Source organism: Patella vulgata, chromosome 2, assembly GCF_932274485.2.
Source record: "Patella vulgata chromosome 2, xgPatVulg1.2, whole genome shotgun sequence".
Taxonomy (NCBI): domain Eukaryota; kingdom Metazoa; phylum Mollusca; class Gastropoda; family Patellidae; genus Patella; species Patella vulgata.
Window position 1 is genome coordinate 27,146,624 of NC_065880.2, and position 119,640 is coordinate 27,266,263.

Here is a 119,640-nt window from a genome sequence, read left to right on the forward strand (position 1 = left end):
TGTAGTTTGGAGTGATTTCTATAGCGCTAAAAATGGCGCATCGAGATTCTAAATTTTTCATAGACGTGTCGCAAAAGGGTTAAATGAAAGTGGAAATGATTTATAAACGAAACTAGGACGAGGAAAAGTTGGACTAATCTTATGTAAGAAGGGAGCTATATTATAGACACTTTACTAGCATACATATTACAGGGTTAAGGGTTGCAATTGTGGTGAATTTCATTTCATATAAAACCGGATCTTTTAACTTTGAAAGCGTCTGAAACGGAAATAGATACATCAGCTATCAGATATATTCTTTAAGTATATAATGATGTTCTGTTAGCTCGTAGTTGCCTTTGTGAATATTTATATTCTGTGAGCAGCATCGTTTAAAGCTTTTACAATAAAAGATTGTTAAAACTGAAACTGGCGGTACGCAACAAAAGATGTTATTGGTGGCAATATTTATTCAGTGGACTTTAGTGGAAGTTGGTAAGTAAAAACAAAATATTGATAAATATTACACTTCCACAGGTACATTTGATAAATCCAAGTTTAATACAATTGTCTGCGGTAGACAGGAACGTACATGGGGTTTATTTTAAAAATGTGGGTTCTGCTGGAAAAATAAATGAAGTTTGACGTCGGGTCTAATGAAGACGGGCATACGTCATACAGTGTGCTATCAGGGAAATTTTGCCCGAGAAGCGGAACTACGGCATACTCTTGAAGAAATAAGCTACTGAACATATCTATATAGCCCACTCTGTTCACGCGAGTTTCGTATAGAAAGACTGTACGTGAATATGTCCTACTTTTCTGCACCAACCGAGATGATGAAGACGTATATACACCTTGAAATGTGCTATATGAGGGACATTTTGTCCCGACAGCGGCGCTACGTTCTTTTACGTGCACGCTAATTTGTACACCGAGCATCGGTTTTCGTCCCTTTCGAAAGACTAGACACACTGTTCCATGTCAGACAGTCGATCCTACGCCACAGACAAGGGGGAAACCACGTCTGAAAATTCCGAGAAACGTTTTCAGTCAACACTGGGAGAGAACCCGGAACTTCCTGGTTAGCAAACCAGTCACCTCGTATCACACTTTGGATGGAGAAAGACCGGAGTGTCGGCTAATATAATTATTCAAAGTCTAATTCGAATGTCTTAGGAAATATTTGTTTGTATATTATGCAGGAGTTAACCTGGTCAATGTTCAAATACTGTAGCTTATTTTGATACCCAATTCTGTAGACAGTGCCGCGCGTTAGCTTTCATTATAATCCCAATGCAGATAGAGAGAGAGAGAGAGAGAGAGAGAGAGTGTGTGTGTAGGGGGGGGGCTAACGTATGGTTCAATTTTATTTCAGTCAATCGCTTGCGCATATGGGTCTTTAGCAGTGGGAGAAACCGGAGACCTCGTAGAAAACCCGCGAGATTTGACAGGCGACCCTTCTCCTTGTCGCGTACAAGCGGTGAATCGAAACCACGCCACTTGACTCAGTGGTCTGTGACAGAGCTTATGATGCAACGGGCATCGCCCCGCCCCCCCCCCCCCCCGGTTTTTATTAATAAGCAAAAATAAATCCCCAGAACGCGTGTATCGAAAGAGAGATGGGGTTGAAAGTCCACTCGAAACAAATTAGGTCATTTCTGGATTATAACATATGGTTCAATTTTATTTCAATCAATTCGGTTGCGCGAGGTTGGGCAGGCGACCCTACTCCTTGTAATTTGCATGCGGGGAATCGAATCCACGGCACTTGACTCAATAACAAACCTTATGAAACAAATCGCTCGCGGTACCCATTTGACCACCCAGTCCCCTCGCGTGTATAGATTGGGTCTGCCGTACAATATTTGTAGTTTCTTATAGTAGTTTAGAGCCTTAAATGGCGTAAAACGATGGCCCTTGGATTAGAAAAAATCCGGCTAGTGCTGATAAGTGGGACGTTAAACCCCATTTTATGTTGGTCCTTTAATGGCGGCCAACGGTGGATTTTACAATCTAAAAGTAATTAATCAATGGCTAAAATGTTTATTATCTCGTTTGTAATGAAATGAAATAAAATGGGGTTTAACGTCCAACTTTTCTGCACCGGCTGAGCAAATGAAGAGTATATCTCGATCTCTTTGATTTTGGGCAAGAAAAGTTCTATGTCTGTGGTTCAAAAGATGGAAAAAATATTCTAATGACGATCACCATTAAAAATAAACTGTTTCAATGGCTTATTGAACTGGAATATAAAGGTCACAATTCTATGGAATACAATTACTGCTTATACTGAGCTACATTTCGACTAGGCTTCTCTAGTCATCATCAAGGAATGATGGAATATGAAATATAAAAAGACAATAATAATAGTAAACAACAATACTTGGTTTATGCTGACCAACCAGATATACTCTTTTAATTACCTTGAAGGGAAACTAACTTAATTAAGTTAATGTAATTATGAAAGCGTAATGCTAATAACAAAAGCCATTTTACCTGAAATTAACACAAATTGATTAATGGATAACTTGTTGTGAAGTATTGACAATGATTTGGTCAGGTTTTAATAACCACAACACTATGAAAGAAGATGAAATTTGATTACATCATTTAGATTATTAATCATAAATATTGATAAGACTATTATTTAACATTAATTATTGATTAAAAAGAAAGTATTATGTTTAGCCTAGTTGCAAATAATTATGTAATACGACTGTCATATTATGCCATGGGGAGGAATAACCCTTGATTTTTGTTCGTCGTAGATTTGTATCTTCGTATCTGAACGGCTTCATATAGTCGGTTTATCCTCTTGCTCAACTGTTGCTGATATTTCTGACCATTGTTTGGTTGTTGCTTTCGACTTATGGTCATCTATCCTTTTATTTAATGGGCGTTTAGTCTCCCCGGTGAAAGAATTTGCACAATTGCAGTCTATTTGATAAACACATCCCTTTGGTTACAGTGTTTGTATTGGATTTAGTTTACCATTTGCTCTTAATATAGGTTTGGTGCTGTTACATTTTCTGAAGATTACATCTATTTCTGGTTGTTGTATTCACAGGCACTTGAAGGGATTAAAATAAAATTTCTTACTACTGCTTGACGGGGTCTTATTGATGGTGTTTTTGACAAAACTCTCTGGATAGCCGTTGAAGTTTGTAAAGACATGTTAGAGATGATCAATTGCCTTAGGCAGGCTCTCGGGGTCATATCGATTTTGCACGTTAAGCCAGAATTCAAATTGTGGCTGATTTAACACTATTGGGGTGATTGGATTTGATAATATATTCATTTACGGATTCAACTGTTGGTTTTGGATACAGACATCGAGGAAGGGTAGTTGAATTTAATCCACTTTTCGGAAAAAGCAGTTGCGGTTATAGTGGACGTTTGAGGCGCCGTCTCTTCCAAATTAGATGAAAATATGTCTGAAATCAAGGGTGAGAGTGGGCTTCACATTAGTAATCCATTAGTCTGTTCGAAAAAGTCATCACCCCCAGGAGGAATAGGTTGAATTGATGCATTGTTTCAACAGAAGTATAATGTTGTCAGTTGATAGGGAGGTCTCCAGTGGGTTATCTAAGCTTTCAATGCACTTGCGTAGAATCACCAGAGCCGCTTCCCTATTATATAGGTACACTGGTAAACAAATCTTTAACATTATATGAGACCATCTTCCCGGGGTTTTGAATATCCTACAGTTTCTCAAAAAATTCACCTGAATCTTTAACGAAGGACGATACTGTTGTGTAAAGTGCGGAAAGTAGGTTTTATAAATATTGGGCGCGTTGTAGAAGACTGGTTCTCGGGAACACAGACGGGCTTTTGTGGATTTTTATAGTAGCCTTGGCATAAGGTGGTCGAGGATGGTTTGGTCGGAGCTTGTAATAGAGAGCTTCAGAGTTCTGTTTTCTTTTTACAGTTTTTTAACAAGTTTTCATGACTGTCCCTGTGCGTGTTTGTGGGATCTTTGCGGATTCTTCTATATGTTGCCGGATCTTGGAGTAAATCGTTGATAGTGGTGAGTGTGAGGTATTCATCAGTGTTCATGATCACTGTTGCTTTTCCCCTGTCAACGGAAACAATTGTGATGGCTCTATCATTTTTAAGATCATTGGCGGCTTTCCCTTCTTGGCGGGCAAAATTGCTCGCCTGGTTGTTAGTACAGTAGAATCTATGTGAAGCAGCCACTCAAGGGAATTTTCATGACTGACCGCTTAACGGGAGTGACCTCTTAATAAAACCTCAGTGTTTGTTACTGCTGACATCAAGTAAATTTTACGCTAGGAGGCATTGGGAGCAAACATCAATTCGTTTGTACTTGCATCGGTAAATTTCGTCGTCGTTGAAACTTGCTTGGGAAGAAAACTTCGGATAGTTACTTCCTGGATTACTGGATTATGGCATCTGATTGTACAAAAAATCACTATTTTTTAGCTCGTTCTCTGTCGATCTCTTGCAAATTGTGGGCGTATTTTGCATGGCAACCGCTGGTTATCCGATTTTAAAAACTCGTTTAAATATATCACCATTACAACCTCATGATGGTTGAGTTCGAATTTCATGAAAATCGAAACGTAACTGTCCGACGAAATGGCCGCTCCTTGTGCGCAAATAATGTAAAAGTATGTAATACCAATATTGTGGACACACTAGAGGTCACAATTTTTATCCGTTGATGATGAAACTTAAAATATATGTTTATATCCCAAGGATCTCGATGTTCGTGCATACCAGACTGTAACTTCCTGGATTACGGGTCCTGGAGAAAGTCAACTTCTAGTTTCCAAAACAGATTTTTGTATTTGTTTTTCCAATTGCGGGAATTGGTCAAGTTGTAGTCTCACTCGGCACTATATGCATTATGTGCGGCCCGACAATCCTATATTATCATTATAAGGCGCCCCACCAATCATGTCATTATGGGCGCCCCTCCGGGATAAGGCACCCCACAGATCACGCCGTTTTGGGCGCCCCATCATTAACGTGGCGTTAATCGTGTGAATTATTATGAGGCGCCTTGCCATTTGCTGTGTGTGGTGGGGGGAGTGGGGGGGGGGGCTTGTATATAACGACATGATTGGCGAGGCGCCAATAAAACCTGACACATTATTGTAATATTACGTGGTCTTTAGCAGGAAGGTGGGCCCCCTACTATATGTCGTACATTATATTTTTATTTGCAGCATCGTTTCAACTTCGACTAGAAGGAGGGGGAGGACCGGAAGAAGGGCGCGTGGAAGTATTGTATAATAATAGCTGGGGAACAGTCTGTGATGATGGTTGGAATGAAAAAAGTGCCTCAGTTGTATGTCGACAACTTGGATACGCCGGGTAAATATTATTTATATCCATCTTAACGCTATCTACGGAGCCGTGGATGGGCAAATACAAATTATGGGCCTGATATTCCGTGTCTTTCAAATCACATAATTAACACTTATTTTCTCACATAATTAAATTTCGTTGAAACGACTAAACAACAATTAAACGAACCTCGATTGTTACACTAATCTTCCAGGTATTCGTCCATGTGAACCAATAATGTTGTCGTCCGTTCACAGTTCAGGTCACAATTGTTATCCGATTTTGGTGAAAGTTAAAATATATGTTTTATGAATTCGATTTTGGCACGCAAATTCATGGATTATGGCCCTTTTGATGAAACTTAGAATAATTGTTTATGTCCCGAGGATTTCGCATGAGTTGGATTGGAACAATAATTGGAGGATGAACCTTATTCATTTCCCCGTTCTTTATCTAGCTCTATTTTTAATGTGGGTGTATCTGTGATTTAATCAGATTAGAATTAATCACATCTTACGCTATGGAACACCACAAATAATAGTACGCATGATATAATGTATACCATTTTAATATTTTCCGTTATGAAATAGATCTAACGCCGTTGGGATCGGTGAAGCACGTTTTGGAGAAGGTAATGGCACTATTTGGTTAGATGATGTTAAATGTAATGGGTGGGAATCTGATTTAGCCGATTGTACTCATGTTAGTTTGGGTACTAAAGATTGTACACATGGTGAAGATGCATCCGTGAGGTGTAAAAGTACGTATATTAAATATATATTATTAGTTTCATGTTTATTCATGTTGTTTAATCATAGGGGAAGCAGGATGGGGGGAAAGACAGCGACAAACGGCGGATGGTGGTGGGTGGCTGTTTCGCCGAATAGAGCTAAGCGCGAATTTTGATCAAATTCTTATTCTTTGTCTTTGTATACAACATAAAAATTCTTGTTGTAATAGAGCTTCTTAAAGATACATTATGCAAGAGCTAAATCTGCATATTACCGGTCTTTCTTTAGGCCTGAAGTGTTTTCTAAATTATTAATTAGACATTAATTAACTTATCAACACTCGATGGCATCGGATTTCTCCGATATTTAATAGATTAGAACAGTTCAGCCATATTTTGATTTAAGCTAAAAATGGAGGAGCGAGACTTAGTTTCGAACAACCAGTACGGTGGTTTAAATTATTGCACGCGTCTTGTCAAACCTTCAAAGGCTAATATCTTCGCTTGCAATAGAGTAATTTGAATGAAATTTTCAAATTATTCATTTTACATTATCTATTTTCGAACTATTATAGCAAGAGTGGCTAGCTCTTTATCTAAATCTTACATTATGTATCTAACCAAAGCCAAAGTACCACTGACCAACGATTAGCAAGTATATTTGTTAACATGTTATTTTTACGGTGGATGGGAAAGGACGTCCGCTGATTTTATTTTTTCCCTGAGTATCTCGATCGCTTGACTAAGTATCTCGATCGATTGACTTAGTATATCGATCGATCCAGGAAGTGATGCATCTTGCCAATTTCTCAAAAACATGAATAACTAAATTTTATCGTCTAGAACTGAAATTTGTGCAAATGTTCAGTTTAACAGTTAAAATAGAAAAGGATTCTATGCGCACTTGTTATACGTCTACTTTTGTCGTGAACTTTACAGAAAATTGGAGTAATAAGTGCTTTTTGCCTTTTCGTAAAATCAATAATATGTGCATCACAATTTTTCAGTAATTGAAAGACCGGGTATTTGTAAATATCACAAAGACAATTTGATAAGCGCCTGTTGTCAAGAAGTTCTTACAAAGAGTGTGATACAATATGAAATTATAGATGTACCCAATGTTGTGGGTCTAATAAAATGGACAGAATTTGTAGCATTTTTTGTATGGTGATTTTTCTTTCCTCAGAAAAGGATCGCATAAGATTTCTTGGATTAGGGTAGGGGCAGTTGGACTTGATAAATATGTAATATCCCAAATACATATACCGCAATATTTTTAGCTATGTGAAATGCTCAGATGAGAAATGCTGTTCTGAAAAGCAATAACTTGCCGAGTCACTAGCCCAGTGGTTTAACTACACAAGTTTGTTAGAATCTTTTATACAAATAGACAGGATGAGTTACGTACATGTACTATGTTATTTTATTTCCAGAAGTAAGATTAATTGGGGGATCGACGTCCAAGGAAGGAAGAATAGAGATGCTATACAATGGTACATGGTCAAGACTTTGTAGTGATGGATGGACACTTAGAGGGGCACGTTCCATTTGTACAGATCTAGAATTTAATAGGTGCATATAGTACATTCTCCGATCAGTTGCATATGCTTTATTATTGATGGTGAAAGTTGGGAGTGTGAGAATGATGGGGATGGGGTCTACAAAACTAGAACATAACTTAAACATGCATTATGCAAGAGCTAAATCTGCCTATTGCAGGTCTTTCTTTAGGCCTGAGATGTTTTCTAAAGTATTAATTAGACATTAATTAACTGATCGAGGCCTTAATCAACTCTCGATGGCATCAGATTTCTCCGATATTAAATAAATTAGAATGGTTCAGCGATACTTTGATCTAATAAAATATGGAGGACCGAGACTTAGCTTCGATCAACCAGTACGGTGGTTGAAATTATTGCACACGTCTGTCAAACCTTCAAAGGCTAATACCTTCGCTTGCAATAGAGTAATTTGAATGAAATTTTCAAATTATTCATTTTACATCATCTACTTTCGAACTATTATAGCAAGAATGGCTAGTTCTTTATCTAAATCTTACATAATGTATCTTTAAATTTAAATGTGTATTAAAACATATTTGTGGGGCGTAGGCTCAGCATTCAGTGTTTTTTGGTAGACGATTAACTACTGAAAATGTTGGTTTAAATATTGCCCCGGTCAAATCTAAGATAACAGCCAAATCTCGTAAAATTAAAACAAGCTGAGATATCTAATCCAGTCCACTAATCAGCCCAAAAAGGCCATTAAAAGACATTTCAGATTATATATAAAATTTATGTTTTCAGCAATGGAGGAGATCCCGAATTTAATGTTAATTTTGGTAATGGTTCAGGTCCCATGTTGGTGGGGATATATAAACAGATCTGTGGAGGATCATCTTCAGGGAACTGCAACCCTATTTTTATTAAAACTGGACAATGTAATGGAATGCATGATGCTTCTGTAGTTTGCAAATGTAAGTTAGTAGCACAGGGGTAATGTAGCACAAAGATATAAATAACAAATATTCGCAATATTAGTAGAAATCCGGTATTCCCACACTTTAAAAATATTTTGAACGCAAACAATGATATTTTGACACTAACCTGCCAATCAAAGATATTTTTGGACTAAGCTTATTTGAGGTCAACCAATAGTAATATTTTCAGACCAGCCAAAGCCTTTGACAACTGAGATAACATAATATTATCAGTGATATTTGTCATCAACGAAGCTTATTTTTAGACCAGAGCTAAATATGTCTATTGCAGGTCCTTTCTGGCTTCAAAAATTATATCCAAAAATTCATAACTTTGCTCATAAAAAAGTAATTTGACTGAAAATTATCAATATATTCTTAAACTATTATAGCAAGAGTGGAACAACCAGCTCTTTTATTTAAATCGTGCATAATGAATCTTTAAACAGCGATATTTTGTTGTTAAACATACACTATGCAAAAAGCAAATCTGCCTATTGCAGGTCTTTCTTTAGGCCTAAAATGTTATATAAACTATTTATTAGATATTTATTAACATCGATGCCATGGGATTTGAATCCGACCTGCTGTTCAACGCCCGTTGATGATTAAATGCAAAAATGGATAATCGAGACTTTGTTAATTATCGACAGCGGTAACAATGACACTCGAGACTAATAAAGGTTTTCTTGGTTTAGCTGAAATTTTCAGCATATTCCCTTTACATCATTTAGTTTTTAACTATTATAGTGAGAACTGCCAGCTCATTATGCAATCTTCCATAATGTATCTTCAAGTAATAATATTACGTCTGTAATGATAGCTTTGAAGATTTTTTTGTGGTTAAGAAATGATACATTTTAGATAAAACGGTGATATTTTTTTCAGCTGTTTCAGTACGGTTATGGCACGGTTCAGGGCCCCATGAAGGGTTGGTAGAAGTGTTTTATAATAATGAATGGGGAGCCGTCTGCAATGATAGCTTTGAAGATACAGAAGCATCTGTTGTATGTAAACAACTTGGATATATTTCGTAAGTATAACATTCAGATGGAACTAATAGTAGGCGCAATTAAAACGTCAATGTCTAGGCGTAATTGCCATCATAGCTGATTTCATTTTGTAAGTGTAACATCTGCTCGACTCAAAAGCGTGCAGTCTGTGAGCAACGGAAATGCCAATGACCTGAAGCATTCCGAAAATCAGTAGCCTACACACTTCAAATTATGTAGGGTTGGGTGGCCGAGTGGTCTAGCGCATACACTTTAGATATTAAGGTCTGCCAATGAGTCAAATGTTGTGGTTTCTATCCCAGACATGCATATGTTGTTTTTTTCTGATCACCCAGTTTCCTTCCACTGCTAAAGACACCTTGATGCAAAACAATTATTGGAATAATGATATACCAGTAATCTTTTACTTGGAATGTTATTTTGCTTTTCAAGGAATGTGGCCTTTACAAATGTTTAGAACGAGGTTAGCGAAACAAATTCTAATCTTAGCCCACTCTCGTTCGTATGGGCCATCGTACGAGTTTAAATCGATAGTAGGAGGTAGTACGCCACGTAGGGTGTGTAGATCACTTTCAAACATCGCTCCTGGAGTTTAAACCGATCGTAGTAGGTAGTGTGCTGTATTCAAAGTAAACAAAAAAGTTATCTCCCTTGGACGAAAGTTTGATTCAAGGCGTTTTATCGACTTGATTAATCAATTTGAATTAAATGAAATGAAATGAAATGGGGTTTAACTTCCTACTGTTCTGCTCCTAAACTGGACCAATGATGTCGGGCATACGCCATACAGTGTGCTATGAGTGAAATTTTGCCCGGGCAGCGGCGCTACGGCCTGCTCTTATATCGAATTCCATCTGCCAAGGGATCTTTTACGTGCACGCCAATATGTACATGGGACCTCGGTTTTTCGTCCCATCCGAACGGCTAGACAGCTGCCCATGTCAGGCCCTCCATCCTGCATCACTGACAAGGGGAAACCACGCCGGAAAATCTGGATGAACTTTCTCGGCCAATGCAGGGATCGAACACCCGACCTCCAGGCTAGCGAGCCAGCGTCTTACCCACTTAGCCACGTGATCCCCCCAATTTGAATTAATGACAGTATCATAACATTAGTCATAAGAACATATTATTTAAACAACATTTACAATGCCTAGATTTATTTATACTTAAACATTTTAGTTTAGATCTTGAACAGGCTCTCTATAGGAAGGTAAGAGCTCGGTCTACAGGCTCCGCCGGCAGGCGAAACAACCTACAACTAGACAGAGAGAGAGGGGGGGGGGGTAACGTCCACTCGACACAGACTAGGTCATTACGGGACTAACACATGGTTCAATTTTATTTCAATAATTCGCTTGCGCGTAGGGGTCTTTTGCAATGAGAGGAAACCGGAGGACCCGGAGAAAACCCACGAGGTTGGACAGTCGACCCTACTCCCTGTCACGTACAATCGGGGAATCGAAACCCCGCCAGTTGACTCAATGACAGACTTTATGATACAGCGCGCACGTGCTAACCGTTCGGCCATCAAACACCCCTACAACTAGACAAGGCTACATGTTCAGGACAACGCGCGAAAATGAATTTTAAATATAGACCTTAATATTTGACGTACGATAGTGGTAAAGAAGTAAGCAAAGTAGTCTTTTGGACATCATATTACAAGAGAAACACTCCTGATGTAATTAATTCAATATTTTCCGCAAAACTCGACTGTAAACAATAAATCTGGATTGATGGACGCCATGTTGAAAAAACCGTGATCTCCCGATTAAATCGTTAAATCACACCTTGAGGTGATTTAGCGATTTGGTGTAATCGCCACAGAGTAAAAATACAAATCGGTGTCGATAAATTCGCTGATTAGAATAATCAATTTGAATTATATAGTCGTTAAAGATGAAAATTTGATTGAATGCAAATCCCTGTGGCCAACCCGTGGTCGTTAAAACTCCTAAGATGTATTGACAATGTTGACAATGGTTAAAATGATCCAGAGAGTTCAAGTTGATTGCCATGTGAATAATATGTCTACTTCATTATTTATATAACATTTGAGGCCAAATGAAAGACCCGCAATAGGCAGATTTGCCTCTTACATAATGCATCTTCAATAAACAAGTAATCGGAAACCGAAGAACAAAACATGGAAGAAATTTAATATGCTACGCATACAATCGATATCGAGTCCATGTACTACCTACTACTAGCGATTTTAGATAAACATCTTTATGTTTCTTAAATAAATAAATAAATAAATAATTATTTTGTTATTCTTTGATGTGTTTAATGAGATCATAATAAGAGTGTGTACATTTAAAGGAGCTAAATCCCTAATATTTGGAACCTAGAAATTGACTGAAATGGGTCGCAACGCATATAATAATGTATTATGAATGTATATAAACTGATTTACATTCAATCGTTTCTGTTTTTACTGTAATTTCTAATCAATTATGTTCGGCGAAATATGCCAGAAATTTCAATCGAATGGCAATCTCTAGAGTCTGGTTATTCCAGTCGACACCGATAGTATTTATTGCGCATGCTCTCCAGATAAGAATATGACGTCACCGTTTGACATGACTTGTGGAATATGTCTAGTCTCGTTCTTCGAGTCCCTTATTACATGTTTATTTTGTCTTAAATATTGTATATCAGAAGCCCATATTTTCCCGATAAGATCACAACGACCTGGCTTATTGTGCCTTTAAATGTCTCTGCTGCTGGTCCAAGTTGTCGGGTACGCTGGGTGGTAACTTATAGGCCTAACAGCCGAATAGCCCATACATGTGCCCCCTTTTCTTATTTCAATATAGTTACATGCATATTATACTTAGAATGGAAAAGTATGGAATAATAGTACATCGTTTCTGTGTTATATAGTGGTTACGCGACTAACAAGTTTACCAAGGATTTTGTACATGGCAGAGACAGAATATGGATGACAAACGTTAGCTGTGGAGGATCAGAATCTACATTAACAGAATGCTCTCACATCATATGGAATGCCACAAAAGAGTGCAACCCTTTAAAACTGTCAGCAGTGATTTGTCAACGTAAGTATTCGAAATCCCAACCAGATGTATTTTGGCTTTTTCAGAAAAACACATTCTTCTAAAGCAGTCTTACAAAACGCCTGTTAGCAGAACGGGTTCTATAAATATTTCTAGGAAATGGAGGAACCTGAAGATTTTTATTGAGCCAGGACGTAAACTACCTTCTGGATTTTTAGCGATCGTTTTAACAAGGAGTGAAAGGGAAATATGGCAAAATGGTAATGTACGTAATAGATGAATTTTAAAGACGTTTTGGCGGAAATGCTGTTGCCTGGGCTACCCCCCCCCCCCCTTCTATGATTGCACAAATAAGGAAAGAAATCAAATTGTCACATGTTAGTCTCAAAATGGCCTTTTACAAGTGGCCTTTAACCATTAATTGTCATTTGAACAGTTATTGTATTAGACAATATCTCCATCAAACAAAAATCACAATTTTGTTTCCTCACATTAATTGCAAATACGACGATTTTTATGACGATTCAATGTCATATTGTAGTCATTTACACACAATTGTTTTTGTTTCTCTATAAATAAGGACCTACCGACTGTCCGGCTGATAAGGATTCGAAAGGAACGAAATGGTCAGAAATACCACCAAAAACAACTGTTGAGCAGCCTTGTCCATTTGGATATACAGGTACATGTATACATTTTGATTAAACAATTGTCCAAGATACCACAGTCTTACTGTGCAGGGATACATTAATCTTAATGAAGCTTTAATATACGTACGGCGATAGTGTCATTTAAGTATGGTTTAATGGTCGAGAACGAGACATTATGTAATATATTGATACTGCACGAGGCGTTAGCCGAGTCTTGTTTCAATATATTTCGCAATGTCTTTAGCACGAGACCAATAAACAACTTAAAATACAGACACTATCCCGCACGTGCTTTTTCAATGAAATACGTCACGCGAGTCCGATATTTCATCTAGTATAGATAATGTACGATTGTCAAGTTGCCCGTACATTACGGGATATAATGGTACGCCAACATCAAAGGATGACGTCACATCTGTAGTTTAAAGCAAACTAAGGATGAGTCCAGCTTACAATACATGGTTTAGGGACAATGGTGCTGATGTTTGGTGATGCTTGGGACAACTCCTTGGTTGCATGCCGAGAAGACTCAATTAGTATAGGGCCCGGTAACAACCCATATTGTATTACTAACTCCTATTGTAATAAATGTAATAATTGTAATAACAATAACCCCTAGTCTAATACATGTAATTAATGTATTTTGTCATACAATAAAATCGAAGTCTAAAAGTCTGATTTTAAAAGTCTATCGATTGTGATCGTCATTTCCATATAAATATGAGTATGAGTATGCTTTTATACTGCACAGAATATTATGAAATAACACCACTGGAAACATGTTTAAATTGTTGTAATAAATGTTAATAATAAAGTTATTAATAAGGAATCCCAATTAAGTATATAGGGGTGGGGGTGTTGCTACATATTTCTACTTAGACCATAAGGTCTATCATTGAGTCAAGTGGTGTGGTTTTAATCTTTCGGTTTACCCCCACTGCTAATTTATGATTACCAATAATTACTATGTTATATGTTTGTAGGAAATGTATCTAGACATTGTAATAATAAAGGGCAGTGGTTGGTGGTGGATTATGGTTCATGTGTTCTAAATAAACTGAAAACAATCATTGATCAGGTGTGAAATTATAGCTAATTAAACCATTTGGAGGGTTAGGTGGCCGCATAAAGTCTGTAAATAAGTCAAGTGTGGGATTTGGAACCCAAGTTACTAGGTGACAAGGAGTAGGGTCTCCCGTCTAAACGTGTAGGTTTTTTCGGGTACCCTGGTTTGATCCCACACAGCTAGACTCCTGCTCGGAAGCGATACATTGAAATATAACTCTGTCATATATGTCTGTTATAAATGGCATAGCTTGTGCTGAGTGGACGTGAAACAGCGTTCCTTTCGGCCTCTCACGTACCTCATAGATTATAAATCTAATGACCAAAATTACATTTACTTTCACTTTCATATCCAAAATAATGAAATTGAGATTTCCGTGCCAATTTTTAGGAAGAAGTTTTAGTATAATGAATGAAAGTCTATAAACGCAATTGGTCATAAGGCAAAACCAATTTGATTTTCTGTTGTTCGTGATCTTGATAAATAAATACACACTTAAATCATGTGAAGGATGTTTTTTTTTTAAATTTCAAAACTTAAAAACATGGAACTGTACAATCAGGTACTTTTGTTTTTTTAATAAGATGTTTTCCCAAAGAAATAAGGATGACATTTTTTACAGGTGTTACCGAAGAACAGAAAATCAAATTGGTGTGGCCTAAATAGAGAAATTAAAAGCAGTATCTCAATGGGTACCCCTGTGCCTTTAGCCAAGGTAGTGGAGGCAATGAATTTCCTTTCTCACCTTTGCATTCTCAACCACGACTGGCTCCTCTGGCAAAGTTTCCCAGGAAATGGCCGGATTTGTAGATTTCGAAAAGAAACCAGATTGTGTTTTATAATTGATATTGTAGAGACTGTAGCAATTGGCCTAGTTATAGCTGTATTGTTTAGTTACATATTTTTTTAAAGATGCATTATGTAAGATTTAGATAAAGAGCTGGTCGTTCTTGCTATAATAGTCCAAAAAAAGATAATGAAAAATGAATATATTGAAAATTTCATTCAAATTACTTTTTTCTGAGCGAAGTAATGGTTGTTGGAAGATGTAGCGCATATCTTTTATTATCATAGCAATGTTACTTGTTAATCGAGCATCAGTCATGCTTCTCCATTTTTAAATTAAATCATTAAATGGCGATCGTATTTCAGTCTGTTTAAATCTTCGATATCTGATGGTACAGAGATTGATATAGGCTTGGCATGTGAATACATGTCTAAATAATAATTTATTTAACAACTGAAGCCAAAATAAAAGTCTGCAATAGGCATACTTAGCTCTTACATAATGCATCTTTAATGACAATTTAGATTTGTAAATTGATAGGTAATATACATTTATTTTTGATTTCGTGACTTCAGATTGAAGAGAATAAAGTGACGGAACCAGCGAAGTTGATACCTATTTTGACTGAAATAACCAAACAATCCAACGCAACGACAGATGACATTCTTCTTGTTACTCGTGTTGTAAAAAATCTTACAGCACTTATTGATAGAATATCACAAAATACAAAGGAGGCTAGAGATATAACTAAAGCATTTGTTAAGGTATCGTTTAGTACCTAAGATATCGTTTAGTGCAAATAGTTAAGATATTATTTAGTGCATCTATCTAAGATATCATTTAGTGCGTGTTTTTTTTGTGCATGTAGCTAATATATCGTTTAGTGCATGTTATAGCTAAAGTATCGTTTAGGTCATGCAGCTAAGGTACCGTTTAGTGCATGTAGCTAACGTATCATTTAGTGCATGTAGTTACGATATCTTTTAGTGCATGTAGTTAAGGTATCGTTTAGGGTATGAAGGTAAGGCATCGTTTAGTGCATGTAGTTAAGGTATCGTTTAGTGCATGTAGTTAAGGCACCGTTTAGTGCGTGTAGTTAAGGCATCGTTTAGTGCATGTAGTTAATGTATCGTTTAGTGCATGTGGCAAATATATCGTTTAGTGCATGTAGTTAAGGTATCGTTTAGTGCATGTAATTAAGGTATCGTTTAGTGCATGTAATTAAGGTATCGTTTAGTGCGTGTAGTTAAGGTATCGTTTAGTGCATGTAATTAAGGTATCGTTTAGTGCATGTAGTTAAGATATCGTTTAGTGCATGTAGTTAAGGTATCGTTTAGTGCATGTAGTTAAGGTATCGGTTAGTGCATGTAGTTAAGGTATCGTTTAGTGCATGTAGTTAAGGTATCGTTTAGCGCATGTGGCAAATATATCATTTCGTACATGTAGTTAAGGTATCGTTTAGTGCATGTAGTTAAGGTATCGTTTAGTGCATGTAATTAAGGCACCGTTTAGTGCATGTAGTTAAGGTATCGTTTAGTGCGTGTAGTTAAGGTATCGTTTAGTGCATGTAGTTACGGTATCGTTTAGTGCATGCAGCTAGGGTATCGTTTAGTGCATGTAATTAAGGCACCGTTTAGTGCATGTAGTTAAGGTATCGTTTAGTGCATGTAGTTAAGGTATCGTTTAGTGCATGTGGCAAAGATATCATTTCGTACATGTAGTTAAGGTACCGTTTAGTTCATGCAGCTAAGGTACCGTTTAGTGCATGTAGCCAAGGTATCGTTTAGTGCATGTAGTTAAGGTATCGTTTAGTGCATGTAGTTAAGGTATCGTATAGTGCATGTGGCAAAGATATCGTTTAGTGTATGTAGTTAAGGTATCGTTTAGTGTATGTAGTTAAGGTATCGTATAGTGCATGTAGTTAAGGTATTGTATAGTGTATGTTGGTAAGATATCGTTTAGTGTATGTAGTTAAGGTATTGTTTACTGTATGTAGTTACGGTATCGTTTAGTACATGTAGTTAACTGTCACCCCATTTAAAATATATAAAGTGATTTGTATGGCCTGTAAAGATATCATAATAGTACCTTTAACCTCGATTAGATTGCCAATCAAAAGATAGCCTTTCAAAGGGTTTTTATTGATAAGTTGATCTGGATTCGAAATATCACATCCTGTGCATTACTGAACTAGCATTATGTGGAAATTGATTTAGACACATATGTCCATATGTCCACTCTTAATTAGACAGGTGCATAAGGCAAATACAGGATCAGGGACCTGTAGGTCTCCCAATCAAGCATGTACTGAGAAGGAGTCTGTGATTATGGTAGGAGCGGGGGCCTAAAGTAGTCCTTTGAGGTTTGGTACTTAGGATATACTCCAGAAAGTCCCATTTTCAAACAGAATGGGGTTCCGGCATGGCAGCAGTCTTCCCATTCTCCCAATCCCGGTAATTCTGGGAAGTGCATTATTGTTGCGGCTTTGGATTCGAGGCGATGCATACAACTTTTTAGGCATTATACACGTGTACTAGATACATTTATAAGAATTAAATGCTGCCTACTTTTAAATTCGTAGATTGCCTGAATGATAAATGCTTTTACATTAGGCCACTTAAAGTTTATAAAGTGTATTAATAAAGGAATTATCAATGTTTAAAATGCAGTCACCCAGCGCCGGATTTAGACCAAGAATTGTCCTAAGCCTATGACCGTGTTAATAATATTATACACCTGGGCGGGAGGTGCCTAGGCCATAAGCTTTAGCTTGCCAAGCCTGTAGGTAAATCCGGCACTACAGTCATGCAAATATTTCGTTTTACTCTCTTTAAGGAATTTATTATATTGGCGAACAGCATATTTGAAGTCAAGCTGTCTGGAAGACTGGAGACACAACAATACAAGGTAGTATTCGGCAACAAAAAAAAAAACACACACCAGAATATCATGTCGAAATAATACAAAGAATACGTTACAACCATTCACTTGAGTTTTTGTTATTTATTACTGTACCGTGTTTGTGTGGTTTTTGTTATTTGTCTTTGGACGTCTTATTTGGTTGTATTATGTGGTGCGACTCTCCTTCGCTTACTATTAGTAATGTATTCAAATTTACTGATTCGGTATCTTATGCACATTCCTGAAGCAATGGCCCGAGAAATCCCTCTCTGGCCATTGCTGGATTGGCTTCTGATACTTGAGTTTTTGAGGGAGTGTGCTTATTCTTCCCGTTCAATCAAACCAATCCCAAGTACAGAAACATGACAGTCCTTCGTTTAATCTGGGGGTCTTCCCTAAAAATATGGATAGTGATTTAAGGTATTAAAAACGGTGAAAGTATTGTTCGTCTCCAAACAGTATTGTTTACATTGTATTCGTTTTGATAGCCTCGTTTGTCACGCAATTAGTTTTTCTGCAATATTCTGTTATGCACTGGTTAATTGGGCATAATAAAATCGTGAGTCATTACGTAACGTTATGTAAACATATTTAATCCAATTTGGAGCTCTGTTTAGAGCGTAGTGATATTGTTACGAAGTTAGCTATTGGTTGTTAATCAGACTATTGACTAGTCATAATTTGGAACAGAATTTTGCTTCCTTTACAGCAGTGTTAAGTGGGATTAAGTATAATCAAACGAAACACTGGGAGGAGTATTATCATATGGATCGTTGATCTCATTATTCAAATACTGCAACATTTAATAGAATTTTGATAGATATTGAACTAATATTTGAAACTGGTTTTGGCCAAGCTGGATACACCCGCCACACTGTCTATAGTCTATACGTTATTAGTTACTATTGTACATTACTTTACTTTATGTTAAATAGAATGGCCGTGTAACGGAAGTTTTAATGGACACTTTAGATTCTGTTGGTGAAATTGCTGGGCGTTATCTACTCGGTGGGAATTCAGAGACGTTTCATTCAGAAAACATTGGTAAGATACTGCAATTACAGTTGTACTAACTCTCCGACGAACTCAAAATTTGTTTGATTTTGTCTATAATCTTATCATCACGAACTCGATTAAGGTATTGACCTTTATTATTACTATTTTGATTCCAAACTCCCTATGAATCTTATAAACGAAAAACGTTGAAACTGCAATCAGAGAACACTGGTGGACGAATGATTTAACGCGAGTCAAGTGGTGTGATTTCGATTCTCCACTTGTTCGTGACAAGTAGACTGTCGACCCCCCCCCCCACACACACACACACAGTTTGTGTCAAGAAGACGTTAAACGTCATTTCACTCTCTCCCTTAGATTAGTAGAAAATCATACTTGACTTTAAATATGGTGATCGTTCCGAGAGAAAATTGTGCTTAGGTCTGTGATTCAAATCTGCTTATTGATCAGCTTTATTTTTGTTTAATCACAACGATAAGATAATGTTATTTTCATCTCTGGCATGCACCAAAAATTGGTTATAAGTTAGAATATGCCAAAATCTTTTGCTAAGACAGTGAAACCATTGCCTTTGGCAATTTGCCTATCTCTGCCCTCCTGAGAGCTGTTTTAGAGTAGACTAGATGACGTTTTTATTTATCATCTATAAAGCCAGTTATTGCATAGCCTATCTCTGCTTTAAAGAATCTCGATGAATCCAGTTATTGCTTGTCTCTGCTTTTTTTAAAAAGAATATTCACGAATCCTGTTATTGCTTAAAGAATCTCTACTAATCTAGTTAGTGCTTATTATTGTCTTTTTGTGTTGTTATTAATCAGTATTATCTATTGGCAAAATGGATCCGTTAAATATCAATGACATCAACTTTCCTGATGACCTATATACCAATGACAGTAATATTCCCAAAAACAGCAATATGACTGGTGTAAAGACAATGGTTCATATACCAAAGGAAAGCTTTCAAGATCACACAGGTAACCTAAATTGTTTAACTGTAACCTATAACAGTTGTTCTTTATTCTTGTGTGCATTGTATATGGTTAGTATAACTGTAACCTATAACAGATGTTCTTTAATCTCGTGTATATGGTTAGTATAACTGTAACCTGTAACAGTTGTTCTTTATTCTTTTCTATATAGTGTAACCTTAACATGTAACATATGTTCTTTATTCTTGTGTATAGGGTTATTTTAACTGTTGACGGAATGTAGGGTAGGTTACTTTGATCCACATGTAGTTGGACAACTGTTTTTCATTTCCCCTGAATTAGAAATCAGTTTCAGACCAGTTATTTGATAATCTCACTTAGTAACAGATAAATGTTATTTTTGAAACAGATTTTCCGTGATTCAGGCGCCTGTGATTGTTACATCACAATTATATCAATGTAATTCGTTTCGTACTGGTTTAAAATCTGGTCGAATCTGAACACATTTTGAAAAAGCATGTGCTATATTATAAATGATAATAATAATAATGCATGTAGTTGAAGAACTTATTATGTGGCTTAACCATGTCATTGCAGATAATGGATCAATTATCTACTCAGTAATTTTGTACGAAAATATTCCAGATCTATCAAATAATACTAACAGGTAGGTCACAAATATAAGCCATTTAAATATAAAAGTTAGACATCAACTCGACACAAACTAGGTGATTTCGAGATTAACAAGTTTAGCAGTGGTGCCAAAATACCCAAGAAGTTGGGCAGGTATTAAACCACTTGGCCACGCAACGCCCCTGAACTACATTAAAGCGGTTTTGAATTAGAATTTGTTACGTTAACGTAATATAATTAGGCTAAGCATGTCCGAATACAAAAATACCTATGTAAAGAATGAACTGGCTTTTTTACTTTATTTTCCCCAGATAGGATCAGGAAAATAATAGAGAAAATAATGTAAATTTCAAATGGCTATAACTTAATTTAGAACTGACCTGTGTTTGTGTCTGATCTTAAACTCGTTATGCGCCAATTTTAAATATGCCCACCGATTTATACCTTAATTGAACTCTAACCCTTAACTCTAACCCCTTTTCACTGGATGGGCAGTACTGATGTATATTCCGTAGTTTAAAGATACATTATGGGAGATTCGATAACGAGTTGGCAGTTCTCACTATAATAGTTCAAAACTAGATAACGTAAAGGCAATTTGCTGAAAATTTCATTCAAATTGATCCACTATGAACCAAAAACTAAGCGAATGAAATTTCTACCTAGCCTCGTTCATCATTACTAAAGTCAGTACGATAAAAAGAATAGTCTCGATTATCTATTTAATCGTTTAATCGAGAAGGAAAGTTATGCAGTAAATCGGCTCACAATCCACTTAAGATCGCAGGCTAGCGATGCCATCTAGAGTTGATTATGGTCTGGATAAGTTAATTAATGTCTAATTAATAATTTAGATAACATTTCAGGCCTAAAGAAAGACCTGCAATAGACAGATTTAGCTCTTGCATAATGTATGTTTAAGTATGATTTTTTTTAAATATCTATTTTACCAGTGATTACAGCAATTTTGTTGTTAATTCTGAGCTATTGGCTGTCAATTTGTATGTAAATGGTATAGATACAACTAAACTTAAAGGAAATGTGTTGTTGACATTTGCACATCGAAACGTGAGTAACGCATTATATATATTTCGCCATGGTTTTCCCCCTTTTCGAAGGTGAAGGATGGAAGGCTTGACAAGGACCAGTGTCTAGTCGTTTGGATGGGACTGAAGCCCAGGATGCCGTGTACATGTTGAAGTGCACATAAAAGATTCCTTGAGAGTTAGACGGCAAACTTTCCCTCAAACAGAACACTACGTGGCATATGCCTGTCTTCATTAGCACAGTTTGTGCAGAAAAGTAGGACGTTAAAACCTATTTCATTTTATTTACACTGCATTTTAAAAACTTCATAACCAGATAACCTATGGTTCTGCTTCCTTATTTCTGCACTTAAAGCACAATATTTTGCTAAGACAGGGGACATTTTCACGAAATTTTGCTATATACTGTACTTATATTTCTAACATTTGTTTTACTTTCATCATTATTTATGTCGGACCCTCTGACTTTATCTTATACTTGTGTACTTTTTGATATTTCAGGCTACTTTAAAGAATGCGATTTGTTCTTTTTTGGATTCTAATAAGTGAGTATTAAATTCTACTAGGTAAAAGCATCCAGAAGCCCTATTAAGCCTCCATAGGGCCCCTGGCTGAAAATGTCACTTGGACCCTTGCATCAACAGTGAAAATGGAGAAAAAGAACTAATTGGGGGAAGGGGGGGCAGTCACCACCATAATCGAGCCCTAGCAATGTGTCGTAATATGTTTTGTCAGCGCCCGGGGCAAGTCAAGTATACCGTTCTCACTCCCCAAGGCGGAGTCCCTCCCACTAGTCCAAAATTGCCCCCCCCCCCCGCCGCCTGAAGCACATGATTTGCATAACTATAGCATGTCTCTCCTAGCAATACTGTGGACTCTGTGATTAGTAGGACTACTAATCTGTTTGAAGAAAGTGTGTCTGAAATAGGGAGTATCAACCAGTTCCTGTTGGCCATTAAACACTTTTTCACTAGAAAGTAATAATAGCTAATTTTGTTGTAACCTTATACATGGATATTTATAGTGTATGGGACAACGAGGGATGTCAAGTAAAACAAACCAACCAGAATTCAACCATTTGTTCCTGTGATCACCTCACTAACTTCGCCATTTTAATGAAACCAGTTGGAATCAGCGAAGATGCGGTAAATATAAATAAATTCTGATTGGTCGAAAAGTGTGATCGAATGGACAATAAACCCCCTCTGAATTATCAAGGCGAATTACTGCTATAAATATAACAGTGTTCTTTTATATCATTTTTGTGCTCAATGAACTTCCTCAACTCAAATCTTTCTTGGCAAATATCTTTAAGGAATTCTGCACACATGACTATCACACCATTTTCAAACATCATCTTTTATGAAATCGCATTTCTGAAATACATAAAACAGTAGAAAATCAGTCATAAATTACTTAAAACCGTTTTCAGGAATCCAAATATATTCGTAACTAGGCGGTGAAAGTGTCAGGAGGCCTACATGTTTTCTTTTTTTTTTATTAACATTAGTTGTGAGTCACGTTTGATTTAATTTCAATGTTGTACTTCATTTACCTTTTAAAGAAATCAGAAAAGTAGTAGTTTCTAGGCTACCGGTGGTTGAGGAGTTATTTCCCCTTTTGAAATTCTGGTATTGTGTATGGTTAACCACCTTTGTAAGCGTGACTGCGTCATAGGTTGACCGTGTTTATAAACAGTGGCTGTCAGTTACTCCGATGACGTCACAGTCGGCGTCTTAATATGCTACTTACAATGGAAATGATAGGTATTTCAGGTTGCCATTTTTGAACATATTATAATATTAGTTATTAGGTAATGAATAATGGCTAGACTTCCCATTTAACAATTTATTTTTTCAGACTTATCATCATCAAGTGCTTACTACAATAACTTTAATTGGATGTTCCATCTCCTTGTTCTGTTTATTTTTGGCCCTCGTTATCTTCATCGCTGTTTGGAGGTAGGGTAAATATGCTATAATACTCGTCGTCGCTTTAACCTCATACCGTTTGCCAATGGGAAGCCCGAAAGTGGTCGGTGGGGGTAGTTGGTTATAAGTGAGCGCATGACTTTGTCTGGTAAAGACGGATGGGCAAGTGGTATAGCCTCATTCTACCCAACCGTTTTAAATATGTCATTTTCACTGGCTGTTGTTTTTTTAGACTGCACAATAATTTGTTTATACCTAACAGTCCATGTTGAAGCGAGAGAAGATGTGTAGCAAGTAGATACAGTTAAATGGCGCATGACTCTATTTTTTGGAACCTTAAAATATACAAAAATGGTTCTAAAAGCACATATTAATGTAATATGAATGTATATAATGTAATTTCTAATCAGTTATGTTCGTTGAAATACGTTAACAGTTCAAATTGAACGGCAATTGTTTACGCCTGCATATTGCATTCTACACGATCGTTTTTTAAAATTATTATTTTGTCATTTGTGAATCAGCCCTTACTATTTAAATTACTTCCACATTGCATTGTAGGATATGTTTTATTTGTTCAGTACAAAATGGCACCCGAAACCATGGGGTACACGATTCGTGTACCTATTATAAAATGTTAATCGTGTCTTGAATATTGGATAGTAGAATCCGTTAGTTTCACGGCAAGATAACAACACCAGTATTGATTGAAACTGATCAATATTGAATTCTAATTCGTGTTTTTAATTTCGATTCTGAGCAAGGTTTTCCCGAAAGCACGCGCAAATGAAATTAGAAATTGCTATGGATTGAAGTGACCGAATGAGAATACCATTCCTTATTTAATTTAACTCTGATATTTAATGTAAAGAATCAATCACACCCTAGCTTTTACAGTTACAGTGAATTACTAGGGTGATAACCATCAGTTGTATCCTGTAAGGCCAGTTGATTGATCCTTTAAGACAATCTCAATAAAATTCTAAAAGGGACAAGTAAAATCCAATGGGTGTGAGTCATGTTACACAATAGAAATGTAAATATGGAGGAACTTTAAAATAAGATTAATGATGGAAAAATGATGGAAAAATAAGAAGACGGAGTTCGCGCTTGAATGTGATTGGCCATTTCTTAGGATATATCCAACATCAATTGGACTTTTTCAATACTTTTGAATTTGTAGGTACGCCAAAATATTGCTAACGTGTAGGACAAATTTTACCCTTCACATGAAATGATTTGTCATATAGATATAGACCCTCACGATTAATCCAGCAGTGTGACACAGCCTTTTGGCATGCATTTACCTATACCTTTCTATGTATATATATATCAATAATATTTGTAGATTATAAATTTTGTCAAATTGCCTGATATTTCAGATTTATCAAGTGTACGCGGTCGGTGGTACTGGTTAATCTTTGTGTAGCCTTGTTCATAGCCCTCCTACTGTTTGTTGTGGGCGTAGATAAGACATCAAATAAGGTAACTATCGGTTATTCTATGTGTAATCATGGTAGTACTTTTAGTTTTAGAAATTATTTCTTACACAATACATTTTTAAAGAGATTGAAATTTAAACAGAATTAAAAGTTCATATTGCAACCTGTCACAAATACCAACCGAGGATATAACAACTGAGCGAAATTCCACTGCGGTACGCACTGTACAGCAAGTCACGGTGAGTAAAACACTGGCTTTCTAACCTTGAGATCCTTGGTTTGATCCTGGTGTTCGTTGGCCAAGAAAGTTATCGGGTATTTTCCGCTGTGGTTTCCTGTTTTCACTTGTCAGTGCTATAGTACAGAGGGCCTGGCCAGGAACATTTTCTAGTCGTTCCGATGGTATGAATAACTAAGATCCCATGCACGTAAAATAACCCTGAACAGTTGAAATTCAATTGTTGTACGGGTAAAATTTCCCTCATAACACACTGCGTGGCGTATTGCCGTCTTCATTAGCCAGTCGGTGCAAAAAGAAGGACATTAAACCTCATTTTATTCTTAGGATTATGGTGTATTTTGTAGGATTTGTGCACGGCAATATCTGTTGGATTACACTATTTTTATCTGGCTGTTTTCTTTTGGATGTTATTCGAGGGTATACAGATTTTATTTGCCACTCATGTTGTATTTCATCATTCCGGTAGAGATGCCATCTTTTTGATCTTAGCCTGGGGTGAGAACTATTTATCTATGTTATATAAAAATACAAAATTAGTACTTAAAGAGAAGGCAAGGAAATAGAGGGCTAGATTATTAAAACAATAACCGGGCTATGTTATTAAAGAGCATAGCTCACTAAGTTATTAAAGGGCATAACAGGCTAAGTTATTAAAGAGAATAACTTACTAGGCTATTAAAGATGAGGACTGCCTCATGAAAGATAGTATAGCAGGTAAAGTTAATCAAAATAGCGGATAAGTTATTAAAGATAATAGCAGGCGGAGTTAATAAAGTTGAGAGCTAAGTTAGTAAAGATGATCATAGCAGGATAAGTTATTAGAGATAATCGTAAGAAAATTGACTGCTAAATTATTAAATATAATAGCAGGCTAAGTTAATAGATTGCTTGGTTATTAAAGATCATAGAGGACTAATTTTACAGGACACTATTTCTATGTGACACATGCTGCAATGAGAAAAAGGGGGAGAACAATGGTTTTACTTTCACTTAACACAAACTATGTCATTTCCGGACTAACATTATAATATAGGCTAGTTCAATTTTATTTTAAAAATTCATTTTCACGCACAGCACGAAACGTCGCCCAAATAAATAAGTAGCTGTTTTTCCATAAGTATGTGTTTTTTGTGTATAAGTCTTTAGCAGTGGGAGGAAACCCACGTGGTTGGACAAGCGATCCTACTCTTTTCATACCTACAAACTTGGGGTAGAAACCATGCCACCTGACTCAATCACAGACCTTATGGTCTAAAGCTCATGGGGATATGTTATTAATGATAACAGAGAGCTATGTTATTAAGGATAAAAGAGGGCTAAGTTATTAAGGATAACAGACCAGAGTTCTAAGATATTATGGATAACATATGGCTTAGTTATTAAGGGTAACTTAGAAAGGTGTATATTTCCTTTTTAGGATTAGAATATATTTTCTTAATAGATCATTTCGATATGGCGGCTAAGCATGGCCGCAAATACGCTAGTTTTAATGGTCAAAGGGTTGGGTTTATTTTGTAATAAATGTTTATGTTTTTTTGTGATATTAAATTAGGAATACCGTTAATAATAGTGATTATATCAACGGCTGTGACACGGTTTAAGGGCTATGGAAACGAGCATTTGTAAGTTGGTTTACTTTTGTTTAGAATAATCAATATTGGTTAACGTGGGTTGAAAAAAAATGGTGATTGGAATAATAAACATAAATATATAATGCAGAAAGAAAGTATAGGCCGAACAGCAGTTTGGTCTGTACTTAGACGTGAAGAGTTCTCTCTCCTTAATTATTTCCCTTTGCACTCATTTGTTGCCGACGCATTAGGTGGGAGTTTACAAACAACGATCACGTGATTAATTGTCGGTCTGTCAGTACGTCGGAATTTTCATGTACTTTTTGACAAATATTTACAAAATTTCAAAAGTTAATGTTCTTTGCTGATATAAGAATCGGAGGTTGGATCTTAATCATTATTTACCGTACATACAGCTAATCTCCAAAACTATCTAATGTCAAGTGGACCAGTGCTTGTAAAGTGACCCCCTCAGAATATTATGAAAAAAATATATGTTATAGTACATACAAATTTATGTAAAAATGGAGATATGGCCTTTTGAATAGGGGTACCTTTTCGCAAGTTTTGAACCTACTATTCTCTGACTCGATTTTGGTGTAATGTTTTATATCTTCTAGTTAGATAATATTCTTGATATTATGGGGTTTGTAAGACAATATTATATAGATTAAGAATTCACTACCCTAAGTGCCAAAAATTAATACTTGTGCGAAAACATCAATATTTTGATACAGTGTAGAAATTTTACTACACACACACTTATCTGATATTGATGCATAAAGGTTTTGTTTCCTGATGATGAGACAATTAGAAGTATTACAATTAATCCATTCACTCGGCAAAAAATGAAAGAAAATCATAATTTAAAGATGCCTTCCCTCGTACAAAATGAGTGATTTGATGATGTATTTGGACTAAAAAGATATTAAACTAATTTATATAACAGAAATTTACTTCAAATCATTCTCAAAACATTGTATTCGCCAGGAAACACACCAAGATATAAAAAAAATCTATTTTTAGAAACCATGTTTGTCATGAAACTTGATTGAGAGAGGGTCAATTTTCCGAATGTATTTGTCGTTACGTATTGTCCATTTGCCATACATATTGAAGCCTAAGTAAATTCGTGGATTATCTTCTGCCAACTTCTTTTTCCGCCGTTTAATTGCAGAGTCTTTTTGTACGTTTTCCAAGCTAATTTTACAAGAAACCGACAAAAATGTGGCTTTTAATAATGTTTGTTCAAACAATACCCATTTATACAGTATATGATAAGTAACAACTTTTAATATAGTGTAGTAAAATTTCTACACTGTATCGAAATATTGTTCTGTAATATTTGATGGTAAATTCTTAATCTATATAACATTCTCTTACAAACCCATAATTTTAAGAATATAGACTGACTAGATGGAATAAAATCAGATCACAAAAATCGAGTCATTTAATACTATAACAGTTTAAAAACTTGCGAAAAGGTACCCCGATTCAAATGTTCATAACACACACCCAATCCCAAAAACAAGGAAGTTGCCTAATTAAAAAACAGAAACATTATTATTACAAAACAGAGCTTCTAGTGAGCGTATGTTACTTTGTCTGGAAGTTTCCTTTAGTAATTGTATTTTAGAGTTATTTTCATTTAAATTTAGTTGTTGGTTGTCAATAAAGGGTGGTCTAATCTGGGCGTTCATTGTTCCAGGATTAATTGTTATTATGGTAAGTACATGATTCTAATAGGCCTACCATTTTCTTCTCATATTGTCAACTGTGAAGGTCCTTCTGAATCAGTTTAAAAGATCTAATTTTGTAACCTTTTCAACTATAACGGGTCATAGTAATATGTACATGCCAAAATTGCGAAATGAATTAGTTACAAATTGTTTTTTTCCACGCAGCACCAATCAGCGATCACTTACACATTAAATGCCATTCAAATGTCATGTGACATGTATACCATTTTTAAATCCCGTTATTTTATGTGGCAGTAGCAATGACGCATTGGGCAGTATAGTGTATTGTTCGAACTGAGCATTCGTTCGTCTGCGTTACAATGTTCGTCGTCTGCGGAAAAGAGAACGAAAACTATTAGTTCGGTGCTTTTGTTCGTCGACGTAAATGTTCTATCGTCTGCGGTACCATGTCCGTCGTCTTCGAACAAGAAAAACAAAAATATTTGTTTGGTATTTTTGTTCGTCGACATGAATGTTCCATCGTCGGCGTTCGACTTTAGCAATACATGTATATCTTGGCCTGCGCTCAGTCCACTCTTGTGTTATATTCAATTACTTTCCGGAATTGATTTTTTCAAAATCCCCAATCAGTGACAATCGCGTGAATAGGGGGATTTTGAGAAAAGAGCATGTGCCGATTGAAGATAAACAAAATATCTCAACCAATCAAGGGGGTTGAATATACTCGCCGTGTTTGGTTGAGTTACAATTCTACCCACGTTACATCAGGACTGACAGTGACAGGACAAATTCTACACACGTTGCATCAGGACTGACAGTGACAGGACAAAATTCCTTCTAACTAGGAACATTCCGTATGCACAATCGAAGATTCCCTACTGTCCATGTGGCAATACTAGTTTTACTACATTTCTGTTTTTATATGTTTCCTTTATTTGTTTCTTCAGATCAACGCTGTAATAGTAGTGAAAGTAATCCACGTTCTGATGACAACCAAATTTATGATGAAAAAAGATATAAAAGAGAAAGCCATGTAAATATAATAACGATATATCCTTTTACCGAAATTAAATATTTGCTGGTTAAAATGATAAAATTAACGAGCATTCGCATAATAATTGAGTGTTCGGGAGGCGCATATTACCATGACTTTAATGATAAAGACACTAGAAAGTTAAAAGCCCTATAATTGTGGATGGGGGAGGCGCATGTTACTGCTTTAAAAATAAAGATACCAGAATATAATGCGGGCCAAGGGTAGGTGTTGCGAGGGTTTAGGCGATCGCATATTACTGGCTTTAAAAATGAAATGAAATGGGGTTTAACGTCCCACTGTTCTGCCTCGAACTGGGCTAAAGACGATGGGCATAAGCCATACAGTGTGCTATGAGGAAAATTTCGCCCGGATATTTTACGTGCACGCCAATATGTGCGCTTGACCTCGGTTTTTCGTCCCATCCGAACGACTAGACAGATGTCCTTGCCAGACCCTCCGTCCTGCATCACTGACGTGGGGGGGGGGGGAGGGGTACGCCGAAAAATCTGGATGAACTTTCTCGGCCAATGCAGAGATCGAATACCCGACCTCCAGGCTAGCGAGCCAGCGTCTTACCCACTTAGCCACCATGACCCCCGCTATAAAACTGAAGATACTAGAATAGTATTCTGTCATATGTCTGATATCTTCACCTACATCCATATTGTAGAGTAGCTGTAAGAAGTATCTGTGTGTTATTACCAGTGATGGGTATATCATGGGCTTTTGGTATATTTGCTGTAAATGGAAAGGGGATTGTATTTGAATATATATTTACTATATTCAACACACTACAGGTAAAATAATACATTTTACTATATTTAACACGATACAATAGAATATATAGCGTTACATAACATTACTTTACATTATGTAACGTTACATTACATAACACTATATTGCAATACAATGTATTGAATTGCAATACAATATATTGAATTGCAATACAATACAATAAACAAGATCTGGTTGCCATCGCACTACCTTCCTGTGGCTGGCCGATCGTTTCCAGCAGACAAAGTCCACTAGGAATCGGACATGGCCTGGGTCGCAACGCGTGACGACACTACAGTGTGATTGGTACATTACCTGGCATAATCTGCAAGGTTGCTCGAGTCCAGCTTGTCGCACTGCCGCTAATGGGTGTATTAGAATTGACAATGTTCGTCGCCGAAATTGTTGGTTGCTCGAGTGCATACAGCATGTCTCAGCGGACTTCTTGAACAAAAACTGTACTTTAATGGTCAGGTCTCTCTCCCTTATTCTCTCACAAATCGAACAGCTTTAGGACAATATCGGACGTCTCTGGTCCAGGGTCACCAGCTGCAGAATCTCCGTCAACTGGAAGCAGCATTGAACAACGACACCACACGCAGCCCGTTTTAATTAGCGACGTGGCACGTTGTGTGTTGTTGCTAGACATGGGCACATATGTTACTGGCTTGTGATTTTCATATATTCTGCCTAAGTTCTTATGACCTCTGTGGGTTGTAAAAATCACATTTCAGCTGCATTATGTATCGCCAACACTTCCAGTCAAATGGGTGGTCCACTTCCATTGCGTCACATATTGGATATTTTTATGAATAACGTCTTATTTGACTAGCGCACCAGTTGAGATAACCTAACGAATAATCTGCTACTGGACATGTTCTCAATTGCCTTATAATCTTATGAACCACCAATTGAGAAGTTACTCATCCAGAGGCGTAGCCGTGAAATATATATTGGGGGAGGGGTCCGCAAATGAAATTATATAAAATAATGAAAATCTGTGCGCAGCCGATGTAGCGCGATTGGCACCCCCATAAATTTTTTTAAATTTTCAGTCTTCTGTAAACACTGTTTTGGCATATTTTACGGGGTTAAACTAAAACATCACACCAATACAAAGATTATCATGTTTAAGTCAGGGGGTGCCGTATTCATATTTATTTCATGACTTTTACATATTGAATGTTACGCTTGAGTAATGAACAACACGACAAAGAGAGTTTAGTAGGGGAATTTTTATGGGGAGGATCCAAATGAAACAAAACTTGTTCACATAACTTTAGTTTGACAATCACCTTGTTAACTGCAATACTATATACATATACACATTGACATTTACAAGAAAGTTGTATAGATATTTAAAGTATTTTGTACATTTTGTGTATTATAAATTGATTTAAAAAAGTAAACATAAGTGTTTGTGTTTTAAATTGTACATTGTTTTATACAGATAGAATCTTAACTAATCCTATTATTGTTGTTAATAAATAGGAGTTAGGGCCTAAAGTGTAAATTTTTGGGGGGTCAAAGTATATTCAGCCCCCCCCCCCCGAAAAACAATTGGGGGGTCGGACCCCCCCCCCCCCCCCATGTGTGGCGCCCATGAAGGAACTCAAAAGATGGAATCTTAGTATGGGTTTGCATAACGTTACAGTAGAAGCCACTGTGGTATTATAAGTAAGGCACTGGCTTACAAACCAGGTAGTTCTGGTTTTGATCCCGGTATTTGACGGTAGAGTTTCTCGGGATTTTCCTGCGTGTTTCCCCTTGTTAGTGGGGCAGTCCCGAGGGCATACGTGTGTAGTCGTTCGGATGGGACATAAACTGAGGTCGCATGTACACGTTGATGGCACGTAAAAGAACCTTTGACAGTTGGAGTTCCAAAGAAGAACTGGCCGTAGCTGTCTTGACAAAATTTCCCTGCGTGGCGTATTTGTTCATTTCGTAAGGATATATTGCTATGATCACTGTCTAAATTAATAAAATGTTGCACAAACGGTAATAAAATAATATATATTTTTTGTAGGGATTTTTTATCTTCATGTTTCACTGCGTGTTCAATAGAAAGGTAAGTCGATATCTCGACTTGGTCGATATCTCACATAATTGGTCATATTAAAACCTATATTGAATAAATCGATCAAATTAATTTCTATTTCTGAGGTTGTCAATGTCATCTATGTACAGTATTACATTGTTACCAGAAAGGGCATTCTAGAACGGTGGTCTGATATTTTTAGAGGTTCTATATAAATGTCTTTTCTTGCCTAGCACAACTCTCCTCACTGGCAACCAGTGTTTTCTTATTGAAGATTAGTTAAAATCATATAGTTTCTTCTCTTCTGTTATCTTTCAAGTTCGATGATACGACATATTAGAATGGACCACACTTACATCTGACATGATTTTAAAGGGGCATTATGCGAGATTTTAATCTTCCTATTTATGTTATATAAATTATTTTTTAGACATTTATTCACATGGTTAACCCATAATCAATTCTCTACACCATCCGGTGGCTTAGATATTGAGTCCAATCCACGATGCCCACCATATCTGCGTTAAACGCTCATATGGCATAGAAAAGGACTGAGAATCGAGACTTCGTTTATTATCATGACAATGGTACTTCACAGTTATGACTATTTTATTAAAACATTTACAATTTCGCTCAAATCAAGTAATTTGACTGAAATTTTCAATGTATTCATTTTTCATTATCTTTGTTTGGACTATTATAGCATAATATATCTTTAATTTATGTTGTACTTTTGTAACTTCAGGTGAGGGACGGCTTGGCCAGTGTTATTCGACCTTATAGAATTAAACACACGGATATGTCTGAGCGTAAGTGTAGTGCTGCTAACGATAATATAACCTTGAAATCGTTCGCCAATACTAGTGTCAGTGTAGAAACGGGTCTTCCTACAATGATGGAAACAGCTGCAGATGTTACCTCTGACGTTCATACAAAATGTTTAAATACGATGGATTCGGAGCATCTTTCTTCATCAAATCTTCATATCACGGAGACCGCCATCAATCCAAAAACGAGCGACCAATCATCGGGGAATAAGGGCGGTAGCAAAATTAGAAAATAATCAGTTGCTCCCAGATATCTAGCCGGAATGAAAACAGTTGTAGCTAATTAAATTGATTAGCTACATCTACCAATCTACAGTGATCAGCAGAGTAAATAGCCAACCTGTTCGACCAGATCGGGCTATTTCCGGTGGATTATATGTAAATATATTAGTTGCTTATCGGTATTTGCATTTCCGACTCATGGGTCATTTATTAATTAAAAGACGCCTTTTATGTTCTAGTAATTTTCATATCAATGTACTCATGGTATCTATAATCCGTTTGTTGAAAAACTGGGCGATCTGATGATATATTTGGACTAAACCATATTCAAACTTTTTTATCTATCAAAAATTTGATTTGTCAATCAATCAATCAAATCTTTAATCAGTATTTAAGGCCTCTGGCCTATAGTACATAGTAGTGCAGTATAATAAAATATATCAACTATATAAAACATAATTATATTACAACAGATAACTAGTTGTTATACTGTTAGCCTTAAATACATATTCTGCTACATTATTTACAATGTTTATATCCGACATAGCTTTTATATACAAAAGTCAATGTTATTACAATAGGATGAGTCGATCTTTGGCATAAGTTGTGATCTAAGGTCTTTATACATTTGACAAGATACAATGAAATGAATTTCATCTTCGATAGTCCAGCCACCCGATTATATTTTATTACATACTTCGAGAAGGTATTTGTTGAGTAATAAAACATTCTAGTAGTTTATCGAGGGCTGGCCGTCCTTACCGCACGGTACAAATAAAACCTTCTAGTAGTTTATCGAGGTTCGGGTGCTTCCGGAGTCCAAAATGGCCGCTTTATATAAATGAGAATTTGACAAGATACAATGAAATGAATTTCATCTTCGATAGTCCAGCCACCCGATTAGATTTTATTACATACTTCGAGAAGGTATTTGTTGAGTAATAAAACATTCTAGAAGTTTATCGAGGGCTGGCCGTCCTTACCGCACGGTACAAATAAAACCTTCTAGTAGTTTATCGAGGTTCGGGTGCTTCCGGAGTCCAAAATGGCCGCTTTATATAAATGAGAATTTTGGGGATAACTAGCCCACGTGACTCTGCCATTATTATGCAATTTTACAAGTATATTATAACAAGCTTATGAAAATCTATCATTTGACATATATAACAACTTAAACCAGTATTTAATACAGTTAAACAAATAATTTACTAGTAAAATTTGATTTAAATCCCTCTCAATCTCTTTACTTTTATCAGTCTTGTTTATCATCTGATTTCATTGTACTTGTCGTTAACCGCTAATCCTAAGTTAATTCCTGGATTATCCTTTGCCCATTTATCATAAATATCTAAATTCCTGGATTATCCTTTGTCCGTTAAATCTACAGGGCGTTTAATTCTCTTAATATTCTCACAACCGTTAGCCATTAGATCAACCCATTAGATGCGATGATTACACCATTCAAGGAGACAGACTGCCTTTCAGGGATATCCTTACATTTTTGTCTTGTGCGCACCCCGCATGTTTTTTTTTATTTTCTTGGGGAATTCGGTATTTTACTAATAAGAATGGATGTCCCCACTTCCATATATATATATATATATATATATATACCAAATTGCATACTTTTATTGGGAATATTGGGGTACGAGTGTATGTAAATAGACAGCGGACAATGGTATAATTATCATTTGTAGTGTATATGCATGGTTTTATTCATATTTTGTTCCTTATTATCTACATATAAATAATTTGCTTGTTAATTATTTTGATATTGTATCTAATCTAAATATTTGCCTTTGTTAATTATTCTAATCATATTATAAACAGTGTTGTTCGGAAAAATAAAAATTCAATGTTGTTTTCTTAAGACAAAGAGGTGTTACTGTGAGAATATTTATTTGACTAAAAGACGATATTTCTAACGACCAGTAAAAACAAAATTCTGTGGCACCATGCAAGAACCTGATAAGCCACATGACATTCAATTTGAGAAAAATGCAACTAAAGTCTGTGGTCTATAGTTTCAAATCTGTGATCTCTATTTGATGTTTTGCGATTTTGATGTGTACATAGGCATAGTATAAAAATTCTGGATGATAATCAGTCTTGTAACTGCAAACCTTACGGAAAATTTTGGGCAAATATGAATTTCTGAGATAATATTTTTTTAATTTTCCATGCAAAAACCTGATAAGCTACATTGATGAAATCCAATAGAAGGTTTGTTGGCTTTAATCTTATAAAATACGTCATAAATCAACTGAAACAACACATACAAAAGTAAATAAAACAAAACCCCACATATGCTAGGAATAACAAGGGCGAACTCAGTGACCATGGGTTTTTTTTGGGGGGGGGGGGGGCTCGAGTGACGAAGCGCTCAAATGGGGGTCCAGGTGGCCTACTCCTGACGATTTCGAAAAGTAGAAGCCCAAAAATGCCATTTCCAGTGACCTGAGACAAGAATCCGGTTCTAAAGTGCGCCCACTGGATCGCACCCCCCCCCCCTTCCCACGCTTAAATCCCCCCTTCCCACGCTTAAATCCCCCCTTGAATATCAAGCAAATGACTTAAACTTCAGCAAAACGGGTTAGGACGCCATGGACAACCTGGATAGACCGCTATCTCATGACATAAAAATAAGAAAAATGCATTATATGCAGGGGCGTAAAATAGTCGGTCGCAAAATCAGTGCAGTCGGTCGCTAAATAAGAGCAGTCGGTATCAAAATAAGTGCTCACTGCACACGTCATGCTAATCACGCAAAACTTTAGTATAAAATAACCTTGTCAACTTAATGTGTTTCACTCTTATTCTGTTGTGAGTATGTGGGTCTAAGAACAAAATTTCCGCCAAGGAGAAAAAAAAGTCGGTCTCAAAATAAGTGCAGTCACTGCAGTCGGTCTCAAAATGATGCATCGCCGTCTTAATGAATTAATGAGGTAAACAAATAATGCCAGAATAGATCCCAAGTACTAGTTGGTCGCAAAATCAGTGCAGTCGGTCGTAAGATATGAGCAGTCGGTGTATCAAAATAAATGCTCACCGCACACGTCACTCTCACGCAAAACTTTAGTATAAAATAACCTTGTCGACTTATCATGTTTCACTCCATGGCAAAAAAAAAAAGTCGGTCTCAAAAAAAAGTGCTCACCGCAGTCGGTCTCAGACTAAATGAATTAATGTGGTGTTTTCTGACCCAAAGTCCAGGGCATTTCAGAGACCAAGTAAGCGCCCCATTGAGGTAAAGTGCCCTCAGGTCCAGTCCTCAAAAATTAAAAGCTCAGTAACATATCGGCGCTCAATTCCATTATGCCATCATTCTTCAACTCCTTCTCTGTCTTATACTATATCATCACTATCATATTCACAGTTACAGTGAATCGCCAAGTAAGTAGTACCACTAGTGAGTCAAATGACTGTAGAATTGTTAGTTCTACTCTCAAAAAACTGGCGACATTGACAGATAGGCCTCAAGATTCTGTCCCATTTCTTATCCTCTCGTTAACGAGAATTTGGATCCATTTGCCATGACATTGACTAAAATTGTCAGGCCCAGTCCCAAAATTAAAAGCTCTGTTACACATCTCAATTCTTTTTTGCGCCTGCGGCGCTCGATTCCATTATAACTTCATTCTTCCACTCCTCTGTTGTCTTATACTGTCTCAGCACTATCATATTCAAGGTTATACTGAACTGCTTCGTTATGTTAGTAGTACCACTGGCACTGGTGTGTGGGTCGTGGGGCGTCAGACTATACAAAAGTTCTGTCAACTCTTGCAAAACAGGCGGAATTGACAGGGGCAGATCTCGAGATTTTGTCTAATTTACTCACATTTCTGGTCCTCTCGTCCACAAGAATTTTTCCCAGCAATGACCTCAAATACCAAAATATTGATCCAATTTTTCAAAATTTTCTCAGGTTGCTCAGTGTTATAGGCACAATCATATATGACATAAACTTTATGTCAACTTAAATAAAACTGCTTTCCAGCGAGACAACGATCGGCAAACAACTATATAATTATACAATACCATCTATGTTCTACCGGGACGCTTAATGTTATAGCCAGTATTTTTTTGATTTCATTGTGGGGTGGGATTGTGGCTGTGGTGGCGCCCTAGATTTGGACCCCCCACCCCTATCTAGATCCGCTACTTCACATGGCCCCTACAAAAATCGCACCTGTGGTGCTCGGTTCCTGACTGCGTCACTCGTACTAGGGGTATGGGCATCAGTCGGTCGCATTTTGGCTAAACCCCCCCCCCCCAAACAAAATCGTTATGTACGCCCCTGATTATATGTTATGGAAGTGTGTTGACAAACCAAAGCGTCTTAATGAGTTATTATAATGTCTACTTGACACAAAATATGTCATTTCGGGATAAACTTTAGGTACAATTTTATTTCAATCATTCACATGTGTGTAGGGATATTTACAATTTTTTTTCAGTCCTACATGAACTCGATTCCATTCAGTTTTCGACTTAATGAAAATACCAATTTTAATTAATTACAACAATTAAACCAGCGGTTACCATGCAAGATACGCCCATATTTTGCAAGAGATGTACAGAGAACAAACTAAAACAAATGTGATTTTTTTGTAGAAACAGTGACCAAAATCCAAGAAGTTACGGTCCAATATGCACAAATATCGAAAGGAACCAAGATTTTTTTGTTGGATATAAACATATATGTCAAGTTTCATCAATATCGGATAAAAAATTTGACTTCTAGAGGGTCCACATTCCACAAACTTGGTATTACGTATTTTTACACTATTTGCGTACAAGTAGTAGCAATTTTGTCAAGTAGTTTTTACGAAATTCGAACTCAATGATCATTATGGTAACCGTGATATATTTAAACCGTTTTTAAATTGGGTAAAAATTGTGACCTCTAAAGGGTCCACAAGCTAAAAACGTGATTTTTCATAAAGGGGGTCATAACCAAGGAAGTCATGGCCCGATATATGCAAATATTGACAGGTACCGAGACCGTTTTGATATAAACATATATTTTAAGTTTCATTAGCCATTTTGGGGGGTTGGATGGCCGAATGGTTAGCACGTGCGTGCTGTATCATAAGGTCTGTCATTGAGTCAACTGGCAGGGTTCGAATCCGTGGTTGTACGTGACAAGGAGAAGGGTCGTCTGTCCAAGTGACCCGTGCACTTTACAGAAAGTTGGTCTCGACACGGCTAAATGTGCACGCTTCAGTTGCGTGTCTCGAACTGATTTCTGACTACCCCGCACTCGCTTTGAGTCTATAAATAGCCATGGCACGTGCAATTCTCTACAAATATATCAACTATTACAGCCGTAAAAAATCTATTGTTGACGATTTTGAATAGCAGTAAAATTTAGCTTCTTGGTTATTACAGCAGCTTTAGTAATTACGTTTGTTTTATTTTTTAAATTGCTTTATCATTAACTGTACCGTTAAGAGCGGCATCTTTTGGTTTAGTACAAATACTATCTCTGAATCACTTTCTTTAGCAGGAACATGATACTAGCAGTAGTTTCATTTTACTTTTACAAGTTTCTTAAAACAATTGTTGAGTTGTCTAAAGTGCTTACTTTTTAATTCAATTTAATTCTTGTTCTAGCTTTCTGTTATGTTTCGTAAAAAAGTATTCTTGATTATCCCGACCTGTCAATCAGACGTACAATGGTCGATAGACTGGTTAAGCGAGACTAATTTCAAAACAAGGGCACGTAACCTATCTTTTACTCAAAAGTGTCTCGATGTTATGGACGCAACTTGGAACCAGTTTTCAGTCTATTATTTATAGATGATTGATGGTCATAGCTTATTAAGTACAACATGATCGTTTATTTAGTGACTATAATTGTGTGAAACTGATTTGAGGCTTGGCATATATATAAATATTGTGGCGTTATTGTCGAGATATTTGGAGATATTTATTTATGGTGGGTCACCCTATGGGTTTTCTCTTGGTCCTCCGGTTTCCTCCCACTGCTAAAGACCCCTACGCGCAAGCGAATTATAGAAATAAAATTGAACCATTTGTTAGTCCTGAAATGATTGAACTTAGTTACGGGCCCGGGGCTATAAACCATGTAGTTACGATCCGATATGCGCGAATATCAAAAGGAACCTTGGGTGGGACTTGTGGGTTATCAGGTTCTTGCATGGAAACGTTGGCACACAAATCCGACCTTATGAGGCTTATCAGGTGCTTGCATGGAATATGCTTATTTTTTATATCAGGTTAAAACTATTATAGACTTGGTTATCATGTCAAATATATTCACAGTGTCTTCATGATTACAGTCAAGATGGATTCTACCAATCTACGTTCAATGGCACTATTATCTCAATTTTGGGGAAAATGTGGGTTATCAGGTTCTTGCATGCTGCCACAGAATTATGAATTGAAATTTCATAATATGCCAACAGTAAATTAGAAATATTTTTCAATATGGGGGTGGATGGCACAATGGTTGGCGAGTGCGCGTTTTATCATAAGGTCTGTCATTGGGCAAACTGGCGTGATTTCGATTACCGGTTCTACGTGACAAGGAGTAGGGTCGCCTGTCCAACCTCGTGGGTTTTCTCCGGGTCCTCCGGTTTCCTCCCACTGCTAAAGACCCCTACGCGCAAGCGAATTACTGAAATAAAATTGAACCATATATCTTAGTCCCGAAATGAACTAGTTGTGTCGAGTGGGCGTTAAACCCCATCTCTCTCTCTCTCTCTCTCTATCTATCTCTCTCTCTGTGTGCAGTGTCGAAGACGCGGAGACTGGGGGGATATTGAGTTAAAGACTTGGCTCCTTTAAAGAACCTTGGCAGTTGGCCGGAATTCCTTGTTAAGTGGACCAGCCCTTACTCGCCGGGTCTCCTATATAGTGGAAACTGCTATTGTCCTACATTTTACAGTCAGTACATCTGCTGCTTGTGGTAATAGCTTGGAGGGGTGTGAAATTATTTTTTATGTTTTTAAATACATTTTTTGATGTCTTTTTAGCCATTCATAATTATTTTCAAGAATTCAAAATACTTAGGCCTAAGGGGAATAGCCCTACTTTGCGGGCGATTTTAAAATCTGAACTCCTTTTTTTTCTTACGCTTATCCGTAGGCTATTAAGAATGCGTTTGCGAGAGAACCATGCAGGGACCGGCACATGGTGGGTGACCGATTTTCACCATTTTTTTTATGTATGATGGGTAACCCCTCCTAACCCCACTGCCACAATTTTAGGAAATTTATTGCGCCCAATTGACCAGTGCATAGCAGAATATTGCAGAAAAACTAATTGCGTGACAAACGAGGCTATCAAAATGGCTACAATGTAAACAATACTGTTTGGAGACAAACAATACTTTCACCGTTTTTAACCCCTAAATCATTGTCCAAAGTTTTAGGGAAGACCCCAGATTAAACGAAAGACTGTACTTAGGAAAGAATAGACCCCCAAAAAACGTAAGTATTAGAAGTCAATCCATCAGTGGTCAGAGCGGTATTTTTCGGAATATTTCTTCAGGAATATGCTATTGTGGTTTCATTCGGATAACTGGCTACTAAACCGCATTTTATTTGTACAATAGACGGGGGAATGAACAACTGATTTCAGCCGCCATCTTGGATGCTGGAGTTCAAATCTAACTTCGGCGGCCTGACGAATAATAAAAATAATAATATGTACATTTATATAGCGCACATACTCCATGTACAGAGGCGTATCCACTGCGCATACAATTAAATTAATTTAATTAATCCTGATAACAAGATGAGTTTTAAGTCTTGATGTAAAACAATAAAGGGTTGTGAGATGATTTAATGATCTCTGGAAGATTGTTCCGCAGTTTAGGCGCATTCCCTGAGCACGATCCGTACCCAAATGATTTTAATTTCCTCCTTGAGCAACACAACTGATGAAGGTATGTTCGGTCGGAGGTTACGCGAGGGAACTTGTATTTGCATAAGGCTAGATAAGTATATTTGAGCTAAGCCATTCACACACTGATTCGTCAAAGACAGACTTTTGAAGATGATTTTTTCATGAATTGGCAGCCAATTGAATGATTTCAGAACAGGAGTAATATGAGAGTATTTTGATGGTCTGGTAAGAATTCGAGCTGCGGTATTTTGTACAAGTTATTTTTTTTTTAATATTGGCATTAGATGTTTCTAGTAACAAGCTGTTACAGTAGTCAATCCTTGAAAATACCAAAGAACATAAAAGTGTAGCAGCTGCTTCCTGGCTAATAAAGTGTCTTATATGGCCAATGTTCCTGGACCGAAGATATCAGTTTCGACAAATTTCACTAATGTGACTGCCCATGCTCAAATTGGACCCTAAGAGGACATCTAACTTACTTCTTCACAGTGTCTCATGGTATAAATATTGCATCTTGTACAACCACATCATTTGAACTTGTATTTTTCAGATGTGTATTTGGACCACATAAATTACATTCTGATTTACTTAATTCAATTAAATTTAATTTCAACATATTTCTTGTTATACTATCTTTAATCTTAGAACTAGTATTCTAGTTCTATGCTTTAATGTCATGTGTACAGTTAGGAGATGGAGCAGTTTTTGAAAGGGAGTAATTTGCGATCAGCTGTGTATCATCTGCATAGTTGTCCTAAATTCTTAGCATACATTACAGAAAAGACAGGTCCAAGGACTGATCCTTGTGGAACTCCCGAATCATCTGTACGGTACTACACAGGGTTGCTGGAAGTGGGTTGCTTGGGGCATTGTCTGGCCTAATAACAGGGGCGTACATAACGATTTTGTTTGTTTGCATATACCCTTAGTACGAGTTTTCTAGGGACCATGTGCAGTAGCGGATCTAGAAGCTGGGAATAGGGGATGGGGTGGGGCGGTTCCAAATCTAGGGCACCATCCACAATCCTACCCTACAATGAATGTCAACAAAATACTGGTAGAACATAGATAGTATTGTATAGTTGTTCGCCGATCGTTGTCTCGCCGGAAAGCAGTTTTATTTATGTTGACATAAAGTTTATGTCATATATGATGATTGTGCTGAGCAACCTGAGAAAATTTTGAAAAATTGAGTCAATATCCTGGCATTTGAGGTCATTGCTGGGAGAAATTCTTGGGGACAAGAGGGTCAGAAATGTGAGTCAATGGGACAGAATCTCGAGATCTGCCCCTGGTAATTCCGCCTGTTTTGCAAGAATTGACATAACATTTGTACAGTCTGACGCCCCACGACCCACACACCAATAGTACTACTAATGTAACTGGTCAGTTCACCATAACCGTGAATATGATAGTGCTGAGACAGTATAAGACAACAGAAGAGTGGAAGAATGATGTTATAACCGATCTTTTAATTTTTTGGGACTGGGCCTGAAAATTTAGTCAATGTCATGGCAAATGGAACCAAATTCTCGTTAACATGAGAATAAGAAATGGGACATAAACTAGAGGCATATCTGTCAATTTCGCCTGTTTTGTGAGAGTAGAAATAACAATTCTACAGTCTGTCGACCCACAATCCACTCACTGGTGGTATTGTAACTGTGAATATGATAGTGATGAGATAGTATAAGAAAGAGGACTTGAAGAATGATGACATAATGGAATTGAGCGCCGAAATGTAACTATGCGCTTTTAATTTTTGAGAGCACTTTATCTCAATGGGGCGCTTATTTGGTCTTTGAAATGCTTGGGGGGAGATTTTGCAGAATTCTGATGGCCAGAAAACACTTACAACATGAGTAAAATACGTTTCAATTCCTCCTGGGATTGAATATGCAAGAAGTAAAAAATAAGTGCAATAGATCGCCTTAAAATTTCATAATTTAAAGATTTTTTTACGTATTTCTGAAACAAGCTATACTTCCGATAACTTCTAACCAACTGTTCGACTAATATTATTCGTATGACAACCAAGAATAAATTTTGAAATATTAAAATCTTCGTAACAAGCTCTCTCAATTTCTTAGACCAACATACCCATAACAGGGATTTTTTTTTCAAACATGACAAGCTGACTAGGTTATCTTATACTATACCGTTGCAATTTAGGTGCACAGATTCACACAAAATTATTCCCTTCTATTCTGGCATTGTTTGTTTACCTCATTAATTCATTTAGTCTGAGACCGACTGCAGTGAACACTTTTTTTGAGACCGACTATAGTTTTGTGTGACGTATGCATAATTTTGAGACCGACTGCAGTGACTGCACTTATGTTGAGACCTACTATTTTTCCTCCCTGGGGAAAACTTTGTTCTTAGACCAACATACCCATGCAACAGATTAAGAAGAGTGACACACAACATTTTTTCAAACATGATAAGTTGACAAGGTTATTTTATATCAAAATAGAGACTTTTGGCAAGCGGAATTTTTCCCATCCGTATCACGTATCCATATCGTCACGTCACGTGATACGTTGCGTCAAAGTAGTTTTAGAGATTTGGCAGATTTTCGCGCCGTGTATATATGAGTAGCTGAGCTGAGCTTAGTTCTATTATAGCATGATGACAGTTATCTACCAAGCGAGAGAGGGGGAAATGGGGTTTAACGTCCACTCGACACAAACTAGGTCATTTCGGGACTAAGATATGGTATTAATTTTATTTCAATAATTTGCCTGTGCGTAGCGGGTCTTTAGCGGTGGGCGGAAACCGGAGGACCCGGAGAAAACCCACGAGGTTGGACAGGCGACCCTACTCCTTGTCACGTACATCCGGGGATTCGAAACCACGCCAGTTGACTCAGACAGGCCTTATGATATAGCATCATGTAATTTATATGTTTTAGCATATAGCAAACACTACGTCTCAAAATAAATTCCTCATAGCCTCAAATGGTATTCGGAAAAATTTAATAGTTAGCCTATATATATTGAAGTAGTAGACAAGATCATTCATAAAAAAATAATTAAAAAAAATAAAAAATCAATAGGCAATTTATGGGAAATATTTGAATTTAGGGATTTTCTTTTTTTTTAAAATGTCGTTTTCTTTTCTCTAAAATGACCATAGCTGGTTCTTCTTACAAGGTTGGTGACCCTCATATTTCATGTGGGATATTCTTAACTGCACGTGATAAATCCTGCACAGATTCTAAAGAATATCTGAAACCCATGGTTGGCTACATTTACTTTTCTAATTAAAGTATGACAACATGTGGTTGCAAGTAACCTGCTGTGTAATACATTTACACGTCTATTGTGTATGGTCTAGTTCTAACGGTAACAGGTTGCTTTTGAACATGAAACGACGTTTTAAAACCGGTAATATCCAAGATTTCACGGTTCAGTGATTTTAATCCCACGTCCAGTTATCTCCCTTGGATTGACACCCAAATTCAACACGACCACATTGCAGTCAACATGAAAAAGCGAAAGTACACCCTCTCGGTCCCTCCTGATGATGATGACCATGGCATTAGTAGCATCGTTCCACCTGAATATATCATCTATTTTTCTGGATTTTTGGTAGGTATATATTTGTGATATTTAGTTCAGCGAGGAAATGAATAATACAAACAATAACAAACGCTTACACGAATCATTTCTGATTTCATCATATTGATAATTGATTGATGGCATCTAAAATAATGAGGTATACGGCGTTTGATACACTGGAGCCGCAATACATCGCATTCATTGGAAGGCAGGTCCGACGGGTGTGCACCCCTATAACGATCCTCAATCTTTTTATCAGAGTAAACAATATGTTGAATATCTGATATGTTGAATATCTGATATGTTGAATATCTGTCTGTTTATTGCTTTAGATCATGAATGTACCGTTAATGGAATAAAATGGGGTTTAACATCCTGTTGTTCTTCTCCGATTGGGCTAATAATAGCATGTGCTATGAGGGAAATTTTGCCCGGACAGCAGCCCTATGGCCTACTCTTACCAGTATATCGAATTCCCAAGCTAAGGGTTATTTTATGAGCACACCAATGTCACAATGTGTACATGAGACCTTGATATTTCTCAACCCACACCAGGATTGAACACGGGACCTCCAGGTTAGCGAGCGAACATCTTATTAACTGAACCACCGTGGCTCCTTTAGATCATAAGGTTTGTCATTAAGTCAGGTGGTGTGGTTTCAACCACACAGTTTCCTCCAATGTCTAAAAAAAACTTCCATATACGCACGCAAATTACTGAAATAAAAATTGCACCATATTTTAATATTTTAGCCCCATATTTAACCTAGTGTTTGTCAAGTGCAGGGGCGCGTACATATGAATTCTGTTTGGGCAGGGAGGGGGGTCGAGTGGGAGTTTAGAGCAAAAATGACTGATGCACAGGCTCCTAATACGAGCGACGCTTCCACGATATCTACTAGAGTTCCTGAAATGCCATTTCCTGGACTTTGGGGGAAGATTTTGCAGAATTCTTATGTTCAGAAAACTCTTGCGCGAGTTTTCTAGGGCAGTCTAGGGACATGCTCCCAAGGATAAATTTTTGAATCTACAGTCCCTGAATTGCCAGTTCCTGAACTTTGGGGGAATATTTTGCAGAATTCTGATGATCAGAAAACACTTATAACATGACTAAAATTGAGTACTACGCATGGGAATTCATGTTATTTATTAAGAATTTTGAAAGAACGTATAGGCCCCTAAAGTACTGTGAATCTGTGACTTCTTATGAAAGTGATAATAATTACAAAATTTACATGGACCTATATTTTCGATGTATGGTTGTAGTGAAGATACGTAAATTAGCAAAGATATGACTATATCCTCATATTTTCATCAAGCGTTCACGCTTAGTCAATTTTGACCACCGATTTTGTCAAGATCAATCGTGATTGTCAGGTCACACTTACACACAAGAGGCAATAGTTCATTGAGGTGCTCCTGTTTCATTACTGAACACATTTAAAACAGTTTTTACTAATTTGAGCTTTGAAAAAATGGCTTGTATTGTGATATCCTATCAACACAATCAAACGTACAGATAAATTCATACATATATTAAGTATTTGGGATTTTTCCTTCTATTTTGGCATTGTTTGTTTACCTCATTAATTCATTTAGTCGACGATGCATAATTTTGAGACCGACTGTTTTTATTTGAGAAGTTGTATCAGGTTGTCATTTATCAGATAGGCCTGCACATTAGAAAAATTAACAGAAAAAAACTAGATGAAATTGGAAATATTTGTGACAGTATATGATTATATATTTCAGGATTTATTTGGAGTTAGTATGATATTACCCTTAATTTTACCGCAAGCTAGAGATCTGGGTGCTTCATCAACATTGGCAGGAATATTAGGTAGGTTTCATGCTACCAGGGCAACCAAGACAACAATTTCCAAGTTGTATTGGATATCAGAAGCCCATCTTTTCCCGGGACGATCACAACATCAATTTTGATTTAAATTGACGAATAATTTGTGTTTTCAACGTAGAAGACTTTGGATGAAATTAGAGACTTAGTTACTTTAAGAAAACAAAATGTTACAACTCTGTTGTTGCTAGATAGCCAATATCATTCATTATGCAGGAGCTAAATCTATCTATTTCCAATTGTTTTTTGCCGTAAAATGTTACATAAATTATTAACTAGACATTTATTCGCCGGAGAAACCCATAATCATTAACTCTTTAGACTGTCGGATGGCCAAGTTATTAGATTGATTAGAACACCTTTGCCATTCTATTGGCCCATCTTCATTAGCTCAGTTGGAGTAGGACGTTGATCCCCATTTCACTTCCATTCTATTGAATTCTCACATCAAACAATATGCAGTTAGTCACAACCATCAATCACCATCTGCCCAAAAATTATCAGATCCATTTGATATCCCGATCCATGGACACCCTGTGTATTTTCGAAAGATTAGATATCAAGCTAACATTTGATGTTGTTGACATCGATGAAGTTTTAAACTATATTCAATTCTTTTCCAGGTTCAGTATATGGAAGTATGCAGCTGTTTTCAGGACCCATAATAGTAAGCTATTATAATGAGTTTTTGTTTAGAAACATTATGTGATGTCATGATAGGAAGTTAGCCAAAAAGAAAGACAGGAAATGAAATCGGGTTGAATGCCCAGCTTGGACAGCTGCATTTCCATCTACCTTACTCCTCAACGAATTCCAACTGTTAAGGGTTCTTTTACATGCACACCAAGCCGAGACAGGTAGATCCCTTATTGCCTTGCCAGGCCTTTCTCGCCTGCACCAGGCTGGAAAATCATGTTAATCAGAATTAGTTTTATTGACACAAGGGTCTCTCTTTAATGTGCTATGTCTAATTTCTAATGACAAAGAAGTCCCAGTGTATCATTTGTCTCCCCAAAATATTTTTTATATGGGTTGAAATTATTCCTGGCAATTGATATGTAAGATATTGGAAAACTTTTGGGGTTTTAATATTCAATTTATTTTAGTATGTGTCTTGATAGATATATTATTGTATATTTCAGGGAAATTGGAGTGATTCAATAGATCGTCGAATGAGTTTAACATTGGTACTATTTCTATCAGCAGTTGGTTATGGTTTATTAGGAATAGCGACATCTATAGCCATGATGTTTCTGGCAAGACTTCCACTTGGTAAGAAAAATGCCACTTTTACTATTGGTAAGAGTAAGTTTAAGCTCTAGTGTTGGGGCAATTTGATGTAGAGAGCTGACTTTAGCCAAAGATAGAGTGGTGCAATACACCTCAGGTATTACAGGAAAGGGAGGATGTTGAGATTTAACAAGATATATTTTCTTGAAGGTATATCTAAATCATATCTTGTATATTTTCAGGTATATTTAAACACAGTCAGGGTATATCTAAATCATATCTGGCAGATTTTATACCTGCACACGACAGAAATACTGTTCTTGGCCATTTTAATGCAGCTTCAAGTATTGGTTTTATCCTTGGACCAATGGTCGGAGGACATATAGCCGAGCTACCTGGTGGTTTTAACATGGTCGGACTTTTATCGGCTTTTATATTCATTTTAAACAGTGGTGAGTTTCTAAAAACTGTCTAATCTTCAGTCCTTGAAATAACATACTAGTACTGGCCAGTGAAGGGCATGTAGTGAAAAAATCAATCAAAACACAGAAAAAAGACAAATCAGTGCCTGATAAAATGTCAGACATGACATAAGAGCAATTGCACCTGTCTGAGAGAGGTTACTTAGTTCCAGGTTGGATAATCTGCATTTGAGAAAAAGCTGAAGATCGTTTTAACGCTGGAATTTTATTGGGGTAGAAAATTGGTCCATTGCGTTTTTTGGTTGAGTCAAAAGATCAGGCTTGGAAATAAAACTAGTCTCTTTCATACAAACTATTATGGACAGTCCTACACTTTAGATACATCTGTACATTTAGTTGAAATTTCGATCCAACTCTCTTAGTGGAAGAAACAGCAGTAACTTGTCATTCTGGTCATGAAATTACCTGTAGATTTACCAAAGATTTTTACAGTACATCCAAGCTCTTACAGTACAGAAAAGGCCCTTTCAACAGAGTTCTTTATATCCGATCTCTTACAGTAAAGGTCCATTAACTAGAGTTCTTTATATCTAAGCTCTTACAGAAAAGGCCCTTTCACCTGAGTTCTTTACATCCGAGCTCTTGCAGAAAAGGCCCCTTCAACAGAGTAAAGGCCCTTTAACCAGAGTTCTTTACATCCAAACTCTTACAGAAAAGACCCTTTCACCAGAGTTCTTTACATCCGATCTCTTACAGAAAAGGCGTTTCACCAGAGTTCTTTACCCCCAAGCTCTTGCAGAAAAGGCCCTTTCAACGGAGTTCTTTACATACAAGCTCTTGCATAAAAGGCCCTTTTAACGAATTTCTTTACATCTGTCTCTTACAGAAAAGGGCCTTTCCCCAGAGTTCTTTACCTCCAAGCTCTGGCAGAAAAGGCCCTTTCAGCAGAGTTCTTTAACCACTGAGCTCTTATAGAACAAGCCCTTTCCCGAGCTCATGCAGAAAAGGTCTTTTCACCCGTTTTCTTCCATCTGATTATAATGTTTGCATATATTTTAGAATGTCAAAATAAACCATTGGTTTTTTTTTCTTCAGGTTTGATATGGTTGACCTTGCCATCTGTGAAACCTTCACATCATCTTAATTTAGCCAGAGAAGACTCAGTTACCTCCCTTAAAAAACTCAACTCTGATGAAATCAATTTTAGTCCACGCTTATTTTTGGATTCCTTAAAACAAATTGATTGGAAAGATTTGTGGGATTGGTTTTTGATCAAATTCTTGATGGGATTTTCCGTGATCTTATTCCGCAGCAATTTTTCGTTGATGACCAGAGAAAAATATGGCGTTGGTGCCATGATGAATGGATATTTAATGTCATTCAGTGGTGCAACAGCATCACTTGCAGGGTTTTTTGTTGGAAGGATTTCAAACCGTTATAGAAATGATTATAAATTGATCAAACACATGTCCCTTTTATTAACATTTACCTTATTAGGACTGATAACATCACCTAATATGTGGATTTTAGTGATGTTTTTGCCAATTTTGAGTCTTGCAACATCTGTTTTAAGAGTAGCGACAACATCGTTAACGATAGAGCGAGGTAAAAATCAAGGTATTGGCGCCACAATTGGACTACATCAGAGCATAATGTCCATAGCCAGAATGTTGTCCTCTGTTATAGCAGGTGTTTCTCTGGAATTCAGCAACTCTGGACCTGGAATTCTTGCTTTGTTTTCAAGTTGTGTAGCTTTAATACTGCTAATATTACGACCTCAGGATGCAGCCTCAAAGAGGAAGAAAAATAACTGATTACTGTATGCCACGCTATTCTAAACAATTTGTCAACAACAAAGTCATCTAAGCCTTCCCATTGGTTTATTTACTAGCAGCATAATACTAACCATCAGGGATCTTGATTTAATTATATTTCCCAGTCTTGACTGATGGACATTGAAATTGACCAACTAGTGTTCTCACCTGTCAGTCAGTCTATTTACTTACAATTAAATTACAATTTCAAAGAATTTAACCTGTGTTTTACGGGGTATACTGTTTTTTTGGACCTTCATCCATAGATAAGGCTATGCAGTGTATAAGACAAATGTTTTTCAATATGGCAGCAATCTTTTACAGTCCTTCACATTTAACGTGTGCTTTCGTCTTGCGCCTGTCGACGCACCTCAACTTATCTTCAATACGCTTGCAAATTAGCTAAATCGCTCCCTAAATATTGAAATTCATAAACTACCATACTTTCAGTTTTTTTTTTATTTTTAAAACTGCGTATATTTTCCATGTTTCCATGGTAAAACTAGGGCTACCATAATTCTTCACCAAACATATTGACCTTTGTTTTCATTCTGATATTGAATGCTAATGTAAGGCTTGTTTTAATTGTATAGAAGTCTGAAATCAACCAATAGAATACAATGTTACTTTACAGTCTAATATATCCTAATTTGAAAGGAAGGTTTTGTAATTTTCAGTTTGTTACTAGAGGCAAAGACCTATATTTTACAAATTTTATTCAGTTTTAGTAATTGTTGAAGGCTTTTTAATTGTGGGGCTTTCAAAGACCTATGGTTTCTATTGTAATTTGGAAGGAAGGTTTTTAATAGTGACAAAGACCTATGATTTCCTATTGTAATTTGGAAGGAAGGTTTTTAATAGTGACAAAGACCTATGATTTCTAGTTGTGATTTGGGAGGAAGGTTTTATTATTATGTTTTATCTAGTTGCCATGACATGTTTTCTCCATTTTCAAAGACTTATGATTTCCAATTGTAATTTGGAAGGAAGGTTTTGTAAATGTTAGGTGTTACTAGTTACACTGTACAAAGACCTGTGATTTCGAAGAATGTTTTGTAATTGTGAAGTTTATTTACTAGTTTCAAAGACCTGCAATTGTTATTTTGAATGAAACTTATTGAAGATTTTGTAATTATGGGGCTATCACTTATGACAAAGACCTATGATTGTTCACTAGTGAGAAAGACTGTGATTTCCATTTGTAAATTAAGGCAATCTATTATTGTCAGGTGCGAATCCGTGTTGGGGGGGGGGGGGGGGCACCCCATTGAGACTGGTCATCACTGTTCAGACCAGCACCTGCTGCCAGCAATGGGATTCCCAGATTTTAGTTTCTGTTTAATGAGGCCGCGACAAAGATTCTGGGGACTACACCAAACCACTAATGCATGCAGCACTCTGATTATTACCCTTTGCTCCAATGTATGCCCCCCCCCCCCCCCTCGACAAAATCCTGGATCCAAGCTTGATTATGGGGGATTTAGTGGTAGCAAAGACCTATGATTTCCAGTGGAGATTTGGAATGAAGGTTTTTAATTGTCTACAATGTAATCAATTTAATTTTTTAAAAAATGTTTTAGCATTTATTTTATGTACAAATTGTTAGAAATTAATGCAATTATGTTTTGTATTGATAGAGATTTAAGTAGTGGCAAGAACCTATGATTTCCAATTGAGATGTGGAAGGAGAGTTTTGCTATTTAAATTGTAATGAAATTAAATCTTTTTAAAACCTAATTTTGCATTTATTTTATGTATTTACTTATTCTGAATGCAATTATTAATAAGGTATTGACGCTAAAAGTAGTTAGGATTTTAGTAGTGGCAAGACGTATGATTTCCTGTTGAGATTTGGAAGGAGAGTTTTGCAGTTGTCTGCTAATAATATACTACATGTATAATCCTTGAGTGGCATTTAGTGATTGAGCACATTAAAAAACACAACACAATTTATATGGAAAACAATCACTGGTTTATACACATATAACACAATGTTTCGACAAGTATTCTTTTATCGTTATCATTTGTACTTGATAACCACAAGAGAATACTTGTAGAAACATCCTGCTATATGTGTATAAACCAGTGATTGTTTTCCATATAAATTGTGTTGTGTTTATTATACTACATGTATTTATAATGTAATCAAATTAACTTTTTCAAAAACATGATTTTGCATATTCTGAATGCAATTATTTATTTGGTATTGATGCTAAAAGTAGTTGGGATTTTAGTAGTGGCAAGACCAATGATTTCCTATTGAGATTTGGAAGGAGAGTTTTGCAGTTGTTTGCTAATAATATATTATTTATAATGTAATCAAATTATTTTTTTAAGAAAAACTTGATTTAGCATTTATTTTAAGTACTTATTCTGAATGCAATCATTCTTTTGATATTAACCCTAAAAATAGTTGGGATTATAATAGTGGCAAAGACCTATACTATGATTTCCAGTTGAGATTTGGAAGGACGCTTTTAATATAGTGAATTTTTTAAAAAAAATTGATTTCTGATTTAGTTTATGTACAAATTGTGAGAGATGGATGCAATTATATTTTGTATTGCTCTTGAAATTAGTAGTGGCAAAGACCTATGATTTCTAGTTGAGATTTGGAAGGATGGTTTTCTGTCTAGGCCTACCAGTAATAAACCAATTACAGTTTAATCAAATTAATTTCACAATTATGATGGATAAATGCAATTACATTTTGTAAGGACACTGAACTTTTTTTTATCCATTTAATATATTTCAATATACATTATTTATCACCAATGATTCGGTCTGTATTAACGGGAATAGTAAAGTGACACGTAGCAATCCCAGCTCTACAGGGGAAGCGATATGTGTGTGTTGGTTTGAACAAATGGTCAACCACTGAGTCGCTGTTACAAAATATGACATATTTAAACACAATTTCTCATATATTACAGAGATGTAATACAAATTATTATAACAAGTTAGTTAAGAACTGCTCTAAACAATGTTTCTAAATACCTGGTTCCTTGAAAGACTTAATTGCTATTACATTGAGTTATATACTGCTCTTAGACTGCCTCAAATGTGGTTGTATAAAGTAAATTGTTCATCATTCCAGTAGCAAAATGAAATAAACATCTAGACAGTTAAAAATTATTTGAGGAAATTTCACTCAATTGAATTTTCCCAAAGTGGCCTGGACTCTTGACTAGACCTTGTCTATGAGTATGACTGGGTTTATGATAATATTTGTCAAGAGAGATTAGTAATATCCACAGATATTGATGTGTAAGGATAATTTTATTATCGTTCAGTCTTTGTTATGATTTTGTATCATATTTCAATTTGTTTATGATTTTTTATCATCTTTCAATTTGTTTATATAATATTTTAAGGGAGATTAATATATTAACCAGATTGTTATAAGAATTCTGTAATAAACTATTCATTTTATGTAATAGTCAGTGTTTTATACAGCCTTTCCCTAGTCCTGTTCATTTTCATTTCTGACTTCTTTGAGGGAGCCACACTAACAAGGTCAAATGTTTGATCCCAGTTTTGATCAAGAAAATTCCCCGGGATTTTTCACCACTGTTTCGTGTATGCATTGGTGTACACATAATGGGGTTTAACGTCCACACGACACAAACTAGGTCATTTCGGGACTAACACATGCTTCAATCTTATTTCAATAATTCGCTTGTGCTAGGGATGATTAGCAGTGGGAGAAAACCTATGAGGTTGGACAGGCGACTCTACTCCTTGTCACATACAACCAGGGAATCGAAACCACGCCAATTGACTTAATGACAGACCTTATGATACAGCACGCACATACTAACCATTCGGCCTCCAACCCCTGCATAAAAAAACAAAAAGACATACCGGTCTTGTACATTTGGCCCCCAAATTTTTAATAGCCAAAACAATCCAGAGTTTGTGTAGTTTCTGTAATGTGGGCATAATTTTCTATGCTCATGTGCTTCTATACATTTATCTCAAACTAATAAATGACTATAACTGTTTTGGCAAGTAAACACTAAACATATTTTGAACAGTTTCAAACTTTTTTATTTTTCTATGTACAGTAACAAACAAGTGTTAACAGTTAACGTTAATCAAAATGATTTTTTTAATTCTTACATCTGATAAATAAAAGTAGACAGATAACTATGAGTAATATAAAATAAATTACATGAATTTCTTTAAATCTGATACATTTTTACATGAAAGCAAGACAATGTATATTTTGCCAAGAAAATAGTATTAATATTTACATGTGTATTCTAATAATTCAAGTGACCGGACATCTGTGATTAATGTAAATCTGTCTGCCCTACTTTCTACATAAAGGAATAGTTAGATAATATATTTGATAGAGCTGGCCTAGTGTTACTACACATGCCATTCCATCTAAAATGATGGAAAATACTGAACAAAAAGAATTTATATCCTAAACATTGCAGAGTATTTAAATAACACAAATAAATTTCATATAGATCAGTAACTTCTGCCATAACTCTGGATGAAATTAACAGACATTGTTAAAATTCAATAGGATTCTTTATTTCAAAATACTGCATATAAAGATCATACCGACTGGATGATAACTTTTGTGGTTAGAGTGTTCAAATCCTTCTACAAAGTGAAACAAGGACCTTAACTCGAGAAGCAATTAATTAAAATTGTTGAAATTCGATAAATTTCTAAATTGTACTCATTTAAATAATGCATATAAATTTCACACAGATTGGTGTAAATTAAAGAAGTTTTTGTTCAGGTACTTATTTTCTGAAATTGAAATTTTATTCACAAGGTTCTACAAAGTAAAACAAGCGCCATGACTCTAGAAGTAACAAACAGAAACTGTTGAAGTTCAATGGGCTTCTTCACCTCACTAACGTAAAAAAAAACCCTCAAAACATATAAATTTTAAAACGATTGGATGATAAATGTTGTCTGTAGAGTGTTCGCAAGAAATTGTAGTAGACCGACCTGGGACTAAAAAAAAAACAGAGATGAGCCAGAAGGTTAATAAATTTTTTCCTTTTTATTTAAATTGAACAAAAAATAAGTAATTAGAAGTGTTCTTTAGATAGAAATTTTGACAATAAAAACAAAACAAGGGCTGACCCGTGAAACAAAATAAGGACTGGACATTTAGATGATTAAGATACATTATGTAAGATTTAAATAAAGACCTTACCATTATTGCTATAATATACATGTAGTTCAAAAACAAATAATGAAAATTGAATATATTGAAAATTTCATTCAAATTAATTTATTCGGAGCAAAGTTATGAGTGTTTGAAGATATAGCATAGATCATTCATTATCATAGCAACGGTACTTGACAACCAAGACTTGGCCCTGATTGTCCATTTTATCGTTCAATCTTGTGGATGTTTAAATCCATTTAAAGGAGCTAAATCTCTATTCTTTGGCAACTAGAAATGGACTGTACAAATGGGTTGCAACACATAATAATGTAATATGAATGTATATAAACTAATTTCTTATCAGTTATGGTTGGTGAAATATGCCAAGAGTCCAAATTGAATGGCAGTCTTTGGCGTCTGGTTATTCCAATCTACACTGGTAGTATTCTCCTCTGGGATATGTTTAGCCTCGTTCATTGAGTCACTTCATTACAAATGGCACTCGAAAGCATTCTAAATCACGATTTGTGTGCCAATTTTAAAACTTCCATTTTATTGTAAATATTGGATATCAGAAGCCCTTATTTTCACATAAGATAACCTCAAAACTGATTTAAATTGACCAATAAGTCGTGTTTGCAATGTTGAAGACTGTGGATGATATTGAGTTAGAGACTTGCCTCCTTTAAAACATGGCCATCCAATGTCCTAGAGAATTGATTATAAGCTTGTTATGATAACTTAATTTTTATAACATTCAAAGCCAAAAGAAAGGACTGCATTAGACAGATTTAGCTCTTACATAACGCATCTTCAACAAGTTAAATGTAAAAATAAACTTAGGTTAGATGCCATCTTGGCCTCGATGTCTATGGATATAAATGAGTTATCCTTTAGCTCTTAATGAACCACTATAAGAGCAAAAAAGATGAGAGGGTGAAGTCAATAGAAAGTAATGGGTTCTCATTATTTTCTATTGACTTCACCCTCTCATCTTTTTTGCTCTTATGATGGCCATTGATTGATTGTAACAATTTTTTGAACGATAAGCATTTTGGGAAAACTAATTTTTACTGTGTATGGTCTGAAGCTGAAAGTCTGTTATGCTTTTTATTCTGGAATGTTGTGATTGATTATACATTGTAATATCTTTTCTAAATTCTAATCTGTTAGATACAAGAAAGAGTCAAGAAATTTTAATAATTTGAATAACTGATAGGGATGACTCTCTTCCAACATATGGATTTTGATTAAAGAATCATATATCATGGGTTGCTCAAACAAAAACTTTGATGACTGAAAGACACCAGAAAAAAATCTTATAACTTTAAATATATATTTAACTCTCAAATAATTATTTTCTAAGAACACAAGAAATTTGATTAGATTGTAAAACCCATGTCCATAAATTTGCTGTCTATACAAAAACACAATAAAACAACAAAATAAAAAATAGAAATAAATATTTGCTTTGAAACCATAAACAATGGCCGACAAAATATACTTTGATTTACCACTAAAACATATTGTCATAGTAACCAAAAATAAAATAATGTAATGTAGGTTTCTTTCACCAAACTCTTTATAATATCAAAGCGGCTGATCAACAGTGATTGTGATTTGCATGTTACGCACATCTAATTTTAAATGGCTATATCCACGATAAAAGGTACTCAAATTGATTATTTATCATTTAATTAATAAAACAAAACCAAAATATTAAATGTAGATTATCTCCTTGGATTCAATCAGATTAAAAAGGCTATTCAAAAGATTACACTTACAGGTGTAGCTAGCTTGTTTATATTGTATGTAGAGATTGTCAAATTTTGAAATCAACAAAAAAAACCAAAACATTTTTGTGCCAATATTCTTTTTGTTATCATATTTTAAAATACAAGGGATTCAAAACCCCTTAAAGGACGACAAGGGGTTGTAATCGATCTCTAAAATTTACTATTGTCCAATATAACAAAATATTCCCCGTAAATTTCACATAAAATAAACCGACAGTGAAGTATAAATGTTTTCTTGTAATTTAATCCATTAGCACTTGGTACATGTAAATATAGACTACCCCAGTTGCTTGAAGAAAATCAGAGAAAAGTACATCCCTGAACAGATCGAAACTGTTGTCCCCATAGACCACCCGAGATACATTATAGCTTACCGTATTGTGTGTGTCACAGCTACGGGGTGTTCTAAGGAGCCCTGGCTAGGGCAGTTTAGTGCTAAGTGCTCACACAAATATTCATATGCCAGTAGCTGTACAGGGCTATTTCACTGATGTTTTGGGGTATTCATTATTCAATGTCAATTGAAGTTAATAAATGAAATGGGGTTTAACAGCCTACTGTTGTGCAATGACAGGGTCAATGAAGACAGTTGAAATTAACAAATTAAAACTAATTCTGTCTTTTTTTATGAAATATTGTATATATTAATTTAATGAAAACAACTTAATATTCAAATATAAATAAAAAGGTCAGGTTACTCAGTCAACAACAGTTTAAATTCAACTGCATTTGAATCAATGTTTGTGAGAAATATTTGTGAGCACCTTTGAATCATTCCAGTGTTTTTGTTTAGTTTACCCAAACTGTTCTTGAAATTTTTGTCATCGATGTTGAATGGCATCTAGCCAATAAAAACTGTCTATTCGATTAGGTGAATAAATATGGTATCTTATCCCAAGTGATTTTGTATTATAAAAAACATGGAATGGTTCAACAGAGGTTAGAAACATTTTTGTGGATGATGATGCTTTCGATAAATTGTGGCATGGTCAGCGAGTCACCTTTTTGAAACTCTTAACAATAGAAATTACTACTGTTTATTAGACAATCATATCAATGTTATGATATGCCTTGATCAGTTCTTATTCCATTGGTTAACAAGCCTGATTATTTATGATTCCATTGGCTGACATGCACTGATTGTTTATGACTTCATTGGTTGACAAGCCAAATTGTTTATGCTTCGATTGGTTGATGTTGATGTGCTTGTATGCTTCCATTGGTTGACAAGCCTGAATATTTATAGTTAACTCTTTTATCATTTATATTTTATCTTAGACAAAAGGGCATCAATGTTCACAGATTTCAAATCAGGTGCTTTTTTTCTTTTCTGAAATACAAAAAAATAAGAATTACATGTAATTTAATGTTTAACATTGTAAACCGCTATAATTAAATGGTTCATATTTAACATTGTACGACTGTTATAAATGGTTCATAATTAACATTTCACGACCACTATAAAACATTATGTAAGAACTGAATCTGTCTATTGCAGGTCTTTATTTGGGCCTTAAATGTTATATAAATAATTATTAAATTAGACATTTATTAACATAACAAGCTGATAATCATCTCTTGATGCCATCGGATTGCTCAAATCTTAAGTAGATTTGACTGGTTCGGAAAGAGAGAGAAATGGGGTTTAACGTCCACTCAACACAAACTTAATTGGTCATTTTGGGACTAACACATGGTTCAATTTTACTTTAATAATTCGCTTGAGGGTAGGGTCTAATAAGCAGTGGGAGGAAACTGGAGGACCCAGAGAAAAACCACGAGGTTGGACAGGCGACCCTACTCCTTGTCAGATACAACTGGGGAATCGAAACCATGCCAGTTGACTCAATGACAGACCTTATGATACAATGCACACACGCTAACCATTCGGCCATGATTCATATTCAACTTAGTAAGATGAAATCAAAAGTTTATATTTAACCTATGACCAGTATAAATGGTTCATAAATGTATCTAAACCAATATAAATGGTTCATATTTAATGTACATACCTTTTTTTTCTGTACTATATTTGGAGAATCTGCTGACTGTAATAGATGAAATACAAACTCAATAAGATAGGTTGCCAGGCAACGAAACATACGCCCACAGCAGCAAAATCGTCCGAGCGGTCGACAAGGGTTGTCGCATATTTATTCCTTTGTAGGTAATTGGGGGCCTTTACAAGACAGTTCCATACAGATCAGATTATAATTTTTGCCGTTTGAGGGTTCACAAGGTTTTACAAACTGAAACAAGGGTCTCAACTCTGGAAGTAATCTACAGAAATTGTTGAAATTTGACAGGCTTTTTCGTTTTACTAATTTAAATAATGCATATAAATTTCATACAGATTAGATGATCACTTATGTCATAAGGTTCACAACCGCCATAACTCTAGAAATTATTGACGGAAATTGCTGAAATTCAACAGACCTCTTCACAAATTTAAATGATGCATATAAATTTCATACATATCGGATGATAACTTTCATCAATCGAGCATTAACAAGGTTGAACAAAGTGAAACAAGGACCATAACTCTAGACGTAATAAACGGAAATTTCTGAAATTCAATAAGCTTCTTCGTTTCACTAATTTAAATCATGCATATAAATTTCACAAAGATTTGGTGATAACTTTTGGCGTTAGAGCGTTCACAAGGTTCAATAAAGTGAAACAAGGGCCATTACACTAGAAATATTAAACGGAAATTGCTGAAATTCAATAGACTTCTTCGTCTTACTAATCTAAATAATACTTATAAATTACACGGTTAAACAAAGTGAAACAAGAGCCATAACTCTAATTTCCCTAATTTAAATATTGCATATAAATTTCACAAAGATCAGATGTTAACTTTTGGCATTAGAGCGTTCACAAGGTTCAACAAAGTGAAACAAGGGCCATAACTCTAGACGTAATGAACGAAAATTATTGAAATTAAATAGGATTCTTCATCTCACTAATGCAAACAACATATATCAATTTTAAAACAACTGGATGATAACCGACAGACGGACGGATGGGGGCAACGGCAATAGAAATGTGGACGTATAAAAATCGAATTACAATATTGTAACAAAGTGCCTACAAAACACTCTTACCGTAGCCAAACGTCAGAGATTAAGCACCATTCCCCTGGCTATCAAGTGAACAGCATTTCACTCATTGGTATGTATTTTATTTGATCAATGAGTACAGTACATGTGCATGAATTAAAGATACATTATGTAAGATTTAGATAAAGAACGGACCATTCTTGCTATAATAGTTCCAAATAATGTAAATAATGTAAAGTGAAAACATTGAAGATTTCATTCAAATTACTTCATTCTGAGCCAAATTACATGTATCACTGTTTGTAGTTTTGACAGTATCCAATGCCATCAAGAGTTGATTATGGTCTGGATAAGTTAATTAATGGCTAATTAATAATTTAGATAACATTTCAGGCCTAAAGAAAGACCAGCAATAGGCAGATTTAGCTCTTGCATAGTGTATGTTTAAATAACTGAAACATACAGAAATGTCAAGTCACGCTAAACTTCATTGGATTAAAAGACCATTTTATTCGACTTTGAATTTCTCGAATATAAGGCTTCATTGTGGATCTTTTTAGCAATCAGTTGGCTTTAGAGTCAGGTTGTAAAAACACCTTTTATGCAAACTACCAATTTACTGTCCCAAGATTCGAACCTGTGACATTGCAGGTTTAAGTTCAGTGCCCTCACTACACCACAACTACAGCTCTCGTTTTGGTGACATATATTTATAAAAGTACAAACCTTCCAAGAATCGTTAATACTCGTATCTATGGCTTTTCTTTTACCATTTGTTGTCTGCTCTGTTGTCACAGGAGGGGGAAAAGCATTACTCGGCATTGCCAAGGACAATGAGGCCAAGACTTCTGCAGCTTCATTTGTTTCCTTCTGTTCAAATGAAATGGCTGCACTATCCAAGTGTGATATGGTACCAGTATTAACGTTATCTGCAGTATTATCAACACTTTGAATTACAGGAACACTATTACTCAGACTACTGATGATTTCAAATTGTTGATTAAATTCTTTAGTGTCTGCGTCCAAAATATCGACGATTTCCGGTGGAACATTCACAATTTCAGATGGGGTATTCACCGGTATTTCGGGAGGCACAATTTTTTTCGATTTTGATGTGGTGCTTTTCTTATGACGTGATGTTTTTGTCTTTTTACTTGCTTTCCCTTTTTTAACCAAAGGTGAAAATTTAGATAACGCTGATGGTTCTGCCGAAGCAGGTATTTTCGTTGAAACAACTTTTTTAGCGGCTGCTAATATTTTTGGGGAAGGTTTGACCTTTGTTTCTGGCTGATCTAGGTTACGCGCTTTTCTGTGTTTTCGTTTCCCTTTAGGTACTAAAGTTAGTGGCATAATTTCTTGGGGACTTAGTCTCTGTATGATTAATTGTGGGGATCTGCTTTTGTCAGTGTTGTTGCTACATGTATTTTCAGTGGAAGCTGATTTCTTTGCTATAGAAACTTTAGGTTTCCAGTCACGGACGTTGGCATCTGTAAGACTTATCACAGTTTTACCACCATTAGATACAGTTGAAAGTGCTGTCGAAGAAAGATGTGTAATGGTCGCAACTCTTCTCATTTCAATTTTGGATTTCGGCATTGTTATGGGATTGTCTTCACCATTAACAGCAACAGCTTCTGGACCAAAATCTAGGTTTCGCACATGGCACAGCCTTTTTGATATTACCCCGAGTGGCACTGCCGTAAAACTTTCTTCGTCAGTTGACCCATGCACAATGGAAGGTTTATCATCATGGGGATCCAAAGAATAACAAGTCGGAGCTACTTTCTCCTTTGATAATTTGGCAATCCTCGGCGATGCTCTCGTAGCCCTTGACGCACAAGTAGTGTTCGGCTTTCGAAATTCTTTATCTGGGGATTTGATAATAGTTTTTGATAAATTACACGGAGGGATAGGAAACTGATTATTAGGGGTACTCGAACTTGATTGGGAGTTCTGATTAACTGGGGTTATAGGTGATAATATCATCCGATTTTCCTCGAGAGCTGTTTTTAATGAACGTTTGTTGTGAAGTAGCAAATTTTTGCCCCCAGGTGACATCGCGATATCACAGACACTAGTCTCACACTGTTCCGCTTGACTAAGCTCTGGGTAGGAGTCGGATATTATCTGAATACTGTTTGACTCGGAAGTAGCGAAACTTGTGTTTACATTATTCACAGGGTTAAACTGACTAGTAGGTGTTTCACAATGATGTGCAGATGTTTCTTCAAAACCATTAGATATTTCGGGATTGTGTTCTTGTATTTCAAATGTAGTCGGGGTTTTGTACGATTCCCCACAGACAACATAGCCATTGTATGACATCTCATTTGCCTTTTCTGGTATAACGACTAAAGGCTTTTGGGGTGAAGCAATTTTTCCAATATTGGGTAAAACTGAAAAGAAATAAAATTATTGATGTAAGATCCATTTAAGGCAAATTCTGTTTCTTTTTGTTTCATAATAGGTAAGTGCTGTACATGTATGTAACTGTAAGAGGTGGTGGAGCTGTAGGGCACCGGCCTTTTGACTGGAACCTGGTACACATTGGTGAGCACTCACTTTGTAAGTTGGAATTTCAAGAAAGCCTTAAAATAAAACCCCACCAAGTATTATTATTGTGAGACTACCATCGGAGAGAAATGGGAATTGACGTCATCCACTCCACATAAGCTAGGTCATTTCCAAACAAATATATATATTTATTTGAATAATTTACATGTATACAGGTCATGGATTTGTAACAGTGGATTAAACACAGCAGGTTAGGCAGGTCAATCTACCCCATGTCACATTGCCAACTCTTGCATTAGTGACAGATCTTATAAACTAAAGCAATGCTCACGCCTCACAACTAACATAACTGGTTCCATACACCTGGTAATCTTTTTATTCTTGTTGGGGCAACACTATTCCAAAAATAAAAGCCTAAGGCCCACTAAGGGTCTGTAATTTGAGTAAAATCAATATTAACCATGTATTTAACAGACTTTTTTTTTTGATGATGTCACGACTCACAATTGCCAGATGGCTGCAATTATGACTAGAATCATTTGTATATGGAAACAGACATCCCGGATTTCAACTGTCAAATCTAATCCTAGCCACATGACAATTGTGTTTCGGTATTTATAAGAACCTCTATTTACCACAGATTAATATTTCAGGTATATTTTCTCCCCCAGTAATTTAAAAAAAAAAAAAAAAAATACCTTCATTTCCACAAAGTGGTGTTGGTGTAATTCTTTTAGGTCTTTTTGTTTTTGTCTCTGAATTTGGACGTCTCTCTGATGGTGGTATGAAACCAGGGTCTGGTGATGCAATGGATGTTATTGATATGGCGGGTGAGTTCAGATTTACTAGGTTTTGGACTGTTGAAGTTGTGTCTTGTTCTACCAGCGTGTTCATTGATGATTCGCTTAAAACTGATTGTGGCTGCTGGATCGTGTAATCGTGATTTTCAATATTGTTTAAGACTGGATGATTGTCAGTACTTTTTAGTAGATTTATGTTACCAGTGACTGGCACTGATGAATAGTATGTGTTGACGTGTTCGATAGAACTACAGTTAGAGGTACTATTGGTGATAATAATACAGTCTTGCTGAAAATTTGAAGCACTGTTTATAAGATTAGAACTTGAATTGTTAATGTTTGAATTGTTACTATTATCATTGATAGGCAAGTGGTGCGGAACATCATGATCAAGATGTCCGTTCTGTAGTAAAATTGGTTGGTCACAACTTGAAACGTTTCTGTTCTTGTCCTCATTCATATAATTATCCACAAGTTCTGGTGGTGTATGCACTGAAATAAAAAAAAACCCCAATATTTTACATAATAATGACAGTTATTTGTATCCATCTTCTTTTGGCAATCCTTTTTGTTTCTTGATTTGACAACAAAGTTCCATTATGTTACATGTATAATAAGATTATATGCACAATTCCATCATAATAAGTCCAGCTGCAGAAAAGTAGGACATTAAATCCCAATTTGCTTCAATATGAAACAATCAGGGGCCATAATTCAGGAAGTTATGATCTGATACGCGCTAATATCGAAAGGAACCAATATCTTTGGGTTATAAACATGTATTTCAAGTTTCATCAAAATCGAATAAAAATTGTGACCTCTAGAGGGTCAGGGGCGGCCATTTGGTCCGGCAGTTTTAGTCCGATTTTCACGAAATTCGAACTCGGCCAAAATTACGGTATAACAGTGATATATTTGATTTTTATAAATCATATAATAATTGTGACCTATAGAGGTACATGAAGCTAAAAACGTGATTTTTCGTACAATCAGGGGCCATAATTCTGGAAGTTACGATCCGAAATGCACGAATATCGAAAGTGACCAAGGTCTTTGGGTTATAAACTTACATTTCAAGTTTCATCAAAATCAGAAGAAAATTGGGACCTCTAGAGGGTCCACAACTTTGATGTACCATATTTTTACGCTATATGAGTATGCGGGGCAGCCATTTTGTCTGTCAGTTTTGGCCCGATTTTTATGAAATTCGAACTCAATCATCCTTGGGGTGTAACGGTGATATATTCAAACCTTTTTTATATATCGGATAAAAATTATGACCTCTATAGGGTCCACAAGCTAAAAACACGATTTTTCGTACAATCAGGGGCCATAATTCAGGAAGTTACGGTCCGATATGCGCGAATATCGAAAGGAACCGAGATCTTTGGGTTATAAACTTATATATCAAGCTTCAACAAAATCGGGTAAAAATTGTGACATCTATAGGGTCCACAAGCTAAAAACGTGATTTTTCATACAATCAGGGGCCATAATCCATGAAGTTACGGTCCGATACATGCCTATATCGAAAGGAACCGAAAATCTTAGGGAGCTAAACCTATATTTCAAGTTTCGTTCAAATCGGATAAGAATTGTGACCTGTAGAGTGTCCACAAAAATATGCAAAATGCTGTCAAGACTTATAATTAGAAAATTTGGAATTTTCATCTTATACCCTACAAACCAAGCAAGATTTACAACATTCCATCAAGAACTTTGTCCTGTGCTGTGTTCATAAGGATTCATAAGTTTGATGTGAACGGGAAGATAACTCTGAAAACAAAATATTTGAACTCTGACTTGTTCCTGTCGTACGAACAAATGAACAATCCCTGTGAATTTGAACTGTAGTCTTTTCACAAGAAAGTTTGGATTGACGTAGATGACAACAATATACATTGTAAGTCCATATTAAATGTGGTTAAAAAAAATGAATATCTGTGTTAACTTACAGCCTGTTTCTTTCTGGTCATTGTTATCTACTTGTTCATTGGTTGGATGTGATACTGATGTCATCATTTGGTCCATTTCTGCATGTATTGATGATTCTTTAGCTAAAGTATAACACATACATAGTAGTAAAAGTATTGTCAAAGATTAACCCTTTAGCACTTGGTACAAGTATATTTTAACAACCCCACTTCCTTGAAGAAAGTGGATATAATTCTTACTCACTGATATAACTGGACAAGCCACCCCCCCCCCCCCCCCAAATCCTGTTCTTCGAATTTGATTGAGATATGTGAATACGGCAGTATATTAGTTTTTGGTATTCAGATGACTTTTAGGGACATTTATGGAGCTCTATAGTTAATGACGGTTTAAGTGCTAAAGGGTTAAAGCTACTTCAAGGGAGAATAAAAATTGGTTCTTTTAATTTTACTATAGATCTAACAGTGGCTCAGTTCAATCCTGGTGTCTGCTGAGAAGGTACCTGGAGATTTTTCAGCATGGCTTCGCCTTGTAAGTGGTGTAGTATGGAAGGCCTGACAAGGAACAGCAGTTAGTTGTTCGAATGGGGCAAATAAACAAGTCCCATGTACACAATGGCATGTACGTAAAAGAACTGCTTTGTAGTCTAAATGTAATAAAGCCATAGCAAACTTACTGTGTAGAAATCTTATAAATAAGATTGTCACCTGACCTGATAGACTACATGGCAAACTTACTGTGAACAAAAAAATTAAATACGGCTTCAAAAGAAGGATCATTACCAGTAACATCAGCTATATTCTTTATAATTAAATCACTCATAGAATTTACATTTTCCTGAAAAGAAATAATAAAACAAGGTTATACATTATATATTACACTGAATTCAGATTTTGTTTTATGTTTAGTAATTCCAACTTTCTGATTGGAAAATATTGCTCGAATCATGCTAGCAAATAGAAAATGTTAGATGATTTGAACATGACATTTAAGTCAGAAACTTGTAATACAGCATTATAAAAACACAGTATATATTATGTAGTAATATAGCAACATAGGAATTAAACATTTTGAGTAATAACTTGTTTCAGTTTCTGAGTTCCAAGTCCAACCTACAGCTATCACAAGCTATAACTTATACTCTTCAAAAAAAGTAGGGGATATTCACAAACAATGCAAAACTGCGGAAATGCACTGCTGTATTTATTAGAGGTAACCAGTGTATGTTAATAACAGGCCAATTGCCTACACATGAAAATAAACAGTTCATATGGGCGGCTTATCTGACAGGCCCCATTTCACTCGCAAAGAGATAAACCATTAAAAGTGAAAATGGAAGTTTTTGATTTCTGTCTTAATAATGAGTAATTGCTCCACCAATCCTCAGACATTCAGCAATTCGTCGTGGCATGCTCCTAATCAACCGTCCAATCACGATTTGGGGCAATCTGACCCACTCCTCTTGCAGTGCACGGCAAATTCTTACAGGGTTGGTGTTTGACGTTAACGTCAACGAACACGTCTCCCGATCAAATTAAACTTAACACGCTAAAGCAAAGATACACTAAACAGTTAATCTTATGCAAGTACCGATAGGAAAGCAAACAAGGATAAATAAACCAGAACGCGGCAGTTTTCATCAACCCTTTCTTGACGTGTCAAATATTGACAATGAACCCCTCCCACATGTATGGCACAATTGCGTGTCGCATGTGCAGCTCAGTGGTTCTGTTGGGGCGATAAGTTCTTCATCTGTGAACATACTCTCAAAGCATGTCAAGTGTCCATGACTATTTATCATATCATAACCTGGGTATTTGCACTTCAATATCCCCTACTTTTTTTGAAGAGTATATATTGGAGTTATGCATGTGGCAGTGTATAATGTTGTTATTTTGAAGAGGAATTTTCACTCCAACAAATTAATTTGATCCAAAGTTTCATGTACAAGCTCGAATTGAACATAAAAATGGAAGACATCTTAGTTAGTTTTCAGATGTGAATTTGGATGGAGGTCAAAAATACTGTTTTTAATTTATTACACAAGCCTGTAATCCAACCTGTTACGGCTTATTGGGTTCATGTATGTGGTTTCCCAAGAGGAACAAATTGATACTACTTTCAATTTACATATTTTTAAGGCAATAGACACTTAGGTGAGTAAGAATTGAGCGGAACCTCATTCGAAATTTTGTGGACTGGATTCTGAAACAATGAGAGGAAGATCAGGACAATTTGTTAAAATCCCATCTTTAATATATACTATTCAAAAAAAGTAGAAGAAATTTGATTTTGGGGGCATAATACTAAAATATGCAAATGACTACGAAAAAAGTCACTATAGAACCTAACAGAAGAAACATTTCCAGTTACATGTGACGCCCAAACGCACCAATAGCTACCGCATGGAATGCAGGTGATGCTTGGGATCATCATGGGGGTCCAACCCAAGATTTGCACGACTCTGACTTTGAATGCTACAGTCATTGTGGCATTGAATTCCAGGGTGGAAACATCAGTTTAATTGTTTTAGTGACCAGAAAACAAATTTTGATATGCGTCAGCTTACCCAAAATGAAAGGTTACGTGCCCTTGGCATGCTACAGATCGGCACAACACAGGCGGTTGTGGCGCGGACGATGAATGTTTCTCAGTCTGTCATAAGCAGGCTATGGTCTAGATACCGTGATACACAATCTGTACAGGACAGACCACGCTCAGGTCGACCAAGGGCGACAACTCAAGCCCAGGATCGATTTATCCGTACCTTGGCCTTGAGAAATCGTGTCATCACAGCAAATCAGATCAGAGCTCGTCTTCAAACAGACACTGGTGTGAGAGTGAGTGGCCAGACGATTTGGAATCGACTGCATAGGGGTCACCTTCGCGCCCGACGTCCTCGCGTGATCCCTTGTTTGAGAGATCATCACATTCAGGCAAGACGTCGTTGGTGTAGGGATCGTCAACACTGGGATAATCGACGCTGGAGCAATGTGATGTTTTCAGATGAGTCAAGGTTCACTGTTGATTTTTTGGACAGACGTAGGAGGGTGTGGCGTCGTCGAAACGAGCGCTTCCAAGACGTTAACGTCATCAGACATGATCGATTTGGGGGTGGTTCTGTTATGGTGTGGGGAGGCATCACTGTTGCTGGAAGAACGGCTTTACATGTTGTTGCAGGGCGTGTTACAGGCCAGTACTACCGGGACAACATCTTGGCAGTCCATGTTGTGCCGTTCGCACGACGTCATGGCCGCCGTTTCATCTTCCAGGATGACAACGCAAGATGTCACAGGGCCAGGATTGTTACAGGTTACCTCCAACAACAGAACATCACCACATTACCTTGGCCAGCACTGAGTCCCGACCTCTCCCCCATCTAGCATGTCTGGGACATGCTTGGACAGAGGTTACGTCAACGTCAACAACGTCCTGCCAATGTCCAAGAACTTGCTGCTGCGTTGCAACAGGAATGGGACAATCTGGACCAAAATGACCTTAGACGTCTCATTAGGAGTATGCCATGTCGGATCAATGCTTGTTTGGCAAACAGAGGAGGATTTACCCGTTACTGACTTGGTTGTGATGCTGTGGTAACTTTGCTGTTTGACCCCGGGTATCATTTTACCCTTATAATGGTCAGTCTGTGCCTTACTTAGTCTAACGATCATTTGGAATAAATCGATGAATGTGAACTTCATTTCATTTTGTCATTTGTTTCTTCGTCAGTTTCATTAGGTGACTTTAATAACACTTAAAAATCAAATATCCCCTACTTTTTTTGAATAGTATATAAGCCGCATTTTACTTGACTCTTCTTCTGCATATGATCAGTAAATCAAATCCAAAAGAATTCATCTACATAAAACGATGGCAAAAACATAAACACTGTTTCAGTCAGTCTACAGTTTACTATAAAATCTGCCAACATCACCAACATACATGTACATGTAATTCTGAATTTGACGGAGGATTGTCTGATCATATACAGAACATGAGTTATCTACGGTAATCCCTATGTTATTGAGTGGACAAGGAATTTTAAAAAATAAAACCTACGCTACTGCTAAATGTATGATTGGAGTTTTTATCAAGGGGAGGGAAGTCTGTGTTGTTCGGAACAATAAAAGTTTCATCTGCTGCTTTTTGACTACACTGATCAACAACTGCCAGCTCTAGAGATTGTTTTCGTGGTATCAGTTTCTTATTGATGTCTTCGGCCAGTTTTTCATGAAATTTTGTATCTTGTAAAAGTCTTTCCAATAAATCCTACAAATGCAGAATGAACGATTTATTACAAAAAATAGCCAGAGTTAACTCAAATTAGTATGGATAATACTATATGTAGTTATACTTATATGCATCTCATGGCATTATACTAATCTGATTGTTTATCGTCTTTTTTCAATAAAGACGGCCCGAGAAAAACAATCAGATATCTTCTGCAGAATTTTCCATTAGGCTGACAGCTGTGTAACGAACTGTGATACTTAAATTGTTTTAATAAATAGTTTTAAACTGTAAACTGCCTTTTAAATAAAAGCAAGTTTCAATCAAATCTGGGTATTAAATACCGCCGCTGCATGTAAGGTAGAGTCCTTATGGTCACTAGGAAATAAAAACAAACAAAAATGAAGTATTAATAATGTAAATATTGTAGACAAATGAAACAAGAATTTTAAATCTGTACAGAAATAAACCAAATATTTGTCAGTCTAACTGAGTAATCAGTTAAATTCTCTCAATTCCTTGAAAGGTACATGTATCAATCAAAAACTTCAGTACACCAACAGAATATGATACTCTTTTAACCGAGACATTTTGTTACAAATGCAAGGCACGTTCAGAAATACTGAGACATTATCACTGTAACCCGGGTATCATTTAATCTTGTGTATCTAGCGCTAATTTCTTTCACATTCGTTTAATATCAAATCTTAGTTTAAAAATTCATAAAAATCATTTAAAATCATCTAATTTGTGCTTTTGTCCAGTTTAAAGTCTAATTTACAAGTATTTCATTTCCTGACCACTATTCAAAAATTATCATTATACATCAAAAATCAATTGGGTTGTTTATTTTTTTAACAGTGATCGAGAAATTTAACACTTGTAAATTGGACAATCATTATAAAAATTGAATGGACAGAATTTGTGTGATTTTGAATGATTTTTAAACAAAGATTTGATATTGAATCAATGTGAAAGAAATTAGTGCCAAATACATAAGATTAAATGATACCCAGGCTACAGTGTAGGATTTGTTGACTCCAGATCAAAAAGCCAATAAAAAAATTGTGTGATCAGAAAATTCTGTGCAAGATCTTCTGACAAGCCTTGATTATTGGTACATGTACATTGACTGGCTGTCAAATCAGGTTCAAGGTTATGTTAATGCTGCATGCATTTGTACAGAACACATTTTTCTTCAACATGTCTTTTGAGAACAATAAACAGAACGAAACTAACAAGATTCTAATCAGATTGATTACCTCTGTTTCAGCTTCTAGACAAATTTCATTTTGCTTCATTCAGACAAAGAAGTAAATAATAATTTTTATGTTTGAGAAGTTTATCATGTTAAAACTCACCGGATACTCGCTGGCTGTATGTTCCTCTATTTCAGGTTTAAATGGTTGAAACTGTGAAGTTGATGAGGTTTCATGACCGCCTATTACTGTGTGACGTTTCGGAGGTTGTCTAAAAATGTAAACAATCAGTTATGGGTCATTCCTTGTCAAGTGGACCAGTGGTTGTTGGGTGATCCCCTCAGAAAATTATGAAAAATATATGTAACATGTTTTTTATAATTTTCTGAGGGGGTCACTCAACAATTTTCTTTTTTTTCCCCACACAGCCTTCTTTCCTAACTGGGCGTTAACACCTATTTCATTTATTTCCTAACCCAAAAAAATGATTTATCTTTAGAGAGGATGCTGAGGTTGGGGCCTACTAGGATTCATTCTCCTTTCAAGACGTGAACATAAATATTATTCATTTGAACATTATTTTGCAGAAAAATAAACATTTTGTTTTTATGCACCAATACTCCACACTCTCTTAGAATTTGGTCCACTTGACACGGATCATGTTACCCATAGACATAAAAGGAAGGATATGGTAGACCTTAGATATTATTTGGGTACATGTGGTACAGATTTATTTTAATAATTCCCTTATATGCAAGCAGATGTCTTAATAAGTTTTCAAAGTTTATCAGCAAGAGTGTAAATCAAATTAGAAAAATTCAGGAAAATTCATTAGCAATGTCCAGGTGGTTTTCTTAAATTCTCACCGTTTTCTACGTGGTGATCTATGATGATGTGGATGATCGGAATGATATTGTGTAAAAGTTTTTAATGGTGTGTTAAACTGGGATGTTTCGTCTATTGGCTGGAAAGTTTTATGTGGTGAAGTAGGCGGTGGTATCATCTCTTGAACTTCTAAAACAAAATAAAATTAAAATCTAAGATTTGAAGGAAGTAAAATTAAAGACACATTAGTTAAGAGTTTAATAAAGAGTTGGTCATTCTTGCTATAACAATTCAAAAATTGATGATAAAAAAGAAAATATTGAAAATTTCATTCAAATTACTTCATTCTCAACCAAGTTATCATTGTTTGTAGTTTTGACAAGATGTGTGCACAGTGGTAACTAGGGCACTGGTATAATCGGGACTTTGCCTCGCTTTCCCATTTTTAAATTAAATTTTTAAATGGCGATTATGGTCTTGTTTTGTTAATAAATGTCTAATTAATAGTTTATATAACATTTCAGGCCCAAAGAAAGACCTGTAATTTTAATTCACTTGCGCGTAGGGGTCTTTAGCAGTGGGAGGAAACCGGAGGAACAAGAGAAAACTCACGAGGTTGGACAGGCGAGCCTACTCCTTGTCACGTACAACCGGGTAATCGAAATCATGCCAGTTGACTCAATGACAGACCTTATGATACAGTGCGCACGTGATAACCATTCGGCCATCTAACTCCCACTTTGGAAAATGGGCCTTGGGGTATGTCAATACCTTCAGTTGATGGTTGCTGAGGTTGGTTGTAATAACCAGGTGATCGAGATACACTTGAAAGATTATTAAACACTTGACTGTTCTCATCATTTGTAGCAATGCAATTCGACTCATGCTCACAGTTCTTGATCATAGTCTGCTGTTCCAGATCACTGTCTATTATAGTTTGCTGTTCCAGATCATTGTTCTTTATCCTAGATTTCTGTACTAGATCCCTGTTCTTTACCCGTGAATGCTGTTCCTGATCACTGTCCACACTGATAGGAACATTTTTCACGGAAACAGATACTGAATTGTGGCTTGTTGGTTCAACATGATCACTGTCAGCACTTGAATTATTTCCCCCGTTAAAACCATCACTTTCGTGCAGAGAAAATTCCATCGACTCATTCTCTTTTTGTTCTTCACCGATAACTAGACCCGTAGAACTATTAACACTAACGTTTGTACTATCATTTGTACATGTACGCTTCGGGGATGTACATATTTCAGATCCATTTTTCTTGCAGTCTAACACATGCCTACTATTTTTGACAGCTGACACAGAACGAGTTTGTCTCCGCACTACATCACCTGGGCTTGAATTATCAGCACTTTTACTGTTAGTTTTTGTGGCACTTGAGGATTTTGTTTTGGTAGCACTAGTACGTGATTTATTACGTTTGGAAGCAGAATTATTCACAAGGGGTGGTGTTAAATTAGGCGGGGATACAATTTGGCATGATGATGGTGATAATTTTAATGTCGAAGATCTAGAGAAAGGCTGTTTTTCATTATTGCTATTGTTATATGTTACATTCAAATTTATCGTATTGTCTAGCAAGTTATCTGTCTGACTATTGTCAGACTCCCAACCCTCATCACTAAGTTCACTGATATGTACAACATCAGTATCAGTCAAATTTCCAACCACAACCTTTTGTGTTTTTCGCTTTTGTAATGATTTCTTGGTTCGAGTTGATTGTGTTTCAGGCTGACGGATTTTACTCTTTGTTGCTTTTTTTAATGATCTTGTAACATTGTCAAACTGTTTCCATAATGAAGCTGTTGAAACAGTCCATTGGTTGCTGGCTGTATCTGAAAGTTGAAGAGATTTAAAATATTTAACAAACAAAATAAAAACATTCTGTTTCAGAGATATTATGATTATAATTTCATTTGTAGATGTGTGTTTGTTCTCTAAGTTAGAGCATGTCCATATGTAATGTGTATAATAGCACAATTATCGTTTGAAATCAAAAAAACACATTAGAATTAGATCCAACAGAATACATGTACTTTTTTTTTGTTTAAATCAAAGAGATTGTTCCCTTTAATTGTGTACTTAACTCTGTTGTTCTCTAGAGAAGTTTGCGACACCTACATCTTTTCTTTTTACAATTAAGACTGACCTCCAGTCTGTGGAAATATTATTTTGTCTTTTTTGCATTGGACTGAGAGAAACGGGAATAAAATATTTGTCTGAATTTTCTATAAGGATTGACATTTCAAACAAGTCACTTATTGCCATAGCAACAATTTCTACTAGCAACTAGCAATACATGTACGTATGTATATGGAGGCTTGCCTGTTGTCAGTAATACTGAATCAACTTACGGCATAATTTTGGCTGGATCTAGACAGTAAAACCCATCACTGCTCAAATTCAAAAGGTCCAGTCCTTAACATATATAATATAGTATAATATAGTGAGAACAGGATTACCGTATAGACAACAGGATTACCGTATATACTGTAGTATACAGTCCTAATGAGTTATTGCCTGTGAAAAACACAAGGCAGTTTTATTCCTAGAAAATTTCACCTTGTAACTTGTAAGCAGCATATTCATTGATAATTGCAATCAATGTTAAACCATTGATAGAAGTGGGATAATTTAATCCTTTTTTCAATAAAGCTGAATATTCCACCAAATCTTTACTTTCCTTTATAAAATATTTAACTGTCATTTTACAACCAACATCTTGTAGATATCCTGCAATACATAAATTAAGTTGTAACTGTTGGAAATACAGAAAAGTAGAAGATACATGTACATGTACCTGTAAGGGAGAGAAATCGGGTTTAACACCCACTTGACACAAACTAGTTCATTCGGGTCTAATATATGTTCTTTTTTATTTAAATAATTAGCTTGTGTGTACGGTGTACATGTAGGTGTCATTAATTAGCAGTGGGAGGAACCTGAGAAAACCCACGTAAATGTATGAATAAAATGTTGCTTAATGGCATGTCATCACCAACCGGGCTATATTGTGCCAAATCCTTGTCACGTAAAGTTGGAGAATTAAACCACCCCACTTGACTCAATAACAGACCTTATGATCTACTATGCACGAGTTAAACCAATCGACCCCCCCCCACCACATCAAAATCATAGAGAAGAGAGATATGGTTTTAATGTTGACATAAAAGAAATGGTCATTTTGGGATTAACAAGGTGATTTTTCATTCAATAATTTGCTTGCGAACAGGGGTCTTTAGAAGTGGGAGAAAACCAGGTAGGCAATTTGAATTTTTGTCACACCTAAACCACAATTTGAAAAGATGACTGGCATTATTATCCACAGTGTATGCATTATCCATTATGAGTATGACCACTGTCATCTGTCATACCTGTATATCAACTAATTCAGTGTGCAGTTGGTTAAAGTGTAAAGTACATGTATGTATCAATTTCACACAGTCATTTAATTTATCAATATTAATTGTAGTTGGGTGTGACAGAAATGTAATAATAAATAAATAACAATAATCAGTTGTTGTTTTAAAGAAAAATTTGACAGTTTTGCTTCTTAATGAATGACGATGTAATTCACAGCTGCATCTACCAGAAAGAACTATAAAGTAGCATATCTTTATCTCTAGACACGCAGGGTCAAGAGATGAGGTTTCTTATCTATCTAGTCTACCTCCGCAAGAAGACTCCTGTCCTCTGCTGAGAGTTTTCAATATGATAATTATCATAATGGTCCTTTCATGTAGAATTATTTAGTTTTATACAAATACATCTGGACTATCTCCTATATGAGAAAAAGTTTACATACACATACAACTACATTTTGTAGTAAATAAAACTGGAACTGGAAAATGAATGTCGAGTTTGAAAAAGAAAGACAAAAAAAGAAAAGAAGGAAAGTTACCCAAAACAAGCCTTGCTATTTCCGAAGGCAAGAAATAATGCTGCTGCTGATTTTCCATTTGGTTTTGAATGGGTTAATATTTGGTTAATAACGAGGGAATTAATACTAATGCATTATTTCAACAGTCTGATTACTTCATTTTGATAATAAAATTTCCAGTAATTTTTAAGTTAGAAAGGGCGGTCAATTTCACAGACCAATTGACGATTGTCGTAAAAGTAAACAAAATAAAACATTCTACTTGAACTCATTTGTGGATCTATTGACATTCTTAGTTTTTTTATGTAATTTGGATTAAAATATAGTTCTTGAAATACTAGAAATTTCAAATATTATTTAAACGCATTTACGACTTTCGACCCACCATTGGTAAATTCTGGGTGGTGGCTGAAGAAAATGTAAACAACGTCTGTCGACAAAAATGAACTATGACCGCTTGAATATTAATTGATTTGAACTTTGAAGAGCTATGAATTTGTCATTTAAAACAAATTCAAGGCATGGCTACTCCGTGAAATTTTCTCCATATTTTCCTCAAAGAATTGCATGTGCCACTTCCCAATATTATGGAATTGCAGGTTCTAAAAAATTATATGTCAATAATTTTATCACTGGACTAGATTAGTTTGCAATAAATAAAAACAATATAATTAAGGCCACAAGAAAACTTTTCATTACAGGGTGTACACCTATAATGTGTAATCCATACCCAAAGGCTTAACCCTGAATGAAAAGGCATAAAATAAATCATTCAGAAATTGTGTTTTGAACACTTTAGGACCTACTTGGATACCACAAAAATTTGCTAACATGAAATGATCTTGGGTCTATAAGATAAGAATTATGACATTTTCCAACTGATTTGTATTAAATTTTGCAAGCAATCTAAATTGAGCACTAACAATCTACTATAGCCATTAGACAAAGTGAAAAATAATTTTTCTACAGATCAGAAAAATAAGTTCCAAAAGCTATAAGGTCATAATTAGTTTTAGAAGCTGTGATGCCTCAGTGTGTAAGATGTTAGGTCGCTAACCTGGAGGTCCCATGTTCGATCCCAGTGTTGGGCAAGAATGTTGATTGGGATATTCCAGCATGGTTCCCCACAGTGGTGTATATTATGGGATAGAGGGACAATGTATAGTCATTCAGATGGGTCGAAAAACCGAGGTCCCATGAGCACATTGATGTGCATGTAAAAAAGACCTTGACAGATAGAATTCTAAATAAGAGTAGGCCGTAGAGGGACAATGTATAGTCATTCAGATGGGTCAAAAAACAGAGGTCCCATAAACACATTGATGTGCATGTAAAAAAAACACCTTGACAGATAGAATTCTAAATAAGAGTAGTCCGTAGCCTGCTCTCCAGGCCAAATTTCCTTCATAGCATACTGCATGGTGTATGCCTGTTTTAGTAGCCTTGTCTTTGCAAAAAATGTATGTAGGATGTTGAACCCAATTTCATTTCATTTCTGTTTAACATTATGCTGCCTGATTTGTCCTGAATTTTAAACTATGGTTTAATTTTAGGTTGTGGTACACTGTTTATATTAGATACTGTTGGTGATCAAATAGTAATTGTTCAAACATTTGATTGGAAAGAAGGTTTATTTGATGTTACATGGGCTGAAAATAATGAAAACATTGTCATATCCGCTAGTGGTGATGGTACTCTACAGATCTGGGACGTTCAACAACCAAAGGTTAATATGAAGACATTTGTTTTTTCTTAAGATATAAATCCCTTGGGTTTTAGCTGTTTTCTCCCACTTCTATATCTGCACCCCAGAGAATTATTGAAATATAAACATTCCACATATGTTAGTTCTAAAAGAACCTACTTTGTGTTAAATGGACTAATTTCTCTCTCGCTTTTAAAATAAATCCAGAAGATTTAAATCAATCTGCAGTTCTTTGAAAGAAACAAACACGCCTAGTTTTGTTTAAGATAATTGAAAATTATGAGGACTAAAGCAGTCTGATTAATGAAAAGCAGATGTTTGATTTTCCTTAAAGCCAGTACCTAGTACATACAGTGTGGGCCATTGAAAGATTTTAACAAAAAAAACCTCAAATTTACACCCATATTCAATCGGGGTCAATAACCAAAAAAATTTGAATCACCTCATAGATGTCTTTTTATTGCCTTAATCATTTGACCATGTAAACTTATTATTTCAGGGTCCCCTTCGAGTTTTAGCTGAACACACAAAAGAAGTAAGATCATAAATTCAGATCTTCTGAAACAGTTGCGGTGTCTCAGTGAGTAAGAAAGTGGCTCGTTAACCAGGATGTCTCAGATTCGCTCCCGGTGTTGGTCAAGAAAGTTCATAGGGATTTCCTGCGTGTTTTCCCCTTGTCACTGGTGCAGGAGGGAAGTCCTGGCAAGGAACAGCGTCTAGTCATTTGGATGGCACAAATAAAAAAAGGCTCCGTGTACACATTGGCATGCATATGAAAGAACCCTTGGCAGTTGGAATTCGAAATAAGATTAGGTGGTAGTGCTACTGTTCAGGCAAAATTTCCTTAATAACAGTTAACACCCTGCATGTCTTCAAAAGCCCTGTCCTTGCAAAAGAATAGGATGTTAAACCCTGTTTCATTTCATTTTCATATGTAATAATAGGTACCATGCATGGGCAGGATAGCTTACTATTTCTAGAAGATCTGCTATCACTTCTAATTTTGTTTCACTTTTTGTATTTGCTAGGTGAATTCTATTGATTGGAGCCAAACGAGAGATGAGAATTTACTTCTGTCAGGGTCTTGGGATGGAACAATTAAATTGGTATGTTTTAATTTAGTAGCAATATTGCTTTACCCGTACTCTGAAGTGATTTACATAACCCCATATTAATAGTATTTAGTGCACTTTATTATTATTAATGTACTGGAATTGGACACCATTTTATTGAAACAAATATGGTGTTAAGGAATAGGGATGCATGCCTAACCATATGCATTTCTACTGTTTACTGCCGGTTTCCTCACATTGCCAAAGTCCTTCTCAGACTTATTGTGTTCCCAAAATTGGCATAGAGGATGTTACAAACCTCTTTTCTTATTATTCTTTGCTTAGTGTATATCTTAAGTCCTTTTCACGCTTGTGTTGGTCCCAAAAATTACTTAGTTTCTGTTGAGTGTCAATCTGATTAAAATACAGATCTATACTTTTGATAGCCTCCACTGCATGAAGATCTGACCAGGGAGGTTGCGTCAGGAGTCATACAAGCGACTTTTGACCTTATGACATCAGACTTTTGATTGACCAATCAGCATTGATGTTTCTACTGGGATGCCCCCAGTTCCGTGCACAACACACCAAAAACTTGCCACAACAGACTTTTTCATTGGCTAATTCCATTACATCAACCAGAATGCTGGTTATATGACAACTCATCCAGATCCTAGTGTAGTAAAGACAAATAAAACGAAATTTTGAACTATAAGAAATAAAATGAAATAGGATCTGTGTTTTTAAACAGATTGGTTGAGTGTGTGTAAGTATATTTTCTCTTTCTCGCTTTCATATAAGTATCGAAATGAAATGGTGTTTGACACACCAACTGGGTTAGTAAAAGCAGCATATCAGTATCGATTGTCCTCTGTAAACTATGACACTCAATGTCTCTAGGTTGTTTTATATTTAAATTTTCAGTGGGATATATTTCAAGATCGATCTTTATCCACTTACATAGGTCATGATAATATCGTTTATAGTGTAAACTGGTCACCAAGGTTACCATCTTGTTTTGCATCTGCCTCAGGTAATAGTGTTTCTTGTTTCTTAAATATGTTACATTCTTCTTTTTAATATTCTCTCAGTCTGTTTTAAGATTATGTGACCTGTGATAGCAAAGTGAGGCGGAAGTCTATCGATACTAACAAAAAAGATAAAATAGGCTGAAATATCTCTTTAATAATATAATGTGAAATGTAAAAGTCTACACTTAACGAATAAAGAAAAATATTTTTTTGTTATATTTTTTAGCCTGTTTCAATAGTTTTGTTCAGATATCGTAAGCAATGACTTGTGACTTGCAACTTCAAGTTAGTTTGCTGTCACGGGTCACAGTTATATTTATACTGAAATTGTTGTTACTTGTTTATCTATCTGTGATTTGTTTTAATTTATGTATATTGTATCCGCACCACCAAGTAATTTTAAGTACCTATTTGAGGCGCTCTAAATTATTTATTGGAAAAGAGCTATTCATCATCATCCATGTTCATGACTACTAGTTCACTGTAAATCTCAGTCAAAAATGACATAAAATGTCTGCATGGGTTTTCAACTGTCATATATTTTTCTTACATTCATCGATTTAATGTTGAACAAACAAGCGTACAAAGCATTGCTGCTGTTTGACATCTGCACTCCACTCTAATCCTGTATATGTATGCCCCTAAATAAGCAGGAATGTTGTCTCAGAGCTTCTAATTTTATAGAATTCTTGTGTAATCCCCCAGACATCACACCAAATTTGACGTCTGCACCCTGGACGTCTGCTCAAATTCCTGCATACGTCCGGAGTACCATATATGTGATTACAGTATATATAAACACTTGTTAATTATAGTTTATAATTCTGACAACAATAAAATTGTCAAGTGCCAAATAAATTTTTTCTCCGGTTAGTGTATGAATTTTATCCAAGTAGCAAAATCTGATTAAAATACAGATCTATATTTTGTTTCGTTTTTTTTTATACTTTTGATGGCATATACAGCATGAAAATCTGACCGGTTGTAGTGGAGGGTTCATATGAGTGGCTTTTGACCCTATGACAACAGGCATTGATTAATCAATCGGCGTTGACGATTCTAGTGGTTATTCCACAGTTCCGTGCAGAGCATGCCAGGAACTCGCCGTACCAGAACATTTCATTGGCTAATCACTCACATCAATCAGAACACAGATTATATAACAACCCTTCCAGATCCTAGTGTAAAGACATGTAAAATGAAATTTTAATCAGATTGCTAAGTATATCCTAGAGTATTTCTGGCCACTTTCTTAATACAGTAAATGTTTGTTTCTAGGGGATCAAACTGTACGAGTTTGGGATGCAAGAAAACACGATTTACCTGCTACAGTAATACCAGCACATCAAGCTGAAATACTGACATGTGATTGGTCAAAATATGATGAGGTAAATTAAGATAAGTTTTTAAAAAACTTTTTTTCGTTGCAAAGACATCCACTGCCTAATGTTCTGTTAATAATTGTATACAATTCTCTGCTTTACAAATGGCACATTAATTCCATTAAACAATAACAGAAAAGAGTGTCCTATCTTCTCTTCATCAAATTCCAATGGTCCAGGATTTTTTATAGACACTTGTACACAAGTGTACCTTGGTTTTCTGTAACATCCAAACAACAAGACAATACTTTTCATGTAAGAACAGCAAGTGCTACCTCTAGCAAATGGGAACCGGGTTTGAAAAGTCCTAAGTTAACTGAACCCATGACATTCTAAGTGAGAATCCAGTGCCCTTACAGCTCGTCTCCCACAGCTTGGAGGGTGGGTGGTCAAATGGTCATGAGGTATGTCATTGATCAGTGAAGTGGCGTGGTTTCGATTCCCAACTTCTACGGGTCAAGGATTAGGGTCGCTTGTCCTTCCTCATGGGTTTCTTCAGGTCATCCTCCCATTGCTAAAGACCCCTACACACAATCGAAACTATTAAAATAAATTGAGTGGATGTTAAACCCCATTTTCTCTCTCAACCACAGCTTGAAGAAGTTTAAACAAGAGTTGTGTCAGATCTTTGCCATTTGAGCAAGAGGATTGACTTTTGTGATTAGATATAAAATGAAAGTAGTAAAATATTGTGTATTAATTCTATTTATAGAATATAATAATATCTGGTGGTGTTGATGGTATTATACGATGTTGGGATATCAGAAAGACAGGATGTTGTTTATTAGAATTACTGGGTCATCAGTATGCTGTTAGAAGAATTAAGGTACCCTACAGATATAAAGTAATAGGGATGTTTTAAATTTCTTAAAACTGCTGATCATCATTTAAAAAATCTTGAATGCCTTGCAAACTATTATGAAAGTTGAATCACTTAAAGGAACATCTGTGATCAGTTCGGAACAGTGTTTATAAAGATATCATTAATTAAAAATGTTGCAACATTGGGCATCCTTTGCAGGGAGTATTACATCTGTGGCAAGGTTTGGGGGCATTTGAGTTCCACAAGATATTGGGTTTCTGAAAATAAATACATTCCACAAGATTTTCGACTTAAAATAATATTGTGTTTTGGGTCTGTGGTGTTTTTCACCACTATTGGACATAGAAAAAAAGATGATTTCTTTTCAAAAAATTCTTCTCAGACCTCCCTATATGCCTGTGTGGTACCACATTCCACAAGATTTTCGACATAGAATAATTTTGATACAGTGTTTTGGGTCTGTGGTGTTTTTTTACCACAAGAGTTCTGAGAAGAATTTTTGGAAAAAAGTGATTTTTTTTCTAAGTCTAATATCTTGTGGAAGTTTTGTGGCAAAAAACACCACAGACCCAAACACTGTTTCAAAATAATTCTAAGTGAAAAACACCCCAGAATAATATTTTGTAGAATATATTTCCTCACATCTTACAAGATGATAAGATAAACTATTATTGTTCCAGCGAAATAAAAAGAAAATGTTTCATAAATTTTTCATGGTTCACTTTTCCAAACGCCCCCAAACCTTGCCATGCCTATCCCTTTGACACATTTCAAGCAAGGGAATTAAGCATCCTTGTTTTTATTTGTGGTATTTTTCCGTTGTACTCCACAAACCCCTGGTCCATACATAGGGTTGTCACGAATTCAAATTATCTGCTATTTAAATATTGTGGCTTAATTGTAAAGCAATTGACAGACAAATTTAATATCTAGCTAGGCAGTTATGTCAGGCAAACAACCACATCAAAAGTCGTTTTTGTTTTCATATATCTTTTATTTTGTTGTAAAATTCAGTAATGGAATGTATAATACTGGTATTTGTTTTCAAATTTCAGACTTCACCTTTTGTGAGAAATGTGATAGCTTCCTGTTCATATGATTTTTCTGTGAGGTGAGAACAAATTAATATTTTAAATCAGGTTTTTAAAATCAGACTGTAGGTTGTTACATGCTGTAGTTATAGAGACAGAGAATCCGTGCTATCTGAGGTATCAACTAAACATGCACAACACACTACATACGCCTTAGGTCATACAACAAAATATTCTGGTTCTCAGACAAGTCCTATCAAAAATCTGATGTGGGAGGGAGGTTTTATTTTTTGGGTTTTTATTTTGTCAAAGGATCACTACTGCCTTACTGGGCTAAATGACTTTCAAGGCACTATATTTATCTCATATTGTTTATAGGAAAGTATGATGATCTAGTATCATTTATGATTGTAACATTTATCTGTGTTGCATACTTGATAAATGGTCCTATGTCAAATTTCTGGATTCATTCAGCTTTTTTTTATAGTGTTAATTTTTTTATAGATTGTTTTTATTTTTTACTATTTAAAATAAAAATGGGTCATGTGTCACAAATTCAGTCGCATATTTAAACTGCATACTGCCGAGTCTTGTTTTGTTGTTCTGGATCATAGGCGAAAGAGTTGTACTCCAATATGACTCAGTCACTGTACTTGAGTTAGTAATCATGACATAATGGGATGCAACTTGATTGTGAAAGTAGAAAAGCATCATACATGATATTTATATTTTATTTAAATTTTAAATATAGAATATGGGATTTAACTAGTGGTCATCAACTACAAAACATAGAACATCATACAGAGTTTGTTTATGGTTTAGATTGGAATCTTCATATACCAGGCCAGGTATGAAACATCTGTTGGTGGGGGTGGGGGGAAGGGTTATGAATCAGCCCACATTTAGGGTGCATTTGAGCAGCATTTGAATCTGGCTTCGCATATTTCGGGGAATTATTGAAATGGGTCTGTCTGTCTGTAACAATATTTGGAGGACAACACCTCTGCTTCTGATTGAGAATAATAAAAAAAGAGATGTGACAAAAAGAAAAATAAGTAATCAACGAGTGTCATCTATTTATTTGGGGATATAGGGAGTGGGTGGAACTATCTGCCTCACCGTTGGCTTGTTAAAATTTACACTTAGATTATTTGAATGTTGAGAAATTCCACCATAAAAGATATAGTTGTTTGACATATAAGATTCTAAAGAACTTGATCTCCCATTAGAAAATTTCTTCAAGCTACTATGTCATGCATAGAGGACAAGATTCTAGGCTTAGAATGTAGAATGTATTGTTTCTTTATATGTAAACAATATTTTATTCATGGTATCTGAATGGGATTGGGGAACAGTGTTAGACTATTTAAAACCCATAATAGTAAGACTGCACTAAACTAAAAAACGACCTGAAAAGACAAAACTGTGGACAAGACACACAGACATTGCAAGTAATAAACAACAGATATCAAATCATAACAATGTTCTGGTTTTAATGGACCTTTAAGATTTTCAAGGCGGTTTAGCTTTCACATAAAGGTACCCATCCTCTCTTGCAATGCATATGTGGCAATGAAATTATTTTAAAAAGATTATGTTGGTCTCATAATGACTAAACCATTACAAAATTTGTGTCCCCTTTGCTGTATTAGAAAGTTATTTTTATGTGATCTATCAATATTTTTATTTCAGATAGCTGACTGTTCATGGGATGAGTTTGTAAGGATATATCAACCCATGGCTTGTCTTCCAGGCAGCTGATATTAACCCACTTGTTTTAATTCTACATAATTTTATCTCATCTTATAGGTCAATTTACTGATTTAATAATTATCCAACTTTAAATTGTACATTTAATCTCTTTCAAAGGGCTCTTGCCAGGTAGACTTTAGAAAATTAATATTGATAGTCTGTTTCAAGAATGTAGTTAACTTTGTTCTTCTATGTTACCAACTTTTAAAAGGGCCATGAGTCGACAGTAGAAGAGCAGGTTGTTTTAAAATTGGAAACTGATCTGAGCCACTATGAACCACCCAAACAGTAGGTCTACGTCACCTACAACCTTTAATTGGACCATACAATAAGGTGTGTGTAAGTTGCCTACCCGGGCATCCTATGTTCGATCCTGGTGTTGGCCGAGAAAATTCTGTAGGATTTTACAGCTTGGTTTCCCCTTGTCAGTGGTGCAGGACAAAGGTCTGTGTATTCTATTTGCAGCAAGTTAAAAATCTGACAATTGGAAATCAGAATAAAAGAAGGGCAGACGCATTGTTGTCAGGGCAAAATTGACCTTGCAAGACACTTCATAGCTTACCCCAGTTGGTGCAAAAACATTTTAATATAATGCAGTTATAATTAGTGGACCCCACACATCAGTATTAAAGTGAATCCCAGTGTAGTTGCATGAATGAAGTGAGAAATATTGGATATGATTTAAGGCCATACAATAACAATCTTCTTTCAATAATATTTCTAGATCTTTGAACCTGGCAATTGTTCAGTAAATATATATATATTTGTAATTATAGATTTGTATAATTTCATGTGATAAAAATATATTTTCTAATAAGAAGTTATTATTAAATGGTGGGTATAACCTTCAAATTATTTGCTAGATCATAAGGTCTGTCAATGGGTCATGTGGAATGGTTTTGATTCCTGGCTTGTACTTGACAAGAAATAGGGTCCAACATTATAGGTTTTCTCCCCAGTCCTCTGGTTTCCTCCCACTGCTCAAGATCCCTGCTTGCAAACAAATTATCGAAATAAAATTGAACCATATATTAGTCCTGAGAAGACCTAGTTTGCGCTGCGTGATTCACTTGATTCAGTGGTGGATTCACTTGCTGACGAACACGTCGACCCATTTCGTCCCAGATGTGTTCAATAGGATTAAGGTCGGGGCTAAGCGACGGCCAATCCAGGACTTGGACTCTGGCATTTCTTAAAAAATTCTGGGTAGCAATTGCTGTATGGGGTCGAGCATTGTCTTGTTGAAACGTTAGTCCAGGTCTATGCATAAACGGAAGAAGAACAGGTTGCAAAATCTGATCCCTGTACTGGACAGCATTTAAGTTCCCTTGGACAACAACAAGAGGAGAATGTCCATGTGCACAAAAAGAACCCCAAACTATGACGCTGCCGCCACCAAATCGGTCAACTTCTCTGAGGCATACGTGAGCGTAACGTTCACCTCGTCTGCAGTACACTCGGACCCTGCGATCGGCAAATCTCAAAGTGAATCGAGATTCGTCACTAAGGACAACCGAATTCCACTGTCTTTGAGTAAATCTTATGTGTCTTGTGGCCCACACAAGTCGGTTACGGCGATGAAGAGGTGTCAATATTGGTCCATTATAGGGCCTCCGAGCTCGAAGACCAGCAGCCTGCAAGCGATTTCGAACAGTTTGTGCAGTTACCTTTCCACCAAACATCTCTCTACTTGTGGAGGTTGCAGTGACAAATCTGTTTCTAAGATGACGTAATCGTATTACTTGATCTTCCTGGAGTGACGTCACACGTTGCGCTTCCGTCCTTGGGCGGTCGGCAATAGTTCCAGTTTGAAGCACTCTCATTCTAAGATTAATTATTGTCTGGCGTGAACAATTAAAGGCTCTTGCAACAGTGACCACAGACTGACCAGCATAGAGCCTACCTATAGCACGTAGACGTTCTACATTTGAAAGGCGCGACATTTTCTAACAAAGATGAAAATAACAATTTTAATTTGTTTTTCCAGTTCAAGTTACGTGTGCGTGTTCAGTTTAAGCAAACTTGCATCGATTGACCTAACGAGTTTGTGTTTGCACGTGTTTTTCAAGTTTTTCATCTTTATATGCTCAAAAGTCATGTGATCCACGTCACTTTACAATTTAATGAAATTAAAGGCTTCTTACTACTTACTATCGTTAGAAACACTTTAAAATTTATTTGACTTACCAGGGTTTACTTCTTGAGGGTTTACTTCCACTGTAAATAGACGTCTGCAGAGTGCAGACAAGCAAATTATTAAAATAAAGAGTATGCCATGTTAGTCCTAAATTAACCTGATTGTAAAACATTGGATAGAATATATATTTTAGCCACCAGTTCAACTGTTTATTATTGTGAAAATGCCAGATTAGATCTATATTTCTGATTTGCATTGCAATTTTTGGAGAAGTCTCCAAGATAAAACCATTTAAAATGGCTTGGAATCGAAATTCTGGGCCACAACTCTTTGCAGGGGACTTGCTGGAACATTTCAATAAAGTCACAAGAAACAATGGATGCTTTGATGAATTTTTAAAAAATAAAAAATTCAAGAAAAAATACATTCACTTGGCATCACATCACTCTTGCGAGGCAAGACGTTACAGCTTTTTAGCAAATTCCATAAAAATATTTATAATATGGATAATATGGATTATGATTATATAAATAATTAAAAAGTATTAGATTAAATAAATAATAACATTAGTATTAAGTTTATGTAAACAATAAAATATTTGATTACACAAACACTAAAAAAAATATTACAATCATATAAGCACGAAAATAACAGAGTGTTAACCTTACCTAAACAATAACAACTGTACTAAAATATATAAACAATTACAATGTTCTAGCTTATATAAACAATACAAAGTATCACATTATGTAAACAGTAACAATATTATTAGTTTATATAAACTATTACATTATATAGATAATAACAGAGTGGTAATCTTTTATAACAACTTTACTAAAATATATAAACAATAACATTGCTCTAGGTTATATAAACAATATGTTTATAGATTAAGTAAACAATAGTATTAAGATTATATAAACCATAACACAGTATTAGATGAATATAAACAATGTATTAGATTATATAAATATTAACATCTGCTATATAAACTATAACAAAGTATTTGATTATATAAATATAAACAATGTATTATATTATGTAAACTATAATAAAGTATTAAATGACAAACCAAGTGTTTGACTGTGTAAACAAAAACAATAAAATTAGCACTTTTAAAAGAATAAAAAATTATACTTGCATTATTCACATATAAAATCATCAAGTAACAATCATAATAAAGTATGTAAAAGGTTAGGTCTAAATCTGCAGTTGGCCTTAATATTTAGACCTGACTGTACATAAAATCTATTGCTAACAATTTTGTTTTCAAATACAAGATAAATTTATAAAAAAAAACCCAACAAAAACTAAATTTTATCACATTTGATGGCCCACTTAAGTTTATTATAATAATTCTTAATTACAAACAAAATCACTTGCAGATCTGATACTAAAGTACACTACAATTTGAAGACACTGCAATTTGATGAAATTAGATATAAAAGGGCTATATTATTTAATTTATATCACTCCAAATATTTTCAATTCCCGTAAAATGTAAATACAATTGCTTTTGTGTAACACATCCACAGGAAAGTAAGTAAACGAAAATTTGCCAGTGTTCCCAGAATGTATGTGTTGAATGTGACATTATATCATCTTTAGATATGAACCAGTCTGAACTTATGTTGGTGGGGTTTGTTTGATACAAAACTTAAAGTGGGCCATTATTCCATTATCATTTCAGGCAATAAGGTCAAAAGTAAAAAATATTTTGTGCACCGGTTTGATAATTGTTTATAAAAGATACTTGAGTACAAAACATCCTTCTAGTTATCAGTAAAACATGAAAAACTTATATAGAATATAAGTTACTTGTATATTTATTTCATGTGATGTTGATAAAGATACGAAACAACCAGGCTTTATATCTTTATCAACATCCAAGTATCTGATGTTCTGTACAGTCAATTGCTAAATGCTGCTTAAAGAAACATTATGTAACAGCAGGTTTTTCTTTTGGCCTCAATTGGTATGTAAATTATTAATTAGACATATATTCACATGACAAGAACATAATTAACGCTCTAGACCATCAGATTGTTGCGATTTTCAATGTACTGAATTGTGATAACTGCACTCAGGAATGGGTAATTTAACTGAAATATTCAATGTATTCATTTTTCATTATTTATTTTTGAACTATTATAGCAAGAACAACCAGCTCTTTATCTAAATCTTACATAATGCATCTTTAAGCAGTCTATTTATCAAATATTTGTTAATAAAAAATTTAGTAAAATATAGTGTTCTATTTATCAAATATTTTATACACAGGTATAATAATTGTTTATTATAGGTACAGTAGTTTAGTACAAAGTATCAAATATAATTTTCAGCAGTTCAAAAGACCAAGTTATTTAAAATTTTAAACTAGATATCATATATATTCTGTTTATTATATTCAAATCTATATATTTCCATCTTATGATCATTTATTTGTGAAAAATGGTTGATTTCATAAAGTTAATATGTTTATATATTTTATAAAGGTGACAAAAAGATTATTATTAACCATGAAAATCTACTCAAATTTGAAAAATTATGTTTGCACTACTGTTAATTTAAACAGTAACTCATATTGACTTAATATTGTCTGGACTTGACCTAAAATATCATTTCCTTTCATAAATGTCAGGACATTTTAATCATTTGTTTTGTGATCAGATTCATTTAAAATTAGCACTTATTTAAACATACATTATGCAAGAGCTAAATCTGCTGATTGCAGGTCTTTCTTTAGGCCTGAAATGTATCTAAATTATTAATTATACATTAATTAACTTATCCAGACCATAATCAACTCTCGGTGCCATCGGATGGCTCCGATTTTAAGCAGATTAGAACTGTTCGGCCATTTAATGATTTAATTCAAAGATAGGTTGCCAGGCAACGAAACATACACCCACAGCAGCTAAATCATCCGGGCAGTCAACAAGAGTTGTCGCATATTTTTACTTTTTTCGGTAATGAAACATTTATAATACACTAAAATCTGATTATGAGCAACAACTCAGAAAACCATTAGAATTTGTTTGGTTTTTATAAAGTTCTGCCCCATGCTAACGTTTTGCATACAAAACTTTTAATACTGTATCATGAATTTAGCTGTTCCAAGTCATAAAAATTCATTGAAAATCAATATACTTGTTCGTCTCAAGATCTTAAACTCTGTGTATCAATCTGCAGTCAATCGGATATTAACTTTGGCCTCTAGAGCATCCACAAGATTTTTCAAAGGGATCAAGGGCCATAACTTTGGCAGTAATTATCAGAAATCTTTGAAAATCAATAGGATTCTTCGCCTCGTGACCTCAAACATTGTGTATAAATTTAAAGTCAATCAGATATTAACTTTAGCCTTTAGAGCATCCACAAGGTTTTTTGAAGTGATCAAGGGCCATAACTCTGGCAGTAATTATCGGAAATAGCTGAAAATCAATAGGCTTTTTCGTCTCATGACCTTAAACACTGTGTATAAATTTAAAGTCAATCGGATATTAACTTTCGCCTCTAGAGCATCCACAAGATTTTTTGAAGTGATCAAGGGCCATAACTCTGGCAGTAATTATTGGAAATCGCTGAAAATCAATAGGCTTCTTCGTCTCATGACCTTAAACACTGTGTATAAATTTAAAGTCAATCGGATATTAACTTTGGCCTCTAGAGCGTCCTCAAGCAATTAAGGACGCCGGACCGCCGGCCGGACGGACGGACGCGGGCGACAACAATATACGACCGCATTACAATGTGGGCGTATAAAAATGGATAATTAAAACTTTGTTTATTATCTTAACAACAGTAGCAATAACAATCGAGGCTACACTCCTTTCCATTATCTATTTTCAATTCTTATAGCGAGATCGGTCAGCACTTTGTCTAATGTTACATAATGCCCATTTAAGTACACATGTAGAATTTGATGATGAACAGTTTATACTTATATGATATATAAACGAAGACAGACAATGTGACATAATATATAAATGACAAAAGACAACTCAACATTTAGTATACATGAAATGGGAAGAGTGAAGAATATAAAATACCGGTAATGTTGAATGGAATATAACTTAATTCAATGTTTTCAGAAAATGACCTTTTTGGGTAACAAATTTAAAAAAAAAAAATTGCAGATAGTTGAGCTTCTCAATACCAGTTGATACCACAGACATCTGTAACGTGGAAAATATTTCAAAAATAACATCAAACTATGGCTAAGCATATGTCTAAAGTCTGTTATGTCCATGTTCGTAAGCAATATTATCAGATAACTGGTCTGATTCCAATTTCTAACTCGGGCAAATAACTTATCTGAAACCAATTCTCTTTCTGTAGGCCCTAAATATAATAATACCATGGTGAGAAACAGGTTGGAATTAAATAATTGGGATCAAAGTTCACTTGGTTTCAGAGAGGTTATTTGCCCCAGAGTTAGAAATTGGGTTCAGACCCGTTATTTGATAATCTCACTTACGAAGATGACTTTAGACATATACTTTTTTAAAATATTTTCCATGTTACAGGTGCCTGTGGACCGTGGTTGATACCTGAATTAATAATATGAGCCACTAACATTCAATCCCCATTGTTGCTTTGGATAAACATTTTATAATAACTTAAAATTTTTGTATCCTGAATCTGAAAATGAAATAAGCCTATGGATATTTACATCAGATTGTAAAGAAAAGATTTTTGATTTGACTACACAAGTACATGTACATCAGAAATGTTCAGATATGCAAAAAGTAGGGCAAATATATTTGAGATATACATGTTCTACCTTTCAATTTTTTAACGTTGAGATTTGTATTTGTTTGAAATGAGTTTATCAAATGTTTGTGAAAATACGTTACTTCAGTTATTAGATATTTGACAATTAGGACAGTCAGAGGTTATTTTGAATATAATATTGTATAAATTTAATAAAATTCATTTTCTTAGCGAGTGTGATTAATGACTCTTTAATAAGTCTATAAATTCAGCTATTTAATATTCCTTTGAGTACCGTATAACATTAATAGTATCAACCTAGTAACATTTTTGTATCAACAGTGGCATCCTCGGTATCCCCAGTGGTCTCATTCCATTCAACTCCAATTACCCCTGGGTTCATCCATGGGGGAGATACATATTCAAATTATCTGCCCTGGATGATTGTTCTTTTTTTTGACCAATCAAAAGAAATGGTTAAATACAAAGGAAGTTGACAAAGTGAAGTGACTCTCATCTTGTTGCAAAGTTTCTGGTAATCGAGCGAACAAGCTGCCATATTGTTGTGAATGTAAACAATGAGGCGAACTATTTTTTGATTGGTTCATAGAATCAAGCTACGTTTAAGGGCAGATAATTTGAATACCTCATGGATGGACCCAGGGGTTAGTAGATTAGAACGGAATGAGACCACTGGGGATACCGAGGATGCATCAGTGGTAGCTCCCTGATTTTCAGTAGGAGGTTGATAAGATTTCTGATGTCTCACTCATAACATTTTCAAAAATTCCCAACAAAATATGCAATTTAGAGTATTTTCTTTATCAGGAAGAAAATCAACAGAAAATGTTTATCTTAGCATTAATCGGAAATGGGGAGAATTGGCTCATGGAAGTTGGATATGTTTAGTTACATACTTTAAATAAGCTCACTGCATCAACTTTAATCCTCTGATGTTTTGGAGGAACATTAATTTTTAAAGTAACAATACATTTGAACTCATATGTTTTATATTGTATACATCATTGGCCATTTCATCTGTATATTCGTCAGTTCTCTGTTGTCTCTGTAATAAAAACAAATTTATTAGTGTTCATTAAAGGGACAATAAGTCAGACTAAAAATAATAAGGGCCCTATTTGGGGTGCTTTTACTTCACCTCTTAGCCCATACAAAAAACTACCGCAAAGAACATACACAATCAAGAATATCACTTCTTTAACACTCACAAAGACCATATGCAATCAAAACTACCAGTACTCTTAACAAGAGGCATACACAATCAAGACTACGATTTCTATGAAGACCATACACAATCAAAACTACCAGTATTCTGTAGACTACCAGTACTTTTAATTAACAACACTAAGACCATAGACAATCAAAACTACAGGTCCTCTTCTTTACCACCACTTAGACCAAGCATAATTAAGACTATATGAACTCGTTATTAACACCACTAAGCCCACAGACAATCAAGACTACTGGTATTCGTAATACAAATAAGCCAATTTACAAACAAGACTACGATTAACAACACTAAGCCCACAGAAAATCAAGACTACCAGTACTCTTTATAAAAAGAGTAGGCTTATCACCACTAAGCCCACAGACAACCAAGACTACAAGTACTCTTTATAAACATCACGAAGACCATAAACAATCAAGACTACTGGTACTCTGTATAAACACTACTAAGACCACACGTACCAATCAAGACTACTAGTACTCTTGATTAACATCCGACATTACACATTCAAGGGTTACTGCCAACACATTCAAGGGTTACTGCCAACTTATTAAATGCTTGTCAATGTTTGAAAACATATCAACAAATCTTTTTAAACCTCTGGCAAACAATTTTTCACAATGGAAATGAAATGAGGTTTAACATCCTACTGTTCTGCATTTTCACAATGGTGCTTTCAGAAGTTGAAGGTAACCTCAGGGTAAAGGTCCCCAGTTGATTAGATATTTGTCTACGTCTGCCGAAGACATAAAGAAACATTTTGAATAAAAGACACATATTTTTTAAATTTTTGTAATGTGTATTTTATGTCTAGTCAGTATTTTTACGTGTACAGCCTGTTGAGATAATTTGTATGTAACATAAATCCTTATCATTTTAATTATTACCTTTTTAGATTTAAAAAACCTGCCTTTCCTATGGGAGGAAGTACTACATTGTTGGAGGTCTCCATCATCTTCACTATCACTATAGGAATGACCAAATCTTGATCTTTCATTCTAAAATAAAATATAAAGAATTTTAAGTAAACTAAACTGTCGAACAAGCTTTACCATTGGAAGCCAGCATACTAGCAGTCCATGTTGGCGTAAAAGTCCTGAGTCTAGAAAAAACTCAATGTTTTCCTTTTGACAATACACCAGAGCTGATCACATATTAGGATTTGATTGTCACGTATCAGAAATATATCATCTCTGTAGGCTTACATCTTTTTATCAGAATATACTATACTCAAGGTTGGCAGGCCTGCTTACTGAGAATAGTTTTTGATATGTCACCCAATTCTATTCTACAGAAGTGTCTGGATAACCTTATATATATTTACCTGCTGAAGTTAAAGTGGAAAGTAACCATTATGATTATGACTTTTGGAATTGAAGAAATCAACCTCAATGTTGTGACAGGTGAATCTCTACTACATGTGCGAGAAGAATATCGGTCCAAGAATGGTTTAATTCCGTTCAGTATTTACAACGATGTGTTGAATTGAAATTTCATTGATATATGCTGTTTTCTATGTAATAAGGACGCCACCATTTTGTTGTGGGCGAACAATATTTTTAATTTGCGCTGGACAAAACTTTCTTAGTTGATGATCAGCAGATTTAACAGAAAATAGGGAGTTTAAAATGTTTCAAGTAATATAAAATTAAAATCCTACCCTTTGATGTGATGTGACATGGTGATCAACAGAGCGTATTTTACTGAATATCTTATTATATTTCTTTCTTTCACCATGTTTGTCAGTATCTCTCCTGAAAACAAAACATGATAAAACTGAAAAACAATACATTAAAGAAGAGAGAGTTAGAAATGGGGTTTAACAACCACTCGTCACAAACTAGGTAATTTCGGAAGGACAGGGGACCCTACTTCTTGTCATGTACACACTTAAGACTCAATAACAGACCTATACATTAAAGCAAATAAAATGTCTTTAATTTAGGTCAAAATAAAACAAAGAAGTTATACATCATCAATAATGGAGATGTGGCTATCAACCTAATGTATCAAATTGGGAAATTAGAAGGCAACGTTTAATGCACTATTACTTCCAGTGAAATAGAAATTGTTGCTTGTACAGATTTATTTGTGCAGGGCCTCGAATCAAAGGTGTTAATTATATAAACTGTTATATTAAATTATTATTGTTGTTGCATATTCTGTATATATTTTATCTACCATCCATTATTTGTATCATTAGCTTCATAAAGACAAGAGTATCATAATAAATCAGCTTATGGTTGACCCCCCGGATCCATTCACTTGATTCGTATTTGTTGTTCATTTTTTGCAATGTCTATGTATTCTGTCTTATCCGCAGGTTCATCTTGAAATTTTGTTTTGTATGAAGTGCGGACGGATCTACTGCACTGGCTTTCTGTGTCGATAGTCAAATACAAAATCCTGTACCACTGACAATTAATTCAATCATGGGAACTTTATGGGCCACAGAGTTTTAACAGTGACTTTCAAGTAAACATATACCGGTACCTGTGAAACCAGGGGAAGTTTCTGTGCCAAAACCTTGTATCTATGTTTTAACAGTAACTTTCAATTAAACAAATACACATGACCTTAACATGTTCAACTTTCTATTCATTGCTTTTATTTCTAGTTTAAAAAATACCTCATGTACTTACGTATTTCTCCAAGCTAATCTTTGATTCATCAGAGCCATTCCATGAGATTGGCTGTACTCCCCTTTTAAAGCTAAGTTAGCACAAGCCTTTGCGGCATATGGTCCTAACACTTCTAAATTCAAATCTATAAGAGAAAACAATATTTTATATAACAAAATCCCAAAATAATATTGTAATATAAATGTGGAACAGGACTATTGTTTCAGTCATATTGGAGTCTTGAAATTAACTGGTTGGATAACTTAAAGATGCATTAAGGTTCAACTCTCTGGGCCATTTAAAAAGTTAACCATAAAATAGATAATCAAAAATTAGTCAAGTAATGTTTGATAATAAACAATCTATGCTACATTGTGTCAAAACTTCAAACACTCAAAACTTCACACAGCATAAAGTAATGTGACTGAATTTATTAATATATTCATTTTTGATTATCTATTTTTGAACTACCAGTATCATAACACGAAAGGAAAACTTTTTATCTAAATCTTACATTATGCATATTTAACCTGTCAGTCAATTTACATATGTAAAATAATTTAAATTGTAAATATTTGAAATTGCGATAATGATAAAAGAACAGTTGCTGAAACATCACACTATATGTATAATAAACCACTAATAGCATTCCATATAAATGTTATTTTATTTAGAATGTGGTCACTGATGCCACATAATGATTTATATGATCCAAAATGCCAGGAAAAGTCAAGTCAATTCTTAAATAATCAATTATAACATTACATTCTTCTGCTAACGCCCTGTCTTGAGTAACTGGTCTCTTTTGTGTAAGAACTCTCAAAGCTTTCGTTCCGTCTGTATCTATGTATTCTAGTTGAAGTTGGAATGGTAATTCTGTCGGTGAGGCATCAGATGTTGCACCAGTGTCTGTTGACGACTTCTCTGATGTTGCACCGGTGTCTGTTGATGATTGGTCAGTAGACGGTTGATTAGCACTGGTAGCCACAGCACCTTCAGAACACTCCTCCTGCTCCTGTTTCTTTTCTGATGCATCTGCTGAGAAGTTAAACAGACGCATAATAATTTTTTGTATGAGAAGAAAATTGCACATCTACATAATATTGAGATTTTATTTTATTGTTAAAGCCAGAAGTCTAATTGTCATTTTTCTTATTTAAATCTAAGAAAAAAAAGGGCTCCAATGTGTTCTATATATAGTAATCTAGATCAGCGATTTTCAATCCTTAATTCAATGACAGACTTTATGATCTAAAGTGCATGCACTTGATCATTTGGCCACACATGCCACTTCTAAATTTTAGAAGTCAAAGTTACATGTCTTGAAATCGCTTTCTCAGTTTAGAGAAATTAATCATACATGACAATTATGAAAGCATATGCCTTTCAGAGATAATAAGAAGATGCCTTGACAGAAACGACAAATGGGTGATTTTAAAATGGTAGTAGTCAAAAAACAACTAGTTTGGGTTGTTAGCATTTCTCAGTAAAAGCAATACATATCAAATATATATATAAGGAGAGTGAATTGACTAAAGTGAGTGTTACCCAAAGCTAATTTTGACTACATCAAGGGCAACAACTCTGTAAAAAAAAAAATGTGGCCAAATAAATATGATTCAACAAAAATAGTAAATAAAAAAATACTTACATGTACCTGTTTTCCCATATTTAAATGTTATTTCTGTTTCCATCGTGGCATTTCCAATATTTTTAACAATTACATGTTCTTTAGTATCTTCTTCTAAAAACACTCTACAACAGAACAGAACTAAGTTTCATTACAAAATGCAGATGCTAAACACTTCATCAAGATGCACACCAACAGAAAATTTCAAGTCTCTGGACATGATTTGAGAGATATTGGAATCCCTGGCAAACTACAATACTGTAAAAGTTGGGTCTCTAATAGGATTATCTGCCCAAATATGGTTCAATACGGTTCACTATTTACAAAGATATGATGAACTGAAATTCCATTGATCTATTCTGTTTCTTATGTAAACAAGCCTTCTTTCTGTTTTCACAACATTTAACTGATGGGAGCGTTATTAATCTGATTGAATCCAAGCGAGGAGATTATCTTGCACTGACATTTTGATTTTGTTTTTCTAAATTAAATATTAAAACATCAATTTGAATACGGTACATATTAGCGTGGATTAAGCTATAAAAAAGTTGATATTTTCTGAAAAATGCTTATAATGCACAGTTGCTTTTAAGTTTTTAGTGTCAGTGACAATAATTAAGCATAATAGCATGGGCTTATCCTAATTTCAATAGGATTCATCCTCAGCAAGTTTGGAAAAAGAATCTAAAAAATCTGATCTGGGTTTACAAGGTTTCAGTGACAGGGGCAATAAGATTGATGAGTGACTTTAAAATTCAAAAGAATTAATTCATATAAACCAGCAAGTTTGAGAAAACAATATAAAAACTCTGACTTGTAGAGCAATAATTTATAAGGAAGGTGGATGGACAGACAGAAGTGATAATAATATGCTCCCACATGAAATGAAAGAGAGAAATGGGGTTTAATGTCCACGTGACACAAACTAGGTCATTTCGGGATTAACACATGGTTCAATTTTATTTCAATAATTCGCTTGCGCGTAGGGGTCTGTAGCAGTGGGAGGAAACCGAAGGACCTGGAGAAAACCCACGAGGCTGGACAGGTGACCCTACTCCTTGTCACGTACAGCCAGGGAATTGAAACCCTGCCAGTTGACTCAATGACAGACCTCATGATACAGCCCACACGTGCTAACCATTCGGCCATCCACCCCCCCACCCACCCCCATATGAAATGAGGGCATGCAATTTAATGCTCTTTTAAGGTATTTTAATTAGAATAACTTGATATTTCTTTACTTACAAGTTTTTATGTAGAATAAATGTAGCTTTAACATTTGTAGCAATAATTCTATCAGCCAGAATATTACTGAATTCATCAGTTAATTTTAATGGATCAACATGGTTTACCTGGAAATATTTGTAGAAATTTTAAAATGAAATCCCAGTAAGATAGAGTTTGGTAAAAAGAAAACAGTGTACTAAAAGAAAACTGACAAGATAAGGTTAATGACTCTATTCATTGTCATATATAAACATTTGAGATCAAGCAATCAATACATGATCATCTATACTACACTGACTTAGGCTTGGTATCATGAGTATTAAAGCTTTGAACATGAGCGACCAGATTTCTGATTAAGACAAGCGGCCTGTTTTCTGGCAATGATATTCATTTGCTAACATTTGCCCCCTCCCCCCAAGAATATTGGAGATAAACGAAGAAAGCAATGTTGTAGTGCCAACAATACGAACGACAGATGTCAGGTGTCTAAGCAACAACTACGAAGATAGTTTATAGGTCACGAAATATTCAAGTACATATTGGTCAACAGGTTAAAGAACAATGTTTTATGCTTTTACTTAAATAAAACTTGTCTATCAGTAATAGGTTCAATGGCTTGTAATAACTGAACGGGAAATACAGAGGACACTATTCCATAATTGCTTGATAAGACAAGAGAAACCTGGTCAAAATGTTGCTCAGTAATAAATAGTTACAGTATTCCATAGAATTGTGTACCAGTAATATGGGAATCCAAACTATGTCAAGGTTAGGAATGATATCTAACATACGATTTGGATTAAATTTAAACAGAACTTTTGAAATCCATTATAAAATTTGATCTTATGATACAGGAAGGGGGGTCAGCAATACTCCCTTAAAAGTGTAGCAGGTCCACTATAATTTGATTTTGTTTATATTTTGATTATATATTACCTGGACACTGTAATTTGATTTTGTTTGTATTTTTGATTCTATATATTACCTGTCCATTTGTTAAATCTGCTAATTTTCCCAGTTGTACCAATTTAGTTTCTGCTCCTTTTATAGTAATCACTGATATTGATACACTGTAAAAACATTTATACTTTTAAAGATATATATATATTCTAAAATATGTTTTACTTCAGGTTTAAAATCCACTCGACTAATGGTACAATTTTATTTCAATAATCCACTTGCATATAGGGCTCTTTTAACAGTAGGAGAAAACAAATTAATCTAAAATGTGTTTTGAAAAAACAAATTGACCATAATTTGGGTATCACATTTTTTACAACTTTTTGTCACTTCCTGGTAATTCGCTAGACATTGCTCTAGATCTATGGGGATGGGCATGAAAAAACCCTTAAAGTTATTCTCAATCTAGACATAGACCCTAGATCTACCAAACCTGGAAATAAGTCACCTGCCACAGACAATCCCAGAAACAAATTCAAACTTTGTCAGAAACAGTTTCTCTTGTACTGTCATTCTGTCCAGCACTGATTTCTCTTTTTATCAGAGTTTTTTATATATTATTTCTACGCTTGCATGTCACCTTAAAAAATATAATCTTACCCTTTCTCCACAGCCATTGCTCCAATATCATTATAAAATCGTTCATGTTCCTCTGAATTACCATAAGTGAGTTTTCCAAGGCCAACATTAGCCAGGCCATCTGTACATAAAATGATCTTAGAACCTGCATATCTTGAAGCTAAACCCAATGCAACAACTATAGATGGTCCCAGGGCTGTTCCTCCACTTGCATCCAATCTTTGAAAAGAGAAGAAAATGTGTATTTCCAAAAAAAAAAACAGATAAGTTTAACTCTGCTGACAAAATTGAGGTTATTTTGGGACTAACAGTCTTTAGTAGTGGGGGGGGGGGAACTGGAGGACCCATAGTAGACCCACAAGGTTTATTCCAAAATAAAAGGAACAGATTTGATACCAAATTAATATGGAAATTCTAAATTATAACACAGAAAGAAATATTAAATGCAAAAATAACAAATATATGGCGTGGTTGCTATGTGATTTTGTTTTTTCAAAACCACCTTTTCTGACTTGGGCAACTTCAAAAGGATATAGCCCAGCCAATTTATGTCTGATTCATACCAACTATACATAATTTTGAAGGTATTAAGGTGGGGAATGTGAAAATTACTCAATTTTCTAAATTCCTCATTGTGACTCAATTTGCCAGCATGGGTCACATTTATTATAGATATACCGGTACAGGTGCCGACAACAAATTTTGGGAATTATATCATTGTCAACATTTAATAACTGATAATCTCAACTTTATTTATTATTCGTACATTAAATAATTTTAGTTAATAATAGATGGTGTGTATTTTTGACATTGCGTTCCTGTTTGATTCCCGAGGTAAAATAGTACCAGGCGTCTCCTGACAAACAATCAAATTTAACCACTATTCTTTATTGTATCTTTGTGGTCGGCTTTAGTCGATTGATGTTTAATCTAGTTGATTTGCAAAACAATGCCCTGGCTACTATGGTATCATAAATCAATCTACTTCCATAAAAATTACACCTGGTTAATTATTATTTGTTAATTAAGAAGTCAGCCTGCTTGTCGGCTACAACATGTCATACCTTTGTGGTTCATAATCCTGGTAATTAGCACATTTAATGGTAAGTTCAATAGTCCGGTACAAAAACAAAACAAGCTGTCTGATTCATAACAGGTCCAGTAAGCGCCTTTGTGGAAATAAGTCACATGGCGAAAGAAGACGATCTCAGCATGGTTTCCGAATCACATGTTTTCGACGCTCCGTATGAATTCCAGGTATCGGTAGATATTAAAATAATAAATGGATCATACATTGATGGATTCACTGACCAGTTGTTAGGTAAATTTAAAGATACATTATGGGAGAATAGATAAAGAGGTGGCAGTTCTCACTGTAATAGTTAGATAGGTTGTCTAAATCGTCCGAGCGGTTGACAAGTGTTGTCGCATATTTATTCCTTTGTAGGTAATCGGGGCCTTTACAAGACAGTTCCATACAGATCAGATTATAATTTTTGCCGTTTGAGGGTTCACAAGGTTCTACAAATTGAAACAAGGGTCTCAACTCTGGAAGTAATCTACAGAAATTATTGAAATTTGACAGCCTTTTACCTTTCACTAATTTAAATAATGCATATAAATTTCAGAAAGATAGAATAATAACTTTTGGGAATAGAGCGTTCACAAGGTTAAACAAAGTGAAACAAGGGCCATAACTCTAGAAGTAATAAACGGAAATTGCTGAAATTCGATAGGCTACTTCGTTTCCCTAATTTAAATATGGCATATACATTTCACAAAGATCAGATGTTAACTTTTGGCATTAGAGCGTTCACAAGGTTCAACAAAGTGAAACAAGGGTCATAACTCTAGACATTATGAATGAAAATCATTGAAATAAAATAGGCTTCTTCATCTCACTAATGTAAACAACATATATCAATCTTAAAACAATTGGATGATAACTTTTGGCGTTAGAGCGTTCGCAAGAAATTGTGGACGACGGACGGACGGGGGCGACGGAAATATACGACCACATTTCCATGTGGGCGTATAAAAACTAGACAATGTAAAGGGAGTTTGCTGAAAATTTCAGTCAAATTGATCCACTCTAAACTGAGAAATTAGCGATTGAATTTTAGGCCTAGCCCCGATCATCATTACTTAAGTCGGTATAATAAAAAACATTTTTTGATTTAATCATCAATAAGCGTTGATCAGCAGATCAGATTCTAATCCAGTAAATATCGCTGGCTAGCGATGCCATCAGGACTTGATTATGGTCTGGATAAGTTAATCAATGTCTAATTAATATTTTTAATTATTAATAATATATTTTTCTGATAGAATCTCCAATGCCGAATTCTGATGAAATGTGACATTGATTGGAAATAGGTCAATAAACCAGTATTATATAGCATTTACTTTTATGATTTTTTATTATATACACACATGTTGCCAAGCTTAATTTTAAAAATATTGGGGTTGTTATTGAAGACTATATGACATAGTAGTACAGAATTTTATCTTAAAGCAGTTTCAGTTATGGTTGTCACATGATCATTGTGCCCTTTGTCTATCATCGACGAATGAATAAAAACTTTTGCAAGTTACGTGATAGACAAAAAACTACAAATTGTGATTTGAAGAAATGCTATGCTGATACTGGCAACTACATCGATTATCATGACATTCAAGACATTTAAATGTATAATAGTGTTATATCCACCACTATCGGTAATTGTATCTGTATCGGCCGATATATTTCATCAATATCTGATATTGGTAAAACCGATAGTAGCCATATCAGACCATTACTATCATGTACAGAAACTTACTTCAAAACTTTTTTAGACAAATTGTGTTGCGTGCCTTTAATAGGTTTAGGTAAAGGTAGTTCAGTACCAATCATTTCTAATTGCTTGAAATGATCCAATTGATCGTTGTGAATGTTTCGTTTAGTTGTTGTACCATCACCTATTACTAATAACTGTAAAATAATAGAATCATATGTTAAAACATTACTAATAAATAATTACAGACAATCACAGTTATTAGCCAAGAAAATTTCTCCTAGTTATTAGCAGAGAGATTTTATCATGGTTTCCCCTAAGTAATAAAATTAGCATTCAATGTGATCAATGTTCCCTTCCAATTTTTAAAAGTCAGTGTGCCCAAAATCTTATAGCATGCAAATTTTATTCTGGTGACAATAGTATGTGTGGAAGATATTTGCATAAAGATAAAATTGTATTGGCAAAGAAAATTGGAGAAATGAAATGAAATGGATTTAAACGTCCTACTGTTCTGCTCTGACTGGGCTAATGAATGGGCATACGCCATACAGTGTGCTATGAGTGAAATTTTGCCGGGACAGTAGTCTTACGACCAACTCTGCCAAGGGATTTGTTACATGCACGCCAGTGTGTACACAAGACCTCAATTTTTCGTCCCATCTGAACATGAACGATTAGACAGCTGTCCTTATCAGGCCCTCCATCCTGCACCACTGACAAGGGGAAACCACACAGGAAAAACATGCTGAACTTTCTTGGCAAAAACCGAGAGAAAAACTACGACCTTCAGACTAGCAAGCCATTTTTTTACTTTCTGAGCCATCGTGGCTCCCGAGCTTTACCTCATTATTAAAAGCTATTACTGCAACTCGTCTGTTAGGATGATCTTTAGCTAAATCTTCTAGTTGTTTATCAACAGCAGCTTGCACAGCTTGTAGCGAAGAAACATGGCTAACATTACGATCTTGATGTGGCAGATATTGATCTTCCAAAGAGCCATCAAAACTTGGCCTGTTACGAGATCCTCTCAAATGAACACGCCCAGGTACCTAAAACAAAATGTCTTTTTTAGTTTAGGTCTCTTATTCAGAATATTGTTTTGTTAATTAATAAAATATAAACCTTTACTAGCTGTTTACACTACATTCCTGGAGTACAGGCCTGCAATGTTTACTGAAACCAGAAGTTGTACCCGTTTATCCCAAATTTCAGTCTTCAGGCAGCCCCTGATCAGGCAAACGACTATCACAAATATAAATTTTAAGCCTTGACTGAATGAATAATTAGACCGACCCCCAGTCAGATATACTACCAGTATAATCTTATAACACTGTACTAATTTGATCTGTTCATGTTTTTCTTTTTGTACACTGGATCGAGGGAGCGGAAATCAGACCTTGGGGGGGGGGGGGGGTAATAGAATAACAATGCTTGATTATCCCAATGCTTCACACCAAATGGGAGGTTGGATGGCCGAATGGTTAGCACGCGTGCACTGTATCATACGGTCTGTCACTGAGTCAACTGGTGGGGTTTCGATTCCCCGGTTGTACGTGACAAGGAGTAGGGTCGCCTGTCCAACCTCGTGGGTTTTCTCCGGGTCCTCCGGTTTCCTCCCACTGCTAAAGACCCCTATGCGCAAGTGAATTATTGAAATAAAAATTAAACCATATGTTAGTCCAAAAATGACCTAGTTTGTGTCAAGTGGACGTTAAACCCCATTTCTCTCTCTCTCTCTCTTGACACCAAATTTGAAAAGAATCTGTCAAGCTTTGTAGCCTCAAGATATACCTACCGCGAATGATGTGCACATACTTCCAGATACATCAATACAAAACACAATGATGGATTCATCTTGACTTGACGGACCAGCAGCTTCTGTTGATAAGCCAGCCTCTAATAAAAATGTCACATCTTCTACAGCTGGTATCTCACCATCTTCTACGTCAACTTCATTATTACATTCACAAAATTCACACACCCACACCTAAAATATATTAACAACATTACACCCACACACCCACACCTAAAATATAATAACATTATTACTACCAGACACCCACACCTAAAATAACATTTTACTACAACACACTACCATCTAAAATATAATAACATTATCACTACCACATACCCACATCTAAAATATAATAACATTATTACAACCACACACCCACACCTATAATAACATTATTACTACCATTTAACAACAACTAAAAAATAATAATATTATTACTACCACACACATTATCACTACCACATACCCACATCTAAAATATACTATTCAAAAAAAGTAGGGGATATTTGATTTTTGGGGCATAATACTAAAATATGCAAATGACTACGAAAAAAGTCACTATAGAACCTAACAGAAGAAACATTTCCAGTTGCATGTGACGCCCAAACGCACCAATAGCTACCGCATGGAATGCAGGTGATGCTTGGGATCATCATGGGGGTCCAACCCAAGATTTGCACGACTCTGACTTTGAATGTTACAGTCATTGTGGCATTGAATTCCAGGGTGGAAACATCAGTTTAATTGTTTTAGTGACCAGAAAACAAATTTTGATATGCGTCGGCTTACCCAAATGAAAGGTTACGTGCCCTTGGCATGCTACAGATCGGCACAACACAGGCGGTTGTGGCGCGGACGACGAATGTTTCTCAGTCTGTCATAAGCAGGCTATGGTCCAGATACCGTGATACACAATCTGTACAGGACAGACCACGCTCAGGTCGACCAAGGGCGACAACTCAAGCCCAGGATCGATTTATCCGTACCTTGGCCTTGAGAAATCGTGTCATCACAGCAAATCAGATCAGCGCTCGTCTTCAAACAGACACTGGTGTGAGAGTGAGTGGCCAGACGATTCGGAATCGACTGCATAGGGGTCACCTTCGCGCCCGATGTCCTCGCGTGATCCCTTGTTTGAGAGATCATCACATTCAGGCAAGACGTCGTTGGTGTAGGGATCGTCAACACTGGGATAATCGACGCTGGAGCAATGTGATGTTTTCAGATGAGTCAAGGTTCACTGTTGATTGTTTGGACAGACGTAGGAGGGTGTGGCGTCGTCGAAACGAGCGCTTCCAAGACGTTAACGTCATCAGACATGATCGATTTGGGGGTGGTTCTGTTATGGTGTGGGGAGGCATCACTGTTGCTGGAAGAACGGCTTTACATGTTGTTGCAGGGCGTGTTACAGGCCAGTACTACCGGGACAACATCTTGGCAGTCCATGTTGTGCCGTTCGCACGACGTCATGGCCGCCGTTTCATCTTCCAGGATGACAACGCAAGATGTCACAGGGCCAGGATCGTTACAGGTTACCTCCAACAACAGAACATCACCACATTACCTTGGCCAGCACTGAGTCCCAACCTCTCCCCCATCGAGCATGTCTGGGACATGCTTGGACAGAGGTTACGTCAACGTCAACAACATCCTGCCAATGTCCAAGAACTTGCTGCTGCGTTGCAACAGGAATGGGACAATTTGGACCAAAATGACCTTAGACGTCTCATTAGGAGTATGCCACGTCGGATCAATGCTTGTTTGGCAAACAGAGGAGGATTTACCCGTTACTGACTTGGTTGTGATGCTGTGGTAACTTTGCTGTTTGACCCCGGGTATCATTTTACCCTTATAATGGTCAGTCTGTGCCTTACTTAGTCTAACGATCATTTGGAATAAATCGATGAATGTGAACTTCATTTCATTTTGTCATTTGTTTCTTCGTCAGTTTCATTAGGTGACTTTAATAACACTTAAAAATCAAATATCCCCTACTTTTTTTGAATAGTATATAATAACACTATTACAACCACACACCCACACCTATAATAACATTATTACTACCATTTAACAACAACTAAAATATAATAATATTACTACTACCACACACTCCCGCCTAAAATATAATAACATTATTACAACCACATACCCACACCTAAAATATAATAACAATATTACTACCACACGGCACACGGCCACACTTAAAATATAATAACATTATTACAACCATACACTGACACCTAAAATATAATAACAACATTATTACTTTAACACACTCTGACCTAAAAAATAATAAAATTATTACTACTATATACCCATACCTAAAATGTAATAACAACATTCTTACTACCAGACACCCACACCTAAATATAATAACACTATTATTCAAAAAGATAGCTGAACTGTGCATCCATTATGTAAGACAATCGACAACACAGATTGTTTGATATTTGACAGATTACTAACTTTAACAGACATTCAAGCCTTGCCTTCTGCCAGTTCACCGATATAAGACATATTCTATGTAGATTACTTAACACATATCCTAGCAGTCAGTTTATTGAAGACATGATAATTATATAGATAACTAACTTTACTAGACATCCCAGTAGTCAGTTTATTGATATTTAAGACATAAAATTATATAGATTACTAACCTTGCCAGATATTCCAGCAGTCATGAGTTTACTGATACACATATAAGAAATATTTTATGTAGATTACTCACCTTACCAGACATCCCAGCAGTCAGTTTACTTAAATGTGACATTATAGCTTTACATCCAGTACCTCCACATTTCACAGCATCACCAGCGTGCATATTGCTCGGGTCTTTTAATGTATTTAATGTAACTGATACCACATTAGTATCAGCTTTTTTAAATCGTCTTTTTCCTTCTGGTTGTGAAGATACATTTCTTTGATCCATTGCAGTAGCTAAAGATGATACAACATCTGTTAAAATTCTATTATTTAGCATGTCCACCAAGCACAACAAATTTATAAGAGGAAACGATGATGTCTCCATGTGAAGCATGGCAACATGTATGGAAACCAAGGGAGAAAATTTTGTTCACAATTGACAATTGAATGTTTAGGTTTACTACAATCTTAAATCACACAAAAAAACAATTAACGGTAACTTTATATGTAGTTTACATTCTTCATCGAAGCAAACCCTAATAGTTTCTAATTAAATCAAAGAGACATGCTTAAACATACATTATGTAAGAGCTAAATCTGCCTATTACAAGTCTTTATTTAGGCTTCAGATATTATAGAAATTATTAATTCGACCTTTATTAACATGACAAGCCCAAAATCAACTCAGTAGACCCTTGGATGGCTTGGATACAGCTTTGATTTAAACAGTCGTCCATTTAAAATTGAATCAACAAATGGCCTTCCAAGCTAAGCTTTATCATTAGTCACTGACGTCACTACCGGAGACAACCGATGAAAGGCCTCCCAAGCGAGGGTACCATAGCCATTGAGAATGTTACTTGATAATCGAGAATAAGTGGGTGGAGTTATAGTCTGTCAATCAAACGATCAGCAATTTTCGTAGACGGTACGGACACAGTTTATGCCTATTTCTAGCCCAAACTTCCAACAGTGGCAACTCCATTCAGAATAAAGTAATTTGACTGAAATTTTCCATATTTTCTTTTTTTATCATCTATTTTTGAATTATTATAGCAAGAATGGCCAACTCTTTATTAAACTCTTAACTAATATATGTGTAATGATAATACCATTGACTTCAATGTTAAACTTAAAACTGTGGATTCTGAAATGCTGTGCCCTTATTCATGAAAACTTAAACTAAGATACAATTGAAATTTTAAGAAATACTGCAATTCGATTGGCTGACCAGTAAAATCAATTTGCATATATCCAATGAAGTTGCAGTATTTCTTAAAATTTTGGTTGTAACTTAGTTTAAGTTTTTGTGAATAAGGACCCAGGTGTTTAATTTAACATCCTACTTTTCTGCACCATCTGGGCTAATGAAGACGGGCTGTGGATTCTATTTTTGGCTCATAGGAGTTGTCGTGTTGAAGCTATCAATGTTGCATCTAGCTATTCCGATGACAGATCTAAATTATCAACATATTTCTGGAGAAAACCCATGACATTAGGTGGGAGACAACTACTCCATTTCAGGTACAAGTCTGGGATGAAAACTCTGATACCTGACCTTACGTGTATATGATCTACAGGTACAGTGAGTAATTCACTGGTTTGTTAACCCGGGTGTTGGCCTAGAAAGTTCCATAAGATTTTCCAGCGTGGTTTCGGGACGGCGGACCTGGCAAGGAACAGTGTCTAGTCGGATGGAAAACAATGGTCTGTGTTTTCATTGATGTGTATGTAAAACAACCCATGAAATGCTGGTGTTATAAAACACAGTGTGGCCTATTCCCATCGTCAAAGTCAGGTTGGTGCAGAAAGGTAGACGGTTAGACCACATTTCATTTCAAATAGAAGAGGTACTTATTGGTATAAACTCAGTCAAATTTATATTTATAGTAAATTTCACATTCTGAACAACTATATATTTTCAAGTAGTATTGTATTCAGCTTACCAGTTTCATCTCCTCTTCTCTGCCAATGATGTTTTCGTCTTTCCTTGACATCTTTTATCTGGTTCACATCTTTTTTCTGATCCAAATCCTTTTTCTTAGTCTTTTTTCTCAATTTCAGTGAAGTTCTCATTCGTCCAAACAATGATTTTCGCTTTTCATTTTCTTAAAAATAAATTTTTACATCCATATTAGATTTGTTTTTGACAGGGCACCGTCTTCCAAAATATAAATTACAGGAAATGCCTTTTACATGTACATGCCTTCCCGCGTACCAATTGTGTGATTTGATGATATAGTCATAAATCATATTCAAACTAATTTATCTATCAAAAGTTTGTTTTAAATCCCTCTCAAAACATTTGATCCGAAGAAAACTAACCTGTGTCTCGAGTATCTATTTTTATCAACATTCTTTATTACGTGACTTTATTAAGGGAAATCCATTGTTAGCTTGTGTTTGTCGTACAAGAAATGCAGACAAAATTGTGTTCCAAAAAACTTACCAGGTTTGACAGAAGAAGCAGCTGCTTGTGACACTTGTGGTTCTTCTTCATCTGACGAACAATCACTGCAATAAATATTAAACTACACACTAACATGTAGTCTCCATACTAATACTTCTAGAAATAGAGGTGGGACCAATATGACCATTTCAATAACAAATTTAGAATGAACGGTCATAATCATAAGTATTTACACAATACAATACAACAAAGTCCTTCACATTTTCCAACCAATTTTAACCAGAATTATCTGTTGCCATCAATCAGCTTTTCATCTTAATAACTGTTGAATACGCATATTAATTTAGAAATTCTAACAGTTTCAGTTCTGGTACTTGCAATGTTCTCGGATAATATCCATTGTTAAGGTCACTTACTTTTAACAAGTTTGTACATGTAGATGACCAAAATAGAGTATTTTTAATTCCATGCAAAGATGGGACACATTTTTTGGATTTAAAAAAAAAGACATATCAATAAATTTTCGCAGACAACAAAATGGTGGTGAGCTTATTGCATAGAGAGCAGAATAGATCAATGAAATTTCAGTTCCACATACACGGTACTTAAAGATACATTATGGGAGATTTTTATAGAGAGTTGGCCATTCTTGCTATAACAGTTCAAAAGTAGATGATGAAAGAAGAATATATTGAAAAATTCAGTCAAATTACTTTATTCTGAACATAGTTATCATCGTTGTAATATTTGACTAGAAATGGTAGCGAAATGCGTCTTCACCTTCGCCGATCGTTTGATTGACAGGCGTTAACTCCACCTACATATCTCGATTATCAAGTAAAGTTTTCAATGGCATACGGAAACGCTTTACAGCGGCCTCGCTAAGTACACTCTATCATTTAGCCTCGATCTAACTGACGTATTTTCATCAGGTTGCCCCATACTTGATTTAATCAATTAGTGAAATCCTATTTAAATCCGAGCTGTAGTCGAGCCATTCGTGGGTCTACAGAGTTGATTTTGGGCTTGTTGTTTAAATAAAGATCTAATTTATAATTTCTATAAGCCTAAATTAAGACTTGCAATAATCAGATTTAACTCTTGCATAATGCATGTTTAACTGTACAGTATCGTTGTAAATACGGTACTGAACAGAATTGAACCATTTTAGACATGTAGTTTGAAAGTGCTAAAATAACTAATGATGCATCAGGATTTTCAATTTAATCAAATATTGGAATATAAATTCAACATTCAATTATGACTGCTAATGGTTTTCCAGCCTTAGATAGAGAAACAACTTCTCAACAAAATACAGGACAAAAAAATAAGTCTATTTTCTACTTTATTACTATTACTGGGAGAAAATAGATATTAAGCTATGTATGAAGCCTCCCAGAACTCTTTTCTGAAAGCAGAATAAATTGTGCAATTTTAAGTACAAGTGCAAAAGACCTTTTAATTTATTGATTTTAACGTAAACAGGTTTAATTTGTCCTGTATTTGGGCAGGTTTTCTATAGAATTTAACTGTCCATAAATGCCATAAACCATATAAAACAAACCAATGATAAGACCACAAAGAATTGATCAAAAGAAAATGATTGTCTTACCTGACACTTAACTGTGCATGATATTCATCATCTGATACGTACTCATACTCATCCTGATTGCCATTATACACATATTTAGATGCAAAATTCATTTTTAATAGTTCTTCTTAACAAGACCACTGCTGTATCTAAAGAGAAAAAATATTGAAGAATAATTTGATGCCCGAGTAAAAATCTAAAAATACTTGCCATTTCTTCAATTTTTAGCTTAAAGGACACACTGATCCGCAGTGAATATTTGCTAGGCCGCTACAATCACTGATAAGGATGACATCGATGCGGCTTAATGAGCCAGTAATATTAACTTTTTTCCTGAGACAAATTAAATTCTAAAACATTTTTTTTATGTATTGGAAAAATAAATAAAGGCGTTTGACGTATTTGTAGGTAAAAATTATTTTCTATTTAGTGTAAATGGGTATTAAAATGACTAAAATGCAGCATTTTCTCCGAAGCAGTAACGTCTTATGTAAACAATGCACGCGCCATTCAGCCAATGATTGACGCCGCGTGCTGTGACGGCACGTATTAAGACAGTCATCTTTGACAGAGATATATTACTATAATACTGTAATATGAATGTATATAAACTGATTTACATTCAATGGTTTCCGTTTTTACTCCAATTTCAAATCAGTTATGTTCGGCGAAATAAGCCAGCAGTCTCAAGCGAGTGCAAATTTCTAGCTTCTGGTTATTCCAGTCTACATACGCCGTTTGATTTGGTGCAATGTGTCTAGCCTCGTCCCTCGTGTCTCTTGATACAACTGGGGCTGAAGCGCATTATGGTACACGATTTGTGTACCAATGGTAAAATGTTTTTTTTGTTTTAAATATTGGATATCAAAAGCCCACCTTTTTCCGGCAAGATCACAACATGAATGTTGATTTAATTTGACAAATAATTTGTGTTTTCAATATTGAAGATTTTGGATGATATTGAGTTAGAGACTTAGCTACTTTAACTGGCTAAAATTTGGTGACATTTTATTTGAGAAATATTTGCAAGAGTGATTGTGTTTTTTGTAGCGCTATGAGCACGATTAAACATGCATTATGCAAGAGCAAAATCTGCTTATTACAAGTCTTTCTTTAGGCCTGAAATGTTATCTAAATTATCAATTAGACATTAATTAGCTTATTCAAACCATAATAAACTCTCGATGTCAAGGCTAGCCTTTGATGTTGGCTGGTTTGGATTCCTATAAGCCGCTTAACGGCCATTGATAATTAAATCAAAACAGTGGATAATCGAGACTATGCTGTTTATATTTATGATTTTAGTAATGATGACCGAGACTATGCGAAAATTTCACCCGCTCCGTTCTCGGCTCATAGTGGATCAATTTGACTGAAATTTTCAGCAAATTACCTTTACACCATCTAGTTTTTAACTATTATAGTGAGAACTGCCATCTCTTTATCTTATCTCCCATAATGTATCTTTAAATGTGGAATTAGTGTGATATAAATCAACTTATTATTATCAATTACCAACGCTTTGCCTTCTACTGCATGGTAATTGGTAACTAATTTCAAATCAAACCATATAACCATTCTCCCTTGCCTAGTTATCTGGAATAGCCCAGGGTTGTAGGTTTGGGTCAGAGTTGTTTTGGCCTACTTGCATGTAATAAAAAAAGTTGCATCGGTTCATACAGAAGTAGAATATAACTTTTTAAAAAAAATGTTATTTAATGTAGGTTATATAAGCTGCCCTTTGGCACAGCGGCCAAGAGAATTATTACATGTATGTGCCGCAGCAAGACAAACTTTTTCCCGTCCCCTTTCCCATCCACACCTGTGCAAGGAGTATGCAAAAGATAGGGTTTCTAACTTTGCCCCGGCATGGCCAGAGTATCGCATCAGAGATCGGATCAGGGACTCTGTGGCATGAACACTGGCTATGGGCCCCCTGGGGCTTCATGATGGAACTTAGAGCAATCTACCGACTGCATCCTCTCACCTCGGGCCTTCCCTCTGGTCCCAGACTAATATTGTTTGTCCCATTGACAGTCTAATTTGGGCTCCAACTCTTTGATATGTATCTTCATACAAAGTTTAACCTGATATTGCACTGACATGTGACGGATGACATGTGACTGAAATTTGGAAGGAAGTTTAGACGACATACCCTAAAATAACCAAACTCGGTCCATAATATGTCATAGTGGTTTGCATAGTTTTTCCTAAAAATCATCGGCAAAAAAACTGGCAGAGATTCAAAATTCAAAGACTTTCCAATAGTTCTAAATCAAAAATTAAAGATAGCCACCAAACACATGTAAATATATGCCTACACACAGCAGCTATGTCTCAACAGCAGCTTACTCCTAAGCTGAGATAGAGAGAAATGGGGTTTAATGTCTACTCGACAGAAACTAGGTCATTTCAGAACTAACACGTGGTTAAATTTTATTTCAATAATTTGCTTGCATGTAGGGTCTTTAGCAATCTAATTAAAATATAGATCTATATTTTGTTTTGTTTTTTATACTTTCAATGGCCTACACTACATGTAGATCTAACAAGTTATACTGGGAGTTCACGTTCTATGACGTCAGGTACCAAGCAAGCGACATTTGACCCGATTACGTCAGTCATTCGATTAACCAATTAGGGACCGCCATGTATTTTTTATCTAATTTTGCTTTGTTTTGATTTCTATTGCCGCTAATGTCTACCCACAATTCCGCGCAAAAAAGGTCAAACGCTCAATTCGACAAACCATTTGATTGGCTGACCCCTCATTTCAAGCAGAACACAAGATAAATAACAACGCTTCCAGATACAAGTGTAGTAAAGACAAGTAAAATTGAAATTTTGAACTATAGAAACGAAGCGAAATTGGATCTGTGTTTTAATCAGATTGGGGTCTTTAGCAGTGGGGAGGAAATCAGAGGATCCGCAGAAAAGCCACAAGGCTGAACACATACAACTGGGGAATCGAAACCACTCCAGTTGACTGGCAGACTTTACTACTCCTAAACTGAAGATCCAAAGTGCTGAATTATATGATATTGTACGAGATGGACATTTTATCCTGGAGTTTACTATGACATCTACTGCTGAAAATCAGTGTACTATGGGGAACATACTGGTAGCGACTAGCAATGCTATACCGGTATTATGAATACATGTATCTATGATCAAATAGACTGTGAGGAATATTAAAATACCAATAACCAAAAAAAGCTTCACAAAAGTTGATATTGTTAGAATACAATTATTTAGAAAAGAAACGATTAGAAAACAGCTTTGAAATAATAGATAAGAAGTAATAATGTCACAAGACAAGCAGATGAATTCTCCTTCACTAGAATTTTTAATGAAATGCAGACAATTTGTGTATCACCCTTCTATCCCCAAGCTACGCCAGGGTATATGCAAGTGTCGCATTTTGACGCAGGCACAGTGGTGAGTATGTCTGAATATGTGAAATTAACATGATAATAATGGATTTTATCATTTTATAATTATTGAACATCCTGGCCGGCATAATAAGGATTGATATATGAAGAAAGCCAAAGGATGACAATTCCAGGTATTCAAATTGGCCTACCCAGTTAAATATTGAAGAAATGGCAAGCAATTTTCGAGATGGCGTTTCACATAACAGACAGTAATCTAATCATTAACCATAGCAGAATAATTGTTTTAGTAAATATTTATAAGATCCCAACAAAGTTGAGTCAATAATTGCCTCTTTATTTAATTTATTTTCCTGGCATTCAATAATATCATTTTCAATCGGTCATTTTCACAAATAATAGGACATTGACAAGCAAATGTTGCCCTATTCCGAGTCCCGGTCTTATAGCCTAGTAGTAGATAACAAACCTAATCTCTCAACCCTCAACGTTTTTAGCTAGAACGTACTATTAATATTATTAATGGTCTAGTTGTTGGACTAGAATTAAGTAGAATTTGTAAAATGTCTTGTAACTTCAACTTGTAAACACCGTACAAGTTGATATTTTCTTAATAAATTTTATCGGTGCCAATGAATATCAACGAAAAAAATAAATCCCTTACCTGAGCTTAAAAAATTGTTCCGTTATCTGCAACTTTCGTTTTGTTAGTAAAGCCTGGTCAACGGGTGACCAAACTACATAAATATAAATGCGTGACCTATCAAAGAAAGTAGTTCCAAAGAATGATTAATGATTTATTGCATTCAGAATAGTAACTTGTATGTAAAATACTATGATAAGCTTTTCAAATCAATTGAAACGAAAAATCTTCAATCAATTTGGACCAAATCTTTTTAAATGTCCTCTGGCTCTACCCTTATTTTGCAGAAAAACTGCGCATGAATCTAGAATTTAATAATATTATTCTGAACAATATCTATTTTTAGCAACTTGCTCACGAGTACTTGTATACTATTTATAGGACTATACTGTAAGGACTAATCGGTGACCAACTTGCTTGGAACGAAGTGTCGTGTGCATCGATTATGAAGGAAATGAAATGAAATGGGGTTTAACGTCCTACTGTTCTGCTCCTAACCTGGGCTAATGAAGACGGGCATACGCCATACAGTGTGCTATGAGGGAAATTTTGCCCGGACAGCGGCACTACGGCCTACTCTTATATCGAATTCCAACTGCCAAGGGATCTTTTACGTGCACGCCAATGTGTACACGGGACCTCGGTTTTTCGTCCCATCCGAACGACTAGACAGCTTTCCTTGTCAGGCCCTCCGTCCTGCATCACTGACAAGGGAGAACCACGCCGGAAAAGATTATGAAGGAAGTTTATATCTGATCACTAATAATAGTATCTGATCACTAGCCTATCGAGATCAGAACTTCGATTGAGGAAATAAATATCGATCGGCTTTGACCCATTTGTAAAATATTCAAATACCATCTTTTTCTAAGAATGGCAAAGTATTTAGACATTTAAAGATAAAGAGCTGGACAGTTAAACTCACTATAAATTATAAATATAATTAATTTAACTATAATACTCAGCCAAATTAAAAACTTGACACTGATGAATTTCAACAAATTTTTTTTTCTGGTAAGTCAAATAAATTTTAAAGTGTTTCTAACGATAGTAAGTAAAGAAGCCTTTAATTTCATAAAATTGTAAAGTCACGTGGATCACGTGCCTTTTGAGCATATAAAGATGAAAAATCTGAAAAACACGTGCAAACACAAACTCGTGAGGTCAATCGATGCAAGTTTGCTTAAACTGAACACGCACTTGAACTAGAAAAACAAATTAAAATTGTTATTTTCATCTTTGTTAGAAAATGCCGCGCCTTTAAAATGTAGAACGTCTACGTGCTATAGGTAGGCTCTATGCTGGTGAGTCTGTGGTCACTGTTGCAAGAGCCTTTAATTGTTCACGCCAGACAATAATTAATCTTAGAATGAGAGTGCTTCAAACTGGCACTATTGCCGACCGCCCAAGGGCGGGAGCGCCACGTGTGACGTCACTCCAGGAAGATCAAGCAATACGATTACGTCATCTTAGAAACAGATTTGTCACTGCAACCTCCACAAGTAGAGAGATGTTTGGTGGAAGGGTAACTGCACAAACTGTTCGAAATCGCTTGCGGGCTGCTGGTCTTCGAGCTCGGAGGCCCTATAATGGACCAATATTGACACCTCTTCATCGCCGTAACCGACTTGTGTGGGCCACAAGACACATAAGATTTACTCAAAGACAGTGGAATTCGGTTGTCTTTAGTGACGAATCTCGATTCACTTTGAGATTTGCCGATGGCAGGGCCCGAGTGTACCGCAGACGAGGTGAACGTTACGCTCAAGTATGCGTCAGAGAAGTTGACCGATTTGGTGGCGGCAGCGTCATGGTTTGGGGTTCTATTTGTGCACATGGACTTTCTCCTCTTTTGTTGTTGTCCAAGGGAACTTAAATGCTGTCGAGTACAGGGATCAGATTTTGCAACCTGATCTTCTTCCGTTTATGCAGAGACATGGGCCTGGACTAACGTTTCAACAAGACAATGTTCGACCCCATACAGCAATTGCTACCCAAAATTTTCAAAGAAATGCCGGTGTCCAAGTCCTGGATTGGCCGTCGCTTAGCCCCGACCTTAATCCTATTGAACACATCTGGGACGAACTGGGTCGACGTGTTCGTCAGTAAGTGAATCCACCACTGACGTTGCAGGACCTTCAACATGCTCTTGCTGAGCAGTGGCGACGTCTTCCTCGGGTAGTGTTTACTAATGTTCTGAGATCCATGAGAAGACGTTGTGTGGCAGTACGAGACGCTAGAGGAGGCCACGACCGTTACTAAACACTTTATTCCGATTGTTCTCCAAGTCTGTGAATTTCATTTTGGGGGGTACTGTGACATCACGAACGTTATCAATGTCAAGGACTTTCGGCGAGACGTATTCTTGCTTTCTGTTGATTTCAAGGTCGTCTGTGCACAACATAACACTAAAATAGTTGCCTTAAACCAAATATTAAAAATCTAGTCCCAAAAATCCCGAGTGTCAAGTTTTTAATTTGGCTGAGTATATAATACGGTATTATAGTTAAAACTAGATAATGTAAAGGGAATTTGCTGAATTACACAAATCGTGTCCATGACCATGATGCAGAGCCTCGTCTAAGGATTTGGTAGTGCGCGGCAATGTCGCGAGGGCCCAGCCGGCGCGCGAACACCGCAGGTGAGAGCACGCGCGGGGGTTCTTGTGGGCCATCCCCCATAAAATTTTGAAAATTGACTCCCTTAGACTCGATGTCTGAGCGCTTAAAAAATAGTTTCGGAGATTTGATACACTATTAGTTTTGGCATCTTGTTAAACCTGTCCATGGATACCCTAATATCGAGATCAAAACACTGCTGCGGCAGCTGACCCGCAGACAGAAATATACCCATAAAACAATCAGAAAGACGATTTTTTAAACCTACGCACCATGATAATAAAGTATTGGCACATGGGAAAAACCTTGTCAGCGATTTTCAAAACGTATGTATGTTGCCGCCCAGTCTTCAACTTTTGGGCTCAGTAGGCGGCACAGTTTGGCCAGTGCGCGGCGGCGCCTAGTCACCATGATAAACGAGGCTCTGCCATTTTTGAATTCAAATGAAACACAAAAGAAGTTTGTAGACTTATATACTGAGCGCCATGGAAAACGCATCACTTTTTTTCCCCAAATATTTTATTACTAGGTGGTTTTGTATGTATAATATTATGCAATACTATGAACTATTGTTTCACACAATGTTCCCAAACGCAAAAAATATCGGCCCGTGTGCACAAAAAAAATTGCACGAGATGCACATGAAAAAACCCAATATTCACGTGCAGCATTGTGTGTGAGCCCTTTAAAAGCATGTTTTTAACTTAATGTGCAGTACATGAACTGTGAAACGTCAATCTGTCGTAATTTGTTGTTGGACGTGTGAAGGAATCGAGCTAGAGATGCGGAGACTTACTGAAAATCAACCGAATGAAACCATGGGAATGTCCAAGGCTGGCATGTCTACACGTGCTATTGCCAGACACTTCAATTGTCATCAGTCCACTATTGTAAGGTTGGTGGAACGTGTTCGAGTTACTGGATCAACACGTGACCGTCAACGTCCTGGTCCACAACGCGTTACAACCCAGGTTCAAAACCGCTACATCCGGGTCACTCATCTGCGTGACAGATTCCGCCCAGCGACCCGAACAGGTGCAGCAGTCGTCGGAAGACAAGGACCAGTAAGTGCCAACACCGTAAGACGTCGTCTAAGAGAAGTAGGACTCCGTGCACGACGACCTTATGTTTGAGCTATCCTCAGGGATCATCACCGTCAGCGGCGTTTGATATGGGCTCAAGGACACCAGACATGTAGAAGAGTAGACTGGCAAAGTGTGCTCTTCAGTGCTGAGAGTCGCTTTCATCTTTATCACGCTGATGGCCGTCAACGTGTGTGGGGAACGTCTTGCAGACTGCTGCGTCTTCGAAACCAATCGATGGGGTGGGGGGAGTGTAATGGTGTGGGGGGGGGGGGGCTTTACATTTCATCACCGGACCGCCCTACACATTTGCAGGGGTCGCGTTAATGCTGTAGCCTACCGTAATGATGTCTTGCAACCAATTGTTGTTCCGATGTTTCGAGCGCACCCACAACTTCAGCACTTCCAACAGGATAATGCACGTCCGCATACCGTCCGTTTTAGTATGGACTACCTGGCTGCTAACAACATCAATGTCTTGGACTGGCCAGCCATGTCTCCAGACATGGCACCGATAGAACATGTCTGGGATCAGATTGGACGCCGCCTGTATCGGAGACCACAAATGCACACCATTGCTGCTTTAGAAGCTGCTCTTGTCCAAGAATGGACTTTGTACCGTTGATTACAGATTAAACATCCATAGGTGTACAAATGTGTTGTTATTGATGTGTTCCCATTTGAATATTGTTCACAATAAGAAGCAAAATAAATAAGATATTATGTTTACAGGATCATTTTGTTATACGAAAAACTAAGTGATGCGTTTCCATGGCGCTCAGTATATTTGAAACAGGAACTTTTTCTGAATAAAATAAATAGGATAAACAGTTTTGGGTTGTTTTTTTTGTTTTTGTTTTTTTTTTCTTAAAAAACAATTTTAGACCGTTCGAAGACAAGTGTACTGAAAATATCAGTCGAAACCATAGAGGTGTATATATTGACTAGAGTGTATTGTGGTCACGTGATCCCCATTGACGTAACGATAACGCCGTGGGCCGTCACTGGAGACTGGCCGCCATGTTTCAACCGGGAAAGAATCACGGAAGTGCCCGGATGAACGCTATGTAAACAAAGGGAAATAGACTGACGGAGGGCGGACAAGCCCATTAAAAAGCAGTTCTAATTCAACAATATCAACCAAAAAAAATGATGATTGAAAGGTCTTACCTTACTGTCCTAAAAACAAAATCGTTTTGGTCAACTGGCATATTTTTGGGGCTTTATTATTAAGAATAACTCTTATCATAACCATCATCATGATGAATATTATACCGTGGCACTGGCATGGTA

The 119,640-nt window shown here is 35.8% G+C and overlaps 6 protein-coding genes across 7 annotated transcripts; 3 read left to right on the forward strand and 3 right to left on the reverse strand.

The window, feature by feature from the left end:
- The first annotated feature begins 320 nt into the window (after positions 1-320).
- LOC126811355 (adhesion G protein-coupled receptor B1) lies at positions 321-35,224 on the forward strand. The gene is made up of 26 exons (XM_050536902.2): positions 321-474; positions 5,175-5,322; positions 5,886-6,055; positions 7,459-7,597; positions 8,332-8,501; positions 9,393-9,537; positions 12,407-12,579; positions 13,118-13,219; positions 14,171-14,265; positions 15,616-15,804; positions 17,876-17,947; positions 18,877-18,985; positions 19,777-19,932; positions 20,485-20,554; positions 21,474-21,588; positions 22,068-22,111; positions 22,591-22,711; positions 23,427-23,527; positions 24,880-24,982; positions 25,525-25,675; positions 26,733-26,802; positions 28,410-28,476; positions 29,399-29,484; positions 30,158-30,284; positions 32,288-32,329; positions 33,045-35,224. The coding sequence occupies exons 1-26, from the start codon at positions 429-431 to the stop codon at positions 33,360-33,362; spliced, it is 3,129 nt and encodes a 1,042-aa protein (XP_050392859.1). The 5' UTR covers positions 321-428; the 3' UTR covers positions 33,363-35,224.
- Positions 35,225-44,678: 9,454 nt separating this feature from the next.
- LOC126809817 (major facilitator superfamily domain-containing protein 9) lies at positions 44,679-53,544 on the forward strand. The gene is made up of 6 exons (XM_050534605.1): positions 44,679-44,816; positions 46,539-46,626; positions 47,265-47,308; positions 47,784-47,913; positions 48,114-48,323; positions 49,389-53,544. Exons 1-6 carry the CDS (start codon positions 44,712-44,714, stop codon positions 50,105-50,107), a joined length of 1,296 nt encoding a protein of 431 aa, XP_050390562.1. The 5' UTR covers positions 44,679-44,711; the 3' UTR covers positions 50,108-53,544.
- Positions 53,545-54,151: 607 nt separating this feature from the next.
- Positions 54,152-65,613, reverse strand: LOC130010385 (probable serine/threonine-protein kinase nek3). The gene is made up of 5 exons (XM_050534604.2): positions 65,375-65,613; positions 63,318-63,911; positions 60,832-62,501; positions 59,056-59,091; positions 54,152-58,373 (listed from the first exon to the last, which is right to left on the reverse strand). The coding sequence occupies exons 1-5, from the start codon at positions 65,490-65,492 to the stop codon at positions 58,302-58,304; spliced, it is 2,490 nt and encodes an 829-aa protein (XP_050390561.1). The 5' UTR covers positions 65,493-65,613; the 3' UTR covers positions 54,152-58,301.
- An 11-nt stretch (positions 65,614-65,624) lies between these two features.
- Positions 65,625-75,697, reverse strand: LOC126809816 (protein NPAT). The gene is made up of 7 exons (XM_050534603.2): positions 75,523-75,697; positions 74,184-74,354; positions 72,380-73,456; positions 71,650-71,797; positions 70,946-71,054; positions 69,414-69,623; positions 65,625-66,191 (listed from the first exon to the last, which is right to left on the reverse strand). The coding sequence occupies exons 1-7, from the start codon at positions 75,578-75,580 to the stop codon at positions 66,075-66,077; spliced, it is 1,890 nt and encodes a 629-aa protein (XP_050390560.2). The 5' UTR covers positions 75,581-75,697; the 3' UTR covers positions 65,625-66,074.
- A 209-nt stretch (positions 75,698-75,906) lies between these two features.
- On the forward strand, positions 75,907-85,097 carry LOC126811431 (peroxisomal targeting signal 2 receptor). The gene is made up of 10 exons (XM_050537033.1): positions 75,907-76,100; positions 77,055-77,227; positions 77,706-77,741; positions 78,235-78,312; positions 79,183-79,291; positions 80,568-80,677; positions 81,384-81,497; positions 82,550-82,605; positions 83,277-83,373; positions 84,218-85,097. Exons 1-10 carry the CDS (start codon positions 75,992-75,994, stop codon positions 84,284-84,286), a joined length of 951 nt encoding a protein of 316 aa, XP_050392990.1. The 5' UTR covers positions 75,907-75,991; the 3' UTR covers positions 84,287-85,097.
- Positions 85,098-86,794: 1,697 nt separating this feature from the next.
- On the reverse strand, positions 86,795-118,830 carry LOC126811498 (circularly permutated Ras protein 1). Of its 2 annotated transcripts, XM_050537162.1 has the most exons (18): positions 118,688-118,830; positions 114,669-114,764; positions 110,634-110,761; positions 109,061-109,125; positions 108,558-108,719; positions 106,697-106,905; positions 103,969-104,160; positions 103,016-103,222; positions 102,216-102,367; positions 99,418-99,615; positions 98,843-98,927; positions 97,876-97,982; positions 96,652-96,755; positions 95,766-96,038; positions 95,022-95,145; positions 94,040-94,133; positions 93,267-93,377; positions 86,795-92,196 (listed from the first exon to the last, which is right to left on the reverse strand). In XM_050537162.1, exons 3-18 carry the CDS (start codon positions 110,723-110,725, stop codon positions 92,107-92,109), a joined length of 2,265 nt encoding a protein of 754 aa, XP_050393119.1. In that variant the 5' UTR covers positions 110,726-110,761; positions 114,669-114,764; positions 118,688-118,830; the 3' UTR covers positions 86,795-92,106. The 2 variants fall into 2 exon arrangements, with proteins under 2 accessions (XP_050393119.1, XP_050393120.1); XM_050537163.1 differs by lacking the exon at positions 114,669-114,764.
- Between the last annotated feature and the right edge of the window lie 810 nt (positions 118,831-119,640).

What these genes read in the sequence shown, in the direction of transcription:
- LOC126809816 (XM_050534603.2), bottom strand. Translation starts at nt 75,580, where the DNA reads ATGGAAAATCAGCAGCAGCATTATTTCTTGCCTTCGGAAATAGCAAGG. An exon ending in TGCTGCTTACAAGTTACAAG is followed by an intron (nt 73,457 to 74,183) that starts GTGAAATTTTCT and finishes TTCAACTTTCAG; the next exon opens with ATACAGCCAGCAACCAATGG. An exon ending in ATACAGCCAGCGAGTATCCG is followed by an intron (nt 69,624 to 70,945) that starts GTGAGTTTTAAC and finishes CTGCATTTGTAG; the next exon opens with GATTTATTGGAAAGACTTTT.
- LOC126811355 (XM_050536902.2), top strand. Translation starts at nt 429, where the DNA reads ATGTTATTGGTGGCAATATTTATTCAGTGGACTTTAGTGGAAGTTG. An exon ending in TGGAGACACAACAATACAAG is followed by an intron (nt 17,948 to 18,876) that starts GTAGTATTCGGC and finishes TATGTTAAATAG; the next exon opens with AATGGCCGTGTAACGGAAGT. An exon ending in CTATCAAATAATACTAACAG is followed by an intron (nt 20,555 to 21,473) that starts GTAGGTCACAAA and finishes CTATTTTACCAG; the next exon opens with TGATTACAGCAATTTTGTTG.
- LOC126809817 (XM_050534605.1), top strand. Translation starts at nt 44,712, where the DNA reads ATGAAAAAGCGAAAGTACACCCTCTCGGTCCCTCCTGATGATGATGAC. An exon ending in TCTGGCAAGACTTCCACTTG is followed by an intron (nt 47,914 to 48,113) that starts GTAAGAAAAATG and finishes GTATATTTTCAG; the next exon opens with GTATATTTAAACACAGTCAG. An exon ending in TATATTCATTTTAAACAGTG is followed by an intron (nt 48,324 to 49,388) that starts GTGAGTTTCTAA and finishes TTTTTTCTTCAG; the next exon opens with GTTTGATATGGTTGACCTTG.
- LOC126811498 (XM_050537163.1), bottom strand. Translation starts at nt 110,725, where the DNA reads ATGAATTTTGCATCTAAATATGTGTATAATGGCAATCAGGATGAGTAT. An exon ending in CATGCACAGTTAAGTGTCAG is followed by an intron (nt 109,126 to 110,633) that starts GTAAGACAATCA and finishes TATTTATTGCAG; the next exon opens with TGATTGTTCGTCAGATGAAG. An exon ending in AGATTAGCTTGGAGAAATAC is followed by an intron (nt 94,134 to 95,021) that starts GTAAGTACATGA and finishes TTTTGTTTTCAG; the next exon opens with GAGAGATACTGACAAACATG.
- LOC126811431 (XM_050537033.1), top strand. Translation starts at nt 75,992, where the DNA reads ATGAATTTGTCATTTAAAACAAATTCAAGGCATGGCTACTCCGTGAAA. An exon ending in CCAATATTATGGAATTGCAG is followed by an intron (nt 76,101 to 77,054) that starts GTTCTAAAAAAT and finishes GTTTAATTTTAG; the next exon opens with GTTGTGGTACACTGTTTATA. An exon ending in GGGATGGAACAATTAAATTG is followed by an intron (nt 78,313 to 79,182) that starts GTATGTTTTAAT and finishes TTAAATTTTCAG; the next exon opens with TGGGATATATTTCAAGATCG.
- LOC130010385 (XM_050534604.2), bottom strand. Translation starts at nt 65,492, where the DNA reads ATGTGTTATACTTTAGCTAAAGAATCATCAATACATGCAGAAATGGAC. An exon ending in GTATTAACGATTCTTGGAAG is followed by an intron (nt 59,092 to 60,831) that starts GTTTGTACTTTT and finishes CATCTATTACAG; the next exon opens with TCAGCAGATTCTCCAAATAT. An exon ending in ATATAGTACAGAAAAAAAAG is followed by an intron (nt 58,374 to 59,055) that starts GTATGTACATTA and finishes TTTGTATTTCAG; the next exon opens with AAAAGAAAAAAAGCACCTGA.